Source organism: Hakea prostrata, chromosome 2 (assembly GCF_041222555.1).
Source record: "Hakea prostrata isolate BN-2017 chromosome 2, UWA_Hpros_2, whole genome shotgun sequence".
NCBI classification, from domain to species: domain Eukaryota; kingdom Viridiplantae; phylum Streptophyta; class Magnoliopsida; order Proteales; family Proteaceae; genus Hakea; species Hakea prostrata.
Window position 1 is genome coordinate 60,961,663 of NC_142601.1, and position 144,179 is coordinate 61,105,841.

Here is a 144,179-nt window from a genome sequence, read left to right on the forward strand (position 1 = left end):
AAACCGTTCAACGATACATTCAAAGATGCTTAGCATTAAAATGTCTTGAAAAATCAAAACCTTATAATATGAAGTCAAGAGTTTAAATCTTCTTAGGACAAGAGCATAATTAATCCCCCCTCTATTAAATTTTTTTTTAATTTTTAAAATAATAAATAATAAAATAAGAATATTTTCTTAAAAACCTTCTAGATTGACTTGAGTCTTTCCAAAATCTTTCTTTCACACACCCTCCTTTTCTCTTTTCTTCCTTTCTTGAGTTTGAAATTCAGAATGTAAACGTTATTTTCATTGTTTTGGGACTATTAATTTGTATGGCTGTTTTAAAATTTCAACCATCTACCACCATGCGTTCACATTCAAACTGGTTGAATCTAAAAGTTAAGATCAAACCACCAAATTAAGAACTATTAGTTTAAAGTTTTTTTTTATTAGAAATTAAATTTCGTAGATAGATTTACAAGAGATTCATCTCCCCAATTTCAAAAGATTAATAGAAAAAAAAATGTGTTTTTTATGGATGGGTGATGCTTTGGTTACTTCTATTATTTCAGAAAAAATATTTTTTTTCAAGTACAAAGATAAAACATTTTTATTCATCTAATAATACTTAATGTGAATGTTCTATGCAGAGATGGTAATATTAATGAGATTTTGGATTCAAACCTCTGTTCTTTCACAACTTGTCTCTCCCGAGCCTAGGAGCCCCTATTCTTTATCACTAATTTAATGATAATCAGGAGAAGATGATAATACTTAATGAAAACCAATGCATAATCTTCCATCAAAAACTATTACCAAATTGCAAATAGAGAAATCTCTAAGCCATGCAAAGAGATGCCCTCATTGCTTCCTATAGATGAAAATATTTTATTGCATCTCATCAATAGCCTCCAATCCATGTATTACTCTTTTCCTAATTAAGTATTAAAGCATGCTTTGAAAGATCACATATATATATATACATGATATACTTTCCAAATCATGCAATAGAGTACACCTAACCACATCGTCCTTCTGCTACAGCAAACAACAGCCCATGCTAATATACACAGTACATAGAGGAGTGAATGAGTGACAAGTGGTAAATAAGAAGCCACCAAGTGTCTGAAGATACCTGTCACCATCATTATGTTACAATATAATAGATATAAAACTTACTGATCCAACAGAGAGAGCGAGAAGATGGCTGGAGTAGAATTAATTGAAGGATGAACAGCCCAACACAGGATAACGAACGCACTGGTGTTCCTTTTGATCCTTAAAGGTCTGAATGTGGGTTCCACAATCCACCCACACTTCTCTACAAACTTTATTAGATGAACAGAAAGTCTTCGCCACCCATTTTTCCTCATCTCTATGAACACACACGCGTATAAGATTAGTACATAGAAGAAGACCTTAGCCCACCTCAGATAAAGAAAACAAAGTCACAAGGAGAGGAACCCTCTACAGTTCAACTATCAGGTCGGTGGTGCTCAACAGCTCAAGGTGGTAGAGACACGACCAAGTCATTCAGAGAGAAAAAAGACTCAGACATGCATCACCAGACATCACCAACTCTGGATATTGATATAATAAAAGGGCTAAAAGAATTAGTTATCTAATGAACTTGTGTCCTTGAAAAGGTAAAGGGGAAGGATTTTGTGAGGTTTGGTGTTCCTTTACAATCATTGTTTCCATGGAAGTGTGTAGAGAGCTTTAAACAAGCAAGCAGAAGATAGGTAGTGGTACAGTGAACTCATTTTAGGATTTGTTAAGTACCCATTGGAGCCTTTCTAGCTAAGGTTTTTTTAAATTTTGTTTCCATTATTTATTAAAGATTCTTCAATCTCTCTGCCTCTTTTTCAGGGAGGAAATGGCATTTTGTCATAGGGTGACAAGCACTTTTGACAGGGTTGGGTACTTGGGGTAGGGAGGGGAACAGTTGGGACTTTGGGGTAGGGTGGGGTGGGGAAGGGGAGAGAGATAAGTGATTGCCATGTATTGAGAATCTGAGATAGTATCAGTTGGGCGGTTCTGCAATGATATATAGGTCGGCTATGTCATTCAGTACTTGTACTCCATTGGTCTGTTTAGTGGATTTTGGGTCCCCCACTTCCAGTTCTTTCGCTCCATTTTTTCAATTAGGTAGAAAGGAGATTAAAGGGTATCTGTTACTATATTCAAATGGAGAATTTTCTCATCACCAATGGTGAAGAGAAAGTCTCTGCATTCCTCATGATTTGATGTTAATAAACTCTTGCCTTTTGACGTCGGAGGTTCAAAGTTACCTTCACAGATTAAAAGATCTTCTGTTCATCACAGTGAATCAAAGACTTACTTACCAAGCATGAGGTTATAGTTTTAAGAGTATTGACAAAATGTTTTAGGTTCTGGACTTCCATTCACCTAAGAACGCGTTTTGCAGTTTGAAAAGTTCAAAAGGAACTAAACCGACATGGTTCATGACTCTGTGGACTCTGGTTTCTCATTTGGATTCAAAAATAGTGGAATCATAATTGGAGTACATTTGAGCATGAGTTTGGGGAGGGTCTCTACCAAGCATGAGTTTGTTGAGTCACTACCAAACCACATTTAATTTATTTTTTTCTTTGAAAAGATGACAGAGAGACGTGTCAGAACCAATTGAGAAACACTAGAGAGACCCACTAAAGAGAAAAGATTAGGATTTCCTCTGGTTTCTGCCTATTTTCTCTGTAAAACGCTTTCATTGATGATGATGATGACAACTTCTCAACCTTTTCAGATTTGGTGTTCATGTGAATACATTTTCATTTTGAGTGCTGTTATCCTCTGCACTACACTATAGCTTCCATATCATTTGTGCCGAGAACTAAGGTCTACCAGGTGATCAGTTATATATCAACTGAGCCAGTAGAAATGAAGGGGATAAGAACACACATTCCTATTGGATCCTCACTTCTTTGCCTCGTCAATGGTAGTATCAATTGCACTTTGAATTTCTAGAAAATTTGAAAACTCAAAATTGTTGAGTCACCATTAACCTGTTTCTTTTCAAGCCCACAAAGTAGAAGTTCAGCCAGGCAATGTTCATCAAAGGTTGAACGCAATCCCAGACTTACACATAAGATATTCCATCATCTGATCTCTGATGGAACTGAGATTGCCAAGGAAGGTTCTTTTTCTTCAGGATTCTCAAACTAACAATCAATACTGAACCAAATCACCAATTAAATTCTGATATTAGATAGAGCAGAAGGATGAGAACTAGGTCCCTGGTTCAATTTGGCTCTCACAACAAAGAAGGCTTTAGAAGGGAATTTACGGCTCTGATCATTTAACATTACCCATACAAAAGCATTCCTGATTGTTATTTTTAGATCATTCCTTACTGTAGAAAATCTGAGAAAATCAAAACCACATAAGAGATCCTATGCATCCAAAAATAGATGTCATATGGGTCAACGGATAGAAGACGATATCGTCTCATCCACATACAAGTTAGCCCTAATTATATTTTTTGCCTCTCCGTACTCTTCTCCTGCATGAAACACTTTTCCACTTGTTTGCCTAAGAAACTGGGTTTTTTAGAATTTAGGCGTGTAACTGAAACTTTCCTTATATAGGAATTCTGCAACTACCCAACCCACTTTTATAGTTCTAACAGAAAACTATAAGTAGAGGCAAACTACAAGATCGGATTAATATTTCTTGATAACCATGGAATATTCTAGGTTGTTATCTTTCTTGATTGTCTTCTCTTCCTGGGTTTTCTTGGGTTTCTCTCAAAGTACTGGAGGAGGTATAGGTAATGATCCTGCTACGGCTTGCCTCACTAAGCTTCTTCCATGCCAGGAGTCATTGAAGTCTACATCGACGACCCCAGCTCCAACATGTTGTGAGCCATTGCAGACAATGATCAAAACTGATACACAATGTCTCTGTGGTATGTATTACAATGCAGTGTTGCTGAAGAATCTAAACATCACTCAGGCAGATCTTTTGAAGCTTCCCAAGGAATGTGGCATCAAAATTGACATGACTCAGTGCAAAGGCAATTAAATCTTCTCCCTTCTAATCTGGGCTTCAGTTTTTCAAGATTTTAGACTTCTTGTTTGATCTGTGGAATATAATGTGATTTTATTTGTTATACTAAACCAAATGGGGACAAATTTAAATTCTTCTGTTTTTTTTTCTTTTGCTTCAGCACCAGCCGGTCCTGCCAGTTCACCAACTACTGCTGCAACAGGTACTGCTCCAGCAACCTCCTCAGGTGAGGTTCCAAAGCTTTCTTACGAAAAAAAAAAGATTGGTTTCAATCTTATGGTAGTGATGTTCTGGTTTGAATTCTACTTCATATAACTGATGGGACAACAGCTCTACACCACAAAATTTCAATTTTTTGATGAATTATAAGTACATGTTACTTTTTTTTCAGATAAGAATTCTACTGCTGGGAATTCAACCAAAAGCTCAGCAAACAGGCTCATCCCTTTTGGTGGACCGGGTTTGATTGTCTCATTTGTAGCTTTAATCTTGCCTCTATAGTAACTGCATTAGGTCATCATATTTCAAGAGAATCTTTTCCTTTGAATTCTCAAGGTTTCAAATACATGTAACCTATTTTGTGTAGAACCCTAAGATTGAGCTTTTACAACTGTGCTCACTAATGGTGAAGTGTCTCATCAATAAAATAAATACAATTTCACCATCTTTGGTGTCTTTTGGACGATTCTATTGATCCCAACACGGGTCCAAGAGCAATGCAATTCGAATATGTTCAAGGAATTATCCATGACAAATCCGTAGAGCAAAATTAACTTTCATTTTAATTCTAAAATTGGAATTTGAATCAAGTCACACTTAACATTGTGGGTTTTTCCTTGTAACCTAGAAAAGGGAAAAATTCATGGGTTACAAGTTCTTCTTCACCTTACATTACTTTCACTCATTTAGTAAATGTAGGTGTTACAATGATAAGAAATAAAACTATCATCATGAATGGAGTTAAGATTTAACATCCATGCTAAATTCTCATATACCACATAAACACAATAATTTTTTTTTTTACCTATTGTCTTTATTATTAAAACTTTTTGTGGTAATGATATGTCACACATACAAAGAAAGCAAGTAGTAAAATGTTAAAGAAAAAAAAAAAAAAAGGAAGAAAAAAAAGGAGGAAATTTCAAAAAACTAGGAGGAAAGGGTTCAAGTGCTATATTTCATAGACCGAAGGAAAGAGGGCTAAAAAGGAACTTCCAAAAAATTGAAAAGGGGAGGGAAATTTCAAAAAAATCGAGAAGGGCGACCACTGCATGATATGAACTTGTGCATATAAGGTTGGTAGTTTTACCATCAAAGAGTTGGCTCTATTGGCAATAATCAATGCCTCTTAGTGAAGTGATAATGAGTTTGACTCTCTCTGATAGCATATATAATAATCCCCCGCCCCGAATATATATAAAATCACCTTTTAATTTGAAGAAAAAAAAATGATCTAGAGTGAGGTTTTGTGTTCATATGGTATTACTATTTCTTGGAGGGGCAACTATGTCCTTCGAGTAGTGGCATGGAGATTAGGCGAGGCTGGGAAATTAGGTAAGCTGACAGAAACCTTTCTTCCTTGTTGCCAGCGAAAAGAAGTGATTCTCGTGGCATTAAAAATTATGTAATTCTTTTTATGGGCAATCATGTAGATTATGAAACCAAATAGAGTCTTGTAACTTTGAATTCATGACTGAACAATTCGGTTTTTCATATATAGATAAAGCTGAACCATGTGTATTATGTATTATTGTGTTTGTATTTCTTCCGTGATTATTTATTTTGTTATTTTTATGTAGGTCCTACACAAATACTATTCACATGGCCCCACACAGTATTATTTACGATTATTTTTTTGGTACTAGTACCCATTACGCATCCATTGACCAACTTAAATCCGTAAGAGGATGGAATTGAAATTTCATGACACTAAGGCTATGGCAGACTTGATTCATCGCCTCATGTTATTTTTCTTAGCCACCACTTCCCTTTTCTGCAAGAGCACTGTGAGCTTTAAAGTGGACAAGTTGTTCTCAAGTGGTCCTCCTTCTTCTATCTTTGTCTTTGGAGATTCATTGAGTGATACTGGAAATGCAGTTGAAGCTTTTCCATCATATTATGATGCCGATAAGTCTCCATATGGTTCTACCTTCTTCCATGCTCCTTCTGGGCGATTCTCAGATGGTCGTTTGATCATAGATTTCTTGGGTAAGAAACCAATCCTCAAGTAGTCCTGAATTTCTAATGCTTTACAAAAATTGATTAGAAGATGGTTTATGAATTGCCCCCTTTAATTACAGCTTCTAAATGGGGATTGCCATTTCTTCAACCGTATTTCAGCAATATTGCTCCCAACTACACGCATGGCATCAATTTTGCAGTGGGTGGTGCAACAGCTCAGAAAATCACTGATCCAGTGCCTTTCTTCCTTTCCTTACAGACTGATCAATTCCTTAGTTTCAAGCGCAAGGTCTTCAAAACCTTAAATGCCAAACATAAAACCAGTAAGAAATTCCTTACCTGTATGTTCTCTGTTTGTCTTTCTATCTCTTAATTGATTTAAGGGCCCCATCAAGCAGGATGTGCAGTTTCTCCTGTTCCACCAATGAAGGCATTCAACAATGGACTTTATGTGATATTTATTGGCGCAAATGACTTCCTCAGAGCTATTTTTAGGGACAATCTGAACCTTACAGAAATAAAACAGAAGACAGTTCCTTTGGTAATATCAGGAATCACCACAGCCATACAAGTATGAGTTGTTACTTACCTAAAATTTAGCACTTGTTTGATATTTCACAAACCCCATTGATGTTCTGATTAGAACTTCCTTCAATAGCATAAACGTGAATTTGAAAAACTTATTCAGGATCTTCGGAAGGAAGGAGCAAAGCAATTCTTGGTCTTCAATTTTCCTGCTATTGGATGTTCACCATTAGCATTAACTCTGGGTTCTTTGGAATCATTCAATTCGACAGATCGATTTGGATGCCATCAACTGAGCAGTACTGTTGTGAATTCTGCAAATGAGAACTTGGAAAAATCCCTTCATGATATTAGTGACCAGTTGAGGGACATACATATTACATTACTGGACTTACAGAAGTTTACTTTTGATGTGTTTGCAAACCCTGAAAGCTATGGTAAATGATAATTCTTTCCCAAATTTGAACTTCTAAGCTTGAGGCTGGAGATGGTTGCCTGCTGGGCTGTACTTTCCTATTACTTCTGGTTGTATCTACAAAACTATAATTTTACTTGCTTGTTTATACTATTGATTTTCTTGATGTAGGATTCCAGAGAAATGAGAAGTTCAAAGCTTGTTGTGGTTATGGAGGTGGTGCCTATAACTACAACCCGTTGATTTCATGTGGGAAGTCTGCACAAGCAAAACCTTGCAATAACCCAAGAGAGTTTATCAGTTGGGATGGCTTGCATTTAACTGATGCTTTCCACAAACGTTTTGTAGAGGAATTGATGAAAGGGATGCACTACTGGAGATCCATACATGGCTGAAGTCTGCTGGAATGGAATTGAGCAGAGGTCATCAAAGTGTTGCCCAATTGGTAATGATCAACACACCTCTTAGTGTGCACATCATGGATTTGACTCTCCCTATGGTATATGTAATAATCTTCCACCCTCTAAATAAATAAATAGATAAATAAATAAAAAGAGTTGATTACATTTGAAAATAGGAATAATTACTGTTGTCCCCTTGTACTCTGATTTTATTACTACTTTATCTCCTCTACTTTTTAAAATTGCTTATCTAACATTTAACTTTGTCTAAAATTAGTAATGCCCCTTTCCGTTAAGCTCAGTTAGTTTACTGATGATGTGGCATCTATATATTTTTCAAAAACCCAAAAATAACTCTACAATTATCTCTTTACTTATTTACTCTTTTGCAAGTTATAATACTATCATTAATTAACTATGGAGAAAATTTAACTTTAAATTAATTATTCTTTTCTAAATAGAAACTACCGAATAAAGAAAAGACTTGATTTTTCTTCTCTAAAAAGAATTTGCTGAATAAAGGAAATATGTGATTAAATAAAACTTAAAATAGAAACTAAAATATTAGGAAATATCAAATGTTATTCAAAGTTGAAAATTGAAAATCTCCTAATATATGCTAACCATTGTACAATGTGTGTCCCAACCAAGCCAAAATTTATTTTAAAATATAAGATTTGAAGGATATAATTGCCATTGAATATAGTTTCTAAAAATGAAGGTAATGTCATATTTTTTAACTTCTTAATTTTAGTGAAGGGCAAAATAGACATTACATATTTGATGTTAACAACCACTTAACACCGTTAGAAGTGAGGGGGCAACAGTAATTTCATAAAGAAAGAGGTTTGATTAGTAATAAAACCAAAGTACAAGGGGGCAATAGTAATTATCCCTTGAAAATAAGTGTTTTTCTTACTGATAAAAGAGAATAAACAAAGAGGGTAGGGGTGTCAATTTATAGCTCGAACCGGCCCGAACCAAACCTTAATGGGCCGTAATTGGGCTGAGGGTTGTGGAGCCCGCACCAACCTGAAACTGAACCGCAACCCGTTATAACCCGTTTTGTAATTTTACATTAAATAGTATTTGAATCATTATATTACCATTAGGTAGTTGGTATAAACAATTAAAAAAGTTAAGCATGAATTTAAAGATTAAATAGTCATTTTACTACTTAATATCTAGGTTCTTGTTTTCTATAGAATGGGTGGGTTTTTTTTAATCGAAATTGACCAATAGCAACTTTGTTTTCCATATAATTTTCGCTTTTGTTGTAGGATGTTCAATTGTTTCTTCTTGTTTTTTTTTCTTACACACCATAAACCGTTAGTCAGCCTGAATCTAAACCGTTAGTTAGCCCAAACCCAAACCGCACCAAACCGAAACCGGCCCGAAACCGTTATTTTGCTAATTGGTCGTATTTGGGCTAAATGCTTTTCAGCCTGAAACCGCACCGTTGACACCCCTAAAAGAGGGGAAGGGGGCAGACCAATATGTATGAGTTCAAATAAAATAAAACTGCAGCTCTAAAGATGAATCTTTTCCATTCATGACGTTGATATGTATACTCAAGATATCGGGTGCATTTGATAACGTTCTAAGAAAACGTTATTAGTATTTTTTTTGTTCATTGGGAATGGAAGAACATGTTAGAAGCATTTATTAAAATGGTTTGTTCTTTTGTTTTTTAAGAACTGACCGGTTAGAAAAGTGGTCGATGAACGCCTTTTGCCAGTACAATAAAAAAACGTTTTTACCAAAGAACAAAAACAGAAGTGATAAAATTAGTCCCGATTGAAACCTTAGAACGAGTTTATCAAATACCAACTTATTCTAATATTGTTCTAAAAATATTTTAAAGGAAGAAAAAAAAAAAGGAGGAAATTTCAAAAAATTAGAAGGAAAGGGTTCAAGTACTGGTATTTCATAGACGGAAGGAAAGAGGGCTAAAAGGTAACTTCCAAAAAATTGAAAAGGGGAGGGAAATTTCAAAAAAATCAAGAAGGGCGACCACTGTATGATATGAACCTGTGCATACAAGGTTGGTTGTTTTACCATCAAAGAGTTGGCCTTGCTGGCAATGATCAATGCTTCTTAGTGAATTGATCATGAGTTTGACTCTCTCTGATAGCATATATAATAATCCCCCGACCTAAATATATATAAAATCACCTTTTAATTTGAAAAAGAAAAAAAAAATGATCTAGAGTGAGGTTTTGTGTACATATGGTATTACTATTTCTTGGAGGGGCAAATATGTCCTTCGAGTAGTGGCATGGAGATTAGGCGAGGCTGGGGAATTAGGCAAGCTGACAGAAACCTACCTTCATCGCTGCCAGCCAAAAGAAGTGATTCTCGTGGCATTAAAATTTAGTAAAAATTATATAATTCTTTTTATGGGCAATCATGTAGTTTAGAAAACCAAATGAAGTTTTTTAACTTTGATTTCATGACTGAACAGTTCATTATTCAATTTTAGCACTTGGTTTTCATAATCCAATTTTTTTTTTCTTCTTTTGGTATCTTAAGAGGGGATGCAATAGTGACAATCATGTGCCCCTGTTACACAATGTTTAAATTTTTGAGTTCGACCTATGCAAATATTTATTAAGAAACAATCTCAATGGGAAAAATAGTTGAATGATTTCATATGAGAAAACCTCAAATATATAGGCAGCATACATCCCATGCTGCTAGATAATTATGAACAATAAAAGAAAGATATAAAACATAAAAATACAATACATAGAAATGTTTGTATGTAAATATAATACATGGAAATATTTGTATGGAAATGTTAATAGAGAAACCTAATCAAGCCAAAGCCAAATTAAGATTTGATGAAATGGAAGGATGAAATGGTTTGGAAAGAATTCAAATGTAAATAATGATAAATGGAAGGAATTCAAATGAAAGAGTGATGAATGGAAAGAATTCAAATGAAAAGATGAAATGATATGAAAAGAATTCAAATGAGAGAATGAAATGATATGGAAAGAATTCAAATTAGAGACAATTAGAGAAATGATGAAAAATCATCCTTCTCACGCCTAATAAGTATTAGCTTGTAACCTCACTGGTTCCATCAATATAGTCCTACCAGAGGCTTAGTATAGTTCCCAGAAGCCAGTAGCGAATTCCATGTCCAAGTTAAAAAGCACACAACAATCCAGTATAAAAAACAAAAAAGCAAAGAGAAATCAAACACGAAACATAGGACTACCAGTATACCACACTACCTGATAACACTGGGCCACCACCACGTGGTCATAATCCGATTTGATGGATCACTTTTGTATTTTCCAGAAAGACGGAAGACACATGGCAGATAAGCACTTTGGTTGAGGTGTAACTCAGCAGTTCGGGTTGAGGTGCAACTCCACTCCCCTTGCGCGCGGGCTTCTCATTACCTCTTCAACCAGAAATCACAGAGAAAAATGAGGATTTATGTTAAAACCAGATAATATGAAAATTTGAAATTCTTCATTTGAAGTCAGGCAAGAAGACAAGTACCCATTACCCATCCATCCATCCACCAACATAAATCTGTAAGAAGATGGAATTGAAATTTCATGACACCAAGGCTATGGCAGACTTGATTCGTCATCTCATGTTATTTTTCTTAGCCACAACTTTCCTTTTCTGCGAGAGCACTGTGAGCTTTACAGTGGACAAGTTGTTCTCAAGTGGTCCTCCTCCTTCTATCTTTGTCTTTGGAGATTCATTGAGTGATACTGGAAATGCAGTTGAAGCTTTTCCATCATATTATGATGCCGATAAGTCTCCATATGGTTCTACCTTCTTCCATGCTCCTTCTGGGCGATTCTCAGATGGTCGTTTGATCATAGATTTCTTGGGTAAGAAACCAATCCTCAAGTAGTCCTGAATTTCTAATGCTTTACAAAAATTGATTAGAAGATGGTTTATGAATTGCCCCCTTTAATTACAGCTTCTAAATGGGGATTGCCATTTCTTCAACCGTATTTCAGCAATATTGCTCCCAACTACACGCATGGCATCAATTTTGCAGTGGGTGGTGCAACAGCTCAGAAAATCACTGATCCAGTGCCTTTCTTCCTTTCCTTACAGACTGATCAATTCCTTAGTTTCAAGCGCAAGGTCTTCAAAACCTTAAATGCCAAACTTAAAACCAGTAAGAAATTCCTTACCTGTATGTTCTCTGTTTGTCTTTCTATCTCTTAATTGATTTAAGGGCCCCATCAAGCAGGATGTGCAGTTTCTCCTGTTCCACCAATGAAGGCATTCAACAATGGACTTTATGTGATATTTATTGGCACAAATGACTTCCTCAGAGCTATTTTTAGGGACAATCTGAACCTTACAGAAATAAAACAGAAGACAGTTCCTTTGGTAATATCAGGAATCACCACAGCCATACAAGTATGAGTTGTTACTTACCTAAAATTTAGCACTTGTTTGATATTTCACAAACCCCATTGATGTTCTGATTAGAACTTCCTTTAATAGCATACACATGCATTTGAAAAACTTATTCAGGATCTTCGGAGGGAAGGAGCAAAGCAGTTCTTGGTCTTCAATTTTCCTGCTATTGGATGTTCACCATTAGCATTGACTCTGGGTTCTTTGGGATCATTCAATTCGACAGATCGATTTGGATGCCATCAACTGAGCAATGCTGTTGTGAATTCTGCAAATGTGAAATTGGAAAAATCCCTTCATGATCTTAGTGACCAGTTGAGGAACATACATGTTACATTAGTGGACTTCCAGAAGTTCACTTTTGATGTGGTTGCAAACCCTGCAAGCTATGGTAAATGATAATTCTATCCCAAATTTTAAGTTCTATGCTTGAGGCTGGAGATGATTGCCTGTTGGGCTGTACTCTCCTATTGCTTCTGGTTGTATCTACAAAACTATAATTTTACTTGCTTGTTTATACTATTGATTTTCTTGATGTAGGATTCCAGAGAAATGAGAAGTTCAAAGCTTGTTGTGGTTATGGAGGTGGTGCCTATAACTACAACCCGTTGATTTCATGTGGGAAGTCTGCTCAAGCAAAACCTTGCAGTAACCCAAGAGAGTTTGTCAGTTGGGATGGCTTGCATTTAACTGATGCTTTCCACAAACGTTTTGTAGAGGAATTGATGAAAGGGATGCACTACTGGAGATCCATACATGGCTGAAGTCTGTTGGAATGGAATTGAGCAGGTCATCAAAGGGAACAAAGAGGGGAGGGGGGGGGGGGGGAGAACGGGGGGGGGGGGCGAAAGGGAACAAAGAGGGGAGGGGGGGGGGAGAACAATTTGTATAGGTTCAAATATAATTGTTGCTACACAATCATGTTCATCCCTTGGGCCGGATGAACCTGCAAGAATGAGCTCGACCATGGAGGTCGAGTCTTCACCTCTGACGATTTAGTTAGGAATCCGATTGAAGAAGACAAGAAAGTAATTAACAATAATAATTCGAATAGTGATGGTTCTATTCAGTGTACCTTTCTCTTGTACTCCTTCACATTTTTATAGGTTTTCTACATATGAGTTCGTCTCGAACTAAACATTACTTGGATTGCAATACAAACTTTAATGATTGAGTCCTACTCAAATATGAGTTACTGAGTCCCAGTTGAATACTTTGTCTTCGGTTATCAATCTACTAGGATTCACTTTGTTATCCTGTCTTTACGCTTGTATAACCGACCTTGACTTAACTGTTCGACCTGGGTGTATCCGACCTGGATTTATCCGAACTTGTTCGAGCCATTTTATTTATTCTATATCAATAACAAAACTGCTGCTTTAAAGATGAATCTATTCCATTCATGATGTTGACATGTATACTCAAGATATCGGGAGTATTTAGTAACATTCTTAAAAAACACTTTTAGCATTTTATTCTATATCAATAACAAAACTGCTGCTTTAAAGATGAATCTGTTCCATTCATGATGTTGACATGTATACTCAAGATATCGGGAGTATTTAGTAACATTCTTAAAAAACACTTTTGGCATTTTTCTGTTCTTTGGGAACGAAAAAACAAGTTAGAATCATTTACTAAAATATTATTCTTCTGTTCTTTAAGAACGGACTATTAAAAAAAGTGGTATGAAGAATGTCTTTTGCAAAACAACAAAAAGATGTTTTTACCAAAGAAGAAAAACGAAAGTGATAAATTTAGCGTTGATTGAAAGTTTGAAACCTTAAAACGAGTTTATCAAACACCAACTTATTCTATTAGTATTCTCAAAATATTTTCAAAACAGATTTATCAAAAACTCATTTCCAAGCAAAGAACAGTCTTTTAGTACATAAACATTAAAAATGATTTTGCGTAAGAACTAGTCTCTTACCAAACACATACTAAGCTGCCACAAAGTCAAAGCGGTAAATTCTTTAACATCTGATTCTTATGAAAATGAACTTTCTATTAGAGAAAAATCTACGAAGATGTCTAACAAATTCATCATCTTCAACATCTATGTTCCTCTTTAAGAGGCATTCAAGCAACTGGCTAGATTACCTTCACCACTAGTCATACTTGCGATGACCAAGATACTTTGCCAATTCCAGTAGGTTGCAATTCTCACAATATACAGTGCCAAGTCCAGGTAATATACATCCTCCTCATCCCTGACGTCAATGACTAACCCCAGCCAAAGGTATTAAACATATGATGCACCACAGATGACAGAGAGATATTGATCATGAAAACAGAAGGGTCATATATACACTATAAGGGGGGGAAATAATAATAATAAACATTTTCAAAGCAAACCCCCCCCCCCCCCAAAAAAAAAAAAAAAAAAAGAAAAGAGTGGAGATCTTATTATACAAATACAACAACAATTGAAGGAGAATCATACGTCAACCTTATCATGAATCATCCTCACCTTCATCTTCTCTCAACTACTCTGAATATCTACAACTTGAATACTCTAATCTAACCCTGAATTATCTTTTATTTGTCTCATCTAATGCTACTATTTACAAGTAAATGCTCAATTGAACTACAGCTTAATGATTGAGTTATTGAATGCCCTCAAATTTTAAGATATGGGAGATTTAATTATCCATGTAATCAACAATTTTATGGACTTGACTAATCTTGAATTTTGTATCTTCGGGACTTTGAATGTCGGTGGACCCTGCAACCATTTGGTTGCGACTGCCATTGTACTCAATGGCTTTCTGTGGGAGTTTGGACAACACAATATTCCCACCATTATAGCCATCCTTCAGAAACTTCCCAATTTTTGACCTCCACTCTGAAGTGTCCTCATTCTTCTTGCTATGAACAACTCTGTCACAATAGTTGAGCATAGAACCTAGACCAGTATTTGGTGTCCAACCATATTCTTCTAGTACTCGTGCTTCCCCCTCTGTCAAATCATCACCAACCTTGGACAACAAGAAGAATACATTAAATTTCAAATTTCCAACATAAAAACAAGCATTAATGATGTTTAAATCGTAAAACAAACTACAACAAAGAGTAGTTTTGACACTCAAAATAGAAACTAGATAAAAATTCAAATAGCCTAGAAGGTATTACCAACAGTGGCTTGTTCTCAATAATTGTATTCCTGCTACAGCTAACAAGCTTCATGGCGGTCACCAATCGCTTAATCTGCCAGTCGATGGGTAAAGAATCCACCAACTCAAAGAAGTATGTAGCATAACCATATTCAGGGCGCTCGAGGACAATTCTGCATTTTGTTAATTAACATAAGAAAAATTGTCTTCCAAATACAACATCGTGAGCATACAAAAGTTAAATTTAAGAAGGGACACCAGTCTTGTAAATGTTACACCTGTTATGCCTTGCAAAGACAAATATAAACGACTGAAGATCTCGGCACCATCCCCACTCAATAGGCCACTTCTGGATTTGCAAATATCGTGTCTATGGACAAGGAGAAACGTATTGTCATAATGTTAAATCATGATGCATACACAGTTTATATGAATCCAAGAAAACTAAATAAGTTGAAACCCATAATAAGTTTGAAGAGGCTTCCAACCTGCTCAACAAGTGATATTAAACAAGCCAAGCAGTAGCTAGCTTTTGATCCCTTAGTGGAACGAAATGATACACACTTCAACAGAGAAGAACTCTGAGAGAACACCTGAAATTGGATGGGACAAATAAATCAATAGAAATTGAGATGTAAAACATTTACACCATCAGGAGCATTAGAACCATGTCCCACCTAAATCATCTTTAAAAACTAGAGCCATTTTTTATAATATGAATTGAAATTGAATAACGACTTTTATCTCCCAGATAACAAAGAAGAAAGAAAGTTGTAACAAGGCAAATATTACCAACCAGAATCAGTGAAGAAGAAAAAGAAAACGAGAGACGGTAAATAACTTATATCATAGTCAAGTAATTTAAAACTTGGGCAGTCCAGAAGGAATTACAATTAAAGTAAATAACCAAAAGCAAGTATGCAAAGTAGAATGTGTGAATGGCTAACATGAAACATCAAACTAGCAAAGGGTATTATATAATGGCTGAAAAGAGGCAACACAAATGAAAAGACTCGTTTCCTACCTTAGAGATCACATCTTCAAGCTCTCCAAAGCTGTCCAAATTGGAAGAATCATCAAGAATATCTTCACCATCAATTCCCCCATAAAGTTTAATTTCATCCACTACAATTCCTTTGTCAACTAACACCTGCTCAGATGACATTTCCATAAGCTGAGTCCAGATATGCACGCCAAAATAAAATTCAACTCAGCCTTACCCCCAACTAAATGGGTTAGTTACTCGGATCTTTTTCATGCACATAAAAATAGAAACCCTATAAATACCTGCAGAAGTCCAGGAGCATCTTCCTCCAATGCTGTTTCAACTGAATCCCTGCATTTCAGTTGAAGCCCAGACGATAAAGCCTAATTATTAGAAAGCATGACTTATAAGAGAAAAAGGAATGGCTCAAAAGGAACAGATATTTACGTTGCAGTCTTTTTTCTTCTCCGCTGATTCTTTCTGTTCTTGGGTTTGGAATTTTCTGAAACTGTCGAATAATGGTTCCCAGTGGAAGGCAAAGTACTCTTGCAGTCATTTAACTCAGAAACCTTGCCAGATATTAGCAACTTGAACCGATCTTGGAGAATCATATGGTCTATCTCATCCTCATAAGATTCGAGATGAAATTCATCATAATCCCCCATGGCAAGCATTTTACAATTTGAAGCAGCACTTAAAGTAGCCAAGCCTAGACTTGCTGAACAATTTTTCATCATCTTGAACTTCTTGATGCCATCAGAAGGACTTCCAGCCATCGACAATGGTGCATCAACAGAATGACCATCATCCTTCAAGTTTCTGGCAATATGCTGATTACCATCCTCCAAAAGAAAAGCAGGCTCCCCAGGAGAAATACCCTGCAAAACATAAAATGAAAAAGTTAACCACAAAAAACCAAGGCAGTTATGCTAGTTTATAGGGCATTCTGGTGGGGGAATCCCATATGTTTTCAAAAAGAGACCGCGGGGGGGGGGGGGGGGGGGATTTAATGATGTCAGAATCAGCATGATCAATAGCCAACCACAAGAAGCTCCAAAAGCTACAATGGTCAAAGCAACAGACTCATGCCTCATTGGCCCAATGAAGCTTCACCACCAAATTGGACCTCCTTTCTTAGGATAAGTCTACAGTTGGGTTTATATTCATGTTAAACCTTTGATCTCATGACTTTTCTATGCATTAGGTCATTTTATGGACTAAGCTATGGGTACTTAGGTTGAATACGAATTTAGCTTCTATACTCAGTTTATTTTTATGACTTATGATAGAACAGATTTTGCTGGTTTGAAGCCATGGTCCAATTTAAGTTATTAGGATTCTCTTTTAGGCATAATGAATATTCCATTTTAGTTGTCCTTATTTTCAATGTTTATGGTGCTGGATTAAGATGTTGTCTTAAGTCTATTTCAGTTTCCTAATCAGTCTAAGTAAATGATAGGTTAGGTATTGGGTTAGGCATTTACTTTTTAGTGTAAGAATGTATTTTTTAGTCTATATACGAGGTTGTAAGAGGGTCAATTAGGAAACATGATACAATACAATACAACAATAACAATAAGCCTTGTCCCAACTAAATGGGGTCAGCTACATGGATTCTTGCCCTCCAATCAGTTATGTTCGAGGCCATGCTAGATACAAGGCCTAAGCCATACATATCATTTCTCACCACTTCTCCTAAGGTTATCTTAGGTCTACCCCTAGCTCTTCTAGTTCCTTCAATATGGATTATATCACTTCTCCGTACAGGGGCATTTATAGGTCTCCGTTGAACATGGCCGTGCCACCTCAAACGACTTTCTCTAAGCTTATCACTTATGGGAGCAACTCCCAGACCAACTCTAATATGATCATTTCTTATCTTATCCATCCTAGTTTTGCCACTCATCCATCTTAGCATCCTCATTTCTGCTACACTGAGTTTATCTATATGATTCTTTTTAACAACCCAAGACTCTGCACCGTACATCATAGATGGTCGAACAACGGTCTTATAAAATTAGGAAACATGATTATTACTTAAAATTGCTTTGCAACTAGCAACCTGCTGCTGTATTCATCCATTGTGAAAGCTCAGTTAGGTATGGGAAAAAATCTCTGGTGGAATAGATCTGGAACCAATTGACTCCTCACAGAGAGAAAGCACCCAGAACGTTATTGTGGGATTGGATTGTCTCCAACTGAATCCTTGAGATGGAAAGTGCCAGAGAGGTTTTAACTCACGCTGCCTTTCAAGTTAATTGAAGATCTCCTTCAAATTACTTGAACTCACCTTTGATTTTCATCAAATTGGTCAAGAAACAAGCTGCTGCCATGGGTTTTCTGCAACTACAGTAGTTATTGAGAACCGACCAGTTCTTCTTCTAATCCTCCATAAAGCTCAAGTGTCCTTTTTCATACATAAGTTTCTATTTTTGTAATTTTGCACTTTGCATCCATCCATTAGAACCCTTCCATATTTGAACCACAACATCCCCTTGCAAGCCCCACACACAATCCAACTTGCAGCCCCATCCATCAATCAAAACCCTAAAAATTCCCCCTAGTTATTCATGGGAAGACCCAATTTTCAAATCTCAGATCCAACCAACAATGTTGTCCAGTTGATAAATCAAACAACTCCCCCCCCCCCCCCAAAAAAAAAAAAAAAAAGAGACCTCAGGCCAGGGGCCTTTCTAGAACTCAATGCCAACCCCAGCCCCAAATTCTAATACTCAACCTTAATTTCACCAAAGATATTTTTTCTAAATCCCAGAAACCAAACCCTTATTTTCTAGAATTTGAAATTCAGCATTCATAACAGTTTTGTGAAAGCCCCAAACCTTCACTTCCCATCAACTACTAATCACAAATATACAAAGAAACCCTAACTTTGACCTTAACCATAACCTCAAGTGGACCTCACATCCAATTTTAGCCAAGCCAAATTTGCCTCTTCATACTATATATGCAATTGGTCCCTAGTTGATATTTTCAATCTATGGCTACATCACAAATAGAGCAACAAAATGACAAAGGCACATAAAGAATAAATTTGACAAACACATGCCTAAGCAGTACAGGAGCATGACAGATTGACAGTGCAGTGCATGAAAGTGCCTCATATGAGCTGCTAGTTTGTTAGATTGTAGATACATGGTGGAGTGTAATCTAAGAGAAATTTTGTTTTTAAAGAAGAGAGAGGGGGAGGTGGAGCGGTGTACTTCGAGTATAATGACATAACACGAAACCATGTCTACAACCCAAAATTTTAGTCAATGAGCCAGGTAAGAGATGTAGAGAAGACAATTCTACACTCTACAGCATGATTCAGTAATCATTAATTCAATATCACCCCCACCATTTAATAAATCCAAGAAAAAGAAGAATCAATTAATAGAATGAAATAGATATGATCAGCCCCAATGCTAATCATGCACCAGTTAGTCATGTTATATATCTCACAACAGAAAGTTGTAAAACTGGCTTGAAGCTCCTCCACTCGTAATGGGGTTGCCTAAGTACTACAAGAAAAGTAACCACAGGTCCAAGTTCGAACACAGCTTGTTACTATCAGTTTTAAGACACATGACCGCACGCTACTTCCCTATTCTCAGCACTCAAATCACTTCTTTCAGTGCCAATAGTTGGAAATTTTAATAATTTCAGTGAGATATTAACTTTTTATCAGGGTTAGGGGATATGTTTTACCCCCTCTGCTTTTTAGTGAGCCACCTCAAGATAAGTAATCAATTCAAAGTCTAAATAGAAAACAGTAGAGAGAAAAAAAAATTAATAATAAATAAATAAATAAAAAGCCATCTTGTGGGATAAACAAATACCAGGACTATATTTTGTTGAAGGACTTATAGAGGAACAAGTACAAGACATTGAGACCTATAGGGTTCTTTTGGTCCTATGCATCCTCCTAGAAGCAGAACATAAAGAACAAGTCTAGCCTTGCCTTGGGCACCAATAGGTTCCCAATGGTACCTATCTTTATGGCAAGGTTGACCAACTGATACTCAAGAAGGCTACATCCATTTTGATGCCTCTGCATCACTACCCTAACATACAATGCAAAAGGATTGTTATTGACTATTAGAATCCAAGATGAGTGCATACTAAGATTCCTCCGAGAATTAGTTGAACTATTAAAAATTCTCCAAAACCTGCTGAGGCCAAGTCACATTCCAGAAATGCTATCTCTTGAAAAAACATACTAGTATTATTCAAAGTGAAAGCCAGATATTGTATGCAGATTAATTTTCAGAGCGCAATTTTTTAGGGAGAGGGTCTGCTACACTGTCTCTGTGCAGCTTCATGCCTTGAATGAGGGGTATCAGCGAAAACACGAAAATAGGACAGGGCAGATTTGACATTTTAGGGAGGAGGTGCTGCTACAGTGGTCTATCTTGGGACAGGTGCCAGCATGCAATTTGGGAGTAGAAGCTGGCACCATGGCTTTCTTTTGCCCTTAAAAATATCAGCAAAAGGCTGAAAGTAGTAGACAGTCTTGGTTGTTTAATCAGTTGCTAACAACACACATTAAAATCCATAATAATCCATCAAACATTTTACATTATTCATCCAAAATATATATAAATCATTCAATATTAAACTAAATGTGCTTCTATTACCTCCAAAGTGACAGATCTATCTACTCCTGCAACTGTTGCTACAGAGTGCCTACAGAAAAGAAATAAACAAATTATTCAAAAAAGCATCCATCATCACAGTTACATGTACAGACTACAATGGTAAACATCGTCATCATGGCACCTAGGCAAAACCAAGACTACTAAGAGGGTCAAGTTTTTAATGTGACACCGACAAAGCACCCATAGCCACCTAGGCAACCAAGGCACCAATTTAGGTAAAGCCACCTTTATGTCACCTCGACAATGAGGTAATACAATCCCCTTTTCTAATAAGTTTAACACATTGGAACAGATCTGTCATCACTGGGAGCAATTTTAAATCATTGAAGAGAGAATTGTACCTTGACAAAAGCATATTGCACCTGTCTTTCAATAGAATATGGTCAAGGTCATCAGTACACACTGCTCCATTCATTTCAGTTTTCACCTTTACTGCTCGTGGATCCATGCCAAAAAAGCCACTTAGACTCTCTCCGCATTGACGCCCTAATTCATTATCAGAACCTTCAACCTTTACTTTGACATGAGAAGTTGGTAAAGCTGGATATTTTTGCAGATCACTAACACATACATTGACATTTAGCTCAGGATCTCCATGAACATGGTCACTACTACCTTCTTCATGTGGACCCATCAGCTTGTTATCAAAATATTCAGCCTTCACTTTGACAGGAAAGCTAGTCAAAGCTGGAAATTGGTACAGATTATTATTGTTCATATCCACTTCTCCAAGCCTAACAAAATCCCTTTTGGCTTCACACGAAGTCATCTGATTTAAGCAAATATTGCCATTTGCTGCAGTTCCTGGCCTGCTACAATCACCAGACAAGCCTTTACATTGGCAACTGTTGGCATTTTGAGAACACATTGTAACCATACAAGAATCTACAGTAATTCCATTTCCAACCCTTGAAACTTTAGCAGAATCTAGATTTAGACCCTTATCACAGTGCCCACTAATAGAACCTTCATATTGTCTCATCAAACCATCATCAGAATTTTCAACCTTCACTTTAATGGGAAGTTTTGAAACAGTTGGAAGTAGAGTTTTGTTGAGATCCACATTTTCACATCTAACAAGATCACCATTACCATCATGAGTAATCATCTCATTAGAATGAATGCTTCCATTTGATTGTGTCCCTTTTCCACTGTGACCATCAGGTAAATCCCCAAATTCACAGGCCCAGGTATTTCTTGAATGCCGAGGGACTGTACAAGAATTCAGTGAAACTCCAGACTTCAGAACTTCAGAAGTATTCAATCTAGGAATTCTATCAACTTGGCCACCAGTACCATCTCCGTCATTTTCACAATTTTCAACCATGACCTTCATTGAAAAAGTTGACAATGTTGGACAACGGGGGAGGTTCTGTTCATATGTACTCACATGTTGAGGTCTCAAAAGATCACCCTTGACTTTACTTGAATTCTTTGGAACTTCAGTGGCATTTTCTGAAGCTCTCCAAACATGGCTATCAATACAATTTCTTTCTGGACTGTTTAGGTCATTATCAGGATATTCAACCTTTATTTTAGAATGCAAAAGTGGCAAAGTTGGATGCTGAGGCAGATAACGAATGACTGCATTCACTTTTCTCAATCCAACAAAACGGCCATTGACATCACATGTCATCATCTGGTCATGTGCTAGACTTTCTAGATTGTTGCAATGTCCAGAAGCTTCAGATTCACAGTGGCTTGCAATTTGGGATGAGGACGGAAGAATACTAGAATCTACCATCAAACTCTCTGCAACTTCAGCAGCACCTAAATTGGAAACTCCATCAGCATAATTTTTCCTCTGAGAGGACAGTTCATCCTTTGTCTCATATCCACCATTCCCTTTTTCAGAAAAGGACAAATCCGACCAGCCCATGAAAATCCCCTGTAGAACATGCCACAAAAAGCAAGCTTTGAAAAGGAATGGACATGAAAAATCTCTCTTCAAAACTGATCTCAGGTAACAACAAGAAATTTATGAAATGCAAGCTTTAGAGCAAAAATGAGTTCATAATGCAGCTGCTCAAAAAGATTAAAAAAATAAAAAGGGAGTCCTACTTAAAACTACAGGATAGAAAATAAACAATGATGTGCTCACTCTGTCCCCCTACTGAACTCCTCCCTCCCTCCACCTTCACTTCTCCTGTCCAACTTTTCCTCCCCTACCTCAATATCCTTAAGTTGTTTCATGCTTGAGCTGAAAAGCACTCAATCTTTAACACCACTATTATAAAATCTACCCCCATCAAATTCTATTTCAGTCAACTCCTCCTCTACCTCTCTCATTTCCTAAGACATCTTAAAATCCCAATCCCAACATTTTGTGACGCTTTTTATAGGATATGATATGCTGGAAAATATGATAATGGACTCCAGATGACACGACAATCAAGCATAATTATAGCATTAGGCCCCAAAAATACAAATCCCAAGTATAAGTGATGAGGTTCAGGTTAGTACCCAAAATCAACTTCAACTTCTAAACGATAATCCCAGAGAACTGAAACCAGAATATTCTTAAAAAAAGAATTAAAAACAACAACCCAAGACTGACCAAAACAAAACTACACAGGTAGGCCTATATCCAACCACAAACAAAATTTCAACCTCAAAAAATAAAGTACTATCACAAAACAAGAGAAATCAAATAAAATAAAAATAAGCATATGCAAAAATAATATAGTGTACCAAATAATTAGCCATGCACATGATCTCATGCAAATAACAAGACATGGGAGGCCACGTCGATGTCTTGATGTAGATAATGGGCTTTTGATGGGAATGAGAAAGAACCTACCTAGCCTCTTCCACACCATGTCCCCTCCTATCTTCCTCGACCCAACATAATTGAGAGATTTTACTTCAATTTGGTGGGCCCAATAGCCACCTCATGTGGAGATATATTAGGGTGCCAAGCTGCTATTTGTCTAAAGAAATTCTGGAGAATTTCAGCCTTGTGGAGACGATTTTTAGGATATTATTTTCAAATTTCAAGAGTCACATGGCCAATACATGGAGGTCGGAGGAGGATATGGATAAGAATTGACAGCTTTACTATCCTAGATTTTGGGGAGTTTCCAAGCCATGTGTAGAGGACTTATTAGGATAGATGTTTGTTTCAATTTAGGTTTCATTTCAATATTCTTTTAATGAAATTAGAGTTGGACAATTTAGCAAATAATTTCCAATTAGTATTTGGAGTTTTATTTGTTTCTATAAATTGTTTAGGGTGTAATTGATTGATTTACAAATAAGAAGAAAGGCTGCAATAAGCACAAAGATTATCCCAATTCAGTGAGATCATGGTCCAACTCAGCTTTTTGGACCAACAAGATGGCCTCTGAGACTTGAGTTTTCAAACTCAAAAAAATCAAGTGAGTTTGAAAAGATTCTAGTTAACCATTAATGGTTGTGAGATGCCTATACTAAGAGAGCCCCAAAAGAGAGACTGAGAGATTCAACCAATTTATCCTATCCTTTTCTATCTTCTCTATTTTATGTTCATTTCCAACCAATCTCTGTGAGGAGATCTGTTGGTGGCCTGAAGATTATTCAAAGGAGTAAATCTGCTACTGAAAAGGGTGACTCATCTCCTATTCTGTTCAGCAATCAAAACATCAACTTTTGAGGATGAAATTCTGCAGCTTAGGAAGACTAGTTGATTGGAAGATCTGAGCCTCTGAAGCAACTTAAATTCTTTTCTGGAATTATAAAACATTAACTTAAGTTCTGCCATATCAGATTTGCTTAAGATTGGTTGATGAAATCGATACTTGAGTCTGTGATTTCATGTTGAAGATCCTGCCTGGCATTGGTGTGAATCCTAACATTATTTGGTACCAAAGCCAACTTACAAGGACAGCAGACAGAGTTGACGGTTTCTGGTTGGACAAGTCTGATTCAAGATCTCTACCAAACTCATGGAAGAGTGGTTTTTTTTCCATTCCCCCTCTCTCTCTCTAAAGCTGGGGAGAGCTGATGCAGATCACTGGGTATTTATAAGAAATCAGCACAAACACATTACTGGGGAGATTATATTAAAATTGTTGGCCCCATACCCACTTAGGCATGGAGATACATTAGGAGGTAGGCTGCTGTTTATATGGAGATAATCAGGAGAGTTGCAGCCTTGCATGGAGACAATTTTTAGGAGATATTTTTCAGATATTGGGCCCCATGGCCAACACCTGGAGGATATGGACGAAGAATTAACAGGTTCACTAGTCCCAGGATTTGGGAGTTTTTAAGCTATTACATGGAAGACTTCAAAGGACCAATGCTTCAATTTAGGTATAACCTCAGTCATTTGATGTGAGAAGAGTTAAAAGACAACTTAGGAAATCCCAATGATATAAAGAGTTTTACTTGTTTATAGAAATTATTTAGAATGTAATTGATTTTTTTTTGGTCAATGAATGTAATTGATTGGCTTAAAACAAGAGAAATCGTCAAAACAAGCCATGTCTGAGTTTGGCAAAAAAGAAAGTGAAGCCCCATGCTATGAGGGGGGTGAAAAACCCAAGGAAGAGAAATAAGAGGTTCAATATAATTTTGACCATTCTTTTCTACCTTTTCAATTTTCTGTTTAATTTTTCAATTGATCTCTGCATGTGATCCTGATGTTATCTGAAGAGTATTCGAAACAGTAAATCTGCTGCTGAACAAGGTGATTGATCTCCTACTCTGTCCAGCAATTGAAAATCAACATTTGAGGATACAGATAAGGCTACTCAGTTGGAAGAACTAAGCCTCGGAAACTCCTTCAAGCCTATTCTGGAATCTTGAGATTTATTTTCAGCCATATGAGATTTAGTTACGATTGGCTGCAGTGATTTGTTACTTCAATCTGAAATTTACTGGTCATGCTTAAGATATTGTCTAGGGTTGGGTCATTGATGCAGCCACAATTCAATGAGGATTGAGGGCTACTTCTTCCAAGATCCTTTTTGAAAGAACCAACTCATACGGGACCAAGAAAGGGTTTCTTGAAATTTTGGTAGTTAAGTACTTAAGTTAGAACTTTGTGATTAAAAAGGATACGTAGGGTTTCAAGGATACTTTAGCCCATCCCATGGGAGGTTGATAAATTCCTTGATATGGGATAGATTTGAGATGGGACGAAAACTTAGCAGCATAGGATAAAACTTGAAAGAAACTTACATTTTGTTCCTTAGAATAATCTCTTCAAGTTTTACTGATTTTGGATGGGTAGTTTGGGAGATATTGGGCTTCTTGATTTTGGAGGGGAAATAAAGTACGATAACAACAATGGGCAGATCTAGGGTATGGTTGGCCCGTTAGGGCTGAAATTGGAAAGGAATAAGGTCTGGCAACTCTGGCAGGATGAGGTTTCTAAAATTTGGAACAGATCTAACGGCTAGATTGGATTATATCTAACCTTGAATCTGGGGCCTCTAGAGAAGTCCAAAAATTCAAGAAAGTGGAAAAAGATGTGGTAAGGGAAAGGGATTCATGAGAGCTTCAAAGAGCACCTGGTTTGGAACTTGAATGGAGCCTGGATGAGGCGGAATGCTGTTGTTGATGGTGGTTGAAAGCTGCCTCCTACAGCCACTGTTAAGGATCTGCTCTGGACTCCACTTAGAATCTTCCTACGGTTGATTCTTCAAACTTAATGACAATCAGACCCTCATGATTGAGTGATTGGATCTTCAAACTAATTGACAGAATCAGACCGCATGATTGGATCTTCAAAATAATTGACAGAACCAAAACACTTAGTGCTTGAGTCTTCAAACTAATTGATAGAACCAAACTAAAACACACACAAAGTCCTCAAGGAAAAGCTTTTATTCAACATTCAACTCAGTTCCCTAATCTAATCAATGGGTGGCTATTTATAGCCTTTAATAAGTCCTATTAAAATTAGGACTTAGCTATAGGACTTAGAAAATGATTTAAACTATGAAAAATAGAAACTAACTAGCCTTGGCTGACAAAGACTCTTAACAGAAATAAAACATATGGACTGGACTGTTCTGCCCTTATAACTTAAGTTGGGCAGAATTTCCATTAATTAAAGCAGTTAATTAAACTATTTTCGTACTTGACCTAAAGGCTAAACTTTTGAGACCATAGAATAGGCCCATGACCACACAAAAGTACTAAATAAAGGCCCAACACCTATATCTATCAACCCTAGGTTGATTTCAAAGGAAAATAGACCAATTCAGTGCTGGATCTGCATCAGTCATTCATGATTAAACTTCACATAATTTGCTCAAAGCCAAGTTTGGAAGGACAGCAAACAAAGTTGATGGTTGCAGATTAAGCAACTCCAATTCGACATCTCTAAGAAAAGTGTGCATGGGGTCCTGGGGAGAGTGGATCTATATATATGGATGCTTGAGGGAAATTAGCAAGAACATGTTCAGAAGGTAGGTAAGCACAATAGTGATAGTTGATGGGTGAAATAGGATAACAGCTTACCTTAGGGGAGTTACAATCACCCCCGTCTTCAATGTTGATCAGCTGAGATTGAAAGAGCCCTCCATGTTGGATGAGGCAGCTGAACCTGAGGTTGAGTTGGAGATCGACAACCTCATTCCTGATCGACAGCCGGTGTTAACCGAAGACCGGCCAAACTAAAGAGAGAGCGACCATTCTCTTATAGACCATTTATGGAAAAGTATGACTCCCAACTCTTGCTATTGGGCAGGAAAAGAGCCAATAGTTACAGCTTGAATTCTTGCGCGAGATAGCCAGTTGGACTATTCAATAATGTATGACACATGGAAATGCTCCTAATCCCAGCTCAGCTTTGTGCTTCGGGGCGAGACCTCTTTGGAGTGAAATTCACAACTTCAAAATGCTTTTTCAGGGGCTGCTGGACTTGGGCCAGGGGAGAGAAGCTCAATCATATTTATCCACTTTCTTTTACATTCATATTTATCCATTTTCTTTTACTTATCAATCAATTTATGAGTTTGGTAATCTGCTGCAACCTATAACTAAGCAAGGTAATCAGATGCCGCTGAGGTCACAACTGACTGGTGATTAACTGCCTGACATCCTACAGCTACAGAGCTGATCAACAAACCAAAACAGCCTGATGCAGGTTAGTTTAATATGGGCTTTGTTGCTGAAACCCTAATCCATTCAATCTTCACACATGAACATCAACTGCTGCTGATATTTCGAATATCAATTCAGGGGTCTAGACATGTCAGCCAATGGCTATTTGAAGAACATCCAATGTTACTCAATCATGTCATGAAATTTTGCTCCTTTAATTTGATGTACCAGATTGTATATGTAGAAGTACTTGAACCTAAGTTTATCAGATCCTGCCTAGGTTAGGTCAACATCATAAACTGACCCAATTCCAGGAGACCCCTAAAAGATTGAGCCCTTAAAACTCAGATGTGGATATCCAACAAAAGTATCAGCTTATATCTTATGACAAACCTGTGTGATAGGCACATCAGCTCAGACTGGCAGTCCGACAATTTGACAAGACCACCCTGCCCAACCCCATATTCTTCAACATCCATAACATGTTCTGGAACATGTTTATAAAATAAAGAGGGAAAATGGATAAATCAAAACTATTTAGTGTTTCTAGAAGTGAAGTGTCAACAGTTCTTGTGTATGGCCACAAGTGATGCCATATTTCCACAACTCCTTGCAGACTTTTCAAGCACCATTTCTGAAAACATTGATTCTGAACCCATCTTCTTGACAACTTGATCCTGGCTGTCAGGGTCATAGTTTGAGAAGGATCATTGTTTTAACATCAGTTTAGAGCCTGAACTTCAGTTAAGATTTAACCAAAATTCTAAACAGAAGCTACCCAGCCTAAGGTCCATTAAAAATATCAGCACCCGACCCTGCACTGGTCAAGATGTATTATGGCTTCAATTGAAAAATACATAATCTTCCCATAACCAGAAAGACTGATGCACCCCACTTGATACTGTTTCATTCACAAGGCACCAAATAGACTTGATGGTTTCAATTTTCAACTAGGTCAGAATTTCTTCTTATATGCCAAAATTTATTTTGGCTCTGGAAAATGAAATTCTGAAACCCTTAATGAATAATGACCACCTATCCAAAAACTACATTAGCTAGCAACAGTAGCTAACTTTAACAAGGAAGATAAATAAGCTCCCAACCTTATTTTCAGGGTCCTGGGATGTGGCTTTGTAACTATGCTGCGCCTCCATAATGGTGAGAACAGCAGCATTCTTCATCTCCTGTATCCGATCAAGCGAAGCTTGTTCTTTCGCAGCAATGACTGCCTCTCTCTCCGCAAGGGATGCATGAGTCTTTGATTCCTTCTTAACAAATGCTTTCTCTTTCTCTTCTAATTCATCAGATCTTTTTTTAATTGATTTCTCAAGGTTGTGGAAATGCTCTTCAATATCCTTCCACTGAACCATGTCCTTCAAATCATCCATTCGAGATACCAGCTCATTTAATGTCTTGCCTAGCTGTTCTAGCATATAGTTTGCAGGTTCAAAATCCATAAGAATGCTGGCTGAATCAACAACTTCTACAGGAATCTGGTACTGGTTAATCTGCAAGACAACTAATTCAGTAGAGTGCCTCAAGAAGAATGGTCATTTTACCAAGAAAATATGCATTTAAATTAACCCCAGTTTTATTTGGGGGGGGGGGGGGGGGAATTTAACCCATCAAAGACAAAGTGAAGAGCAGAAGTATATTATGAACAAAGTTAAATAAAAAGTAAATGAGAGTTCTTTTGCTTTCCATCGGTAGGTTGCCACAGCTGTGGAGGAGAGAAAGCCTTCATATTTAAACCCAACCTAGGCAATGCTTCCATACAAAATGCTATGGCCAACCTTGATCACAAGAATTAGGAAAGGCACAGACTAATCGAAATAGGCACAGAAAGGCCAAGCCTAAACAAGACCAATTAAAGAAGGGCAATTGAACTAACTAAGCAGCAGATTATAGAACATTAAACAAGAAAATTAACCATAACGAGGAAAAGCAAGCGAAGCCATTATCCATCCATCCATATTCAAGCCAAATCAGACGCTAATGATGTGACACATTAGGCCAGCATAAGGAAGAAACTCCAAGCATAATAGAAAAAAACAGGAGTTGTGATCTCATCATATTCAAAATTATCACAAAACACAATATTCAAGGTTCCATTTGGTAAAAGAAATCCCTCAAAAGAAACCAGTTCATCATGACAAATGGGGAAGAAATTAGAAAACATGCACATATACAGACAATTGTAGCAGTAAAATCTCAATTTACTCAGATATTAACATTTTGAATTCAATTGAAATTTGGGACATAAACAAAAGAAAATGAATGACAACATAAATGCACAAGAAAGAATATAAAAAGGAAATTGGGAAATACAAATTAACAATAATGCATTCCCAAAAAATACGAACATGAGTCCGAAAATTTCCAATTATTGAAGAAATTAGTTTATTGGGATAGTACTTCAAAAGAAATAGTTCTCAGACCTCAAAATTTCAGAGAGAAAAATAATATGGCCCTCAAATGCTATAAAGTTCCTTCTTTTCTTTTTCTTTTCTTTTTCTTTTTTTTTTTTTTGGGGGGGGGGGGGGGGGGTTTGGGAGAAAATAAAAAATATCATATCATATCATATTCCTATATAAAAGTCAAAACCCAATTCAGTTACAGCAAATCTTTGACTAGACCAAAATACCCTTCCCTCAAAAAAAGCCTACCTATTCACATAGAATGCACCCTTTCAAAACAATGCACACCCCCGAAAATCACCCAAAAGAACCCTTTCCTTCAAGTTTTATAACTCACCACAATGGAACGCACACCTTTTCCAATCTGGTTCTTCTTCTCCTCTCTAATCTCATCTTCAAACTCATCCGGCGACACCATCATTGCAACACAATAATCTCATTGATCACCTGTTGGTGCTTCTCCAACTTTATTGACTTCACAACTAGCTATGCTAAAGGCTCTCCATTGTTACGCATTCCATTCTTCTCTGCCATTTCTCTAGGTATTTCAACATTCTCTCCCTTCTTTTTACCATTTGATGGTTTGCTATGGTGAGGAAATGAATGGTGAAAAACATCATAGGCAAAGAGATTCTGATCTGGAGCCTTCTGGTGGTAAACCTAGGATTTATTTGTGACCATACTATGTTATTACTAACAATCGTGTATAATAATTGAATGTTTAATCTGTGAATAGAAATGGATACAGTCTCTAATCCTGTTTGTGTTATTGAATTGAATCTGGAAGAAAGTTGAATGACGAAGCATTGGAAGGAATGGGATTGATTTTTAGGGAAATTAAGGAGAGCCTACGATACAAATATTGCTCTTTTGGACTCTTCTGAGATACATGGATATCTTCATTTATGGGTCTGCAGGAAATGAAGCTTCGCTTCTGAAAACTCTCTATAGTTGAGGTCATAATGTTTGACAAAAGCTCTCCACCACCCATTTCATTCGGTTGGGTCATTCCTACAATTGATAACTCTTCAGACCTTTTTACTGGTGTAGAGCTTACTTGATAATTATGGCCACCCAATTGGATATGAAGACAAAATATAGGATTCTGATCCATGTATTATTGTTGAGATTTTAAGGCTCACCAAAAGGTTTAATTCAAGGATCAAGAATTCAAGACCCGGATGGGGCCTGGGAAGTTGGTTTCATTGATTGAAACTAACATACAGATGGCCATCCGATGGCTCTTTTTAGACAGTTATTTCATTACCAAAATTTTGGATCAGTTTCCCAATTCTCAGAACAATTCAGAATGAGTTCTCTTCCTCTTGGCTGTGCTGTTTGGGTCAATACTATTGTTGTTATGATGTGTCGTCTTTTATAGTTGTTTTATCGTTTTTCTCATCTGTTGTTTGGTCTGAGACTGAACTAAAGCTTGCTGTTATGTTTATCTAAACTAAAGCTTGCTGTTCCCTTTTGGAATCATAGAAAAGTATTGAGGTTGCTGTTCTATGTAATGAACTAAAAGCTTGCTGTTTTTTTAAACTGAACAAAGCCTGCTGTTCTTATTTTTGAACCATGGAAAAATATTGAGGTTGTATTTGGTATGAATTCTCACAGCCTGGATGCATTTATGTATGGATCTATATGGACAAAAATATGATGAGAATATGCTTCATATATTCCACTTGATGTGCAGTATTGATCTCAAGTAGGAGAATTAATGCAAAAAGTTGAGGATGTTGAGATGGAGTGTGACCAAAGCATGCCCTAAGACTATTGGAAATATTACAGATGAACAATGAACCTATCACTAATTTTCCTATTTTTGCTACATTGTTGTCCTTCCCATTCTAACATCTTCCTGTTTACCTCTGCCCTTTACTAGCTATAAGGACTGTATAGATGATGCTCATTGGTTTCTTCAACATTATTTGTTGTTCCCTCTTGCTAGCTGCATATTTTAGGAACTAGAACAACATTTGTTGTCTTCAGAGCTTTCTACAATCTTGCACTTGATTAAATGTCAAGTTGATAACATGTCAAGCCATGATCCCCACCCCCAAGTTTCCCAATTGAATTTTTTTACATGAGGTTGGGATTATCTTGATAATTGTTCCAATAGGAGCATAGTTGTTAAAGTGTCGCCTAGGCGTCTGGGCGCCCTTGGGGGCTATAAGGCGAATGTCACCTCATTGAAATCCAATAAGTCGGTCGCCTCAGGCACCTCGGACCCCAAGGCGACCAACTTCTTGAATTTTTTTTTTTTTTTTTTTTTTTTTTTTGTTAAAAAAAAACCAAATCAATGACCTATAATATAAAGACATCTGATGCTAATCTAAAGGTCTTCATTAGTTAGATTACACATCAGTTAAAAGATACTATGATACATGGAATCATATCCATTGCCATTCAGTTGGGGAAAAAAAAAAGAAACCAAAAATTGCAAACTTAAAACAAACGAAAACCCCAAAATCGGCTTCTCTCATCCCTCAGCTGCCCATCCCCCCCAACCGGCGGAAGCCTTCTCCTTTTTTCCTCATCCTCTCGGCTCCCTCTCTCATCTCTCTCGCCCACGTGCAACCCCCTCCGGCCGGTTGCCACCACTCCGGGGCTCTCTCCAATCACCAGCTTGTATTTCTCTCATTTTATTTTGTATGAAAAGTTCTTAATTTTTCTCTTTTCCACTCTTTTTGTTGAGCAAAATCACAATAGTTGTGTACTTGTGTTTACATGATTTATGATTTAACACCGAAAGGAAACAAAAAAAAAAAAAAAAAACCCCCCTATGGCTTAAGCGTCATTTATTTGTAGAAGTGTAATTTTTTTTCCACTCTTTTGTTGAGCAAAATCACAATAGTTGTGTACTTGTGTTCATGATTTATGATTTATATGGCGTGCAGTACATGGCATATATACATTCTGTTTTCTTGTCTGATTAATTAGAAGCTAAAATTTCAGTTTTTATTAGTACATATTATTTCTGAGTGCAATTATATTCTCTTCTTCTAATTATAATATTGAGAATATTACTACTTATATGTATGTGTTTCATGTTTTTTATTTGTAGATATTTCCAAGTTATTTATAATGGCCTCTAATAATCCGGCAGCTGCTGCTAGTGGGGGTGAAGCTAGTTATGATCCCTCGAAAGACCCAAAAAGAAAGGCCAAGTCAAATGACCCAGGGTGGAAGTATGGGCATTGGCCAGATGTGACTGCTAGGAATACAATCAGGTGCACTTTGTGCAACAAAGACCTTAAAGGAGGAATTAGAAGATTGAAGCAACATCTAGTGGATGGATATGGGGATGTTGAGAAGTGCACCAAGACCACTACAAGTCCACAACAATTGCCCAAGTGATGAATGCAATGTTGTTGAAAAATAAAAAGAGGGCAATTATTACTGATTGGGATAATTAGTATAATAAATTCAACAAGTAATTGGAGAAGAACATCCTACTCCTGCCTCAACTGAAGGAGGGACATTTCCTAGTGTTGGGTCTGAGGTGTGCTCCAAGAAACCAAGCTCTGGGACTGCATCAAAGAGATTAGTGCCCTCAATAAGGCACCAGTAAGGGGTCCTATGGATATGCATGTTAGATGCACTCCTGAAGAAGTTATTGATGAAAGGAGGACAAAGGGTGCTACTCAAACAACAATCTTGAATAGAATGAGATCCGCGAAAGAAAAGAAGCGAGTTGATAACCACATCGTTGATTGGATGTATCATTGTGGCATTACATTCAATGCAATTAAAGCTAAGAGCTTTAAGGTGATGATCGAGTCTGTTACACAATATGGTTATAGGTATAAGCCCCCAACTTACCATCAAGTCAGGGTGCCTTTATTAAAGAATGCGAAAGAAAGAACAATGGAGATGAGGAAAAGTTATGAAAGGTATTGGATGTTGTATGGATGCACACTCATGTTTGATGGGTGGACTGACAAAAAGGGTAGGCACCTCGTCAATTTTCTTGTCAATTGTCCAGAGGGAACATTCTTCCTTGGTTCCATGGATGCATCTACCTATGTGCAAGATGCAAAAATGTTCTTCCAATTATTGGATAACAAAGTTGAGGAAATCGGAGAAGAGCATGTAGTTCAAGTGGTGACTGATAATGCCTCAAATTACAAAGCAGCAGGGGCATTATTAATGGAGAAGAGAACTACATTATATTGGACTCCCTATGCAGTCCACTATCTTGATTTGATGGTAGAGGACATTGGGAATTTGAAACAATATAAGAATGTGATAATTCCAGGGAAGAGAATAACCACTTTCATTTATACGCACACAAGATTACTTAAGGCCTTGAGACAGAAGACAAATGGCAGGAATTTTGTGAGGGCTATATTGACTAGATTTGCCACTTCATTCTTGACACTGCAAAGCTTATTGAAACACAAGGATGACTTAAGGCACTTATTCATTTATGAGGAGTAGACAAAATTCAATTTGTCCAAGACAGAAGCAAGGAAGAGAGTAGCTGAAACAACATTTTCTACAGCATTTTGGCAAGGTGTGGAGGATTGCATTAAAGCATCACAACCTCTTATGATTGTATTGAGGATTGTAGATGTTGATGAAAGACCCACATTGTCTGAAGTGTTTATAGCCATACAAGAAGCTAAAAGAAGAATAAAGGACAATTTTGGAGGCAAAGAACGACTCTGAAAGAAAGTCAACAAATAATTGATAGGCGATGGGAGTGTCAGATGGAGAGACCTCTATATGGTACAACCTTATTTTTGAATCTTGGGAAGTTCTACAATTTAAATGTTGTAGATGATTGTGAGTTGATTGGGTTCTCTCCAAACTTCTTTCAATGAAGTTGTTGGAAGACTAGTGTTTGATGTACATCTACAAGATAAGGTATTGTACCAGGCAAGTGAATACAAGCAAGTTAGAGGTCCTTTCTCCACAAGTATGGTTATCAGACAACGTACAACAATGAGTCCTCGTAAGTTTTTACTTGTATGCTTTTTATTTTTAGTTATATTCATTTGGTTTATAACTCTAGCTTTTATGTTAATCTATTTTTTTTATACTATAGTTACATGGTGGGATACATATGGAGGAAATGCTTTTGAGCTTACAAGGATTGCAAGGAGGATACTAGGCCTTTGTTGTTCCTCCTCTAGTTGTGAACGCAATTGGAGCACATTTGAGTTGTAAGTATTAAGTGATTTAAGTATTTAAAATACTTCCAAGTTTAAATTTTGGAAGAATGACTTGGGATTCTTTTCAATTGCTTATGAATTCAAATTCACATCAAGAAGAGGAATAAGCTAGAACATGAGCGGTTGTATGATTTAGTTTTTATTCAGTACAATCGCCATCTTCAAGAAAGGTTCAATGAAGGCGATTACAGAATAGAAATTATGATCCACTACTCCTTGATGAGCTTAACAAGAGGAGTGAGTGGATGATAAGTCAGCTTGATGATTTAGTCCATCCTGAGGGTGATCTTACTTGGAGCACTGTTTGTAGAGCTATGGGGGCATCTACATCACTTGAGGGCCAAAAGAGACCTAGGAGAGGTCAACCAAGTGAATCAACAACCACTGGAGTTAATATATGTTACCATGTCACAAGTCTTTGGAGATGGTGGTTAAGGAACATGACTCTGAGTCTAACGAAGACATGGAAGAAGTGGAAGATTTGCATGATGATGAGAACATTGTAGATGATTATGGTTTGAGTTCTAGGACAAGTACCTCTTTGGAGCAACAACAACTTCGAGAAGATCTCCCACTTGCTACCAATTTGCTTGATGATCATTATAACTAGTTGACTTATACTTTTCTATTGGGAATTTTGGATATGGATTGTGGATTTTTATTGGGAATTTTGGACACGAATGTTTTGTTATATGTGGGATTTGGACTTTAGATTTTAGATATAAGTGGGATTGTTTGCTTAAATATTTTAAGACTTTATATTTAGATATTTGGCTATATGCTTTGTTTCATTTTCTTCTTCTACTTATGAGGATATTTGGCTAAAGCTCAACAATGAAGAGGAGGTGGGGTTATAGGTGCTGCCGTGCTGGTGGAGGTGGAGGTGGAGTTGTAGGTGGTGTTAGTGTTGGTAACGTTTAATGAAGGTATGTTGTCTACTTTTTTGCTTATGCATCTATGTGTTTACTATTTAGTCTCATTTTATCATATCTTGATTCTTGAATTTAATTGTTAATGATAGTATGATACTTGGAATTTATTTAGGACCTACTATGTATGGTTTGTAGTATGTTGGATGACTTGAGGTAGGCTAATATTTAATTTTTTTATTATATAGGATATAATAGATTTACGATGAATTAGAGAGTATGAGATGTACACTAAAAATTTCACTTAAACCACATCAAAAGTGCCTCGAAGGGCACCTCGTCGACTCATCGCCTCAACCGTCTCACATCACCTCATTGCTGTGACAACTATGAATAGGACAATAGGAGTAGATCCTAATTACTCAACCATTCCAAATGTATGGAACCCTAATTAGTCACTATTGTGTAGCTACCTAGACATGATTTTCATCTATGGTACCTCTAACGCTTATCCATCTTCTTGAACCTGAGTCTTATTAGTGAAGTAGCCAATGTGCATGATGGGTAATTCAAAACTACACTAGGAAACATAAAACACATGCTATCATTTAGGGAAAAACATACCCTAATCAATATGGTTAAAATTAAAGCAATATTGTTTCCTTGATCTTGATGCCTGTCTTTTTTGGATTGTTATATGCATGGTTTATAGAAGGATAAATTTAATTTGGTTTATATGCACTCTTCTCTCCCCTGGTACTCTGATTTCTTCTAGACTTCCCTTTTCTCCTGATTGAACCTCCACCACTTTGTTGTAAACCAAAATTGCCATCTTAAAACTATAATTAAAATCATATCTCTGTCCAAATTGCCAATTGCACACACTATTTAACATTATTTTGTGCCACTATCCCACTGCATTACAGTTCTCCCCAGTCAAGTGGATCTACTAGGCTGCGAAGGAGGTTAAAGGCATATAAATCCTTTTCAAAGATACTTTGTCATCAATTCCTTCCTCTGTTTGTTTTAGGTTCTAATAAAATTAGTATTGGTTTTAGAAGCCTGGTTTTGTCTAATATAAGAGTCTAGGGTTTATGGTGCCTTAGGTTTTCCTTTTGGTCTTCCCATTGTGATTTTGATAATACTTTGATCTTGGCCAAAAAAGATAATACAAAATAGGTGGTACCGTGGTACTATCCTACAACAATGCAATTCTCCCCATCAAGTGGATTACTGGCTTCAAAGGAGGGTAAGCAACACATATCCTTTCTAATGGTGCTGTGTCATCAGGTTCCTTTAGCCACTTTGTTAAGTTTCTAATGAAATTAGTATTCTTTTAGGACATTTATTGTGGGTCTAATCTAACAGTCTTACTGGTGGTGATGTTGCCTGAGGTTTTCTTTTTTCCTTCTCGCCTTGTTTTTTATGTTAATAAAATTGATCCTATCCCTCCACCTTTGGTTGTTCACAGCTTGTGTTCTTTGTTCCAGAGTTGAGTTGGTGAGATGTGGATCTAGATATAGATGCATTCATCACTTCCCTGTGCACTTGACTTGCATTTCTTCATCTACCAACTAAAATCTTCACACACACACACACACACACACACACACACACACACACACACATATATATATATATATATATATATATATATATATATATATATATATATACACTTAAGTCCAAAGCATTCTCTCATTCCAACACCATATGAAGCAATGAATCTTTAGCTCAATTGGTAAAGCACTTGACATGAGCATGTTTCAAAACGATGGTGGTTCAAATCCACCGAGATTCTTTTGATTTGTTATGAGTTTAGATTGTATTCGACAAAACTATAAAATTAATTCCACTTTGCTTAAAGTAAATGGGCATCCTTTGTAGCTAATTAGATGATAATGTCATTTTTGTTATTACCAATACTTGTTAAAAATGAAATCCCATCCAAAACAGATTTTTAAGAATGTGTTTATCAAACTTGTTTTGGTTTTGAAAACGTTTAAAAAATACTTTTGGAACATGTTTATCAAACGCTCAATACTTTATATGGTATTTATTGACCTAGAAAAAGCTTATGATAGAGTTCCTACTTCCTAAAGCATTAATTTGGCAAGTACTAGAGAAAATAAGTGTTGCAAGTAAATATGTAGACATAGTTAAGGATATGTATGATGATTCGGTGACAAGTGTAAAAACAATGGGGGGACAAAATAATAAATTCTCAATTACACTTGGGCTACATCAAGGATCAACTTTAAGTCCATTCTATTTGCACTTGTAATGGATGAATTAACAAAAGACATTCAAGATGAGGTCCCCTAGTGTATGTTTTTTGCCGATGATATTGTGTTGATTGATGAGACTCAAGCGGGGTAATACCAAATTAGAATCATGGAGAGCAGCTTTGGAATCAAGAGGCTTTAAACTAAGTAGAACGAAGACATAATATCTAGTTTGTAACTTTAGTCATGATCAGGCAGACGATGAGGTGGTGGTACTTGACAATAAGAAGATTCCTCAGAGTGATTGTTTTAGGTATCTAAGTTCAATCATAAATAAAATAGGTGATATAAAGGATGATGTTTCCCAAAGAATTAAAATAAGGTGGATGAAGTGGAGAGGTGCATCTGGGATCTTGTGTGATCAGCGTATTCCATTAAAGCTTATAGGAAAATTTTATACGACCATTGTTCGACCAGTTATAATATACGATGCAAAATGTTGGGCTGTTAAAAAGAATCATATAGATAAACTTAGTGTAACAGAAATGAAAATGCTAAGATGGATGAGTGGCAAAACTATGAAGGATAAGATAAGGAATGATCATATTAAAATTGGTTTGGGAGTTGCTCCCATAAGTGATAAGCTTCGAGAAAATCGTTTGAGGTAGCACGGCCACATTCAATGGAGACCTATAAATGCCCCTGTACGGAGAAGTGATATAATCCAAATTGAAAGGATTATAAGAGCTAAGGGTAGACCTAAGATAACCTTAAGAGAAGTGGTGAGAAAGGATATGCATAACTTAAGCTTTGTATCTAGCATGGCCTCAAACAGAACTGATTGGAAGGCAAGAATCCATGTAGCCGACCCCATTTAGTTGGGACAAGGCTTATTGTTGTTGTTGTTATTGTTTATCAAACGCTCAAAATTGTTTAGAAAACATGTCTTAAGCACAAAAATAGAAAAAAATGTTTCCTGCAAAAAACAATGCTTTTGGCATAGAATCATTATCAAATGCATACTAAAAGTGTTTGGAGAAAAAAAATGGTAGACCAAAAGCAATAGAGCTAGTTGTGGTTCTTCAATTTACAGATGCTCCCACTTACCAATTTCCTCTTGCAGTTCATAAAGAATGGTGAAATGCAAGATTCTATTTTATCTCACTCATTTAAGACAATCAATATGCTCGGAAGAGGCACAACTTCTCCTAATATTTTCTTCCTACCCTTAAGCTTGAGTTACACACAAGTCGAAAAGTCCAACTCATGCTGAATGTTTTTAACCTGACTAAAAGTGTTACACTAATTATAAATGTTGAAGAGACCTATCCCGATCTTGTAGCCAAATTTATTCTCATATCTATAAATTCTAAACTTATTATTACCTTTTAATTATGAACTTCTTGATTCAAAATGTTTCATAATACAAAATGTATTCAAAAAATTAATAAATATCCACGTGCATGTGCATGTACACGTGGTATTGTACTAGTATTACCAAAAGAAGGAAAGAGAAAGGGAAGATATACAAAGGAGAGGAAGACACCACAGGTGGAGCCAACCAACTAAGCATCAAGACCCCAAGAAACAACAATGTGTCTTTTCCTAAGGGTGTCCTCAACATGGGGATGGGGAAGAGAATGCAATCTTGAAGAAACATCAAGGTTTAGCTTTCTTTCTTTAAACTTTCCTTGCAAGGTTATGGTATTACACAATCACTAACTTGCATACTTTTAGGGCCCACCCCCGCTCCCTCCCCCCCCAACCCCCCCCCCCCCTTGGGGGGGTGGGCGGCCTTTTTTTTTTTTGTTTCTTCCGCCGGCGTTTAACAACAACTTTCTTTTTCTTTGGGCTGGGGGTCTACAAAACCTCCATGCTATACCTTTCCAAGCCCCAAAAGCACCATCTCCTTTTTCTTCTTCTTCTTTCCCCTCTTCTTTTTTTTTTTTTTCTTTTTTTTTCTCCTCTTCTATAGGTTGTTTATTATTTAATGCTTGTTTTCTAACCTCTTTAATGGAATCATGCACATCTTTGTTGCTATAAAAATATATTTTCTGGGCACAAGGGGCAATTTACCAATTAGTAGACAGGAAAACAATAAAATATATGAGTGAAAGGCAAACTCTAAAATTAAATATTGTCCATAAACCCTTGATGCAGTGGCATTAGACTGGCTTGATAAACATGGTACTTTGGAAACTAAAACCAAGGAGTCTAGCCCATTCTTTTAAGGTTCCTAAACATAAGGTAGCTGGATAGTCTGTTCTTTAGTTAGGGAAATTCTGCTTAATTTCTTTAAATTCCAGGGTCATTATTGTAACTTTTTATTCGTAGGGCAAAATGATAGATCATGAATTTTAGCTAGAGTTAGTCTAACTAAAGCTATTATAGTCAATGTCAGTTTTTAAGTCTATTAGATTGCTTAGCAGTCACTTAATTCTATTAGAAATTCTTTAAAGTGTTAAAAGTTTTCTCGAACAGTCCCTCCTTGTTTTCTTCAAGTTACTGTTCATAGTCCCACCACAAAGTCTCCTCTCTAGTCTCTTTCTCCTCTCCTCCTCTCCCCTTTTCCTTTTTCATTCTATTCACCGTGGTACCTGTGCTTTCCAGATCAGTTGTCTCCACCACAGGCTTGAAAAAGATATTATCTTCTTATCAGCACAATCTTCATGGATCAGTTCAGAATATACTATCTTGAAATTCTTTTTTTGGTATTAATTCTTCTCTCTTTTCCATATCTAATATTAATCAACTCTGTTTTCTGTTTAAACTAGATTGTGTCCCTGAAATTATTTCTGGTTCTAGATTCTTAATTAACTATGCTAATTAAATATGTTTATCATTATTAAGCTCTAGTGTTAGCAGTCTCAAAAAACAGTACATCCTTGGGCTGGTTTGCAGCTGAGATCCATATACTTTTGGATATCAGGCTGCATGACCCCTAAACTACTTAAAACAATTACTTAAGACACTCATTCTAACCAGAGCTTTGACATAACATAAATTACCTAAAAGACAGGGGAATAATTATCTCTTGATAAACAGATTTCTCTCTTCAAAGTAAAATCAATAAAACTTTTCACTGACAAATAAATTCTCTTTCTTCAGTATCATAAGAACCCACTGAGAAAACACAATCATCTTCCCCATTTACTCGCAGAAATGTATCCCAATGCCACATAGGATTTCTACCCATCTACAAAAGTGTGTAGATTACTGAATCCTAAAGAACAAAACTATTAGCAACTTATTGCAATTCTCGCTTGAACAACAAATAGGAAAATATTAAAAAAAAAATCTAGTTAAAATAATGGGGATTTCCTATGCTACACCCAACTCATAAACATCTGACGTTTTTCAAAACCTTGACTAGCGTGTTTTATGGTCTGTACTTCTCCTAAACACCAATACAGATGTTCTTGAAAACCTTCGCCAGCTTGTTTATGGTTTATACTTCTCATTACACACAAAAACTGAGATAGGATATGCATCTGAAAGCCCAACAAAAACCCAATGCAGCCACAGCTCACATGAAAGGTATTCATAAGATGTTCATGAAGAATAAAATCTTGAAATTTTCCGTACTTCTCTTTAGCTTTTACTTTCAACCATATGACTTTTAGCTTTTCTTTTCGATTTTGACAGCCTTGAAAATTTTTCTAAATGATAACTTTTGGGGAGAACCGACACCCATTCTGATTCCAATAATACAAGACTTGCATCTAAGATTGATAAATAAGACTAGACATGCAATAATGTCTGCAAAGATAACAAATTTACAAAATTTCACAAAACATGTCGATGAAAGATCTAAAAAAGATTTAAATTCACCAAAAATTCACGTTTAGAGAACGAAGGAAATAAATGGACTCACATGAACACTTCCAAATTGTATCTAAGCTGCAGAAAATGGAATACGCGCCGTGGATTTCATTCCTCTTACGTTCTCTTACAATAGTGCATTGTCGGTATATACAGATAACTCCACTGGGAGAATTCAATCTTGCCAAGAAGATTCTTCCCGTCTAGGGCTAGCAGAATAAACACCTGAAGAACAACAAATAGGGAGTTTTGTATAGGGTTTCCATCGTCAGAAATACATGACAAAGAGAAGAACGGAATTTAAATTGACCGGAAAGCAGAGAAAACTTGTTTATTGGGAGACTCAAAGAAACGTTCATTCTGCAAGAATTGCTGAGCCTCAGAGGAATGCTTTCTTCTCCGACTGGCGCGTTTCCGCAGAGTTCAAGCACCGGTTTAAGACTGACAGTGAACCCGGCTTGGCCATGCTAGACCCATATTGCCTTTTTTTTTTTTTTTTTTTTTTTTTTTTTACTTTTTGGTACTGGTGCTTTTTTTAATACTGAAAATTTAATACCGTCCGCAAGAGGTCGAACCCATGACCTCTCCACTGAGAAGTATGGATCTTTACCCCTCAACCAACCCTACATTGGCAAATGGCAACCCATATTACCCTTTTTTATCCGCTTGGCGTAATGGTCCATTCAATCTCAACCAATTGGCATCAACATTCTATGTCTCAATGAGTGAGTTCCACTGGACCATACAAGTAGTGATAAGAAGTAAGTACTAAAGAATATGCCAAATGGAAAGATAGCAAAGGGTGTAACAGATCGGATTCGGATCGAATAATGGTAATACTATATCCACATTCTATTATATTTGGACGGATTCAGATAATATCCTATCAATTTTCAAACGAATTCAGTCGGATTCAGATGATAATCGGATAATTATCTTCTTAAGTAGATTCCTCTAAATGGCCATGTATACAGATTGACTATATAAGTTTTTGACTACCAATTGACATCTTTACATTTGTGAGGCTAGGTTTGAAATTTAAAAACTTAATCGAATAATTTTATCGAATGGATAATAATCAGTAAGAAAATAGTATACTATATCCGCATTCTATAAGTAATCGAATGGATTTTGATAGTTCTATACGGATGCGGATGTGAATTCGAGAATGGATATCGGTTATCCATTTACACACATAGATAGAGGCAAGTAGCAATGACCAACGCCTCTTAATAAAGATATTAGGGTTTGATTATCCCTTCTAGTATATATAATATTATTATTTCATCTTCGTGATAATACATGTGATATCCTCATCTCCATTATATATATATATATATATTTGTGAACTGGTAGCTTCTTATATAGGAGATAAGTATTTTATATATACAAGGCCTTTTTCTTTTTCTTTTTTAATCAAGATTTAGGGCTAGTTTTTTGCATATTTACTACATCCTCAAGGGTAGTTTGTTATATATAATTTAGAGCAAATGGCACTGGCACCCCAAAATGGAGATCTTAAAGCACTGACACGCCCAACTTTATGTTTAAAAAAACATAGAGATCCAAAAATTGAATTTTTATTGGCAATTTTATCACTGAAAACTGTTAAATCACTAATTTTTTTTTTCATTTAAAAAAAAAATCCTTATAATAAATAGTGGGTTACCATTTTTCAGTGCCAAATTAGACTAATGTATCCAATGAAAATTTAATTTTGGAGTCTCTGTATTTTTTAAACATAAAGTGGGATATCAGTGCTTTAAGGCCTCTATTTTTGGAGTCCAATGCAATTTGCTCTATAATTTAACTATAGGACAAAGTTTTGCCCTTGGCCTTGAGGAATTTGACCTTTGACCTTCTAGTTGGAAGGGTTGATTTCTTATCAAGTAAGCTACCCCTTAAAGTTCATATGCTAGGCTTCTTGCTCAAAAAAATTTGAACTCTTGACTTCATAATTTAGAATGAAAATCCACCACTTTATTATACCAAAAAAAAAAAAAAATATATATATAATCCACGACCTGATCATAAGGCTCACAAATATTACTTTCATAATATGTTATTGTGTCCATCGTATTGTCCAACACTCGCAGTAGGTGGATTATCATTTATTGTTGTAGAAATTTCGCAAATTCATTAAGGCACTTTATATATATAGGAAAATTGGGGATGGGTTATTACATATGCCGCCAGTAAGGGTTGAACCCACAATCTCTAGGGAGATGTGGGGATGGGATCTTACGCACTATCCTTCCATTGGCTTATAATATACATATGGGATAATTACTATTGCCCCCTTATACTTTGGTTTTATTACTAATCAAACCCCCTTATTTGTGAAATTACTATTGCCCCCCTCAATTCTAAAGGTGTTAAGTGGCTATTAATATCAAATATGAAATGTCTATTTTGCCCTTAAAATTAAGAAGTAAAAAAGATGGCATTACCCTCATTTATAGAAACTATATTGCATGTCAATCATATCCTTAAAATCTTATAATTTATAATTAGTTTTGGATTTGGTGGGACCACATACTTATGATTGTTGAAACTTTCACATTCCACTTAAATTTTTCATAATCACTATGATATAAGATCTAATTGATAGAAAATTTAGTAACATACATAATGGTCAGCATATATTATGTGATATTCAATTTTCAGCTTTGAATTAAATTTGATATTTTTTAATATTTTAGTTTCTATTTAATTACATATTTCATTTATTTAGTGATTTATTTTTAGAGAAAAAAATCATATTTCCTTTATTTGGTGGTTTCTTTTTAAAAAAGAAAAGTGAAATTAAAGTTAATTTTTTCCTATAAGGGTAGTATTATAACTTGAAAAAAGAGAAAATAAGTAAAAAGATATTTGCAAGGTTATTTTTGGGATTTTGAACAAATATATAGATGCCACATCATCGGTAAACTAATGAAACTTAACGGTAGGGGGCATTAGTAATTGCTAACAAAATTAAATGTTGGAATAGTAATTTTAAAAAGGATGATGAAACCAGTAGTAATAAAATCATTGTATTGGGGATGAAGGGATGCATTATCCCTATAAATATACTTAGTGTGTTGGAAAATATAGCAGATGGACATGGTTATTTCACTTTGTCCTTGTAAGATTTGAGGCACAAATAAGATCGATCCCGTTATATATTGTGGTTGTACTTTATTCTTAGGATTTTTGGGTTTGCCTATTGATGCTTCAAAAAACCATTCAACCTTTAGATTATTGAAAAATGGCTGCAAAATCAAGTTAGACGTGGCCCAACCATACGGTCGGGTGCCCACCTCCAAAAGCTGAGTTAGTAATTAGAGCATCATAGAGCTCTAACTAATTGTAGAGCTTAATTGAATAATCGATAATGGAAGGAAACGAATCAGATACCTCTGTTGTGTATGAACCTATCATTTATATATGGTTTACCTCTTGTTCTCATTCATTGGATTTGTTTATCATGCTCTTTCGTAGCCATTCAATCATAGGGTTTTACCCCTCTTTCAGAGATAATGGTAGTTACTTTATTTGGCACGATTGCTCATCTCATATTGGTGTTAATTACCTTCTGAAACACGATCATCCATCCCAAATCTTAAGGGATCATGCCACCTTCTATAACTGTTTAAGTCTCTCTTCTCGTTATCAGATGGTTCGATCGTCGAGCCAGTCCCGACTAGGGTCATCAGTTCGATCATATGTGAACTTGGTCCGGTCTTATTTTCTACTCATCATCTATATTCTAGCCATAAAGACCTTGTCTATAAGATATATGACACATGGGTCAAATTTCACTCTTAGGTGTTGGACCTAGTTCACATCTTGTACTAACCTTTGATTAACTCTATATTTTCTTTCTAACGTTCTCAATGAACGATGCTCATTTTATTTAGCCATAATCAGAGAAAAATAGAAAGGTTGTGGTATCCATAAGAGGTCCATGCTTGTAGCCAATAAGTCCCAAGCCACTTGGCATTTTGTTGGTCTTGCATTAGAGGAAGTCTTGGATAATGGAACCATAAGAAGACGGATTCCAAATCCTCTCCATCCAAAAGAGTTGTGCATTCATTTTTTCACACTTGTAGTTGGGCGTGGTATACTGACAAGCTCAATTGGGAGAGTGAGAGAATAAAGAGTCCGGATCCTCACCTCGTCGGGGGAGCACAGACTGCTCCCCGACGGCTTTCCAACCACACAAATATGTGGGGTCCACAGGTGAAAAACACTTTTTGAGAAAGAAAAAAAAACTTAAAATTTTCACTTGTGGGCCCCACGTGTTTGTGTGGTTGGGAAGCCGTCCAGGAGCAATCTGTGCTCTCCCGACGGGGTGAGGATCCGGACTCGAGAATAAAGGGCTCAACTTCAGTGTTGCGCAATTAATGCACAACATTGTACAAGAAACAGTTGAGTAAATTTTTCAAAAAATGTACGATCAATATCGAAATCTCGACAAAGATTGATGCAGGTGTTGCACATTAATTTAGCCAGTATCCCCGAAAATTTTGAGAATGAATGGATGAAAGATGGCCAATTGGGCAGACAGGATCTGCATAAAGAAGAGGCGACGGGTGTGACTGGAGCTGTGGTGACAACGCTAGTACTTTCTCGAGTCTACAGACTCCAGACTCTAGAGTTTCACCGAGAACGAATCAAGTAGAGCGCTTGTTCTGAGGTATTCCCCAACAAAAACGAAAAAAAACGAAAGGTTGAAACTTGAAACAACCGAAAGGACAACTTTAATAAACCATAAATAGTCCGGAATATGACCGTTGAATCAGGCTGTTTGCCACGTCATCTCTGTTAAAGCGGATTCCTTTACAGCCATGATGGGTTCGCAAGTCATTACGGTTGAAGGAGTACTATGGTTCCATACACCTTCGTGTCTCTTAACACTTGGATTGGAATAAATGGTCTCTGCTGATTGGACTGAAGTAGTACGAATTGTATTATTCTAATCCAACGGCAATAACAGAGGTATAGTGTATCGTAGGTTTTGGCTATTCCTACGCCATCGGTTTCAGTGTCTGCAAATTTCTCTGCTGATCTGCTTCTCCATAGCTAGTACTGGTTGACGAGGACGGTGGGGAAATGATAGCCGTCGGATGCATGACAGACATCACGTGATTTATGGAACAAAGTCAGTCCCCATAACTCCTAGTAAAACCCCACTAACAGCTATTTTGAGTTTTGTTTGATTCTCCTTCTCCTTCTCTTTAAGGAAGAATCCTCTTTTCCCCCTTTCAGTTCAAGTCTTCTTTCGCCTATCTTCTCTGCCCACTGTTGCTCTCTATCTCCCGATTGTTCCTACATTTTTTTTTGGGTTTTCTTCTCTCAGGTTGTCAGTGTAGTGTTGTTTGAAAGATTTCGGTTGTGCATTGAAGAATGATCTCCATGGCTCTGCTTCTTCTTTTGCTCCTGGCAGTCTCTGTCTCAGTTGTAACAGCTGACCAAGGTGCGTCATTTTACCCCGTCTGCTCCTAGTTTTCTCCATTTTTAGTATACTTCCCGTGTTGGTCTTATCTCTTGTTTTCATGGGTTTCCTTCTGGGGTGGATTTTGATATGTCCAACTCAAAGATTTGAGTTGCTTCTGGAGATTTCATCTGTATCATTTCTTGGGTCATCGAGATTTTAAGCTGGTTTGGAGGCAAAAGGGTTTTAATCTGCATTTCTGCTCTCTTTTGTTGAGTCTGCAACAAAAGCTAAATGTTGTTCCTCCATTTAAGATGCTCTCCGTTTGAGTTCATGATTTGTGGGCTTCAACTGTTATGGGAGTACAGTTGAGAAAGGGAAAATAGGCCTCTGTTGAAATACCATACTTTCAGTACTTACTGGGAGTGAAGATAGAGGCTAGTGGATTAAGGTTCTACTATCCCAAATTTGATCTCTATTCTTGACTTGTTTTGCTCACCATAGCAGGAAAATCTGCACCAAAACGCAAGTGAAATCTCCTATCCTTTCTTTCAATGGAAAACAACCATCTTGCTTTTGTTTTAGTTTCTAAAAGTATATAACCACAGTTCTTTTCTTTTGGGTTTTCCACAGTGCATGAATTAATGATTTTTGTACTGTTCTCAATAGAGATCATTGATAACATCAAAAGATCAGAACTTTAATACGCTATATGTTCCCTACCAGACCTTCCATCCGGTGTACCGGGTTATGGGCATGGTTTCAGTAACAACAATCGATGCATTGCATGCTCATATCCCAATTCCCAAACTGTTCATGGATGGTATCTAAATCTAGGATACTACATTTCTTTAACAGTTTTAAGTTTCCTAGGTTGTCTAAAAAAGCTTAAAATATTATTTAACAGTCAAGAGCTCTACTTCTCTTCCTTCTATTACGGTCCCTCTCGATGTTTTAAAAGTCTTGTTTGGTAGGTAATGTCACTCATATTCCTCTTGAAACCTCAATCTTCAGAAAGGAAGCACGTTATGTTACTTTAATGCCCACAAATCTAGATATAAGCTATATTTTATACATGGAAAGAATTATATTATTCTTTTCAAGCACTTTCCTTTAAGTTTTGAACCAAGCACCTGGTAAAGTAAACGAGAAATTATATGAATGACATAGTTAACAGAACAGAAAGCACTTTCCTTTAAGTTTTGAACTAAGCACCTGGTAAAATAAACGAAAAATTATATGAATGACATAGTTTACAGAACAGAATCAATAAAGGCATGGACCCAGTCATGATCTTGATTCCGAGCTGAATAAATTTTGTGTAATTTTATGTTCCATATTCCAAAGATCCTCCGATTTGTCGTACTATGACCCCATCATCTCCCTAATGTTATTCACAGCTGGCATGGGCTATTTGTATATTATATCATTTCAATACTTTTCTGAATAGAGGAATGAAGTAGATGTTTGCAGGTGTTGAAGAGATATGGATTGTTGACTGAAAGAGGACCATGATAATGAAAATCTAATATGCAGATTAATTTCTTTCTTTCTTTCTTTCTTTTTTTTTTTTTTTTTTTTTTTTTTTTTTTTGGGGGGGGGGGGGTAGCCTGTTTTAATGCTTGTTATGCAAAACGTAACCTATGGAAGACAATAAAGAAATTTCAGGTCAGAATAACACTCCTGGTTGACGAAGGCGTTATTCCCTTAGAAGTCCCGTCTAATGATATTGAGGGAAAGGAATCTCTTCACCATGCATGTAGAGAAACTTGGCTTGATGTGGTTCAGAAGATTGTATTTTTTGGGGGCCATGTAATGAATGTTGGTGGTGATAAACTTCCCTAGAAAGGTAGGAAGGGCACCTTTGGATAAACTTGCCTACTAATCCTTTTATACAAGCAACTATTATAAATTTGTACTTGGACATACTATATTAAAGGTGGACCTTTAATACAAATGACAGACTCATCTGGTGAAGGTAAGAAGAACCATGAAGGTCTAAGAAAAAATCTTCAATTTTCAAGTGTTCTTGTCATGGGTAATAGGTAAGGGAAGCCTGGAATGCTTCAGGGGTGCCTTGTGATCCTTCTTCAACTTTTTTATTGTGTGAATCTGTGATTTCTCTGAATAGCTTCATGCAGTGCAGCAAAAGGTGATTTCCTTCAAATAGGCATACATTCTAGCATCAAAGATCTTCCAAGGTGGGCATGAGTGATAAACCAATGAAACCCTTAGAAGTTTCCAGAAGGATAATCTTTGTGCAATATATCAAGGGCATTGTGTTTGGAAATCTTTCTTAAAGTGTCTCTTCTTTCCATCATAGTTAATGGGAAAGAAAATGATGCTTTTATCCAAAGATGATTTACCTTGGTCAATTTTCATAAGCAGGAGAAGTATTGGGGGGGGGGGTGTATTTCATTAATTACAACTTTACAAGTAATAAACCTCTTATTTGTATTAGTACACCTTAAATAACTTCTTTGGCCATGTGAGTGATCAAATCACCACACAGTAGAACTCTTTGAAAAAAAGGTAGGTCAGTGTTGAATAGTATAATCCAAAATCTAAATATAAAAAATAATGGCTGGAACTGTTGTTGCATTAACCTGGTTAAAAATAACTTGGGCAAATGGTAGTTGTGAAGTTCTGATGGTTTCCATTGCCATGGGCATCTCTGATGATATGGTGCATAGATTTATGTTTTTTTTTCCAAGTCTATGTCTGTTATCTACAATTTGTGTTATTCAGGGATAGAAACTGGTATCTGATATGCTTTTCTCTGATGTGCAGGTGCATTTATTGGTGTAAACATCGGTCAAGAGCTCTCTGACATGCCTAATCCAACTCAGGTGGTTGCCCTTTTGAAAGCCCAGCAAATTAGACATGTCCGGCTCAATGATGCTGACCGTGCTATGCTTGTTGCACTCGCTAACACTGGCATTCATGTGACAATCTCTGTTCCAAACAACGAGCTCCTTGGGGTGGGTCAGTCCAATGCTACTGCTGCCAATTGGGTGGCACTGAATGTTGTCGCACATGTACCTGCCACCAATATCACGGCCATTGCAGTTGGGTCTGAGGTCTTTACAACAATTCCAAATGCAGCACCTATCCTTGTAAATGCCATCAGGTTTATCCACTCTGCTCTTGTTGCATCCAACCTTGATGATCAGATAAAGGTGTCGACACCATTGCCATCCTCCATCATTTTAGACTCCTTTCCACCATCACAAGCCTTCTTCAATAGCTCCTTGAACCCAATCATGGTCCCCTTTCTTAAGTTCTTGCAATCCACAGGATCATACCTAATGCTCAATGTCTATCCTTACTATGATTACATGCAATCAAATGGAGTAATACAATTGGATTATGCACTTTTCCGCCCTCTTCCTCCTACCAAAGAAGCCGTGGATGCAAACACACTCCTTCACTACGCAAATGTTTTTGATGCTGTGGTTGATGCAGCATACTTTGCCATGGCATTCCTTAACTTCACCAACATCCCCATTGTTGTCACTGAGTCAGGCTGGCCTTCCAAGGGTGATGACAATGAGCCAGATGCTACTATTGATAATGCCAACACATTTAATAGTAACCTAATCCGACATGTGCTGAACAATACCGGGACACCCAAGCACCCTGGAATTGCTATTAGCACCTACATCTACGAACTCTACAATGAGGACATGAAACCTGGGCCACTTTCTGAGAAGAATTGGGGCCTTTTTGATGCCAACGGTGTTCCTGTTTATATCTTGCACCTATCGGATTCTGGAATGATGCTAGCCAATGATACTACAAACCAGACATATTGCACTGCAAGGGATGGTGCTGATCCAAAGATGCTTCAAGCTGCACTGGACTGGGCATGTGGGCCTGGTAAGGTGGATTGCTCAGCTCTAAAGCAAGGACAGCCATGTTATGAACCAGACAATGTGGCTTCTCATGCAAGCTATGCTTTTGATGCATATTATCATAAGAAGGGAATGGATGCTGGGACATGTTACTTCAATGGTGTGGCTGCAATTACAACAACAAACCCAAGTAAGAAGTCGTACCATGCTTACTGCTACAATATGTGCATTTGATGCAGTATTTGCAGTGATAGCATTTTTGCCTGTTCTTCTGTCTGCTTTTTGTTGGCTTCACTTCCTTGAGTGGGCCATTTTCATGACCTACAACTGATGCTATGGTTCCAACTTTGCAGGTCATGGTTCCTGCATATTTCCTGGGAGGTATAATATATGACTTTAGATTTATTTATATGGGATTTTATATTTTTTGTCTCCGAAAAAAGAGCAATTTTCCTTCTGGTCATCTTCTAAATTTTGATGGCTGAAACTCATTTTTTCCAACTTCTACCTGAGACTGATCCTGTTACATTTTCTGTTGTGTGCAAAATGGTGGCAGGAATGGCACGTTCTTAAATGGCACAATACTTGCACCTTCATCAAACTCCACGGCCTCAAGTGCTACTTCATTAAATTTCTATAATGGCGGCAATGTCAGAAGTTCTATGATCATTGGAATTGTCCTTTGGAGTGCAGTTTTCTTGTGAAAAGGTGGTATGTAGCTTTCTATCTCCTTGGGTAACTGATACTTGAGTTGGAAATATGGATACTCTCAGAGGAATTTTATCCCATTACCCAGCGAACCCTGTAGCATACCCAATTTTGTTTCTCCAGTGGAGAAGAGAAGGGAGCACAGTGAGGTTATCTAAATTCTATGGCAAGCTACCACTTCATTTAGTTGTACAGAGAAACCAAGTAAATTATTTGGGATATTGGTGCATGTGCTCATTTAACTGGACTTCGACTTGAGTTTGTATTCTTTGATTAGATTTAGGAATGATGAATGGTCCATTTGATATATACTTTCTATTCAACTTCTTGGCTTGCTGGATTAACTTGACATGAACTTTGTGAGATGCACAAAAATTGGCCATGATTTTTCTGGTCAAGAAGGTCTGGTTGCTGGGGACTCATTGCTTGAACTTACAACTTGATTTACCTGAACTGTTTCCTGATTCATTGTTTCATTTTCATTTATTCCATCAAGTACTGAATGAATCAAATAAACAAAAAACCACAATGTAGTAGGAATCAATTCAAGTTCACGAGATTAGCTATGATAAGGTTGCCATGTTGAAGATTAATGTTGTAAATTAATGAAAAACCGAATCCACCAAAAATATCTCATAATGTACCAAATCAACAGGCTCCTAATTTAGTGGCTGATTTCATTCACACAGAGATGAACACTTGGAATGTTAATCAGGGAATGGTGGCCTCTGGACTGTGCTCAACGGATTGAAAATATGCCCTTTTACCCTTGGCACCAAAAAAGCGTTCATATGTCTGGATGCCTAATTGCCTACTTCTTGGGACTCCTTTTTTGGTGGCATTTGCTTATAGACCATCTTTTGCAAGGAAATAAATCCCAAGTACCAAAATTACACTCTTTATGGAAAGTACTACTACCTAAGAAGCTTCCAACCGCCGATCTCTTACAGTGTGTTTGGTAATGTTTTTAGCGTTCTTTTGTTCTTTGGGAACAGAAGAACGGGTTTTAAGGCTTTTGGTAAAACTGTTCATTATTTTGTTCTTTAAGAACGGACCGATCAGAAAAGTAGTTTGAGAATGCTTTTTGCAGAACATCAAAAAGATATTTTTACCAAAGAACAGAAACATAAATGATAAAATTGATTATGATTAAAACCTTAAAACGAGTTTCTCAAATACCAACTCATTCATATAATGTTCTATAAATATTTCAGAACGGTCTTTTAGTACAGAAACATTAAAAAATGATTTTGCATAAGAACTGGTCTCTCAGAACAGAAATGTTACCAAACACATACTTCTAGTCTTACGTGATTGGGCACTATCTTCCTAACCTATGCGTACTAAGCGTGGAGCAACCTGTCACACAAAACCATAATCTACTGCAGTGTCACCTGAGAACATGAACTTGAGTCTTTTATAAGACTGCTGGTGGACTCATTTGGATTCCTGGCTCTCTGATCAGATGTTGAAAGAAACAGGATCTGGAAAGGGAAAGGACTTTGTTGATGCATTTGAATAATATTGTGGCCATTATGGATCAACTACACGTACTGTATACATGGGAAACCATCAAAAAGAGCTCAACAAATCTACCACCTAGCTGCCCAGTTAAGTTAACTGAATGTTTTGTGGAAATAAACTCCGGGTACAACAACCTCAACCAGAGGCACAGATCAGATAAAATACCCCAACAAAAGGGTTCCCTCGGAAAGTTTCTTAAGAGGAAAACTTTGGTCTTTGGCCCATTTGACGGAGAGCAAACGAGCATACCTGGTAATGGACATCTCTTAATCCTTGTCAAATTTGATGGAGTAGGGCTGACTACAAGGGTTTTGAATTTAAGTATTTCTGGAATTGGTGAATTGGAGAGATGGATGGTTTGGGTGGTAAATAACATGATGTTCATCTTGAAAACAGTATTTCCCTGCACGCTTACACTTTTGTTTGGGGAAAACAGGGAGTCTGCAATGTATTACTCTAAGGAAACGGAGTTTATTGGAAGCAATTGGTTGGTGATTGAATGAGTTGTCAAGGTTACTGAGGCAGCAAGATGCAACACTGCTGACAAATTCAACCAGTAAACACAGACAAATCCTCTCAGCCCGAACAGGGTGTCTGCCCATCCCCCACGGCCCCTTGAATGGCCAGCCATGGTGTTGTTGCCAATCCAGAGGGGTAGGAGAATGAGTGAAAAGCCTGCCCAGGTAGAGAGGATCTGGACTCCAACAAAATTCGGCTTTGGTATGCAACTTAAGAGGAACCAATTGATGGGTTGCTTTGCTTGTAAGTTGTAATATTGGAAAAATAAACTTACTGAGAAGAGAATTAATCTGGTAATTTCATGCAAAACCAAACTCTCATGAAATAATCCACTTTCAGAGGTAGTGAAAAATGAAAATTTAATCATCTGCGGAATTCGATTTCTACACTGTGGGAGTTGGGAGATGGGGATTAAGTGGAGAAGACAGAAGTGACTGAAACGGTGAGACGATCCTGGAGTTTTAAGATGGCCAAGAAGTCATCATTCAATCGCAAGCCTGCAACAAATTGTTAAAATTAAGTCATCGTGTATTGTGGAAGGAATGAAAGGAAAAGATTCTCCTCAGTGGACATTTGGCACTGGAAAGGCTGTCTGTCGTTGATTTTTTTTTTTTGGGGGGTGGACAACTGAAAACATTTTATGCGCCTGAGAAGACATTGGTACCAAAGCAAAAGAATCAACATGATGAGTGCAGCAAAGTCCCAGAAAACATCAACCGGTGACAAAAAAGCAACTGAAACATTTTATACACCTGCAAAGACATTGGTACCCAATCCGGAGCAAGCAAAAGAATCAACATGACAAGTGCAGCAAAGTCCCACAAAACACCAATCAGTGAAAAAAAAGAAAAGAAAAAAAGGCAACTGAAACATTTTATGCACCTGAGAAGACATGGAAACCAGCCCCAAGCAGAATCAGCATGATGAGTGCAGCAAAGTCCCACAAAACACCCAAAAAAAACTCTGCAACAGAGAAGAACGAGACCAAGTCTCTAGCAGTTAACAGACGGATCTAATATCCCAACTGATTTTGGAAAGGTTACTACTAATAACTAAAAATTGGCCTGACAGAAGTCAAGCTCCCACAACAAATCTGAGATATGATGACCACACTAAAGGAAAGTCGGTAAATTGCCTATCCATCCCGAATAAGTCTGAACATTTGGTTGAGCTACCCTCCGGCCTCTTTGAAAATACCTCCAACTATAGTTTCTGTACAAGACCTTCCTTGGGGCACTTTTTGTCTAAATTCCATTATTGCTATGGTAATCAGTTGAATATATGAGAACTTGCCACAACAAACGCTAAGCATTCATTCTGTATCATCAAATCATGCCTCTTACTCATTGATGATGCAGTAATCCCTAAGGATATGTTCTTCAAACTCCAACAACCATTCTCGATTTCTTGAAGAGGATATATGACAACTGGCGCATATAGATCCAGTATCGTCTGATGGAAACATTTGTTGAGCAGCATGTGGTTTACGATAGCGCCTATTACAAAGGTTGCATTTCGGAAGCCTCAGCCAGCAGTCTGAGCACAACAAACCCTGGCAAGCAGTAATCCCAAGCTCATCCAAATTAACACATCCACCACACTCATCACACCTTGCGATGCAACGGTAACATCCTCGACATTCAAGCAGTGGGTACTCCCTCTTCCACTTGCAATCCTCCCTTGGGCAATCAAACACCAGATTCACAAAGTTGCACTTTGGACAAACATTGACATCAATTGGATGACTTGAGTTCAAACTGCTTAGAGAAAAACGCCTGTGATAAAGAAATGATATAGGCTGCTCCTGGTCTTCTTCTTTTTGCACCTTAAGACAACTGAAGATAGTTTCCATATGCTGTTTTGTTATGCCTAACATACCATACAACCTCAGGTGCTTCAAATCTTGATTTTTCCCAGTCAGTAGTTGTACTATTGTCACAATTCCATTAGCTGTTAAGCTAATGCATGCAGGTACATACAGCTGAAGCAAAGCACAAAATCAGGTGCATTATAATCAGTCTGAGCAAGTCTTGTATAAACCCTGACAGTAGCAACAGCCTAATGAATCTGGTACTCAAAATAACAGCCAAATCATGAGTTGAAGTGGTAAGAAATATATAAAATAGGTAGTTGACTGGACATAAAATCACCTCATTAATTTCACATGCTGGATAAACATTAATTTGCAATAGAACGTTGACCTCAATAAATTGAAATCCATGTTTAGAGGTGGATAAAATCAAGGGAATTTTTCTCACTCCCCTGAACTTATTTTATTTACCGAACTCCCCCCCCCCCCCCCCCCCCACAGGCACCCTGTGAAAAGAAAAAGCTAAAGCTAGAGTCTAACCTACTCTTCTCTCCTATCATTTTGTAATAGCCAAATTACCCTTCTAATAACACCTATTAACCAGATAATTGTTCTACTTTTATAGTTTATTATTTTTAATCTCTGTTGCTTCTTCTTCTTTGGGAGTATAACAAACCATCAGGGATGATGCTCAAATGCCCTCCTCTTCTGATTGTGTCCCCACCCCATTCTGACCACCCATCCTGCGACTCCACAACCACCCTGCAAATTGAGACATCGTCCACCCTATTGAAGTACTATGCACATGCCTTGTGTACCGTGAGGGTACACAGGGTCAAGTACATCTTAGTTAAGTTCCCTACCTTTTACTTTTACTATTTACCCTACCCTTACGGTTAGAGTACAGGTAACCTACATTGTCCAATATGTTCAATTAGGTAACTTAGATTGTTAAATATTCTCAGATTATTTTTCCCGCGTTAAGGGGTTTCATCTGTGTAGACCTGCTTTGATATTTCTGATGAAACATCTTCTTCCATCCTTTTGGACTTTTTTTGGTATGATGATATACTCTTTCATCTCTTTGAGAAACCCAAGATTAATTTTGGAACAGATTAGCTTCTTTGGGGTGCCTTCGTTGTTGTCATCATTTTCTTCTCCTTTGTCATACCACATCTTAAGGCACAAGCTTCATTGAGCTGTCCTTTTTGCTTTCGTCCTCCTACTAGTCTCCACCATCAACTTCATCTTCATCATCTTTCTTATCATCCACGTCCACGTCTTCATTTTCCTCCTTTCCTTTTCACTGTGCTTCCTCTGCCATGGAAGAACCCTCTTCATCCTCATCTTCATCAAAAGAATTAATCCTCATTTTCCTTCTCCTTCTCAGCATTCTCTTCCACAACTTCTCATGTACACCTTAATCAAGTTTCCTACCATGTTTTTACTATTTACCCTTATGCTTAGAGTACAAGTAACCAAGATTGGGTCAATTAGGTAACTTAGATTGTCAATTATTCTCAGATTACGTGTTTCCATATATTGTAACATTCTGAGATTCTTCTCCTTGGTCTTTTCTCTCTACGGGTTTTATTTGTGTTTTTTTCCAATTCTCAAAGCATAAGTTCAAAGGAAAAACTTTGTTCAAAAGCAAACAAGTAAATCAATGGTCCATTAGAGAAAAGGAGTACTCTTATAGTCTTATGACTCTTCATCTAGTGGAGAAGTTGTAAAAGAGAACATTGTGGAAGACTATGAAAATAAGGAGTACTCCTCTGAGGAAGAAAAGGGTGCTTATGAGGAAGATGAGGACAAAGAAGATTCTTCAGGGGCGAAGACGAAGAGGAAGTTCAGCCAAAAGGAACGAAGGAAAATGAAGATACAAATGTGGATGATAAAAAAGATGATGAAGATGAAATCGATGATGGAGATGAGGACGAGAAAGAAGAGGAATAAGATGAGGACAAAAGCAAAAAGGAAAGCCCAGTGAAGTTTGTGCCTTTAGAAATTGTGGATGACAAGGGGGAAGAAGACGATGGAAACAACAAAAGGCACCCCAAGGAAAAAGCTAAACCATTCCAAAATTAATCCTCGGTTTTCCAAAGACATGGAAGAAAATGTCGTCATACCAAAGAAGTCCAAAAAGATGGAGATGCTGTTGTTTCACCTACTTATTTGGTCTACAATAATCCTATTGTCTTCTACCTACCTAATTGGTCAGCAATAACCCATATTGCCTATTACCTACCTATCTTGTCCACATCACACAAGGCATGTTCCTTATTCTTCTAACACACCCCCATTCATGCGAATGACATATGCTGCTCCAAAAATATAATGCACGATATATGTAAAGTTCAACCAGCAAGCTCAGCCTAATTAATCTCAAAATAATTGTAGACTTGAGAGAAGGCTCTTGAACCTGAGCAAACCAAATGTAGATATTACATAGTGAAATTGGAAAGCATGGTGCAATTTCCAAACAATGCGGATGTATTTAAGGAACTTCATCAGTTTGACAGAAGAACCAATATTGAAACAGGACATCGGAATCCAAAAAGAGCACCCCACCAAGCACCACAAAGAGAGCAAGAACCTGCTTTGTCTGATCTGCAATAACATGGCACTCTAATGAATCAATGCGTTGAAGATGGATAGCATTCCCCATGGAATACCCATGCAATTTCTCTGGTTTCCCTTTGTATCAAAATCTCAGCTTGCTGTTGCACGTGTTTCCGCACTTGGACATGCTCATAGCCACCACTATCTTTGAAATCATTCTCCTTTTGACCTAATCTTTCAAAGATTCTTGTCATAACCAATTCTGATTTTATTATATTTTTTTTGCTTCTCTAAGATCTGGGTCCACAGGAAAAAGCTTTTGCATATTCAATTTTATTCAATTAAATGTTACTTCTCTGCTGAAAACTTACAACCCACAACGTTGCAAGATATTTGCAGAAGTTTCTAAGAAAGGTAACACAGTCCTGCTGCTTCTGCATATTTTCCTGCCAGTATTTTGGTTTGGGGAGGATGACCAAGAAACTCAAAAGCTTTTTTTAAACTAGTCAGGCAAATTGTTTTTTCAATAAGCCATGCTCTCTGTTTCCTATTTACCTTCCATCTTCAGTCAAATGTTTTTGTTTCTTGCACCCACTACCATAGTTGTCATGGCGATGAGGCGATGCGAGGCGGTTTAGGCTAGTTGAGGCAATGAGTCGATGAGGTGCCCTCCGAGGCGCTTTTGAGGCGGTTGGGGCATTAAGTGAAATTTTTAGTATACATCTCATTCACTCCAATTTATGATAAATCTATCATATCTTATATGATAAAAAAAAACTAATATTAGCCTACCTCAAGTCATCCAACATACTACAAACCACACATAGTAGGTCCTAAATAAAAAGTCGCGGGAAGAAAGGAAGAGAAGAAGTCATTTGTCGTGCGGCTTGCCAGAGTGTCGTCGCGGGAATGGAAGAGAAGAAGAGAGGAAGAGAAAGAGATTAGGGATTAGAGTGAGAGTGAGAGTGAGAGTGTGAGACTCGAGTCAAGAACTTATTATCTTTCGATTTTGTTTGTTTTTTTATTTTTTATTTTAACATTTGATCATATGTAGTGTCATTATAAATATGCATATAGGTTCAAACAATAGATACTTTACAATTGGAATCTAATAAGTAATTCAATATATGCCTTCGTTTTGGCATCTTTCATGTGATTTAAAAAAAAAAAAAAAAGCGAACGCCTTGGGGTATAAGGCGTTTGAGGCTCTTGAGGTGATGCCTCATACCCCAAGGCGGTTGCCTTATTGCCTAAAAATGAGGCGACACCGATTTGAGGTGCTCGAACGCCTAGGGGTCGCTTAGGCGACGCCTTGACAACTATGCCCACTACATATCCAATTCCACCCTTATCCGTGTATAGTCACTCTACCAAACCTGCAAAAAGAAGTTTCAAACACCAGCCAGAAGGAAATATGTTGGTTGGTAGCTTTCCATCAATGTGGGATTTGCAAGGTGGGTGTCGTGCTAGTGGTGGCCGGTGGGAATTATGTGGTGTGGCCGGTGGGATTTATGTGGCCGGGGGGTGCAGTCCAGAAGAAGGGGGTGTTAGACCCACCAAAGTTGTTTTTGCTGCACTCTATGGAGGAAGTAGAAAGAAGAAAGAAGAAATTAGAAATTAGAATAATAATAAAAAATCGTATATGTAAATATAAGTGATAAGAATGGGATCATTTGGTCACTAAAAGCAGAAGAAGAGAAGATGAGGTAAGAGTTCATTTTCTAGAGGAATCAAAGGTGAAACTTCTTGTAGGGGTTTTGAGTAAATAGTGTGTAAAGGACTAAGGGAGTGATAGAAACTTTCCCTAATATGAGCTTTAAATGACACTACTAACATACCTGTTAAAGTGTGTTCTGGACTCATAGGTACCATCCTATTATGGTGTATAGTGTACACCATAATAGGATGAGCTTCAAATGACACTATCAACATACCTGTTAAAGTATGCCGTAGACTAATAGGTACCAAGTTATTATCATGCATGCTGTATAGTGTATCATGTATCGTAGGATAGTGTTTTGAGTTTTGCAGCTATTAGTTGTCCAGTTGTTTCTTTTTCTAGTTATTTCACCTTCTCATAGTTAGACTTAAAGACACCTTGGAGCATAGTTAGTAAGTTGGGATACGACAATAGTTTCGGTGCGGACATGCACGACAATTAATCAGTTCATACAGCAAATAGCACAGTTTCGATAATTCGACCCCATTTAGTTGGGACAAGGCTTATTGTTGTTGTTGTTGTTGTTGATAATTCACCTCAATAAGCCGTGTACGGCCATCATATTTTACGTTTATAATACATGTTTTAATACGACTGACTTAAATAAGTACGGGAGCAAAAGTACAGGGGAGGAGGGAGGGTTTTATTACGTTTATAATACATGTTTTATACATGTTTTAATTTCTATTCCTTATATATATATATTTATTCATGGAACCCTCATTCAGTTATTCAACTCATTCATATTGTTTTCCTTTTTCTCTTCTTCTGTTTTTTCTTCGCTAACAAGTCATAATACTCAAAAGTCAAGATCCACAACTTGTTCATTGGGAATCATTGCCTTCCTCGGTAAGTAACTTACTTCCTCTTTCATAATTTTTTTATATAGTGTCTAGGATTTTCATTCTATACCATAAAAACCTTCTTCATAACCATTTTTTATTGTTTAATTCGTAAGAATCATTCCAACAGAAAGAATTCAGAACTTCAAGATAAAACAGAATGGATTCAGACATGGAGATCAAATTTAACCCCTAAATAATATAGAACAACCACACAATATTTGTCTTAGATGTAGAGATCGGATCCCTTCATTCTCATGATATTGATACCCCAGTCTACAATGGTACTTTGAATCAGCTACACATCCTCTCCAATTCTCCTTTCACATATGATTCTGAGACACAAGCACCATTTGACATAGATAATTAGATTTTTTTTTATTGGTATATACAATATTTTGTGGATTTAAATGGTTATGTCATTATGTGACAAATGATTTTTGTGTTTTTTTGCTCTAGACAATGCTTTTTGGTTTTGATGAGTTATGTGATAAATGCTTTTTATATTTCCTTGTTTATCTTAGTTGTAGAGATCTAGAAGAATGAAAAATTGTCTCAAATTAGGTTTTTGGTATGGAGGGTTGTTTTTGTTTAGGGGGGGGGGGGGGCATAAAAATTTTGAATTAATTGCAAAAATCAATTTACTATTGATTTTTACGAAGACAAAACCCTCCATTTCCCCCCCCCCAAATACTTTTTCAAGTCAGTCGTATTAAAACACATACGATACAAGTAAAGTATAATGGCCGTACACAACTTATCGAGCCGAATTGTTGAAACCGTACTAGTTGCCATATGGACTGATTAATTGTCATGCTTATCCACACCCGAACTGTTGCCGTACCCCGACCTACTAACTATGACCATAACTGATATATAGAACCTTAAGTCTAAAACTCCATGAAAATATACTAAGGCTTCTCTCTGCTTACTTGCTTATGCTTATAGTGTGTAAACAATCACGGCAAAGGGAAAGAGAGATTTGAGGGAGAATAGGGTGAAAAGAAGGATTGTGATAGGATGTTTGTTCTACCATATCAAGCTATCAGCCAAAACATCTATATATATTAAGTCAAAATAGAATTACAAAGGAATCTAACAAACCCTAATAGGAAATTTAGTTAGACTGGGACAATAATAACTAAACACAAGGAAATAAGGAAACCATGATAAAGGTCTCCCCTTTATCATGTTACACCATAAAATCCCCCTCAAGTTGGAGTATGCATTTGTCAAAAGACCCTGCTTAGACAAACAAAAACAAATATGAAAAGCAATACTAATCTTGAACAGACGTAGTAGTTACAGATTTTAATGAGCTCAAAGCAACAATTGATCAATTATCATAAATCCATCAACAATAGCAGCCTGAACAAATAATTAATAGCAGCAATAGCAATACACTGACACCAAAAGCCCTTTCCAAAGAAGACAACAAAATGTAGCACCCAACAGCTACATAAAAGTGCAACTCCAATGACTACACAAAGACTAATCAAAGTGCAGCTGCAGTGGCTACACAAAATCCTATCTCCAGGGAAGCATTCCAACAACAATTAGACTCACTCCTGAATCCCCAACAATGATAAACAACAACTTACTTCTAAGGCCCACCAAAAATAAATAAATAATATCTTACTTCTAAGTCCGTTAAAAAAAATGCATGCAACATCTTTAATATCCCCATCATGTGAAAGAGGATGAGTGAACAAGTAATAACCAATAAGTGGCATCTCAAACAACAAGCATCTCAATAAATCTCATAAACAACAGCACCAACAAATAAGATCTCATCAAATAAAACTTCAATCATCCTCACTTGATAACAAATAAAATCACAAATTGATGCATTCCATGGTCTGCCAAAGCAAAATCTAGCAATTAATCCATCAATCCCAATGCAATCCCTAGTTGAGTAAAAGCAAATATCCCAAAAGAATGTATGATACAATCCTAGGTTCCAAAACCCAGTTTGAAATTTTGAATCAATTGTGGTCCTACCCAATCAACAAATCAGCTAGTATTAAAATGTAATGCCAATTTTATATAAAAAAAAAAAAAATTCAAGGGCCATTGGTAAATAAGAAAGTGACAGGACATGAAAGGAATTATAACTTATTGCTTTGATCATACTAAGAAGCAAGATTAATAAATGTACATAAAGGTTAAAGAGATAAAATAAGGAACCAAGTAACGGTAGTCAGATATGGTCAAAGGATAAAGTAGGGGAAACGATTATGGGACATGAGGTTAGAGATTAAAAAGGGGGTATTCATGGCAACAAAATTAAATGGAAAGTAAAGAATGAATAAAGTCAGTAATAAATAACCTGATTATTCTCAACCCTAGAAGATCGAACAACACAAAGAAACTTCTAAATAAATGGGAAACCAACTCATACAAGTAGAGAACATATCAAAGAAGTAGACTGAGAATGATTAGTGCCAGTTCGACAATAGAAGAGAATAAAAAAAATGTAGAAAATTTTGTATTTTCATTCATTCCTTCACTTTGCCTTGAAACTTTTGAATCTGATGAAACCAAAGAATGTAGACTGAGAATGATTAGTGCCAGTTCGACAATAGAAGAGGATAGAAAACATGAAGAAAAATTTATATTCTCATTCATTCCTTCATTTTGCCTTCAAACTTTTGAATCTGATGAAACCAAAGTAGAAACTCTAATGTAGTTCTAGATCAGAAGGGATCCAACTAGAAGCAAGTAGCCATGATCTGTTACAAACTGGTAAGTTCAGCTAGATAGAGAATGAGACTTTAGGTCAAATTAGGGTTAGGGTTTTGTAGGACCTTGAGTTTGATGATAGGGTTTGGTTACGTTGATGTCAAGGAGTCTACAAGGGAAGTTTACATTAAGGTTTATTGATGAAAAGTATACTAGAATTCCGGCTTAGGTTTCCAGGCTTTTAAAAAGAAGATGAAGGAATGTACGGTTTCTAATGGTCAAAACATAGAACTGCATTGTTAAAGGAAGAAATCGGATTGATGGAAGGGATAGAAGAGAGATGAGATCAATCTTCTTTCGGTAGGAAGAAAAACAGTAGCAAAGAAATCAGGCCTGCGACGTCAATCCCGTATACAAGGCTCAACAACATCAATCTCAGAAAAACTTATGTTCTTCAAAATCATATCATGATGGAGGATATGTTACATATAAATAGACCCCTAAAATTCCTAATTTGACTTATAAAAGGAAACATAGACACTCAATAAGTAAGTAAACCCAAAACAAAATTCTATCTAGCTATCAAGTATCTAATCCAACTTAAACAATCAACTTAACTACCACTAGCTTGTATTGACATTATTCCCACTTTACGGGTTTATATATTAGGCCTTTGAGATACGAAGCCTAAGGACTACAGAACCAAATCATGGGCAAAAATAAAGTGCATTGCCAAATACCATGTGATTTTCTGGGCTCCCAAAATACAAAAGCCTGAATTAATTATCACTTAAACATGCTACAATCTACAGTGAATCAATACAACTTGCACTCTGTGTTCGAACCTCTGTAATCATTTTAATATACTAACTTTGCATTCTTAATGTTAGTTTTTGTACTTCAATTGCTTTAGAGTGATAAATTTTCTCTTTATCTATTCTTAGGTAGAGTCAGCTCTTGAGATTTTCTCTAAAAACTGGCTTTATTGTTTGATACATTTTGAGCATGAGAAAAAACTAAAAATTTACCCTTCCATCTAGGAACAGTTTTCCACAATCAATCCAATTGCAATCTTATGCAAGTGTTTGCTGCACATTATACATGATGGCAATCCCACATTTGCACATCAATGGCATAGTTGTACAAAGCGGCTACTGTGGCTTGGCCCACTTGGAAGCCCCAAGCTTTAACCATGATACCAAGCAAAGGACCTTATTACCAAGCAAAAGGGTACCAGAAAAAACCAAGCGAGAAATAATTTCATGTAAATTCAATTCAGCATGTACTCGGTTATGAGCGAAATCAAAAGAAATAAGCCAAGGGTGGAGATACACTTTATTAGTTCTCTGAACCCCACGGATCATTGGAGGAGGTGATATGGATGAATCAGACTACCCAAGCAGAATCGTCAATTAAAAGTTTTGCATTCTAAGTGGACACTTCCTCAATCGAACCTACCTTAAAACTAAATAAAATTTTATAAAAGATGATGAACCATTAACTGATTCCCTACGCACAGTAAATCCAAACACAATGGATGCTACAAATAGAAAACAAGAAAGTCAAGAACTCTTTTCGAAGTGCAAACCTTGTTGATATGAGGGTTCTTTTCTATGACCCTCTGCAGTCCATCATCTGTTATCTTGACGCAATTATTCAGAAACAAAGTTCTCAATCTGCCATGCGCCTTAGACGAAATGTTCAACAGGGCATCATTGGAAAGACGGCTACTCAAGGGTGGTTCGACGACGACATGCAGCCAAAGCAACACATCGTTGTTAACCGCGTCTCTGAGGGATTTACAGACACCCATCACTGAAAAAAATTCCAGTAATCCGAGATAACCAAGAACCAAGAACAGAGCGTCGTGGGGTTTCCCAGGTTCGACGGCTTCTTCAATGTGGACTGAAAGGAAACAAAGAGACAGTTTAACAATTCATCAGAAGGGGAGCATGCCCATTGAAACGAAAGAGTAAACAATAAAGAAGAAACTTAGCATCGTTACCATTTTCTGGATGTGAACTGGACTGAATTTCATGGTTTTCTTCTTCGTCAAATTGATGACTCTCCATGAACGTTGTTGAACTGTTGAAGTTGAAAGTTTTTTATTTGTCTTTGAAGAATCTATCGCGCAAAATGACTGAGCTCACGAGACTGAAGAAGCATTCCGTCTTTAAGGGGACTCCTCCATGTGAGCGAGGATCTCGCAGTCCGGATTCCGAAACGGTTTATGGTTTGGCCTCTTTAGGCCGGTTTCGATTTTGTGGTTCATTCGGGTATCGGTTTTTAATCTTTTGGGGGAAAATTTTGAAGGGATTTAATTGATGAAAAACATAGGCATTCTAAAATTATGTCAAATTGATTGAAGAAAAAAATTATATATCTTTAGTTATATTATTTTATATATAATATAAAATGATGAATAAAAGAAGAAGAAAAAAAGATGAAATTTAAAATTTTATTTTTCTAGAGACAACATTATAAAAATACAAAAGATTAACGATAATATAGGAATTATAAAATTATCTAACCATAACTTAACGGAAGTTACAAACCCAACGTACCTTTTTAGAATGTACTTCCTGTCAATTATTATCTAAGAATATTCCTAAAAATATTTTTCAAAAACATGTAATTTGTATTAACAATAAATAATAAATTAGATTCTACCTAGAAATGTAACCTTACTTTTCGACATTCATTGAGATGATGTGACTATTCTACTTTCCTTCGATGGATGTGGTTATATGAATATAAGAATTCTTACACGTGTAAATGCATTTGAATCACTTAGATGGCGAGATGGAATGGTGACAAGCAAACCATTAAGTGAAAGGATAAAAGGATTTTTAAAAAAATTTTGATTCTACATTTTAACTCCCTTTTTTAATTCAATGTAAAATTTTACCTTTTCACTTCATAAAAGTCAACATGAAAAACATTCCAATGTCTTTAACTTTATTTTCTTACTAAGAATACATTTTAAAAGCTTTATAACATATAAACTTTTATATTTATGATGATAACTAGGTTTTCGGTGTCCATGCTAGCTCACGTGCACCTTAACTAATTTTGAGGGAAGAGGATTATATATACAGAGGAAAGTTCCAATCTCAAGAACATTCGAACTCTTGACTTCTTCTTTATGAGGTTTAAAACTAAGTTTTTGTCTGAAGGATATGAAATCAAACCAATCAAATTTAACTACTTGAAAAGCCAAACCAGCAACTTAAATGAAATTGCTTGGATGAATTAGCAAACCGGTCATGGGTTTCTTGTATCTACATGAACCTGTCTTTGAAGTGTGATGGTTCAGATACCATTCCAATACCCAAGAATAAGCACGACCAGCATCTATTGCAGACAAACATTGAAAGGAAAGAACCTGTTCAAATCAGTCAGTAGAAGGCATAAAATAGGTTCTTGTATTTGCAGGGGCCAAACTTTGTTCTCTACATTCAACCAGGGGAAAAAACACACATAGGATGAGAAGACTAGTCTTTATAAATTTACATTATTTATCAAATTTGAAAGCTTATATTTTCCATATATAACACAGCTGACACAAGTGCTTGTGAAATGCAGATCAAGATCACAGTCAATGACTCAAAGGTTCAACAGCAGTCTTAAAAAGAAGGATGTAAACCTTGTCAATGGAGAAGTATAAGAAACCTCCCAACGAATGGGTAACATAAGAGCCAAAACTAGTTCCCACAATGCAATGCCAGGCTGGACCAAATGATGTGTCAAATTCCTGGAAAACAAAAGTGAAATCATTAAAGATATCTGTACACAAGTGCTGTGATAAAAGATTATGACTGACAAAAGCCAAGACAGATGAATATAGCTCGTACAGGACCAGGAGATGGTGGTGCAATATAGTTGGCTATTCACTCAGTATGGAATGCTGAGCTTTGCCAGCTTGAATGAAACCAATACAGTTCATTTTCTATAGCATCCATGAGCATTTGGTGTTCAATGGGTAAGCTGTAATTCCAATTCATCTTCCATATATGAGTGCAACTCGAAATGGTTTCATTTTATGAAGAAACCTAATTTGTCCTTGTTTCTATCTTTGAGTCTCAGTTCTGCGGCTCAAAACAATTTCATGACATTGCAAAAATGGTGACAGATTCAAATGAAATGATTTTATTCAGCTGGCAACAACCAGCCTATGCAAATGCATTATTTCAAATTTGCCTTTTCCTTGATAGGAAATTAATGGACTTGCAAAGGAGGAATATAAAGTCTACCAGAGAATCCTAGTGAATAGTTAAAAACAAGTTAAATGAAGCAGAGTTCTGCAAGTTTTCATAAGACACAGCCTTCTAGAGGCCCAGATAGGAACACTGATGCATATATAGACAGGTAGACTCCTCTTAAGTACTTGTCAATCCATTTCAAACTAAACTCATTTGCCGAGTACCATTAAGCAACAAGGAATAAGGGCTACTAAAAAGGTCTTGTACCTTGTATTATTTGCCAACACGGGATTACTTAACAATGGTTGGTCGTATAATAATTTCTGTTGGAACGCATGGTAGACAAACTTAGTTAAATTGGTGGCAAGCTAAATGAAAAGTTAGGGAGTATTATTCCTGCGTCTTCATGTAACTAACTATATAAATATACTTTAGCTAGCCGGCAAGTTGTGTGACCATAACACATCACAAAACATTGTTGCAAAACTTTAGAAGGGAGACTCAGCTCCCCCCGCGGGAGGCAGTGGCCCCAACCCCAAATTAAAAAGAAATAGAGAGGAGTTTTGGCTGTGATTTGCAATTCAGATCAGAAGATGTTCAAGCTGCAAGACAGAATTTTGTAGACAAGCTAGATTATCTGTTCTGGTTATGAAAGTTCCATGATTATGATAGTTACCCTTAAGACAAGCACACACGCACACGCACACACAAAGTAGTTGCATCAATTTTATGAAAAGATGGTCATGAGTTGGCCAGACTTATTAATTGCCAGAAGCAAGAAGATGTGCTTCAGCAATAAGATCAAGGAGGTCTTACATTCGAACTTCCGTCCCTCCACACCTTCCCCCTCCCCCGGCCCCTTCCAATCCCATCCCCTGGGCCTACAGTTCCCCAAACCTTGTGACTAGTCTGGTGATGACCACCAAAAAAAAAAAAAGATGCTGCTACCATTATCTAATGATGGCTTGACATAACTGGCACAACTTATTTTTCAAAATCTCTATCAATTACAAGAAATAAATGACCCTAAAAGTTGTGGCACCTCTAGGTTCAATTGTGTTTCAATCAAGAGCAACTTCAACAATCTAGAAGTCAGAATTCCGAAGGAATTGACTACTTTGAATCCATTAAAGAGTTCCTTTTAGTCCGCAAGAGATTTCTCCACATGAATTATCTCAGTGTGCAACAATCAACAACATAAGTAAAGCAAACATACAGGATGAAGCCAGTGGATGTCCCATGATTTAGAACTTGGCTGAAACTCAAGAAATTGAGCTTTTTTTCTTGTCCAATTGTATGAAGGAAAAAAAATCAAGTTTCAGAAATCTCTGAAACAGGTTGAAAATTTTGCCTTTCAAGAATATCTAAACATTTCAGATCTAAATGAAAATTTTCTTCCCTTCTTCTCCTCTTACATTTCTCTGATGCTTGGGTCTGCTAAGGCAAAGAAAATACTTGTTTCACTCCTCGATAAGATTCTGTGAACCTCTAGCCAGGCATTATTTAAAACATAAAAAATTAGAAGAACTCCACTTTAGCTTTAATGGAAATCCTTCAAAACTATTCCGTTTTCTTTCTTCTTCTTTCATTTTTTTTCTTTTCATTTAAATAGAAAATTTGATTTAAGAAAAGCACAAAAATAACCAGATACTTGCTGTACCATGAGAGCTAAAAGTGACTAGACAAGGGAAGCCACAGCCAGAATTAGTGCCACCCATCAGCTTCTTTAGCTGTGGACTGTATGCTATTAGGTCCAAAACATTAAAAGCTTTCAGCTCAATTTTCCATTTATATACTTGTTCTCTAAACCCCTCAAAAAGGTTTGTCCTTCCAAATAGAACAGGGACCAGGTTGAAGCTCCAAATGTTTTCAAATTCTAACATAGCTATAAGGGCACCATTGTTGTAAACCAATCGATTCAAAGGTGGCAGTAAATCCCTTTGATGCATGAGCAAACTATGAAGAGGTGATAGACAGTTTTCACACTGTCAAGATACGAAGAAATGCCACCATGGTAAGGCGGTGAGGCACCTATGTTTGCACTCAACAAAATCATCACTATCCTCACCAACCAGCTACAGATTCACCTCCTTTGACATAGAATTTAATCCATAACTCTAATGTATAATCAAAGAGGTGGGAGAAAGCATCCTCATAGTCTCCCCCACCCAGCATTCACATGTCAAAAAGTGATTGCAATTTCACATTAAATTTTCATGAAAAGGAGCAAGACCTCTTTTTGGTCTGCCTATCTAACTGCCACCAATTGCAACTCTGCAAAACAGCAGAGGGTTGCATTAAGGAAGAAGGTGAAGATAGGAAAGTCAACCCACATTCCACCAGCAAGGCATGAATCAACCGAGCAAACATTTTGTCTTCAAGAAAATGGTTAAGATCGTGCAAAGCATGCTCAAACTTCAAAGCAGGATTTATACAGAAGAAAAGAACAATGATAATAATGGAATCAGAAATTTAGGGAAGAGTGTCATGAATGTGAACAATAATTGAGTCATACAGTGCAAGAGAAAATTTAGGATCATGAGAAGAGGGTATTGTTATCTATGCAGTATGGGTAAGTCTAGGGAATCCAATCATTGTATGTAGTCCATGTACCTAGTAAACATCAGAATGGTGTCTTTACAGGTCAATGAGAAATGCCAGAGGACAAAAGCATGTGGTTTTCAAATCCCAAAAAGCACGTGAGGTTTAGAGTCTTTAGACTGCAGTTAGGCCCTGTTGCGTCTAGACCTTCTTCGCGTCACCCGAGTCGCTAGACGACTTCTTAAGAGCTCCTTCAATGTGACCCAAGTAGGTGTAATGCCTGCATTCAAAGGGAGTTAGGGCGGGCCGACAATGTGTAGGTTAGGTAACCGCCTCTGATGCTCAAGTTAGTCTAAGCACAACACTAGAAGGCTCTAAGAGCATAAGGAGTAATAGTGAGTAATTCCTCCTACCTTGTCAATCTTAGAAGTGGGGTTTATATAGAGGGTACCTTGAGGCAGCTTCTCCATTGATTTCGCTCACTTAGTGAAGAGTGGGGAAAGTTTCCTTAGGAAGCACATTCCCTTTCCTTAGTGGTTCCCTTGATGGACTCTAATGGAACCATTATTCCGAGAGTCACTCCCCCATGTTCCACTATGGGCAAATTGAGCAGTATTTATATAATTGGCCCCTTTGACTTAATTCCCTCTTCGAAAGCTTCTCCAAACGTAGTTCTCCATATTTGGAGTACTTACTCCCCAACCTGGGTCATCTCCGACAGAGGGTTCTCTGAATTTATCCCGACATGAACTTTCTACAACCCATTAAGGGTTCTTCATACCTTCCCTGAGGGAGAGATTCTTCGTACCTTTCCTGAGGGGTATAGACCATCTTGACCATGGGGTACTCGGGCTAGTCGCCAACCACTACAGGCCCCCTCTAAGATTTCTGGATAAGACTATTACATCTTAAATCCTAATCTGATAATCAACACAATCCAATGCCAAGCATAGGAACTTAGGACATCTGAGAGCTGAACCAACTACTTTGTTTGTATAACCTCAAACGGCTTCCAAATTGAATGTTAAACCTTAAAACTGCAACCAGACATTAAAAGATTTCCTACAAAACAACCCAAAAATCTGTTTCCCAGATAAGAAAATTTCTATCTACGTTTATTTCCAAAGGTCTACTGAAATAATGGATAATAAAGAATCCCTAGTTGATATCTCAAACTCAGACGTTCACTAGAAAGTGAGACCCATAAAGAAGAGAGTGAAATATTAAGTTCCGACTGTTACCTTCTTAAGAGCGAGAGCCAAGCGTTTGCTGTCGAGCTTCTTGGGCATGGAGTCCAGTGTGTCTCTGGCGCAGCGAAAGGCACGGTGTTGTAAGGCGACGGGCATGTCAGCTGCCCTGACTTTAACGTTGAGTCCTTCCTGCTGTTCTTGCTGTTCGATGACTTTCTTCTTCTGTATGAGACTACTGAGAAACTTGCTTCTCCTCTCTAGCTCTTCCTCTGCGCCTTCCATTTCAGTCTCTCATCCGCCTTTAATTTCTAGTCTTTCTCCATATCTTAACCTCCCATTTGTTTCTAAGAAGAACCCAGATAACCCATAAAAGAAGGAAGCAAGACTGGAAAAGCAAGAAAAAGAGTGACCGCCACTGAATGGAAGACAAAAAAGAAGACACGGGCAAGCAGCGGCCGCAGCAACCAACGGCCCTCACTGGAGAGATAATGTTTCCTTTTTCTTTTCTTTGTGTTTGCGTGTAAACTACTAAACAAGAGTCGTTGGGAGTTGTTGGATAATTGCTTATGCTTTACATTGCATTGCACTCTCCTTGTTTTTGTCCCCAGTTATAATTTCCATACTCCATACACCTTCCTCTGTCGTTCTTGCCCTATACATTTTTTTCAAAAAAATTACCATTCTCATGAATCTTGATTTGCCACCTTCATTGGCCAATCCTCATTGATTCCCAATACCGGCTCCTACCAATCACTTGTGCATTTTGAACTGTTCTATGTTCTATGATTGTCTTGAATGTGGATTATAGTTCAGACGTGGCATTCACAAGTTGTATTTGGTGAAATTATGCGCTTAAACCATTTATAAATGAAAATTTCTTGTTTTAAACGAGGAGATTCTCTCAACAAGCAGCATAAAAAACGGGGAAGAAAGAAAAAAAAGGAAAGGCCAAAACTAATAATAAATAAAGGAGAAAGATAAGATGCCTTTTTTATAAATAAAAATGAAAACCTAATCATTATTGTCATTACTAATATGATATAATTAATACGTTTCTATTTACCTTCCGAGGATGGCCTGAAGTGAGACAAGGAGAGGAAAATGGTCAAAAGCCAAAATAAGAGAAAGAGACGTGATGACTCGTCGGAGGAATCACAAGAAACTATTGATTATGATGATGCCCTTCTCAGCTTCTCTTATTATTATGTTTCATATTACTTGATGGGTTCTCGTCTTCCCAGAGAGACGAGGGCCCTTGACGGTACTCTTTTCATGAGAGTTGAACATTGAGAGACAAACCAACGGTATTTGCGGGACCCTTTGACCCAATAACTCAAACTGACTGTGGAAGGCTTGTCGAGGGCTCCTTTTAGCTTAAAATTATTATTATTTTAATTTGGGTTGATTCAGGTCAATTTATGCACGTGTCGATTATATATTCAGATTATATATTAAGGAGAGCTTCGATATAATTAATATAAACAAGACTTTTACCCTAGCTCCTCAAGGATTTGTGTTTTTCTTTTTTTCTTTGTTAAACAAAAAGAGGACATGCAGTGGTAGGGGTGTCAACGGTTCGGGTTGGGCCTAATAGTTTTGGGTTGAAAAACACTCAGTTCAAACACGGCCCATTAAGAAAATAATGGTTTCGGGCCGGTGCGATTTGGGTTCGAGCTGACTAACGGTTTGAGCTAATGGTTTGAATTGGGTTTACTAATGATTGGGTTCGGATTTACTAGCGGTATGTTTTGAGTACTTTGTTGATGTGTGGGATTTATCAATAGCATGTGAACACATATAGGCATTAAATTCTCTCCAAGTCTCTTGTGTTGGGTGTTCAAAACCAAAAACTTTTATTCTAAAAAGAAGTAAAAATTATAGAACTAATAAACAAAAGTGATGCCTCCATAATATGTTTAACCTTAGGATCTGTAAAGATAACCTGCAAAACAATGTTAGACGTGGTCCAACAGTTGGGGTCGGGAGGCCACCTCTTAAGGCTAAGTCAATTGTTGAACTGATCACAAAGCTCGAGCTAGTTGCATAGCAAATATTGAATACAATAATAAGGGAAACAATTCAGATACCTTGGAGTAAGTAAGTCACTTGTTTATATAGATTTTACCTTCAATTCTTGACCGTTGGATGAGTTCATGATTTCCACAAGTGACCGTTGGATCGTAGGGTTTTGCCTTTGATATTTAGAGTTTGCGGGTAGTTACCAACCTTAGCACAATTCTTTCTCCGCCTCGACGGTAGTTGCTTCCAATGACCCAATTTTGTATCCTACAAGATTCGAGATGCCGTTCGTGGCTTGTAACCATAATGTGGCGCCTCTTATTCGAACGTGAATATTAGGTCAAGATGGGTCCCGATCATGGTCCAACCGGGACGTAGAGCCTGAACCCAATCCAATGAGTTCGGTATAATTTTCTCCGTATCAAAAAGAAAGCTAGCAACTTTATGAATTTTAGTGGGTTGTTTCTGCTTATTCTCCTCCCCCTTCCTAACACTTGTAAAAATTGATCAAAATAAAGCATTAAAAGATTTTCAAATGATAATACACTTCGAAATATTTACTAAGCCCATCTTCCAAATGGCAAAGGCTTTGACGGGCTTGTTGTTTGCATATTCCAAAGCAAAAAAAAATAAAAAAAAAGGATACTTGGGGGGTTTTCTTGTCTTTTACGTTTAAATTAAATTTATTTTATTTATTTATAACGAGTTTAACGGAGGCTGGTTCGGGTTGGGGTTGGTTTTAGGCCAAACGGTTTGGGCTAGCAGGCCATATACACAGGCTGGTCCGGTGCGGGTTGAGGTTGTTCAGCTCAAACATAGCCCATTAAGCTTCATTTTGGGCTGGTTCGGATTAGGTTTCGACACCCTTAAGTAGTGGCGATGACCTTGTCCCTCACTATATAATGTTTGAACTTTCAAATTCAACATATGCAAGCATTGGCCATGTTAGCATAGCCCCACAGGAAGTCTAGTATAGGTCACAGAAGTTGGTAGCAATCCCATCCTCATATCAAATAGCACACAACTGTACAATGCGGGAAACAGAGGAGTGGAGGGAATTCAAATGTGGGACATGGGGACTACCAAACAACATAGGTGTGAGCTTGAGACCACTAGACCCCGGTGATTATTTTATTTTCTTTTAATATTTAGCACATTAGAATTTTGAGTTTTCTAAGGGCTTGTTTCGTTACATGAATACATAAATTTCAAATCTCTAGATTCATGAATGCGAAATTTATACCCGCTTGGTTGTGAAAATCCCTAAATTCACAAAATCTAAAGATTCATCTTTTTACAATAAAAATGTGAATCTGTATATTTATGGGTATGGGGTGAAATCTAGAGTTAAACATTTGTGCATTTACAAACATCGCGTCGACCAAACAAATTTCATTCCACATTTTCACCAAACAGTTAATTTTATGAACTATGACTCCATACATTTGAAATCAAGATATTTGAAATCTCTAGACTTATGTAACCAAACATGCCCTAATAAATTTGAACTCAACAGATATATTACATTTCTTTTTTGTTGGATAGAAAATAATCCTATTTGAAAGAGCATGAAAATGCTAGAGTTGAAGAGGTACAACTCTCAAACACAATTTTTTTGGAGATGGGGATATTGCATATACCTTTAGCGAGAGTCGAACATATAACCTCTACACTAAAACGTGTTGGTAATTGCCAACCGAGGAATCTTCTTCATATAGTTTGATTTACATAACTCCATAAACCAAATAATGGAAATTGGCCATTGGGTTTCACATGCTAGAGCCTCATTTTTTTTTTATTGGAATGGAGTTAGTTACGTGGTTTTGGTCCCTAACAATATGCTTGATTGAACACGATGTGAATTATAACATAAGCTGTTGAATGTCCTAAATGATCGAAGTCCCATCAAGAGGGGCAGGGGGGAGGGCAGAAGGGTCAAGGGTCATTCGTCATTCATTACAAGGGCTAAGGAACTATAATTTGTCTCAACTAGCACATACTCCTAGCCTTTTGAAAGACAATAGAGAAGGCCAAACATAACTCTAGGGCCTCTTCGTGAAGGATGGAAGAGAAATTTGAATGCGATGACACCGCAAACAATGGGTGACCTCAATGGTTTTGCACTACATCCAAGTCCACCTCTCAGATTGCCTTGAGAAGCATCTGTTTCAACTTGAGAAAGGATTCGTGTGGAATTGGGAATATCCACGGCTGTAATATGCATTAAGAAAAGTCGGATTCATGACCTCTTCAATAAGAAATATTGGTCATTGCAAACTTAGGCAACCTTTTGATAATAGCTTATTTCTCTTTTTTTTTATCTTCACTAACCACATCTACCCAATGGTGAATGTACTATTGGGGTTGAGGATTTGAAGGGGGTGACAAAGCACTTTAAAACTAATGGCATGTTTGGTAAAGGTCTTTTCTAAGAATGGCGTTCTTTGCAATAATTATTTTTTAGCGTTTTTATTAAATAATGGTGGTCTAAGCACAATTTTGATCGTTAGGTAAAATATGTGCTGAGAACACTTGAGGTGATGGAGATTTAAAACAAAAAATATATATTCTTATGAAGGCGGGAAGGAATTAGAAGTTGCATGTGAATGAAATTTGGGTTGAATGTCCTTCTTTGATGTAATTTTGACGTGCTTTTTATTTTTGAGAATAATGAAATAAGCCAAAGTTGTTTTGTGAAAAGTTTTATTAAACAAGAAAATTGGATTAGTTCATTTCTTAAAAACAAAAGAACGATCAATTTTATCAAACGTTATTTAATTTCTTTGGCATTTTGAGAACAAAAGATAACTAAAAGTATTCATTGGCCTAATACCAAACGCACCCAAAGTTTACACGTGTTATTGTTTTTAATGGAGGGAAATACCTTTTCACCCTTAAAAAAAAAAATTTGGAAAAATACTCTTTTCACAAAATAATTTGAGGGGAATAATCTTAACTTGTTTTGCTGGTTCATATGGCATAAAAGATTTCAAAGTTTCAAACAAATGGATTCAATTTTGTCAGCTATGATGATTGCCATCACCTGAAATTTCAGGTAGATTGGATAATATGATTTTCCACCGGGGCAAAAGGTCAATCATCAAACATCCATTAAATGGTTGGGAGACCATACTTGTGAATCTTTCAATTTAAGAACATTGTCAATGGTATTTTGAAGTTTTATTATTATTATTATTATTTTTTAGTAAGAATGGTATTTGGAAGTTAATTGAGGGATTGTGGAAAATGGTGAAATATATACGTACAAGTACAAGACAAGCTTTACATGATTCATTTAAAAGTTACATCCATAACCGAGTAGAGATAGTTTTTGACTTTTTACTATGAGATGAACTCTATTAGCCTTAATTTATTTTTCTACCAGCTTTTAACGTTTTGAGGGAAAAAAGGTGAAATTTCAATTTCAAAAAAAAAGACTAAAATATCCTTACGCCTAAAAAGCGCCCCAAAATGAAAATATGACTCAAGGGGTTTTGGGCTCATAATCAATCATTCTCAAGAACTCAAAAATCTGTCTTTTTTTTTTTTTTTTTGGGTATAAAAAGTCTGTACATACGGATCAACATCAAAAGGCAACTAGACATACTTCCCCTTATTTAAAGGAGGCCGGGTTAGATCAACTAGAATTATCATTTCCATCCAAATCCCTACTTCCCTTATTATTCAAAAGACCTGTCGGGTTAGGTCAGCTAAGATCTCCATTTCCATATATATTTTGGATGTTGATTAAGTATGCGTTTGGTAACGTTTCCGTTCTGAGAAACTAGTTCTTATGCAAAACCGTTTTTTAATGTTTCTGTGCTCAAAAGACCGTTCTTTAGTTGAAAATGGGCATTTGATAAATCCGTTCCGAAAATATTTTTAAAATACTAAATATAATATATTAGTGTTTTTTATTTTTTATTTTTTGAGTTAAAAAATAAGTTGGTGTTTGATAAACTTGTTCTAAGGTTTCAATTTGAACCAATTTATCACTCCGCGCTTTGGTAAAACATCTTTTTTCGCAAAAGCGTTATTTATAACACTTCGGTCCGCTTAAAGAATAGAAGAACGAACCGTTTTATCAAACGCCTCTAACCCGTTCTTCCGTTCCCAAAGAACAGAATAACGCCAAAAACGTTATCAAACGCACCCTTAAACTTTCCTGGCATTGTTGATAGCATTTAGTCATGTTCTCCGAAATTAATTTGGAAGTAGGTCAGAGTTTGAATTTGAGCATGGTTATATTTAAATTATATGAAACGACTATCCAAAATATGTTATCAAAGTGCACATAAGCTGGTCTGGGAGAACTTGTGTCCCAAAAAAAAAAAAAAAAAAACTGGGAGTGAAATTCTACTTCACTGCTTGGCATGTTCGGTCCGATGCTGGTCTAGGCGAACTTTTGACCTTAAAAAATAAAACAAAAATATTTTTACATTTGAGTCTTTTTAATGGACCATAAACTAATGTATATATATATTTTTTTTGTTAAATACCTAATGTTGGGTCTCCTTAATGTAATATTTGATGTGTGAGTCCTAAGTAGATTAATAATGTTAGTCGCCATTAAGTATATTCAAATTTCAAATATGAACGGACCTTGAAGTCATTTAAAATATTGTGTTATGCCAAAGGTGGTATGTTAAAGCGGTTAACGATCCAACCTCCCTAGGGGAGGTCTTGGGTTTGTACCCACTCAGCGGCATTAATATAAAGCTCACCCCCAGGAAGTAAATGGTGTTACTATATGGATTTAAAAATAGATATAACTATATAAATAAAAGAAGAAAAAATATATTAATATAATATATTAAATAATTTGAAGGGCATTTTGATCATTTCATATTTGAAATTTGAATATACTTAATGGCGAAACCCAAGGATACAATTTTTACCTTAAGTCGGCGATGGAGGCTATGTGGATTGTGGGTGTCGTGACCATCGGAATCCCTAGGAGAACGGTATTCAGTAGTCATTGTAGGGGAGAACGAGACCCAAGTCTTGATCGTTGAAGCTCTTCCTTTCGGGGAGTCAATGACTCCAATCACAAGATCTAAGCCACCATGTTGAGGATTGAATCAAGTTCTGAACCTGAATCATGGTTGAGGAGTAAAACGAATTTGATTAAATCAAAATTTCTTTGGCTTCTTGATGCTTGTGGGGTGAAGAAACTTGCTCAGTTGCTCTTCTAAAGAACATACCCAAAACTAGTTTTCCGTGTTGTGGAGCCACCGTCAAGTACACCTTCTTCGCTTGTTTGCAATACTTAGATAGGTACCTCGCCAAATCGTCATAGTGCTCATTCGACCCACCGCCACCTTCAATGTCGAAATCTATGCCATCTAAAACAGCAGCACTGAATGGCCTCGACGATGAACTACCACCAAGGAAGTTGTTCCAAAGATAGTCAGCGACGTTCTTGGCAATCAGAAGGCAAGGCTGGGTTATTTGATTTCCGCAAAAAAATCGCCAACATGTCGGCGATATGTCGCCGTGTCGGTGGTGTTGCCAGCCACCGACACGGCGATTAATGGTGTTACTCGAATCTGGATCATCACCCCCGACGGGACGATTTCTCCACTACAAAAATGGTGGGCCCCACCCTGAAAAAAATATATATATAAAAAAAAACACTTCCATCACCACCCCTGCCCCTGCTTTTTGTGGTGGTAAGCCGGGAGCACAAACCCTGACGGGGTCGCTGATACGGATTCGTGTTACTCCCTCCACATTTGTAGTCCATTATGGTCCCGCACGTAAAAAACATTAAAATAAAAATGGAAGTGAAATTATATTTCACTGTTTGGGATGTTCGGTCCGATATATCGTTCTCACGGATTAAACAGGTGCGAAGTAAATCTGTGAAACGTTCGAAACCTGCAATTCTCGATACGGAATTAAATTGCTTCACTCCCAGTAAAACAGTCCCAAACTCTGTTCGTTGACCTCCTCATTGAAGTCTTCGCCGTTTAACACTGAAGTAAGTTTCGGTTGATGTTCATGTCGATGCTATTCGGAACTCAGGTCGACCAAAGGCAAGTATTTGCGACAATTGGGTAGGGTTTGATTGGCGATTTGAGGCTTCAATCACCTATGGATCCTCTTCAGAAGTCGTTCAATCCCCACAAGCAGCTAAAAGAAGAGTAGGAATCCTGCATCTTTCTTCGTTTGATCCCTTACTTATACAGTTGCTTAACAAGTCTTATCTCAAATATTTACCTGTTTCCGGTTTTGCAGATTTGTGAGCAACTTGTCAGGCTCTTCCATGACCGAAATTGCTGCGCTCTCGACGATTATACCTGTGAGTTCATGGTTATTTCCGCTGTCCTTCCAAGCTCATTGCCTCATTTTTTTTCTCAGTTTTCCCCATTCTTTCTAGGCTCTGATACTTTTGCGGCATTCTATCAGCTTCAAAGGACTACCAGGTAATCTTTTCATTTCCAATAAAAAAAAGGAGATTTTGTCATAGAACCTTAAATTTTCATTTTTGTCCACAAGTTTAAGTTTTAGAATGCTGAATGCCACCGTTTGGTTCTCATTACCCTCGTGCACGAAAAATAGTTTATTATTCAAAAGAAAAATTTTGGCGCGGGGTGAAGCTGCAATTCCTGCTTGCTTGGATATCTAAAATACACTGGAATTTGTAATGGGTGAAAACTGTATCACCATTTGGTTATCCAAATGATGTTGGGAATCTCCACTCCGGCTTTTCTTATTGCTATTACAATAGCCAAATTAATGCATGCGTGAATTGATTTCAAGATGCACGTGGTGTTTGCATTGTTTGTCTTAATAAACTGCTATAAGATATAAATATGATTTCCTTTTCAGATCCCTTAAGTTTTGCGAACACATTGAAGAAAAATGATGTTAAAACTGTTGTTCGCAAAGATTGGAAAGCCTACATGGTCATGCTTCTTTTGGATTTTCTCCTAATTGTGGTCCCAATCCTTCTATCTTTCACTGTAAGTATATTCTTCCATGAGACTGAAGGCTTTTCCCTCGAGTCTTGTTTTGTACAAGTCAAAATCCATTTCTGTTCTGATTGTTTTCAAGTTTGGGATTTTTATGACTTTAGTTCACTATTCTTTATGCTGGCTCGTAACGAGGAAATACTGTTGATTGGCCTTCGGTATCTCCTGGTTTTGCGTGCAACATATTGGAGTTTTTACATGCTGGAGCATTGACATTTGGTTGCTACTCTTACTAGGTCCTATCAGGATGGGTTTATATAAGTGCCATTTTCTGTGCGTTCCTGATTCTTATCTGCATTGCAGCTAAAAGGTAAAACTATAAAATTTTCTCTCATTTGCAAAATCACCTCCAAGTTTTTGGATAGACTCCTTGAACAGATGTTAAAGGGTAACAAGAGAAAGAAGGAAAGGAATATTCACCCTAAAAAAAGGAAAAATAAAGAAAGATGAAAGGGAATGTCATATTCTGTCTGCTTCATGTAGATCTCACTCTTGTCCTCCTTCCCCGAAGAAAGGACTCCAGCTTGTTGAGTCTTCGAGGACAAGTATTTCATCATTCAGAGTTGCAATTGTAAGTTTCTCATTTGCTTTATTTAGTCTATTAATAAGTTTGATTTGATTTAAAGTGCTCTTGTCCCTTACAAGGATGCTTCTATGTAGATGATTATGACGTGTCTATGCATTTTGGCTGTTGACTTCAAAGTATTTCCTAGAAGATACGCTAAGACAGAGACTTTTGGTACTAGTCTGGTATGCCCTTTAACTGTACCTAAAAATCATGTTTTCATCATATATTTGGTAGAGTTATCATTACTATTATATTGCCACTCATTCTTACATGCAAGTGGAAATTCTATAACTTATCTTAATTCTTAGGGTAATTCAGTGTGTTATTATGCCAAAACATAAATGCCCTGAAATGTTTCATTCTTTATTTTTCTTTCTATCGGGGAAAATATGAACTCATAAAACTTGAATGTTCTTTTCTAAATTTCATAATGTGCAAGAAGCTCCTTAAAGGAAGGCATTTCAAACTAACAGAATGACAGAAAACCCAGTCTTTTACCAACTTAATGGGGTTGACTATATGGATCCCACCCAAAAAAGAAAAAGAAAAAGGAAGGGAAACTGAGGTTCAAACAAAAGGAGGGGGGGGGGATGAGAAATTAAAAAAAATGGAAACTAACAAATGGTAGATGGAAAATGCAGGAAAAAAGGACGAAAGATGAAAGTAAGTGGAAAGAGGAACAACCCAGGAAGCCAGGAGAATCTTAACTAAATGCGGTCAGTTACATGGATCATTGCCCTCCAATTGGATTTATCCGAGGCCATGCTTTGTGCAAGATCTACATTATGCTCGTCCTTCTTCACAACATTTCCTATGGTCATTTTAGGCCTGCCAGTAGCTCTTTTAGCCCCTTCAATCAGAACTTTTGTTGTCCTCTTTACTAGTGCTGTCCCTAGGCCTCTGTTGAACCTGACATCCACCTCAAACGATTCTCTTGGAGCTTGATATTGATTGGGGTAACTCCCAGATGGGCTCCAATACGTTCATTCCTTACTTTATCTCTCCTAGTCTTTCTGCACAATGCACATACATATTAGCATCCTCATTTCTCCTGCACGTAGCTTGTCAATATGGCAGTTAACTGCCCAACCTCCATACAACCAGCTTTTGAAATTCTATATTATTGCTCAAGAATAAGGCTGCATTTATGAATTGGGAAAATTATAAAATGGCATATACCATTATAGCATGTGGAATAAAAGCATTAAACCATCAGATAGAGTTGTATCTTTCTCTCCCTATTCTTGTGAGATTTTCAATGGAAGCTAATCCTCTCACGGTTGATGGTTTGAATTCTGAAATGTGTTCTCTCTTCTGAGTTTTGCTATTTGATTACTAGCTATCGATTGACTAATGATGTGCCTCTCATGCTTTCTTTTATTAGAGGAACACTGTGAGGTTTGGGAACATATTTCATTCTTTTGCTACACCCCTGTATAGCTGTACCTCAAAACCTTCATTTTTTTTTGTAGAAGAATAGTCCTTTTAGCTGAATGAATAATTTGTTTGATCTAGTTAGCCAAACTCTAAAACTATCGATCTGAAAAGTGCAATAAGTACCTAGAATCTATTGCTATATCTGAGGTAACTGCAAATTGGGTATTGATGGTTGCAAGGTGACACACCTTATGGTATTAATGGTGTCATCATTGGATGCTATTCAAGATCTTATCAACTTGGGATGTGATGCATGTCTACCATATTAAACTTGATAGAGTCCATTGTGTTTTTATATTCTATGTCCTTGGCACCTAATTAAATATATAGAGGAATAGAGAGAGATAAAAGGACGAAAATATGGAGGAGAAGAGTGAGAGACCTTGAACCTTGTTCCTTTCTTCAGACTCAAACTTCATACTTGCTTACAGATTCAAAAAGCCTTGAAGGCTGTACCTTTATGATGTAAGACATTTTTGCATCCATGATGCTTGATGCACATCATATTCAATCCTTTACCATCTTCAAATTTTTGGCAACTTCTCTGTGATGTTGGCTTCTCAAATATCATAATTGTTGGCAAAAGCAATCCATCTGTATCTGATGGATGCATAACAAAAATATGAGAAAGTGAAAGAATCATGATAATGACTTATTTGGGTGAATCATTAGGTGTTTATGGACCCTGTGCTTTGAGTTTGGCCGTGAATAGAAGGAATGATGGCAGCTGCTAATGAGATATTGACAGTCAAAAGGAATCAGTGTGTACTTATGTTGATGCAAGAAAATTGATTTAATCTGATAGTTGACAACTTGTATTCTTTATCCATGTTTCAGTTTGCAGTTCCAATAATCATTGAGTCTCTGCAATTTCTTTAATGCTTCTTGAAGCTTCGACTTATTATTCTTACTACTATCTTTTGTGGTAGGGGGGAAGGGGGTGGTGACATACAAGCTGTACATAATAGTTTTGCATTTGTTTCCATATGAGATTTTATTGTTTATTAGTTGAATTCAGAAATATCAACTTTGATTTTTGGCAGATGGATCTAGGGGTAGGAGCGTTTGTGCTTGCAAATTCTCTGGTTTCAAGACAAGCACGAAATGTTTCATCAAGGTGAGTCATTTCATTGTCTGAAAATGCCGTCACTCAGGATTACACAGAAAAATTCTAGTTTTTAGTGTTCCCTTCTTAGGTTCCATTTGTATCGATGTAAAAGCCACAGAAAAAGAAATGTTGGCGGTAAAATCTGTACAAGTCAAGATTTTAATTGAAATTTTTTGTTTCTGCATGGTTATTACCTGAAAAAATATGAAGCCTATAGTTTCGAGTGCTTGGCAATGCAGCTCTAAAATCACGATTTTCTATTTTCACTCTATCTTCTCATATAGTTTCTAAATCATATAGTAGGTACAGGAATAAAGCCTCTCATTATTGAGAGCTTTTGTTATGTGCCACCGTACTCATACACTTGGCAGAACCATTTGAGTTCACTTTTTGTTATCGCATTATCCATTGGTGTTTCATACTAGTCATTTACATTACGTATCTCATCATCCTCACATAAGCTAAACTTACTGTATGCGCATTGTCTGTTGGTTGCTCAACATTTTGCTCCGGAGAGCATGACTGCTTTGTCACTGTCTCTTGTGAGGTTCCATTCCAATTTCATTTGCATGTGTTGTTCACAGAACACTCTAGAATCTCCTCTCCAATTAATCCATCCTGATTGAACTCTGTTGCAATATCCTCTTGAATATTTGATGTGAACAGGGTTGACCCCCTTTGGCCGAACCCTCTAGGAGTGGTATTTTGGTCACTTTAGCCCTAATTTAGTGGCTGGTTTTTATTTTCAGAATTTTATCTTCATTTTTTATAGAGTTTCAGTCAGTTAGGAAGTCCAGTTTGAGTTAATTAAGAGTCCTTGGGTCTTTAGTCCAGCTCATGTCATTTAGAGTTTTTGATTAAATAGAATTTAGCATTTGCTAATTAGAGTTTTAAGTTGCTGCGGTGGTTTTCAATTTCAGTATTTTTTTAGTGGTTAAAACCAACTTTGAGGCTGAATTGGAAACTTTCATTCACGGATTACGTTGGGCAAGGCATTTACAAATTAAAAAGCTTTGGGTAGAAAGTGATTCAAAAGCTGTGGTGACTTTAATACAGCAGAAGAAAATACCTTGGTATATCTTTCATATGTGGAGGGAGTTACAAGAATATTTGTTGACTATAGATTGGAAGATTTCACATTGCTATCGTGAAACTACTACAGTGGCAGATTTTTTGGCAAATTTGGCAGCTAGGACAAGAACTTCTGATATTAACATTCCTTGGTCAGCTTCAATCCTTAATGAACTTGATGTGGATGCCTCTAGACGTCCTAGATTTCGTTTTATAAGTTAGTGGTTTTCTAATCGAGCCAGGAACCAGTGAGGAATGGTGTATTGGGGGCAACAGTTGTTGCGGATAAGGGAGGTTGGTTCTTTATACGGTATTAATTTATGTATTTTTAATATTTATTCTTCGCTTAATATAATGATCCTTTTAGTGAAAAAAAAATTAGAGTTTTAAGTTACTAGAATTTTATTTTAGCATGTGTCAATTAGGGACCATTAGATCTATTAATTTTTATTTCAACGGTTGTGATTAATGTGGTGGGATCCTAATTTATAAAGGGATCCCACTTAGAGTTAAGATCTTTTAGTATGCCATAAATAAAGCCTGATTATGTGAATAAGAATATTGAGTTTGAGGACCGTGGTTCCTGTTTGAGGGGCCCATGGCAATTTTTGAGTAAAACTTTATTCTTCAATGATTAGCAACCCTTTATAGCACCCTTCTTCAACAAGTCCAGCAACTTCTTCCAATTCCAGCAACTATTAACAGTCAATAGCAGACTTAAATGAGTAGGTACAGCAGCCCCACTCGCTGCCCTCACTTCCCAACCCCATCGCAAGACCTAGGAAACCCCTCCCCTACCATTGCAGCCCTCCCTCTCCCATTCCCCTGAAATTACAACAGCTCCCTTCCCCTCCCCTGCACTGTGCACCCACCTAGACCCTCTTGCTTGCTGCTGCATCACAGTAGCAGCATTCCTCAGCCCCGGGGGCTCTCCTATCCCCTTCCCCTACCTCCTGCGATCCTCCCCAGCCCTTCCCGCACTCTCCCCAAACCTTGCGGCAACCCCCACACCCTCCACTCTCTCGGACTCTCTTCCCTCTCCTCTCTTCATTGCGGCAGAATCAGAAAACTGAGAAAAGACAAACAGAAAAAGAAAGAAAGAAAAGAAAGAAAGGAAGAAAGGAAAAGAAAGAAAAGAAAAGAAAAGAGAAAGAAAGGAAAACGAAAGAAAGGAAAAAGAAAGAAAGGAAAAAGAAAGAAAGGAAAAAGAAAGAAAGGAAAGCCCCTCTTCCATAATATTATTTTAGGTACCCTACAACCAAGTAAATGATCCAATCTTGGGTTTTGATAAAATCCTAATTTTTCCCTTCCCCAAAATTATCCCTACCCATCTGATTTGCGACAATAGAGCTTTCCTACATAGTGTTAGATGACCCTTTCATTCCATTATAGTCTTAGGGTGGTTCCTTACATCATCCCATTAATTTGCTGGAAGATTCTGGGCGAACCCCCAATTTCAAGGAATTTATCTTAGAAAACCCTACCCTAGAATTGGGTTCACATCAATATTCCTTCTTATGGATTAAACCAAGAAAATAGACATTTCGTGTTACAATGTCTTATTTTCATCAACTATCATATTTCCCTGTAACTGCTCCAAATTTCACTAAATTACGTTCGATATATTCTATCTTAAAACCTTTACGAGTTCCCTCATGTTTAGTTGCCTTTTTGTTTTTTCTTCAAGTATTGTGTTCTAAGGCTTTAACACTAGTATGCTAGTTTACTCTCCACGCCTATATATGTTACTGAAGCTCTTTTCTATTACAGAACAAGTATATTAATTTTTATTAAGAGAATATGATTATATTAAAACTTCCATAGTTCCATATGCTTGTTCTATGTCATAAAGAGTCTATGTGAACATAATTCTTCTTTGTAACTTCCCATCTTGGTGGTTAGTGGTTGATCTTCCTGGGATAAACTTAAAGTGATTTTTGGATACTTATAGTTTCATGTCTTAGTTTATGTTTAATAACTTTATCATCCAGTGTTCCATTCTGAGGCTTATAAGCTTGATTCATTTGCAAATTGACGGATCTTTCTATATTTTCTTACATGAAAGTATTGTACATCGAAATGCAACATAATAACAGAGATGGAAAAAATTTCAACACAAACAAAAATTAAATATCAGAGAGAGCCTTATATATCAGAGCTACCCTATCTAACTGAACACGGCAAAGAATACAACTTGGGTGCTCATTCCTTGCACTCTTATTAGCTTATATGAATTTTTGTTCATTGGTGTGCATCATGATTTGAAAGTCCCTGCCACGGAACATGGGAGCTGCCCATAAACAGACGTCTTGAATTGAAAGCCCAAAAACGGACGTAAACAGAAACTAACTAGTAATTACAAATGTAACAAGTAGCCTAAACTCTGGGGGTTTGGAACTCCATATGTAAATTTCAACTGCAAGGGGGTTTGATGAGGACATCAATGAGCAGTTCCGAGTTTACCGGTGACGCCGACGTAGAGATCATCCCACGATAGCATCGATGTGGATGGATGATGAGTTCGGAGGTTATCGGATTGCTAGGATCCTATGGTTCGATGAGAAACACTGCTCATAGGCAGTTTGTCATGTTATTTTCCTTAGTCTTAGTGGGTTGGGTAGTAGTTTACTATTGAAATATTTTAATTTCATGTTTGAGTCTTTATGGGCTGGGCCTAAAGTCTATTTTGGCCCAATTTTGAATTATTTTGGGTTTGGGTTATATTTACAACTTAAGTTGGGGTTATTTTGGGAATTAAACATGTAGGGTTGTGAGGGATCAATTTTTTTTATTTAAACCTTGTATGGAATTTGTTTTTGGCAATCAATGAATAAAGAAAAGAATTAGAAAAGAAGCTCACGCTGCTCTTTCTCTCTCTCTCTCTCTCTCTCTCTCTCTCTCTCCCTCCTGGCGGTACTAGTTCTTCCCCCTCTCTCTAGGTAAGCTCTCTTTCATCATTTCACCCTTGTTTCCCACTAGAAAAATTCCCCTTGCTCTCCTCTTCAAAGATCTACTCTTTATTTCTCAAAAAAGACCTAGTTTCTTTCCTGGAAATCTTCTTCTTCTTCCCCAAACCCCACAATTGTTTTTTTTTTTCCAGAAAAAACTTTGTTCTTTTTTTTTCTTCCCTCTTTCCCTTATATGGCAGTCTAGTTTTCTTTTGTTAGTCTCCCTTCCCTTCTCTTTGTTTCTTTTCTTTCTCTCCCTCTCTCTTATCACCTACTCTCTTTCCTAGGATACACCATTACTTACAAAATATTTTTTTCTCCTTTCGTAGGATTCACCACTACTTCAAAATATTTTTTCTTTCTCTTATTTCTGTTCCTAAATGCTTTCTAACCCTTGTTTTGCAGCCAGGATCAGCAGGTAACATTATCTTTACCAAAATATTTCTCATTTATTCTTTGGTAGTAGTTTTGTTTAAACAAAAACTTCCCAAGACTCCCTTTACATTGTTAATTGTTGAATTCCTTGTTAGAAATCTGATATTGATTAGGATAGCTCTATTTTCTGTAAGTTTCATAATACCCTTGCATTCAATTTAGTGTTATGGTGCCAAGATCCCCATCCCCTTGTTTCCGTATTGATTCTTGTTTAGTTGTGCTTACCAGTAAGACTTATTGTGTTCATTTCTCTACTTTAGTTGTCTTATATGCATGATTAATCAAATTCCAAGTGCTGCAAATTCCTTTCTTTACTATCTGTCAAGAATAGGTGTTTAATTCTAAGAGTCTAGTAACCTCACTTTGTAGGTCCCCTAGTTTCTAGGGTTTCTCCTACATCAATTCTGGTATCAGAGCATGGTTTAGAGTGTCAGTACTGCTGGACTTTTAGGTTTCGAGTTGTTAGAATTGTTGGTTTTAGTTTAGGTGTCTTTAGGTCAGACTGTGTATGGTAGTAACCCGAAGTGGACACGAGTATTCCAATATAATTGGTTCATCAAGTGCCCAATTGACCCCTGACCAATTGACTCGGCTGCTCCAACAAAATGGAGAGATCTTAAAGGCCATTCAAACAACTCAAGAGGAGTTAAATAACCAAAGGGCAGCAGATGCAGCCCAAGCCACCACCATTCAAGCCATAGAATGTAATGTTCGGACTCTTGCAACACAACTTACAGCCATAGAGGGACAACAAGAGCAGCATGGACATAATGCTCAAGCCAATGGACCTAGGAATGAAAACTACCAAGTGGACCTCTAGAACTTTGACCACCGCTTCGAGGATCTTGATAGAACTAGGGATAATTTCCAAGGTAATGGAAGAGGTAGAGGTAGAGGTCGTGGAGCACGTGGACATCTTGGTCCTATGCATCATGCAACCTATGAGCATGACAATGCTCTTGACACCCATGATAGAGGGTTCGATATTAGGAGGATAGTCAAGGTAGAGGCCCCATCTTATGATGGCCAAATAGATGCAAAAGTCTTACTAGATTGGATTAGACAAATGAACAGGTACTTTGATTTTTATGGTATGTCAGAAGAGGTTCGCTTTAGGTTTGCTAAGATTAAGCTTATCGGGGCTGCCCAAGATTTTTGGACAGAATTAGAGTACTAAGAGAACAATCTAGGACTTGAGCTAGTGACCACTTGGGTTGAGATGCAAGAAAGGCTTAAAAGGGAGTAGGCTGAACTTGTTGAATGAAATGAACACCCTAAAGCAAGGGAAATTAATTGTGACTGAGTACATGGCCAAATTCAATGAACTTAAGATTAGAAGCCGTACTCGTGAGGATGTTGAGCAAACACTTTCTAGGTTTATTACTGGACTTAACTCAAATATCTGGTCACGACTTGCACCCCACTTAGTGCGAGATGTCCCTCAAGCCTTTAGGATTGCTCTAGAACTTGAGGCATCCATGAAGACTTTTCCTCAAAAGAATAGCTTTCAGCCCGGAGAATCTAGTTTCCGAAGTTCTACCCCTAACACTACCAATTTCCAAAGACCCCCTGTTAATCCACAACGCCCAATTGATAACATGGGTAAAGGCATTTTGGGAACTCCCCCCATGAAAGCTGGCCATCTCCAATGTTTCAAATGCCAAGGATTTGGACGCATTGCTAGGGAATGCCCCAACAAAAACCTTTATTTTAGAGGGCAAGACCATGTGGATTTAGATCAGGATGATGATCAGGAGCTTGAGTATGAAGATCATAGACTAGATGAGAACATATCTGATGAGGATCTTGATATGGTATATGGGTCTAAGCTTGGAGTTCTGTGTTGTATGGTATCCCAACTCAAAGATACTGATGATTGGCAACGGACTAATATTTTTATTATCTACACTTGCCATCAAGGTAAGAACTGTCGAGTCGCCATAGATAGTGGAAGCTGCATGAATGTAGTTGCTTAAAGTGCTGTATCCAGAATGGGGCTCAAACCAGAGGCTCACCCCAAACCATACAAGGTTGCTTGGATCGATCAGTTTACTATCCTTGTAACCCTTAGGTGTTTAGTTCCCCTACATTTTGCTGGTTATGAGGATAGAGTGTGGTGTGATGTCCTAGAGATGGATGTTGCTCACATCATTTTAGGGAGACCATGGTTATATGATAGGGATGTCACTACCCATGGGAAATCTAACATCTGTATCTTTGAATATAAAGGGAAAAAGATCTGATTGACCCCTAGCACCCCGAAAGAGCTTAAGGTTGTGGAGCATAAAGGCAGTACCATCAAACAAACTTGCTCTAAAACACTTGGCATACTAAATCAACAAGAATTTGAAGTTGAGTGTAAAGAGTTAGGAGTTGTTTATGCTCTAGTTGCCTCGTAAAGTAATACCATAGGTCCAATAGGGATGTTAAGTTCACTAGTCACTTTTGGCGGACTCTATGGAGGATGATGGGAACCAAACTCCGTTTCTCTTCTGCATTTCACCCCTAAACCGATGGTCAGACCGAGGTTGTTAATAGAAGTCTAGGGAACTTGTTGCGTTGCCTAATAGGAGAGTACCTTACCAGTTGGGATCGGGTCCTTACCGAAGCCGAGTTTGCCTATAATAGCTCTAAGAACCGAACCACTAGTTTGTCACCTTTTGAGGTTTGTTTAGGATACCGGCCCAAGGCTCCTATAGACCTTATTTCAGCTGTGTCCAGCTCTAGGACTTCCCCATCAGCCGAGTCTTTTGCGCTGCACATATCTGATTTACATGCAAGTATAAGACAACGAATAGCATTGAGTAATGATCAATATAAGTCCAAAACTAATGTGCATCGACAATTGCAAGAGTTTCAAGAAGGAGATATGGTGATGGTTATGATTATACCGTAGCGTTTCACTAAAGGTAAAGCGAGCAAGCTATATGCTCGTAGTGCATGACCATTCGAGATTCTGAAGAAAATAGGAGCTAATGCCTATGTTCTTAATCTACCAACTAACATGGGGATCAACAATATTTTCAATGTGGAGGACCTTGTCCCCTTCCATGGCACTCCTACTACTGCATCATTCTATCCAGATGACCTTGACACCCTTTCCTTTGTTTTTGATGACCTTGCTGGTAAGACCCCTTCGCTCCCTACTACTTTAGTACCACCTATGCCTAAATTTCACAACAGAGTTGAGACAGTTGAAGAGATCCTTGATGAGAGAGTTACAACAACAAAAGAGGGAGGTTACAGAGAATTCCTAGTTATGTGGCGGGGACATCCTGAGATCGACAACACTTGGATCACGATGGCGGAGCTACAACAACTTGACCCAGACATGCTAGAGTACTACCAAAGCCTTTATTCATCGGAGGTGAATTCTTCAAAGTCGGGGAGAGTTGATGAGGACATCAGTGAGCAGTTTCGAGTTTACTAGCGACGCCGATGTAGAGATCATCCCATGACAACATCTATGTGGATGGATGATGAGTTCGGAGGTTATTGGATTGCTAGGATCATGGTTCGATGAGAAACATTGCTCATAGGTAGTTTGTCATGTTATTTTCCTTAGTCTTAGTGGGTTGGGTAGTAGTTTACTATTAAAATATTTTAATTTCATGTTTGAGTCTTTATGGGCTGGGCCTAGAGTCTATTTTGGCCCAATTTTGAATTATTTTGGGTTTGGGTTATATTTACAACTTAAGTTGGAGTTATTTTGGGAATTAAACATGTAGGGTTGTGAAGGATCAATTTTTTTATTTAAACATTGTATGGATTTGTTTTAGGCAATCAATGAATAAAGAAAAAAATTAGAAAAGAAGCTCACGCGCCTCTCTCTCTCTCTCTCTCTCTCTCTCTCTTGGCGGTACTAGTTCTTCCCCCTCTCTCCAGTTAAGCTCTCTTTCATCCTTTCACCCTTGTTTCCCACTAGAAAAATTCCCCTTGCTCTCCTCTTCAAAGATCTATTCTTTATTTCTCGAAAAAGACCTAGTTTCTTTCCTGGAAATCTTCTTCTTCTTCCCCAAACCCCACAGTTGTTCTTTTTTTTCTTTCTTTTTTTTTTCTTCCCTCTTTCCCTCTTTCCCTTATACGGCAATCTAGTTTTCTTTTGTTAGCCTCCTTTCCCTTCTCTTTATTTCTTTTCTTTCTTTTCTTTCTCTCTCTCTCTCTTATCACCTACTCTCTTTCCTAGGATACACCATTACTTCAAAAATATTTTTTTCTCCTTTTGTAGGATTCACCACTACTTCAAAATATTTTTTCTTTCTCTTATTTCTGTTCCTAAATGCTTTCTAACCCCTGTTTTGCAGCCAGGATCAGCAGGTAACGTTATCTCTCCCAAAATATTTCTCATTTATTCTTTGGCAGTAGTTTTGTTTAAAATAAAAACTTCCCAAGACTCCCTTTACATTGTTAATTGTTGAATTCCTTGTTAGAAATCTGATATTGATTAGGACAGCTCTATTTTTTGTAAGTTTCATAATACCCTTGCATTCAATTTAGTGTTACGGTTCCAAGATCCCCATCCCCTTGTTTCCCTATTGATTCTTGTTTAGTTGTGCTTACCAGTAAGACTTATTGTGTTTATTTCTCTACTTTAGTTGTCTTATATGCATGATTAATTAGATTTCAAGTGCTGCAAATTCCTTTCTTTACTATCTTTCAAGAATAGGTGTTTAATTCTAAGAGTCTAGTAACCCACTTTGTAGGTTCCTCTAGTTTCTAGGGTTTCTCCTACATCAGGGTTCTTCCTGTAATTTCCCTTGCTTTTAAATGATATCAGGCATAAATAATGGTCAAGGCATTCAATATCAATAAGGCAGCTACTGCCTAGATCATTGACTGAGAAAAGCCTAGGAGACACCTTGACAACTACAGCTGAGACAAGATATCGGCTGAGATGGTGTATTACTTGCATGATCTCATCTCGGATTCTCGGCCAATAAAAAACAAGATACGACTGAGCTCTTGGTGCATTTTTGTTATGGCTAAGAAGCATCACATAGATAATAATAAGCTATGTTTTAGCGGAGATGAGGATGTTGAAATGGATGCATGACAACACTATGGAGGGCAAAATAAGGAATGTTCATGTTAGAGCTAGGTTGGGGTTAGCTTGGGGTTAGCTCCGATACATGATAGGAAAGCCATTTGAGGTGGCATGCTCATTTTCAATGGAGGCCTTGGCATGCTTCAGTATAGAGGAGACTTGATTCAAATTGAAGGATCTAAAACAGTTAGGTACAGACCTATAATAAACCCTAGGTGAGGCGGTGAGGAAAGACATGCATAGTTTAGGCCTCGTACCATATATGGTTTTAATAGGGCTGATTGGAGAGCATGCATCCATGTAGCAGACCCCATTTAGTTGGGATAAGGCTATGCCATTGTTGTTATGTTTCCACCTGATCCTTGATAGAAGGGTTCAGTGAGGAGGCTGAGTTCTTTGTTAAAATGTAATCTTTAGGGCGAACCTGGTGCTGAAGACGTCCATGCAGGGGGGCATCTTCCTACACAGCCTTAACCCAGCAATTTTTCTGAGATGCTGTTTTGAGTTTTCGATGACCATGGGTTACAACTGTAGTCCACTGACTAGTGTCAAATCCAAGAGGGGTGTTCCTGCTTGTCTTTATCTAGATTTCGTTGCATTACCATTAGACTGACATACATCTGAGGGAATTAACTCACACTACTCAGATGGTGAGGTTGCTGACTTTAACTCAATAGTAATTTGTAAGATACATGCTTGATTCCTGCTCAGCAACCTGTTAGAGCCTTAATATTCACTGCATTTGCAAGAATTCTCTGTTTATTTTCTTAATCTTTTGAATGTCCCCCCCCCCCCCCCCCCAAAACAAAAAAAAAAAAAGAGAGAGAGAAAGAAAGAAAGAAAGAAAAGGAGAAAAGGAAAAAAAAAGAGAGAATGTTTACACATGTACAATGATGACTTGGGTCATGCAGAACTTGTGTGTGCTAATAATATAATTTTTGGTATGTCCTTTAGAATCAACTCACCGTTCTAGGAAATGCAATGGACTCTGTCAGAATTTATGTTACTTTTTAGTAGCCTACCGGATTGAATTAGTTTCCATCAAATGAGTTATATTGTTGACATTTTAGCTGTAGATAATGAAAAGGGTTTTAAATCCATTTTAGTCTGTAAACTGTTATTGTATTTTGGGTGTGGGGGTGATGATGATGCTCTTCTTGTTTTTCCATTCGACATCATGTGCTGTAAATTAGTTGTTGCTTTATGATGTTTGGATATCCTATTGCACTGCTATGCGGTGGAACTAAGTTCTACTCTCTTCAGGAGTTGGAAGATTGCTGTTCAATCTATAAGTCCATTGATCTTGCTGGGATTTGGTCGGCTTATTTCCACTACGGGTGTAGATTATCAGGTGGAGAACTTTCACCCATGCCTAGTCTTTGAGTATGCATGTTACTATTAAGGTGATAATATTTTGGTTACTTTTAAACTGAAGTATCCATTTTGAACTTTTATCTAATTATGTTGTGGGAAATGGTAACGATTCAGCGTTGATGCAGCAAAGATTGTGTCTATCATACTTGTTTCAATATGATGCACGTAAAAAATAATGCCTGATAAATTATCTGGATCTTGTGAATTAGTCTAATCCAATAGCAATTAGATTGGCATTTTTAACTTTCTTTTGATCATCTATTAGTTTTGCACTATGATTTTATTTGAATAAGATAGCCTGTATAATAGCTTGGTTTCACCCTGAAGGTATTTAGTTGTCATATTAGCTTCATTAAGCCATAATCCAAAGTCCAGTATTATCTATCACTAACAGATCCTTTTCCCAATCATGGGGTTCAGATTCACAACTTTTGTAGTTCACTTATAGTCTACTAGGTTCTGTTTCTATTTAAAGGATGAATGCATGCTGTATTTAAGGGATGAATGTGTGTGTGTGGAATTGTGGAAATGCAACATATAGCATTAAAGGTATTGCTTCTAATGACACCTCTCGAGTCTATGGCTTTATTTGGAACATACGTGTAACTTTCTTTTGATTGGTCTTGAGTTATTCCGACTTCCGAGAAATACTTTAAATAAATGGTATAAGAGGGTTTCAAAATTATTTGAAAGTGACTTACCGTTGACACTTGACAGTATTTCATTTTCAAGAATTGTCATTGTCTCACATGCTTTTTGAGTTCACTTTTGATGAATGGATTTTACCCTCACTGAAAAGAAAATCTGAGAGGTCTGAAAATAAGGTTACAAAATTTTTTTAACCACTTTTAAGGGATGTCAATTAGAAAATCAGAATGTTAACATATAGAATTCTTAATTGGTAAATCATGAATTTTAAATCATTATCCTAGTACCTGGCCATATAAGGAAGATGAAAGGAGTAACTAGAGTTGGGAATGGGTGATTGACTACTGTATTGACTGTTGGAATGGAATCATCAATTTTATGATATTAAATAAAATTACTGAGGCATCCTGATACTTTATCAAGTCAAATCTGGTGAGGAATTTGTATCTGGATTATTCAAACAACTCTTTTGAAAAAGGATCTTTTCCCATAATTTTATGTCAGGTATTCAGATTAGGTGTTTACACTTTCATCAAGAAGTCCTCTAGCTTTGAGATATTATTTCCTTACAGGCAATGTGAAAAAGTAAGAAATGCCCATCTTTGATCTTTGAATAGCTCCAGTACATGATTGATAAGTTATGAGATGGTTGTTTGAGGTAGTGACATGGTTTTTTTTGGTTGTTGTTGTTGTGTGAATTGGTAGCTTTTTATATTAGGGGGTGGGATTATTACACATACCATCAGGGAGAGTCAAAGCCACGACCTCTTCATTAAGAGGTGTTGGTCATTACCAACTGAGAAACCCTATGATGGTTATTCAGTGGAGTTCTTTGGATTCTTTAGTGCAGTGGAGTGATTTGATTCATACTGAAGGAACTAAAAGAGCACAGGGCGGACCTAAAAAGGACCATGGGCAAAGTATGAGGAAAGACATGCCTGTTTCGGTCTTATATCGACTATGACCTCAAATCTAGCTGATTGAAGGACCCATTTTGTTTGGATAAGGGTGAGTTGTTGTATATGCAATGAAACATACTAATCTTGGTCTATGCTATATGCGAAATATCCACTGATGTCAATTGCTTGAAATCAGACCATCTTCAGTTTCTGCAACATCAACTTATTTTAGAGACTATTCATTTGGGGAAGCGCTTGGTTGATTATAACAACTGATTTTACAGTAAAGAATTTCTCACACAAACTGAACTCCTCAAAATTGTAAATATGATTTTTAAGATATTATACAGGCTATTTTGGGAGATGTAGCTTAACATATGCTCACAGATGAAATAGATTAGGAGGCATGATTCAGGGAGAGATACATACGAACTACTGGACAACTTTTGCCTGATAAAGAGAACAGGTAAAATTAAATTACAATTGACACATTTTTACCAACAGTAAGGGTGAATGAGGTGATAAAGGAAACACAGCTTGCAAGTTCAGACTAGAGCAGGAAGAGCAGTGTCAATAAAGAAGAGTAAACAATGCAAATTCTGCCCCAGAAGAATGATGAAAAAAGAATTAATGTGGAGAATCATCTGTGGCTGCAATTCTGATCTGAATCTTTCTGAAGATTCACAGTATGGTTTTAAAAGCTTAAAGAGGGGTTAATGGAAAAGCTGCCCGTTCTCATTCAGTTTGTGGCGTAGACATGTTTTGACTGAGCAAGCACAGTTTTTGACTAAAAGGGAAAATTAATAAGCACTGCAAAATGTTGAGTAGTAGTAAAAAAATAAAAGATCTATGCAATAACCCAGGTGATTGGTAAAAGAATGGCTTTTAAAAAACTGCATGGTATTCATCTGGTTCTTGAAGTCAGCAGTCGTGAGTGGGACTGGACAGCAAAGGGAGCAGTTCCCACTTTCTTCTGGTTTGGCAGCTGTTTGATTTGGTTTTTAAACTATGAGTGTTACGTGATAGCGAGCCAGAATGATTGTGCAAATGCCATACAAAACATCTCTCTGTCAGTGCTTATGTTCTTTTCATTTTTAAATTACATCACTATTCATTTAGGGGGACTTTTAATCCAAGTCTTTTGGGCAGTCTTGTAATCTCAAATGTGGATGTGGAATTCTAGTGACTTCGTCACTAATTTCTTTTCTGTGGTTAACTTACATAAGAAAATAATTCTGATTATTACTTGCAGGTTCATGTGGGGGAATATGGTGTCCACTGGAATTTCTTTTTCACACTTGCTGCTATATCCATTCTAACGTTCATGACTAACATTCGTGCTCAAAGTTGCGGTATTTTAGGTTCACTAATTCTCGTAGGTATTTCTCATATTGGCTGGTTTTTTTACCGTAAAAAAGAATTCATTATGAACTTGACTTATTTTTCATCCTTCTTCCAGGATACCAGACGTGCTTGTTGTCTGGGTTAAATGAGTATCTGCTTTCAGATAGAAGGGGGGAGGACATTTTTAGCCAAAATAAGGAGGGCATATTTAGCATATTTGGTGAGTGTTCAGCATTTAATGAGTTATATTTTGAAAATCTTCCTCTTTCAGTTTTTTAAATTGGAATTGTGCATTCTGTCTCATGAGTTGGTCATGTCCAAATTACCTCAAAATGAGTGGATATTTGGATGTGGGTATGGTATGTGTTTTGGACATGCTTAGACACTTTGAACATTTTTTGTTGGATGAAGGTAGGTACCCATTGCTAGTACATGCACTGATACCGACAGCATACACTATGGACTTGTATTATTACAATGCCATGCCCTTTAAACCTGTAAATTATAGATTTTAAGGATGCTATTACATTTTGCGGTTCTTAACATCCTGTTGCAAGGCATGATTTTTCTTTAGGTTGGTTCAATTTATGGATACAGCTGATGACGTACAAGTGTATAACAATACAACACTGGATGAGTACCTGGACATAAGGAAGAGAGAAGAGAAGAGAAAGGAGAAGGAGAGAAGATAAGAGAGGAGAAAACACAAAGCCCACAGTATGAATAATGAGCAGAATGCTAAAATGTTCAGCTTGGGGGATCTATTAATATTAAACATTAAAGCTATTACAATCAAATACTGGATCCACAGCTAAGGTGATTTAAGCAGGCCAACCCCCCTTCCAAGAACCAACAAAATTGGCCCAAAAGGGCTTGCCAGTGTCCTACGGCCCACCAGCAACCCAAAGAATCTCGACCAACACTAGTGGTATTCTAGTAATTTTGGTCAATTTCGTGGTATCCTAGGTGCGAGTCCCATTGAGTCCAGGATTGTCCAGACCATAAATATATTTCTATTTCCTTTTTCTGATTAGTGTTTTAGAAGTTATTTAAGAGTCCTTGTGTATGTGAATTTCCCAATTATGTTGGAATCCCATAAGTTGAGTCCAATTGAATTCTCCTTACTTTTAGGACTTCATATCGCTCTTAGAATTTGGATTGGAGTCCTCTAGAGTTAGTAATTGAGTTTTCTTTTTTAAGTCGATGTCTTAATCAAGTAGTAGTTGAGTTAGAAGTGGTTAGCCAGTTAGAGAGTAATTGGTCTTCCTACTTTGAGTCCTTTTTGTCGGGTCCGGCCCATGGCCCATTGAAATAATTTGGGGCCTAGCTTTCTTTAAGTGAACCAAAAGCAAAATATGATTTTTAGAAAGTGAAAAACAGCAGCCGCAACAGTGAAAAAAAGAGAACAAGAGAGAGAAAAAGAAAGCACGCAGAGGAGAGAGAGCAGAACCATGAGGAAGAAGTGGGTTTTTTTTTCCTGGTTTCTCCGGTGAATCCGACGGTTAATCGTTGCCGGAATGAGATGAGATTTGAAGGGAATGGTCGTGGCACCTAGCTCTTCATATCCAACGGTCAGAACATCATTCTACCACAGTTCTCGGGAAGCCTCTCTGGTGACTTTTCTCCATTCTCTCTGATTTCCATTTCTTTGATGATGTGGTTGTGACTTTGTGTTCCTCTAGTGTTATCTAGAGATGGGATGTTGATTGTATACCCATTGTTATTATCATTTGGTATAGTGGAAGTTTGGGTGGACTCCGATAACGGTCCCGTGGTTTTTTCCCTTGCGGGTTTTTCCACGTTAAAAATTCTTGTGTGTCTGTTGTGGTTTGTGTGTTGAATGTTTGATCCATTACAGCTGTGTTTGTTTCTTTAATTTACACTAGCTTATTGTTTAGCCCCATCAAAGTGGTATCAGAGCTTGGTCGATAGCTGTGTAAATTAAAATGGAAAGTACCTCAAGTACTTTGATTAAGCTTAATCGATTAGATTGGTTGATTTGGAAGCCTATGATGGAAAATCAATTATTTTGTAGAGATTTGTATGAACCTGTCGAAGGTGATATTAATCGACCATCAAAGATGTCTGAAGTTGAGTGGACCAAATTAAATAGGAAAACTATTGGCACGATTCGACAATGGTTGGATAGTAGTGTTTTCCATCATGTGGCAAATGAGACATCGGCGGAAGAACTTTGGAAAAAGTTAGCGAGTCTCTATAAAAGGAAAACAGCTGGGAATAAAGCTTTTCCGATGAGAAAGCTTGTTAACATGAAGTTGAAGGAAAATACTTCAGTTACTGAACACTTGAATGAATATCAAAGTATAGTGAATCAGTTGAACACAATGAGGTTGAAGCTTGAAGATGAGCTGCAAGCTTTATTATTATTGAGTTCCTTACCAAATTCTTGGGAGACTTTGGTTGTATCAGTTAGCAATCGCTCCGGAGGGTAAACTATCAGAGCATGGTTACCAGTGCATTATTGAATGAAGAGACAAGAAGGAAGTCCATGGGTTCAAATGATGCACAAGCACTTGTCACAGAGAACAGGGGGAGGAGCAAAGACAAGTTCAACGAAGGTCGTGATAAAGCCAAGAGTCGTGGTAAATCAAAAGATAGATAAAAATTTAGAGAAAAATTCAAGTGTTACCATTGTGGCAAAGAGGGGCATATGAAAAGAAATTGCAAAATTTGGAAAAGAGAGCAGTCAGAAGAAAGATGATGATAATAACACCGCCTCTATAACATCTGATGATGCTCTAGTTCTTCTTCCTTTTGGTGAGGATTAGTGTTTGCATGTGTCAGATCACCAGGTTGAGTGGATTAGTGATACATGAGCTTCTTATCATGTTACTCTTATTAGGGAGTCCTTCACTAAATACAAAGCAGGAGACTTTGGAACTGTGAAGATGGGGAACACTAGTGCTTGCAATATTGTGGGTATTGGTGATGTTTGTATAGTGACAAACATGGGCTACACACTTACTTTGGAAGATGTACGGCATGTTCCTGATTTGCGTTTCAATTTGATCTCGGGGATTGGCTTGGATAGAAAAGGATTTGAGAGTACCTTTAGTAATGAAAAATGGAAGCTCACCAAGGGGTCATTGGTAGTTGCTAGAGGAGATGTTTGTTGCTCTTTGTACAAGACAAGAGTAAGAATATGTGAAGGTGGATTGAATGCATCAGAGGATGATTCCTTACCTGATCTATGGCATAGGAGACTGGGTCACATGAGTGACAAGGGGCTGCAGGTTCTGACAAAGAAGTCCTTGATTCCTCTTGCCAAAGTTATGTTTTTAAATCCTTGTGATTATTGTTTATTTGGTAAACAACATAGAGTTTCATTTCAAAAGCATCATGGTAGGAAGTCAAATTTATTACAATTGGTACATTCTGATATTTGCGGTCCATTTGAGGTTCCATCATTAGGAGGTAATAGATATTTTATTACTTTCATTGATGATGCATCACGAAGGGTGTGGTTGTTTTTGTTGAAATCCAAAGACCAAGCACTCCATTATTTTCAGCAGTTCCATGTCATGGCCGAAAGAGAAACAGAAAAATCTTTGAAGTGTCTTCGTTCTGACAATGGAGGAGAGTACACATCAAAAGAGTTCAAGAGCTATTGTTTTAGATATGGCATTAGACATGAGAAAACAATTCCTGGAACCCCTCAACACAATGGGGTAGCAGAGAGATACAACCGGACCATTGTTGAGAAAGTGAAATGCATGTTAAAGATGGCTATGTTGCTAAAACCATTTTGGGGAGAAGCAGCCAACGCTGCTTGTTATCTGATGAAAAGGTCTCCATCAGCTCCTTTAGAGTCTGATATTCCAGAAAGGGTATGGAGGGAAGGATGCCTCCTACTCTCGTCTGAAGGTGTTTGGTTGCAAGGCATTTGCACATATACCAAAGGAGCAAAGATCAAAGCTTGATGACAAGGCGGTTCCTTGCATATTCTTGGGATATGGAAATGAAGAATTTGGGTACAGATTATGGGATCTAGAAAAGAAGAAGACTTTCAGAAGTAGAGATGTAATATTTCGTGAAGCTGAAAATATTACACACTTTGAGAAGTTTGAGAAGCCTACTCATGTTGAGAATGTTATGGTTGATCCACATCCGTTCTAGGAGGAGAACCTACTCATGAAGAACAGGTTGACCTTAATGATCCAGAGATTGTGACAGATGATTCTATGGATCATGAGGATATTGAACATGGGGAGCAATCCCCACAAGAAGAGGTTGTAGAATCTCAAGTGAGGTGGTCCACAAGAGAGCGTAGACCAACACAAAAGTATCCCAGTTCTAAGTATATTCTTTTTACTGATGAGGGGGAGCCCGAAAACTTTTAAGAAGCAGTGATCCACTGTGATAAAATTAGTTGGATGAAAGCTATGCAAGAAGAGATGAGTTCCTTGCATAAGAACCATACTTATGAGTTGGTAACACTTCCTAAAGGCAGAAAAGCATTGAGGAACAAATGGGTGTACAAGAGAAAGAGAGATGCATTTGAGAAGCTAGTGAAGCACAAGGCTCGTTTGGTGGTGAAAGGGTTCGGATAGAAGAAGGGCATTGACTTTGATGAGATCTTCTCTCAAGTTGTAAAATTGACATCCATTCGAGTCATTTTGGGTTTAGTAGCTAGCATGGATCTTGAGCTTGAGCAGTTAGATGTGAAAACTGCATTTCTTCATGGTGACTTAAATGAAGAAATTTATATGATGCAACCAGAAGGGTTTGAAGTCAAAGGGAATGAGCACTTGGTATGCAAGTTAAAGAAGAGTCTTTATGGACTAAAGCAGGTACCAAGACAGTGGTACAAGAAGTGACCACAGGTGGCTATTGGGAAAGAGGACGGACAGGTATACAGAAAAGATGAAGTCATGTCTCCATGTGATGATATGTGATCATGGGCAAGATGGATATGATTAAGAAGTGAAAGAAAGGCAAGTCCGACATGAATGACTTAGGGCGAGACAAAAGGGAGGATGTGGACAAAAAGGCTAGGAAGCTATGGTGTCACAAGAAAAATATGTTGAATGGGGCAAAAGGAAATGAAGGGAAGGAAGCACCGACCAAAAGAGAAGGAGACACAAGAGAGAGAGAAGAGGAACGGGAGCTAGAGAGGGAAGAGGAGAGAGGGGGAGAGGCGATAATCCAGGGAGAGATATTGGGAAAGGAAATGGAGAATGAGAGAAAGTCCAAATGTGTAGGGAGGAGAAGCGAAGGGAAGAGAATGGGGGGAGATGTAGAAAGTAACGGGATGTACTGGGGGAGGCGGGCAGACTACAAAATGTGTGGCGCAAAGAGGCTGAATACAGCACTGGAGAAGCAAGGAAAGAAATGTTGGGTGAAAAGATTCAAGAATTGGGTGAAGCAAGAGAGATGTGGACGGATAGGAGGCAGACGAGAAGAACACAACACGACAAAGCACATGATATAAGATACATGGGCGGATGTGGGGAAGATGAGTGGAAGAGGAAAAACAAGAAAGAAGCGAAGAACAAAGATTGTTACGAGAGAAGTTGAGGTGTACAAGGAGCGACACAGGATCCAAGTAAGGAGTCAAGTGGGCCCAGGGCACGGAGGGGAGATTTGAGTGGCAGGCCCATTGAAATAAGTGGGGCAGCTCTTAAGTGAACCAAAAGCAAAATAGGGTTTAGAAAGTGAAAAAAGACGAAAAGTGAAGAAAAGAGAATAGGAGAGAGAAAAAGAAAGCACGAGAGGGAGAGAGAGAACGGGATTCTATTAGGAGTCCAATAAAAGTTTGTATAGGAGTTAAATAGAGTTTATATTAATGTAAAATTATCCTGTAATAGTATACTTCCACTTAATTATAAATAAAGGGCTGAGATCATGACAAAAGCATCACCAAGTGTTCCAACAGGCAGAGCTAAGTGATAGGGAAGAGAGAAAAAAAAAAAAAAGAGAAAGAAAAGCAAAAATTGGTGAAGACTACCTCCAAACAAACCAGAGTCTCAAACCACGAGGAAGCTCCCAATTAAAACGCGGAGCCCACACAGGCAAGTGAGAGGATAGAAAAGACAAGAAGAACAAAAAGGAAAGAAGAAGAGGAGAAGAACGAAACCCACTCTACCCGAGGAGAGGAGAAGAAGAGAGGAAAGCAGGAGAACAGGAACCACGCTGATTTAGGGGAGGAAGAAGATACGATGGATTTTATTTGGTGGTTTGGGTCAATTTTGGTTGGTTTTAGTTTGGTTAAGTTCTGGTCATTGTCCAAAAAGAAGAGAACATATTCTGCGGTTTATTAGCCAAAAAAAGAGAGAAGATTTCTCTGGTTCATTAAGCCAAAAAAAGAAGAAGAGGTATTTATAACCTTTTTTAGGTGATTTGGCTATGAGGACGTTAGTTTTCAAAAGGGAAGACAAGAATGAGAAATTTCAACATGGCAACTATCGAGGGTACTATTGCCACGGCCTAAACACTACCCACTCTCATCCTCTTTTTGTAAGATTTGATGGGACAAATTATTTGATTTGGTCTCGATCGCATAACTATCGGAAGAGGACTTGTTGGATACATAGAGCACCACTATCAAACCTAATACCACGGGCGTCAAGGATAAATGGATCTGAATGACTCTCTATTATGTCATTCTCTGAATCATGATTCCAAATATTGCCCGTGGATATCTATATGAAGCGCCCAAATTAGAAGGCTACTACTAAAACATATGGACAGTTAGGGAATGATGCAAGAATGAGCTACGAAAGAAGCATGAGACTACCCAAAAGGAACGATTGGGCCCACTATTACTGAGTTGCGATCTCTTGGCAAGAGTTAGATATCCACATATGGGGATTATCACCCCACTAATCCAGATGAGGGGACTTATAAGAAGCACATGATAAGGTTCGAGAATGACTCTGGAGGTTTGAACGGGAGTACGTGGATCGAGTGAAGTCTTAAGTCGTTCTCCTTTCCTACACAGAAAGCATGCTCTTGCAATGTGAGGAAAGTGGATAGAGCCATACTCCAAGGAGAAAAGCAGAGGCAAAAAGATCCGACTAAGGAGATTGTCAAGTGTGAGCATGAAAACCAATCATACCAAGGAAAATGTGGAAAGCAGGAAGCGCAATTTGAGCAAAAACGAGCACAAAGAAAGGAAAATCAAAGGCAATCGAGAAGCCCAACACCCTCGAGACGTTGGTTTTTCACAAGAGGAGTTGCAGGAGAAGCTTTACTTCCGGTACATCTGAAAGCCACTACCCATACCAACTCCTACCTGCTACGGGTAAAACTACAACCTTTCAAGCTTCTGCTACTCCTTGGATCATGATACAGAGCCACAGATCATATGAAGGTTTATCCACATCTTTTACAATATTCTCCAACGGAAAGGATAAAGTTGAATGTTGATGGCTCCTATTCTTCCATTGCTAGAAAATGGACCATTCAGCATTCTCCATTACTCTTTGTCTAAAGTTTAATGTTCCCTCTTTCTACTAACGCTTCTCAGTAGTCTTACACAGACTTGAATTGTAAAGTGATATTTTTCCCATCTACCGTGTCTTCCAGGATCCGGTCACGGGAAGGAGATTGGACGTGGTAAACTAGACAATGGACTTATGCGAGGATTGGAGGATATAGCGACACATCTCTAATCCGGTCCATTCGGTAATATCGGACCTTCACGGTGGCAGTAGGCTAGGTCATCCCCCAGGAACTCTAAGAAAATATTTCGATTTGGTTTCTTCGTAATAAGGATAATTTTTGTGAAGCCGCAATTGCGAAGCGAACTGTTTACTTATTTACCTCTCTTCATAATAGAAAACGTTCCTTTTATGCTAATTCATACCGATGTGTGGGGTCCCTATCGACGTGTGTTATACGGCCATAGGTATTTTGTTACTTTTATTGATTGTTACTCTGTTCTACATGGATTTATCTTTAAAACAAAAAAATGAGGTTTTTCGATGTTTATTGATTTATAATATGATAAAACTCGGCTCAATGCCCTGTGAAAATCCTGAGTGACAATGGTACAAAGTATATTAATGGTGAATTTCAAAGATATCTCTCGACTCGGCATATTACATAAGACCAGTTGCGTTGATACGGCTGCCCAAAATGGGGTCGAAAGGAAGAATCAACATCTCTAGAGGTAGCCCGTTCCATTATGATTGCAGAATGTACGACCAATCCGGAGTGATGCATACTCACTGCCTTACCTTATGAATAGGATGCCCGTAGGATACTTGGTTTTAAATGTCCTAATGAGATTCTTCGGGGGAGCCTCTTCTTTTGTTATTCCCCCAAAGGTTTTGGAGTGTGTGTTAGCGAATCACAGCCCAGAGTAAGGGCTCCCGGGCCTAGCTGCATATTTTGGGGTAGCTACTCAAAAAGGTACAAATGTTATCATCCTCCTTCCAATAAAACCATTGTATCCATGGATGTAATTTTCAGAGTTTGCCCTATATACACCTCTCGGGGGAGAGTCCTAGAGGAGAGGTGTTCTTTCCGACTTTAGATCTTCTTATCACACACCAACACAACTAAGAGTCCCGGAAGAGTCCCGACGGTGGAGACTTCAGCAGATATACGAGGACTTAATCCTCCCCTTCGATTTCGAACCATGTGAAGAACCTAGTCAGGGGGAGACCACTCCTGTGAGACACACTGATGGGGTCTTTCAAAACCAAATTGACCAGAATAAGGAGGTACAAACTTATCAGAGGAAGAAATACAACCGGCTAAAGCAGGTGGAGAAAGGTGATACGTTACCACTCAATCTCTTGCTCCGAATCGATTCTCCGAGGTATCTTCTTCTGATCTTCCTATTGCTATTAGAAAAGGGGTCAGATCTTGTACTCAACATCCGATAGCTAAATATGTTTCTTATAACTCTTTGTCTGACTGCTACCAAGCTTTTATATCCTCTCTGTCATCTGTATTTGTTCCTAGAAGTTGGCAGGAAGCCTATGCTAATAAGAGATGAAAGGTAGCTATAGTAGAGGAAATGCAGGCAATGAAGAAAAATGACACTTGGGAGCTGGTTACACTTCCTCCAAAAAAAAAACCAGTGGGCTGCAAATGGGTATTTGTGGTTAAACAGAATATGGATGGATCAGTCAACAAGTTGAAAGCTAGACTAGTTGCAAAGGGGTTTACCCAGACCTATGGGATTGATTATCAGGAGATCTTTGCCCCTGTTACGAAACTAAACACTGTCAAAGTTCTGTTGTCTGTAGATGTGAACAAAGACTGGAACTTGCACCAACTAGACGTAAAGAATGCCTTCTTACATGGGGAGTTAGCAGAAGAGGTCTATATGGAAATCCCACATGGTTTCTCCGATGACAATACTGTAGGGAAAGTTTGTCGATTAAAGAGGTACTTTATGGGTTAAAACAGTCTCCTAGATGTTGGTTTGGACGCCTCCTGAAGGCAATGACTTCTATTGGGTACAAGCAAAGCAATGCTGATCATACACTATTTGTCAATAAGTCAAGTACTAACATCACACTTCTCATTGTCTATGTAGACGATATTGTCATCACAGGGAATTATGGTGAAGAAATTCAAAAGTTGAAGGACTTTCTTGGCAGAGAATTTGAAATTAAAGATCTAGGGAAGTTACAGTATTTCTTAGGGATTGAGGTGGCTCGATCAAATAAAGGTATATATATTCCTATCCCAAAGAAAGTATGTCCTAGATCTATTATCAGAAGTGGGAATGTTGGGGTGTAAAGCAGTTGATACCTCTATTGAAGCTAGAGCTAAACTTAAAGAAAAAGAGGGAGAACCAGTGGAGAAAGGAAGATACCAAAGGTTAGTAGGGAAGCTTATTTACTTGTCCCACACCAAGCTAGACATCGCTTATGCTGTAGGTATAGTGAGTCAATTCATGCATGATCCATATTTAGCTCATATGAAGTCTCTTATCAGAATACTATAGTATTTGAAGGGAACTCCTGGAAAAGGAATACTTTTGTCACCCACTGATAATCTAAAAGTAGAAGCATACACCGATGCGGGGCTGGATCTCCAGACAGAAGTCAATTTCAGGTTCTCGACCTTTATTGGAGGTAATCTAGTTACTTGGAGAAGTAAAAAACAGAATGTGGTAGCTTTATCTAGTACTGAAGCTGAATATAGAGCTATGGTTCGTGGAGTTTGTGAGCTACTATGGTTGAAAGGCTTGTTGCAAGATATTGGAGTCCAAGTTCCAAACCCTATGATGTTATATTGTGACAGCAAGGCTGCTATTAATATTGCTAATAATCTGGTGCAATATGATCGAACTAAGCACATTGAAATTGACAGGTTTTTTGTCAAAGGATAGTTGGAACAAGGGCTTATCTGCATGCCTTTTGTAAGATCTAGAGACCAAGTAGCAGATGTTTTCACTAAGGGTTTGAAAGAAAGAGATTTCCTTCCTATTGTAGGCAAGTTGGGCATGACTAATATCTATGCCTCAACTTGAGGGGGAGTGTTGGATTCTATTAGGAGTCCAATAAGAGTTTGTATAGGAGTTAAAGAGTTTATATTCATGTAAAATTTTATTCCTTGTAATAATATACTTTCCACTTAATTATAAATAGAGGGCTTGAGATCATTGATCAATAAGCCACCAATTTTGTGTTTCTCAACAAGAACCGTGAGGAAGAAGTGGGTTTTTTCTGGTTTCTCCGGTGAATCCGGCGGTAAATTGTTGCCGGAATGAGATGAGATTTGAAGGGAATGGTCGTGGCACCTAGCTCCTCATATCCAACGGTCAGAACATCATTCTACCACAGTTCTCGGGAAGCCTCTCTGGTGACTTTTCTCCATTCTCTCTGATTTCCATTTCTTTGATGATGTGGTTGTGACTTTGTGTTCCTCTAGTGTTATCTAGAGATGGGATGTTGATTGTATACCCATTGTTATTATCATTTGGTGATAGTGGAAGTTTGGGTGGACTCCGGTAACGGTCCCGTGGTTTTTTCCCTTGCGGGTTTTTCCACGTTAAAAATTTTTGTGTGTCTGTTGTGGTTTGTGTGTTGAATGTTTGATCCATTACAGCTGTGTTTGTTTCTTTAATTTACACTAGCATATTGTTTAGCCCTATCACTTTTATGTTTTCTTATTTTGAGGCTATAAATAAAGCCCTCTTACCATGTAGTTTAACAAGTTGAAATTGATTAATAAAATTCTGGTTTTGAGGCAAATAAGGTGATGGTCTTCTTGGGAGGGCCACGGTAGATTTAGAAAGCTTTCTTCTTCAATTTTAGTAAGTGTCCTTGAATTCCAGCAACAATTCAACATTGCTGCATTCCCTTCTCCAAGTAAGTACAGCCCCTCCCCAACCCCATCCTAGCCTTCCCTCTTCTTCCCCAATCCATTGTTCCTGAATTTTCAGACTTTTCTTGAGACCCAAATTTCAAGGTTAGATCTACACCAAGCTAACTGTTAGATCTGTCCCAAATTTTAGGAGCCTCATCCCCCATAACCTAGTGACCCTAGATCCCAATTTGACCCCATTCTGACCTTCTGATTTCAAGAGATAATTAATTTCTTGGATTTTTCGTACTTACCAAGACCCTAAAAACAAGAACCTTAATATATTTCGATTTAGCCATCCAATTCCCACCAAACTTGGGGAATCATCTTCCTTTATTGATATCTACGTTCCATCCTAGTTTCAGCCCATTCTGACACCTATAAATCAAAGCTGCAATCTCAAGAAATTATTCCATATCTCCCGTGGGTTAAGGTTTCATATAGCTTGACCTTAAAACATTAACCTCTCCTTTCCTTTAGGAAATATTTTCTTCACAACCAACTTTCTCATCTCCCTTCCTTTGAAGGATCATCCCATATGCTAAGTTTCTCAAATCCACCCATCCCTTATTGGATTTGGTTAAAACCCTAATTGTTATCTTTTCCCAATTCATCCCAACCCATTTAGGTTTTGTTAACTGAGCTTTCCCTATACCTTAACCAACCCAAAATCCATCCCATCTTAGTGATTGTTATGACCTTAACTTATCCCAAACCCTCCCCATATTAGTGTTGTTGCTTCCTCCCATCACTATCCCATCAAGGAAGGCTGGATACATAATTTCCCCTAACCCTTCTCATATTAGTTCTTTGTTTGCTGTTTCACATGGAGAGGATGCTAGAGTAACCCTAATTTTAGGGAAATTATTACACATCCCCTAACCCTAAAATTGTGGTTACACTAGCATATTGTTTGAGAGGTCTCTTTGTAGATGGGACTATTGAGAGGTACAAGGCAAGATTGGTGGCCAAAGGCTTCACTAAGACTTATGGGATTAACTACCAGGAGACATTTATCCTGTTGCTAAGATGAACACAGTTCGGACTGTTCTTTCTTGTGTAGTGAATAGAGGGGTAGAGTCTACAACAGTTAGATGTCAAGAATGCTTTTCTGCATAGAAAACTCCCAGAGGAGGTGTATATGCATGTTCCACCTGGGTATTCCACTGTTGAGACTCATGGGAAAGTATGCAAGTTGAAGAGGGCACTATATGGGTTGAGCAATCTCCGAGAGTGTGGTTTGGAAGGTTCTAGAAAGCAATGATCTCTATTGGCTATAACCAAAGCAATGCATACCACACTTTGTCCATCAAAAGAGATGATTCCCCCACAACTATAGTCTGCATATATGTAGATGATATTGTGATCACAAACATCAACGAGGATGAGATTTCAGCATTGAAGACCTATTTGGGGATTGAGTTTGAGATCAAAGATATGAGAAGCTTAGATATTTTCTAAGGTTGGAGTTGGCATATTCTGCCAGTGGTGTCTCTCTCTCTTAAATGAAGTATACACTAGATCTTCTCGAGGAGATTGGGATGCTAGGATGCAAACCTACTGAGACTCTTATTGAGTCTAACGTACTTAAAGGCAAAAGGACAACCGGTTGACAAGATGAGGTATCAAAAGTTGGTGGGAAAGTTGATCTATCTATCTCATACCAGGCCAGACATCACTTTTGCAGTCAGTCTTGTTAGTCAGTATATGCATGATCCCTACTCTTCACACTTGGACGTGGTGTATCGTATCTTGAGGTACTTGAAGGCCACTCCAAGAAAAGGGATGCTGATTTTAGCTCATGGACACTTGAAGATTAAGGCATATACAAATGCAAATTGGGCAAGATTTCCAGATGATAGGAGGTTTACCTCTAGATATTGTTTGTATGTGGGAGGTAACTTGGTGACTTCGAGAATCAAGAAATAGGCTATGGTTGCGAGGTCTAGTGCCGAGGTCGAGTTTATTGTGATTGCGCAGGTTATTTGTGAGGTACTATGGGTGAAAAGGCTTCTTCAGGAGATTGGGTCAGATTCGGAGATCCCCATACAATTATACTCAGTTAGTAAGTCATCAATTAGCATAGATCAAAATTCAGTATAACATGACAGGACCAAGCATGTGGAGATTAACAAACATTTTATCAAAGAGAAGATTGATGTTGGGTTGATCTGTATCACTTTTGTTACTTCAGATTAGCAGCAGGCTGATGTGCTTATAAAGAGCTTAAGCACCAAAATGTTCAGTGGTATCATTGGCAAGTTGTGCATAATAAATATCTATACTCCAACTTGAGGGAGAGTGTTGTAAAGAAATGTTGATTGGAGGAGATCTGGGTTGATTAATTGATTTGGGTAGATTTAGGTGATATACTTTCCGTTTTTGTTCATTTTGACGGTAGATTTGCTAGGATATTTTTGGATCTTATAAGATTCCCACACCAGAAGAATTTTATTTGTTTTGTACATGGTTAGTTTCAAGTATAAATAAAGCTCTTGCTGTGTCCTTTAGACACAAGTTAAGATTCCTCTAACTCTTCCAACATTTACAGTACTTTTTAGGTTCCTTAATAATCTATCAATTGCACTCCAATGCTCCTTACTTGGATTGTGAGTATGTTGACTCAACTTTCTTAATGCAGCAATATCCAGATGTGTAAAATTCATAAGATATGTGATTGAACCAATGATTTGTGCATATCTTTTTTGGTTCATTGGTTCACCCAAGTTCCTTTTCAAATTATATCTTACCTCAAAAAGTGTTTTGACCGCTGAAAGTTTATGGTACCTATACTTTTTAATAATGTTTTTCACATAACGGGCCTGGGATAGTGAAATCTTATTCCCTTGTTTTATAATCTTGATCCCAAGAATCATATTAGCTTCCCTTAAGTTTTTTATGTCAAAATTATTCATCAAAAGATATTTAGTTTGATTCATTATTGCCAAACTTGTCCCCATTATGAGCATATCATCTACATAGAGTATAATAAATATGCCTTTGTTCCCATGAAATCTACAAACATCTTTCGGTGTTATGCATAATAAACTTGTTTGAAATTAGAGCCTTGTCCAATTTTTCGTGCCATTGTTTTGACACTCGCTTCAATCCATATAAGGATTTTCGAAGCTTTCAGACCTTTTCCTTTTTTCCATTTACATACAAACTTCCGGTTGTTTTATGTAAATTTTCTCTTATTTCCTCTTCTAAATCACCATTTTAAAAAAAATAGCTTTTACATTTATTTGATAGGTAACTCGGTTATATATTGACACTATTTCTGACATAACCCTTATTAGAGTTACATTTTGACATAGAGCTAGATGTGTCAAAATAATTAATGTTCGATTTTTGCCAAACTCCTTTGACATCAAGTCTAGCCTTGAAATGATCAAGTGATCCATCACTTTTTAATTTTTTTCAAAATATCCACTTTGTCTCCAAAGTTTTAGAACCAATGGTAAATCCACCGTTTCCCATGTATTGTTTGCCAAGATTGAATATATTCATTCTTGATTGCCTCCTTCAAAAGACGGCATTCAAGTGATGTAATAGCCTGTTTGTAATTAAGGAGATCCTTATCTACCAAGTAGATGAGAGCCACTCATCATCCGTATATTTGAGTCTTTTGAGTTGCTTGCTCATTTTTTGTTGATTTGCATCACCATACCCAATTTTTGATTGGTATTACTTTCAATTGACTCCATTTCCCCATTTGTCAATTGACTCTCCTTACTTATAGATAAGGTGGATTTAAAGGGGAATATATTTTTGAAGAACTCAACGTCCCTTGATTCCATGATGCCATTTGGTTCAATATCATCATATGGATTTAATTATAATGAATGAGTACATTGTGTTATTTGTAGCATACCTAAAAAACACACAATTATATATTTCTGGACCCAATTTCCTTTTCTTTTTAATCATACCTTAGCCAAACAGCCCCAAACTCGTAAATGTTTTCAGCTTGGTTTTTTACAAAACCATTTCTTAAATGGAATCATACCAGTCTTGTTATGTGGAATTCTATTAGATAGATAACATCCCGTTAGCATGGCTTCCCCCCACATATGAAGTGGTACACTAAAACTCAATAACATAGAGTTCGTCATCTCTTTAAGAGACCTATTTTCCCTTTTCGCTACTCCATTTGATTCTAGTTGGTATGGAGTGGTTGTGTTATGGATAATTCCATTTTTCTCACAAAACTTATTAAGATTAAAGTACTCCGTTCCTCTCGGTTGTAAGTCTTTTAGTCTTCTTGCCAAGTTGATTCTCAACTTCTATTTTGTAATATATAAATGCCTTTTCTTCCTCTTCCTTTGATTTAAGTAGATATACCATGATATATCTTGAATGGTCATCTATGAAAGTTATGACATAATTGTTTCCTCCCTTAGATTCATATGACTTATAATCAATAAGTCATTATGGATCAATTTCAAGAGATCACTCTTTCTATATATATTTTTGTGAGGATTTTTGGTTAACTTAACATCTACATAAGTTTTACACTTGTCCTTGGGAGATTTTGCTTTATCGATGATCATGCCTAATTTGCATAATTTGGTGATATACTTCAAACTGCTATGACCCCAACCTACCTTGCCACAAATCAAAAGAGTTAAAAGAGACAATAAAGTAGACAGAAGTACTAGCTTTTTCAATTACAACGTTAGCAACATTAAATACAAATAATCCCTCATTAAGATAACCCTTTCCCACAAAAACATTATTTTTAGTGATAACCGCCTTGTCACTTTCACAAGTCAATTTCATTCTTTTTTTTATTAAGCAAAAGATTTGAAATTAAATTTCGCCTAATATCCAAAACATGCAGGATATTGGCGATGACAATAGTTTTCCCTGAAGTGAGTTCAAAGTCACCTTACATTTTTCTATAATAGGGGCACTTTGGGAATTTCTCATAAATACCTTTTCATCATCCGTACCTATCGAGTAAGAGGAAAGTTTTTGAAGTTCACCCCAAATGTGTTTTGTAGCACCGTTATCCAACACCCAATTCTTTGGTTTTTCAACCAAATTTCCTTCTGTGATCATAGCTATAAAGATATCATCTTCAACTAAGTTCACATTTTCAGATTTTTTTTTTCTTCTTAAAACTACAATCTTGCTTGAAGTGGCCAACCTCACCAGAAACAAAACAAACCAATTTCTTCTTTTGAACAAAAGACTCATTATTGTCTTGATGACTTTTTCCTTCTTGTTTTGCTTGTTGGTTTCCGCCAAGTTTGCTTTTAAGTGTCTTTCCAGTTTCCCCAAGGTTCTTTTCACCTTTATCTTCGAGCCGGTTCCTTTTCTCAATTTTGATCATTGCAACCAATTGGTCTATGGTTAATCTTGTCTTTTTATGCATCATAGACAGCTTAAAAGCATTCCATAAAGATAGAAGTTTGTTAATCAAGCCAGCGGTCACAAACTCTTCTGATAGAACCATCATTTCCTTTACTAATATCCCAATCAAGATTTGAAATAAATCAATTTAGGTTGAAATGGTGTCACTATCTTTCATAGCAATGTTTAGACAATTAGCCGCCAAGACTTCTTTGAACAACATCTTTAAGAAAATACTTCTTAACAAAGCATCCCAAATCGAATAAGCATATTTTAATGAATTATATACATGGTATAAATCATCAAGCAATGCACTTAAGATTCGATTCTTGCATTGGTAATTTGTTTGAATCCCATTCACCCTTTTGCCTTCCTTACAGAATCATTACTTATTTTTGATATGGGTTCAATAAAAGCAAATGCCACCCCAATTTGGTCAAAAGCAAACAACGTCATTTGCCTACACCGCTTGAAGTTTTGACCTCCAAACTGCTCAATCTTGTCAAACTTTGTAACAATTCTCATGTTACCCAAATCTGAGATAAGATCTGTCACTATCGGGACAATATTCGTGGGGATTGAATCATAGGTAGGGAAGAAGGGAATTTTCATACCATTGCGGCCAATGAAGGTGCCATCTCCTTGATTGTTGACATTTCCTTCAACAGTGTTATTTGAACAATCTCCTTTGTTGGTAACTCCATCATCAACATCGTTGTTAATGTTCTCGTCTTTGTTGAAGCTTTCATCTCCAAGATTCGATATTGGATCTTTTAGAGATCAATCACCTTAAACTTTGTGTGAAAGCTTCAACAAAGATGAGAACATTAACATCAATGTTGATGATCAAGTTACCAATAGGGGAGATCCTTCAAATAACACCGTTGAAAGAAATGTCAACAATTAAGGAGATACACCTTCATTGGCTATGATGGTATGAAAATTCACTTCCTTACCTATGATTCAATCCCAAATCCCGACTAATATTGTCCCAACAGTGATAGATCTTATCCCGGATTTGGGTAAGATGAGGTTTTGTTATCGAGTTTGACAAGATTGAGGAGTTTGACAGTCAAAACTTCAAATGGTGGAGGCAAATGATATTGTTTGCTTTATCCCAAATTGGGGTGGCATTTGCTTTGATTGAACCCATGTTAGAAAGAAGTAATGACCTTGTAAAGGAAGGCAAAATGGTGAATTGGATTCAAGCAGATTACCAATGCAAGAATCGAATCTTAAATGCATTGTCTAATGATTTATACCATGTGTATAGTTCATTAGAATATGCTTGTTCGCATTGAGATGCTTTGGTTAAGAAGTACTTTTTAAAGATGCTGGTTCAAAGAAATACTTGGTGGCTAGCTTTCTAAACTTTGCTATGAAAGATGGTGACACTATTTCAACTCAAATTGATTTATTTCGAACTTTGGTTGGGAAATTAGCAAAGTAAGTGATGGTCTTACTAGAAGAGTTTGTGACTAGTGCCTTGTGAGAAACTTCCATCTTCATGGAATGTTTTCAAGCTGTCGATAAAAGTATAAAAAGACAGGATTGACCTTATACCAATTGGTTGTTAGGGTCGAAATTGAGAAAAGGAACTAGCTTAAAAACAAGGGCAAAAAAGACCTTGGGGATGCTTAAAAGCGAACTTGATGGTAACCAACAAGCAAAATGAGAAAAGGAAAAATAGTTAAGATAATGATGAGTCTCCAGTTGAGAAGAACTTGGCTTGTTTTGTTTGTGGTAAAGTTGGACATTTTAAGAAAGATTGTAGGTTCAAGAAGAAAAAAAGAAAAATCTAAAAAGATTGACCTAGTTGTAGATGATGTATTTATAGCTACAAATCATATTTGTGGTGATCTCAAATTGTTTTCCTCTTATTCTAAGGGTACGAATAATGAAAGGTATCTATGGGAAATTCTCAAAATGCTTCTATAATCCTATTATGGGAAAAGGTAAAGTGACTTTGAAACTCACTTCGAGGAATACTATTGTCCTCACCAATGTCCTCCATGCACTAGATATTAGGTGCAATTTAATTTCAGTTCCTTTGCTTAATAAAATATGAATGCAATTGGCTTGTGAAAGGGATAAGGCGATTATCACAAAAGATAATCTATTTGTGGGAAAGGGACACCTTAGTGAGGGGTGATTTGTACTTAGTGTTACTAATGTTGTAATTGAGAAAGCTAGTACTTCTTTCGCTTACTTTGTTGTCTTTTCTAACTGTTTTTATGATTTGTGGTATGGTAGGTTGGGTATAGTAGTGTGAGGTATATCACTAAATTATGTAAGTTAGGCATGATCACCAATAAGGTGGAATTTCCCAAAGACAAGTGTGAAACTTTTGCAGAGGCTAAGTTGATCAAAAAGCCTCACAAAACTATGGATAGAAAGAGTGATCTCTTGGAATTGACCCATAGTGACTTAAATGACTATAAATCATATTAGTCTATGGGAGGAAACAATTATTTTATAAATTTTATGGATGACCAATCTAATTATATTACAGTGTATTTACTCAAGTCAAAGGATGAGGCTGGAAATGTGTTTACATCTTACAAAATAGGAGTTAAAAAATCAATTTGGCAAGAAGATTAAGAGACTTATAACCGATAGAAGGATTGAGTATTTTAATCTTGATAATTTTTGTGAGGAAAATGGAATTATCCATAGAACAACTGTTCCATACCAACCGAAATCAAATGGTGTAGCGAAAAAGAAAAGTAGGTCTCTTAAAGAGATGACAACCTTTATGTTATTGAGTTCTAGTGTACCACTTGATATGTGGGGGGAAGCTATGTTGATGGTATGTTATCTATCAATACGGATTCCACGTAACATTACCGGCGTGATTCTATTTGAGAAATGGTTTGGAAGAAAATCAAATGTAAAATATTAACGAATTTTGGGCTATTTGGCTAAGGTATTATTACTGGATTTAAGAAGAAAAAAATTGGGTAAAAAACATGTGATTGTGTGTTTTAGGGGTATGCTACAAATAACACGACGTACTAATTCATTGTTTTAAATCCATGGTTCAATAACATCATGGAATCAAAGGACGTTGAGTTCTTTGAAAAATATATTCCCCTTTAAATATGCCTTACCTATGAGTAAGGAAAGTTAATTGGCTAATGGGGAGATTGAATCAATTGAAAGGAATATTAATTAAGAATAGAGTAATGGTAATGCATGTCAACTAAGAATGAGCAAGTGACTCAAAAGACCTAAATATACGGATGATGAGTGGCTTGTATACTTGGTAGACAAGGATCCTCTTAATTACAAAGATGCTATTACATCACCGTATGCCGTCTTTTGGAAGGAGGCAATCAAGAGTCAATTAGATTCAATTTTGGCAAACAATACCTGGGAACTGGTGGATTTACTCCAAAACTTTGGAGATTAAGTGGATATTTCAAAAGGAATTAAAAAGTGATGGGTCATTTGATTGTTTCAAGGCTAGACTTGTTGTCAAGGGGTTTAGGCAAAAACCCAACATTGATTATCTTGACACATTTGCCCCTGTGTCTAGAATTGCCTTAATAAGGATTATGTTGGCAGTGGCGTCAATGTATCACTTGGTCATGCATCAAATGGATGTAAAAACTGCTTTGTTAAATGAAGATTTAGAAGAGAAAATTTACATAAAACAACTAGAATGTTGTATTGTAAAAGGACAAAAGTAAAAGGTTTGCAAGTTATGAAAATCCAAATATGGATTGAAGCAAGCACCAAAGCAATTGCATAAAAATTAGACGAGGCTCTAATTTCGAATGGGTTTGTTGTGAATAATGCTGAAAGATGCTTATATAGTAGATTTGATGGGAATAAAGGCGTAGTTATCCTACTCAATTTAGACGATATGTTGATAATAGGCACAAGTTTGACAATAGTGAAATAGACCAAACATCTTTTGATGTCTAATTTTAACACAAAAGACTTAGGGGAAGCTTATATGATTCTTGGGATTAAAGATCATGAAGTTAGGGATAATATTTCACTATCCCAAGCCCGTTATGGATACCATGAACTTTTAGCAACCAAAACACCTTTTGAGATGCGATGCCATTTGAAGAAGAACATTGGTGAACCAATCAACCAGAGAAGGTATGCACAAATCATTGGTTCGGTCACATTTTATTGATTGTACACTTCCGGATATTGCCTTTGCAGTAGAAAAGATGTCAACATACTCAGAGTCCAAGTAAAAAGCATTGATGTGCAATTGATAGATTACAAATGTACCTAAAAGGAACATTATAGTGGTAACCCAATAGTCCAAAAAGGCTATTGCGATGTTAATTGAATTTCGGATACAAACGAATCATTAGCCACCAGTGGATATGTATTTAAACTAGCAGGCTTTGTAATCTCATAGAAATCCACAAAGAAATTTTGTGGAATGGGCTTTACCATGGAAGCTGAGTTCATAGACTTGGAAAAGGTAGGAAAAGAAGCCGAAGGGCTTAGAAATTTAATGGTGGATATGCCATTGTGGGAAAAACCGACGCCATTGATATTATTGCATTGTGATAATCAAGCGGTTGTACGTTTAGCCAAGAACAAGGTGTACAATGGTAAAAATGAGACACATATGCCTTGGGCATAATCCTATGCAACAATACATAGATGAAATAATGATAACTATCGATTATGTGAAGTCAGAAATGAATCAAGCTCACATGTTCAGAAAGGCTATGTTTGTCAAGAACTTGTTTATTATGTCTATAAGAATGGGGTTAAAGTCTAATTGTCAGGTCACAAATGGATACCTTACTTATGTGAAGAGGCTAAATACCTGAATAAGGTTCAAGAGGTTCAAATGTAGTCATGGGATGACTAGTTCAGTATTATCGTTTGTAACTATTCCTTTCTAGGGTGTAGATGAAGTTAGTAATACTACCGTAACGGTAAGGTTGTGTGAAGCTCTTAATTAGTCTAATCTTAAGAAATATGGGGGTGTATTAATTATGATGCACATCAGAGATTAAACTAAATAAATATAGGGGGTTTGGCCGCCACCAATAAGATTTCATAGGCGAGTTCTCTAAATATTCGTGAATCTAAGATGAGGGACAGGCCCGGTTCAAAAGTCCAAAGTGTAATATAATGGGGAGCTCCAAAAGTCGACCTTTAATACATGGCTGATGGATCGGTTAGCTTAACCAATGAGGAAAGGTTTAGGGAGTTTGACTCTATTCATACTCTGTAATGCGATCCATTATACTTAGGGTAGGTTCAAGTCCGAAAGATACCTACAACAATGTGTCCTTTAGTGTTTAATATAGTCACAACTTGTGTCATTTTTTGTAATTTTGAAACTTGTGGGGGATTGTTAAATTAATTTTAATAAAATCTATTTATATTAAGTTTAAAATTATTTTTTCATTTTCCTTTATATTAATTGATTTGCTCGCGTGTGGGACCCCTAAGTTAAGGATGGTAATTAGGCCCTTCATAACCTTGACCTTGATCATGGTGGTGAGGTGGCTATAAATATCAATTGGAATCAATATGAGAGCCTTAAAGACCTTGGTCATGGGTGATGAAGTGGGTTTGTTTATTGGATGGGATTTACTCACATTCAAGCATAGGTTACCATTGACCCTAAATCCCTATTGCTACCTTTATAATCATTCATGGCCAAGGCAATTGAATGGATTAACTCCAATTCATAGCCATGAGGAGAATATGAGAATTGATTTTTCACTTAGTGGAGAAGGTTGAAGATAATTTATTTTCCATTAGTGGAAAAGGGACAAGGTTATTGATTCTCCATTAGTAGGGAATTGATTCTCCCCTTTGTGAGGGAGATGGGTCAATACAATTTAGTAGCCCAATTCATTACAATGAGGAATTAAAGGAGTGTAAGGTGTGGTCTTGGGCCTATATAAACCCAACCCCATCCTTGCATACTAAGTAATTTATATAACACAACAAATAGTTACATTCTTATTTACTTATTCTCTTGCAGAGTCCTTTCTCTCTTGAGTTTATTTTGGTGTTTTGTTGTTAGTAGTAACTTTTGGTCTTACTTCCTTCGAGGGAATAAAAGAACTGCTTCATCTTCTAGTTGGAGGTTGATTTATCTTCGAGGTGGTGGTGCGGAAGAACCCTTGGCAGTAGGGTGCATCACTTACCTTAAAGGCAACACTCAATGTGTGACTCAACATTATCTGTTGGTGGTTTGTTCGATTACTACATCAAGTTCTCCGGATCAGCTAAGGATTTCAAATCCCAGTTATATTGCAATATCATTTCTTGTAATTGTAAGAATTTGTAATACAATTACCCAACATCTCTCCCTCTCTTCTTCTTCTTCTTCTTCTTAAGTATTCTTCTCCATCTTCCCCAGCTTCAAGTCTAATTCTTCTCATATTTCTCCTTCTCCCTTTCTTCTTATCCTTCTTTCTTCTCTATTCCCTCCCCCAGTGAGTGTCATGATTGATCCCTTGATCTAATAAATCTATTGCTGTTCAATTGATCTCATTAATTACCATTTATCTTGATATTAACAAATTAAGCCAGTTATCTTGATTAATTCTGACTTTTCAATCCTGTCAACCATCCTCCATACAGAAAGCCTTGCTAGGGTCAAATCAAAATTTTATTGAACTAAGAACTAAGATGCAGGGCATCACATCCTACCCTCCTTAAAATGAATTTCATCCTAGAAATTTGTGTACCTTTAGTCAATGAGTTAAGGATATTGGGTTTTCATGTTAGTCTCGAGTTCCCACAAAACTTCCTGACCCATTCGATTGTTCCATAGTATTTTAACAAGTGGTGCAGCCCTATTCCTCAATTTCTGTTCCTTCCAGTCTAAGATTTTTAGTGGCTGTTCTTTATGAGAGATCCTCTTTAATTGCAGTGGCTCATATTTTATACTGTATAACATAGTGGGATCTGCTATATATTTCTTCAATGCCGACACATGAAACACATAATGTATGTTTGACAATTTTTGGGGTAAAGGAAGTCTGCATGGCCCATGATGCTTAGGTGCCAAGATATCTTCTATGTAGCTGTTATAAGCTGTCCACCTAGGTTGGTGTTGTGATTTTTGTGCTCCCTCTTCCTTTTATGAGATTTGTCCCTCCTATGGCCCCTCTCTTTTTTTCCCCAAAACACCCCAAAAAAAGAAAGGAGGGGGGGGGAAGGGGAAGAAGATCAAACATATATGGTCATGTTTTGATACCTTACCTTACGGGGAGAGCTTTTTGAACATATTCCTTTCCTTGAATAGGATTATAGGATTATTGCCTTTATATGGAAGCCAAGATCAGTGGATACCCGACAGTTGCAGCTGCCATAGCTTAGGCTGGGGCAGACATTTTATGTTTTCAATATTTTGCATTGTAAGCACTAGATTTTGGTTGTTCTCAAGAGCTGTGTTCCAGGATTTCTATTTTATATGTGTACGTAGTCTTTAATTCTTGTGAGTATATTTTGATGGAAAAAGTTTGATATTGGGGACATTTGGAATTAGAGCATGATAGCAGAAATGATGCGTCTTATGAAATCATTCTGATCCTGTAACTCTGGCTTTCTAATCATTGGGTCAACATGAATTTAACTTGTCATAGTTGTTACTTCGTATTATCTCATTTTGGAGTACGGATTTTGCTTTTAAATTCTTCTACCACTTTGTTATTGACAGGATACTGGGGTCTTTATCTTATTGGTGTCCAATTGGGGAACTACCTATTCTTCGGAAATAATTCCACTTCTATGAAGAAAAGTCAATGGACAAGGAATAGAGTCTGGATTCTTACTCTCTTGTTTTGGTATATCTTCTGTTGCAACATAGTTTTTCATTTCAACTTTCTGCTTCACAAAATTATCTGAAATTATTGAGGTTGATTTCTTACCCTTTGGTTTGCAATGCATGTTCAGGTTCCTGACTATACTTTTGGACAAGCATGTTGAGAAAGTTTCTCGTAGGATGGTGAAGAGCTGTTTGTTTAATGGGTCATCCTTGTTTGTCTCTAGTAACTACGTGCTAATTTTTTAGTTATGGATATTTTGGCTGATCCTGGCATTGAACTTATGGTGCAGTGTAACCTGGCATATGTTATGTTTGTATTGGCAGTGAACTTTCAGGTAATTCCCAATTTAAGTGTCGAAGTGAAGTGTAACAAAAATTCATTGATTTATTTTTGGTAAGAAGAGAGGTCCATTACACATTATAATTGTCTATAAAACCAAAAGTAGAATGTGTTTTTACAATGGGAATTTTAGAATTGATTGTTTGTAATTGATTACAGTTTTAATGGCCATTGCACATTAATATTCATTGGATTGTCTTCCCTTATCTGTGTGGAAAAGGATGAGTTATTTACTTGCACATGAATTGTACTTCCCATTCAAAGAAAGCAATGAGATTATCATTGAATCCTGTTTGAATCCAATATCATTTACTCCATACTGGAAAAATAGTGTGGAATTATAATGTTGAATGGATGCATTGTGTTTAAGCTGATTTCATGGAACTTACTGCATGCAGTATAATGATGTGAGGTTATACTGAAAAAGAGAATGTTTGAACCAAAGAACACATTAATGGCTTGGTTGCTACTCGTATGTAATGTAATAGTGCATTGATAAATAAGTTGAAGACTCATTTGTTTATTATGAGAGTTGTTCAATGTTTACATTTTTAAAGGAATATTCAGATAATCTAAAGAAAAAAATCTCAACATTGTGATTATTTAAGTTTGACTAAATTTATGAAATAGTTGACTAAATTTATGTGGTAACCTAAGCATTATCTTTTAAGAAAGTTCTTTCTAACAAAGTTAAATTTGTACTGCTAATGCAATTACTTAAATTTGCAGGTTTTAGGAATTCTGATGCTTTCTGATTTCATCGGTGGACAAAAGACATCAGTGCTTGAAGAAGCATTCAACCGGAATCTACTGGCATTATTTCTACTGGTGATTTTAGAGTCCCATTTTTTCTTTAGCCTGTTTAAAGAAAATTGATTTCACTATTTTTGAGGAAAACCATTTTGGTAATGAATTTCTTTCTGCAGGCCAATGTCCTTACTGGGTTGATAAACTTGTATGTGGATACCATCTCGGCTTCTTGGTTCACAGCATTAATCATCTTGCTCAGCTATGCCCTTGTTCTGTCTTTTCTCACAGGATTTGCCGAATTTTTTGGCATTAGGTTGAAATTTTGGTAACCTGGTTTCTGTAAGTTGGTTTCTAGTATTAATTTAACATCGTGATTGAAGTCTAAATCATGTGCATTTATAGTTTAATTCAACGGAGTCAATTGAATTGAATCCAGTTGCTTCACACTTCGAAAAGGATTGTGTACAAACAATAGTTGCACATAGGTGGCCAACCCTTTTCACGCCATTTTTAGGGCAAAGGTATATCATACTATCATACTACTATATAAAAGAAAAACTTATATAAACAATTGTGGGATGTTTTTTTGGTTCAACAAAATATCCCCTTTGAATAGACATGTACCTATTCACAAACTACATATGCCTCTCCTAGTCAGAACAAATCACTCCTCCAAGCGGCATATCCCCTTGTTTGGACTTATATAGGTTCACAAACAACTTACCCCTCCTTGAGCAGAAATACCCCTTTGAATAGACGTATATGTTCACAGACAACACACCCTTCCTTTAATCAAAACAAAGGACACCCTGAAGTGACATACCCCCCTCGTGAATAGACATGACCCGTTCAAAAACAACGTGCCGCTCCTCTAGTAAAAAAATACACCATTGAATAGACATGTATCCATTTACAAATAACATATACCTCTCCTAATTTAAACAAAGCATCCCCCAAGTGACTTACTCCCCATGAATAGACATGTACTTGTTCGCAAACAACATACCCTTCCCCTGATCAAAACAAAACACTTTCCCAAGCGACATACCCCTTGCCGTGGAACCATGCAAATTTTATTTTTTATGAAACCATTGTGAATTTTGATATAAAGAAGAAAAGATCATAAATATCAGAATGGTGAGAATACTTATCGTAAAACTTGTATCTGTTGCTAATTTATAGCAACTCTAAACCGCGGGTAGTCCCATCTATTGGATTTTCATTATTCATATTTTTAAATCTCGTTCTTAGTTTAGCTTCGGGGTCGATGTGATCAACTTGTTTGCTTAGAAAAATAAAAAGGTTGACAAAATAATGCATCATCAATTGTTAAAGAGGGAGTTCCAAAATGAGAAAGCGGAAAACCAAGTGAGGAGAAAACCATTATCTCAAATTATAGAATTAGAGGTATTTCAATTATTTTTGAAGGGCTTTCATTGGTTGATAATCGATATGTGTAATTTGGTGAGTTCATCTTATATGCTATATCTTCAAAGTTTGTCATTTTCAAGATCATATTGTTAGCTTTCTATACAAAAAAATTGCCAAGTATTTCCTGTTTTGTTAGATATTTGGCATTATTAACCAAGATAATTGAATTAAGAGTAAATATCACTTACCACCCCTCTTAGCTGGACAAATAACATTTATACCCCTTCTTACTTGGATAATATCACTTACCTCCCCTCTTACCTAACAAATATATCAAACACCTCCCCTCTGTTAACTTTCTCGATTAAATTTAACTTTTACCATTAAATATTTTCTAAAACTCCAAAGTACCATTGTCTAAAAATATTTTTTTAATTTAAAACCTAAATTATCTTAATCACCCTAGCAGCTAAAATACTAAACTATCCTCAAGTAAAATAGTTGTTAAAACTCAAATTACCTTTAATTATTAAAACCCCAACATACCTTTTTTTATTTTTTTTATTTTTTTTATCAAACAAAAAAAAACACGAATTGCTTGATATCAAAATGCAATTTCAATACTAAATTATCAAAAGGGTATGTTGGGCTTTTAATAATTAAAGATAATTTTTGTGTTTTGGTTTTTAACGATTATTTTAATTGAGGGTAATTTAATATTTTAACTGATAGGGTGATTACAATAATTTAGGGTTTAAATTAGAAAAATATTTTTAGCCAAGAGTAGTTTGGGGCTTTAGAAAAATATTTAACGGTAAAAGTTAAATTTAACCGAGAAAGTTAACAGAGGGGATGTGTTTGATATATTTGCTAGGAAAGAGGGGAGGTAAGTGATATTATCCAAGTAAAAAGGGGTGTAAGTGCTATTTGTCCAGCTAAGAGGGGAGATAAGTGATATTTACCCTTGAATTAACATATTTTTCTTGGTTGAATTAAAATGATATCTTTTGGCAAGAAGTTCACATTTTTAGACTAATCACAACCCTCGTTGAAACCGTTTGACGAATGAAAAACCCCAAAAAAATGAACAAATAAAGAAACTCATTAATTGAGTCAAAATTATCCTAACATAAATGAATTCTCTCATATTCTCCTGTAAACCAGAATTTCTATCAGAAAATGAAAATAGAGTAGAATTAAAGATTATTGGGAAAATTACGTGATTAACTAATTTTAGGTTATCTTTTACAAAAGTAACTACTCAATGTTTCATTTAACAAAACTAGCTAAAATTGAATTTGCATTTATAAAATTAACAAAAATAGTGATTTTTCATCTATTTGGACATTCTTAACCCTTAAAAGTTAAAACTAACCAAACTAAAGAGGAAAAATAAGTATTTTGTCCAAAACAAAAAAGTCATTAATTTTTCATACTTTCCAGCATTTTCATCCTCATATTGGTAAGGGTGTCAATTGCGTACCGAAACCGTTTAACCGTGCCGTCTAAAACCGCACCGCACCGTTCAAAATTTGGTACGATACGTACTGAAACTGAATTTCTTCGGTACGGTTCCGGTTTTAGGTACTCACACCGTCGGTACGTACTGAAACCGTACCGAATTGATACCATACCAAATTAAGGGATATAAATTGTAATTTTAGAATTAAAACAATTTACCTTTAACCTATCCCTAATTCCCTATTTCAAATTTTCTTTTCATCATTCACTCTTCTTCTTAGATTTACTCGTTTTGTCTCTATTAATTAGATTTACTTGCTTTATCTATGTTAATTTCAAATTCTATTGATTGATTGATCACAATTTCATTAGGAACTTATGAATTAATAACAAAAGTGACATAAGTTCATTCGTACAAAAATTGTACCGCACTAGATACCGTGTTTAAACCGTTTTCCCGTACCAATTTAATATCGAAATCGTACTGAACCGTTTTTGTAAATACTGAAACCATACCGTACCGTTTAAATTTGGTACGGTACGGTTTTGGTTTTTGGTATTCAAAGTTGGTACTATACCGAAACCGTACCGATTGGCACCCTTACATATTGGTATAATCAATTTTAGGGGTAAAAATGTCCAAAAGAATTAAAAATCACAATTTTTTTTTTAGTTTTGTAAATGCAAACTCAATTTTAGCTAGTTTTGTTAAGCGAAACATTGAGTGATTACTTTTGTAAAAAGAAACCTAAAAGTAGCTAATCACGTAATTTTTTCATTTTTTTTCTTTCTATTTTTATTATTTGATTTTGTATTGTGCATGAAATATCTATAGTTAATAAGGAAACTAATTACCATTGATTTGCATATAACTTTTTACGATTGAAATCATGTGTTTTTTATAATGCATTGTTGCTTTAATTTACTCATATTTTTTAGGGGGAAAATATCATTATCAATAATTTACTTATTTTTTTAATGTGTATAAGTCCCACATAATATATTTGGGCCTATATTTGAATATGATAAAATAACTTAAAGATAGAACCCCTAGTGAGACCTATATAGACCCACACATACGTGTTTTAAAAAAATATTAGTACTCCCCTAACGGAGAGGTGGACTCTCATTCTTTGCACCCGCTCATGTTGAATCTTGGTTCTGCCTCTGCTGTTGTATAGTTAAAAGATAACAATATAGATATCATGGGTATCCAACTATGAGCCTAATTGAACCGGACCTACATGTTTGTAAAATCGAGCAGTCTGTTGTGAGCCTTGTTTGAGTGTAAACATCACCCCTGATTCTATTTTAAGCATACCGAACCATATGTCCCTGCATCCCTATAAATGGCAAAGGAGTTATTTCTAGGTGATAAAAGAAAGAGATATATAACTTTTACTAGGAGTTATTTCTAGGTTATTTTGTTAATGCAGGGTTGATAGAGTGATAAGATTCATACTTTTCAGTGGAGAGGTCATGAATTTGATCCTTACGGACGACAAAGCTCCCCCTGACGATGTAATCGAGGTGTGCACAAAATCTTTGTTTGATACGACGCTCCCCCTGACGATGTAATCGAGGTGTGCACAAAATCTTTGTTTAATGTTGCATCATGTATATATATCTTAGGCACTCAAGAGTGTGACATGTATGCCCACAAGAGTGTGACATGTAATGCTTTTAAGAATAGGGTTGGGTAGATCACAATCATTGGCTCTGAAACGTCACATCTAAAAGTATGACGACTATAAAAGCAAACAATAAGTCCCTCTCACAAAGTTGGGCGGGTAGATCTCAATCATTGGTTCTGAAAGACGCCATATGTAAAAACATATGAGAACTACAAAAGCAAACAAAAAGGCCCTCTCATATACCGTGTTAAGATATTTGTATAGAGCGGTTACCCAAAGAAAAAATAAAAATAAAATATATATAGAGAGATATTATATCTGGTCGTGCTTAGTTCCTACGCATTAGGACCATCAAGCCATACAATTTCGGTAGTAGAATTAGGATTTTAGTCGAATTTTCGGCTTGTTGGTTAATGCGCATGAGTCAAGCTTTTTTGGACTATATCCATACTCGTCCTTTGGTCCATCCCTTGTGTTTTCTCATTCCTTCTTGCCTTACAAATTAATTAGACGAGCTGAATAGTGACTACACAATGATGAGGATTGAGTAAGCGTCAATAATGCGTCATGCTAATTTTTTTTTGCCCAATCTTAATTTTATTGAACAACAAACGAATGGGAGAATGAGCATGGGTTCTTTGCCCTGGATTCGCTACCACATTTTTTATAGTGGTGCAAATTTGGCCCTGGTGGTCCTAAGTTGCCCTGAGCCCGAATAGGTATTTGGCTCAAGATAATATCCTGGCCCTGACTAGGGCTAAGGGTGGGTTTGCGATTACTTTTTAGCCCATAGGGCCCGTCCTTGATTTTTTCCCCTAACCCTGATCGATCCTGGCCTTAATACTGGTATTGTTCTAATCTTGATTTTGGCCCTGATCGTGGTTATTTTTGGCCCTGATCTTGACTCTGATTTTGGCATTGATCCTGACCCTAATTTTGGCTATAATATTGACGCTAATTTTGTCCTTAATCTTGACTCTGATCATGTCCTTGATTTTTACCCTGATCTTCATATTAACCTTGATATAAGCTTTGATTTTGACCATGAGTCATTTTGATCATATTAGACTATGAATTCGCATTTTATATTATTTTTTAGGGTAATTTTTATTTGGACCCATTGAGGTTTGATCTCAGTCATTTTTAGTTCCCAAAAATATTGACATCTTTCATTTGTCACTAATGTGGTATCTCGACAAAACTTATGAAGCACAGATAGTTATGTTTGTATGAAAATACCATTTTATTTACTAAAAAAAAAAAAACACATATTTTTTGTATAAGACTAAATTACGGTTGATTTACTTGTTAACAAGGTTTTGAATAGGGATTTTTTTTTTTTTTTTTGGAATAGGGATATTAATTTCTCACACATTTATGAATGAAAACATACTTTGTCAAGGATAGGGCCAATCAAGGCCAATCAAGGCCAATGCCAAGTATAGCCGGTATAGGGCTAATGAAAGCCAAGAATAGGGTTAGGGTCAGGGCCAACCCCCAACCCGGCTCATTCAAGGACAATCAATGAGGGAATGGGTTTGGCTGGGCCCTGTAGGGAGAGACAATGAGGTGGCAAACAACCCAAGTACCAAAAAGTGGGGCTTGTCTGAAGAACAATAGGTCATGAATCACTGTTACCACTTCTACAAAGACACCATCACCAAAGAGATCAAACATGTAGAAGATCAACTCGATTGGGTAGCCGGGGACAAGGACAGAAAGAACAGCGGCTAGAGCTAGGTTTAGAACCAAGATCTCAAATTTTCATTTGTGTCGTCTTGGCGTTATTTTGTAAATTTAACATTGTTTAATATTTCCGAGGGATGTGAATTGTAATTTTGGAAACTTTTCAACTTAGAAAATGAAGAATGTATAATAATATAATATGCCATTGTATAATATTCAAACCGTCCAACACAGTCATAACCTCACGCAAAGATATCCGCAGAGAAAAATTTGGATAAAAACCCTTATATCGTTCAGGGGATCGATTTTGCTTGTTGGGGGCAGCAAATTGACTACTCGATCACCCTACATATAAATGCACACATGCTTCACACCGCCAATGCTGGTATCCTTCTGCATCTGTACCAAAAAAATGCACATATCTTCCCGTACGCCATCCTAATATCCTTTCTTTCTTGTATCCTTCCGCATCTACATATAAATAAATGCACATATCCTTCCCCCATCCAACGTGCAGCTTCTCTCTCTCTCTCTCTCTCTCTCTCTCTCTCATTGCTTTCTCAGATGGATCCAGTGGGCATTGTCCAGTCTCTTGAGAGCAAGACCATCTTGGTCACTGGTGCTACTGGGTTTCTAGCGAAACGTACGTAGCTAGGGGGATCATTTCCCTCTGCGTTTGTGTGTGTGTGTGTGTTTAATTTGCTGGCTTTCGAGTAAAACGTTGTGTGTGTGTGTGTTTCTAATTGAGTTATGGGTGTTGAATTACAGTTTTTATAGAGAAAGTGCTGAGGGTGCAGCCAAACGTCAAGAGGCTTTATCTTCTATTAAGAGCTGCAGATGCAGAATTGGCTGAACAGAGACTGCATGGGGAGGTATTACTTTGTCGATCATAATTAATAATGTTCAATGTGTTCTACCATGCCACAAATTAAGGTCCATTATTACTCTTCTCTCCTTAACTGTTTGAATAATAATACTAACTTTTCAGGTCATAAGCAAGGAACTCTTCAGGGTTCTGAGAGAGGAACATGGTTCTGGGTTCGATTCCTTCATCTCGAAGAAGGTTATTGCGGTTGCCGGCGACGTCGCTTTCGAACACTTAGGTATAGGAGCTTCAGATTTAAGGGAAGAGATGTGGAGAGAGATCGACATCGTTGTTAACATGGCTGCGACAACCAGATTCGACGAGAGGTACGTACTTTCCTGTTCAGATTTATTAACTGACATCTAATTAAGAGATCTAGTAATTGAGTTATTGTAGCCTTAAGAGCTCTTCGCGACCTGTAAATTAGTTCCTACTGCTATGCATGCATGTGTAGATACGACGTGGCTTTGAATGTGAATTCCATGGGAGCTAAGAATGTTCTCAGCTTTGCAAAGAGATGTGTCAAGCTACAGATGCTTTTCCATACATCTACAGGTTAGAATAGCTAGCAATGAATCTGTTTGTTTAATCAGCTTAACGAAATTTTAGTTTTAAGCAGTGTCTTTAATTTATGGAGATGTTTGGGTTCTTGCCTGCAGGTTATGTGGCAGGAGAACAAGCAGGAATCATACTGGAGAAACCGTTCAGGATGGGTGAATCACTGAACAAGATCCCTGGGTTGGACATCCAACAAGAGCTCAAACTAGCGGAGGAGAAATTAAAACAACTCCGGGCTTCAGGGGCTTACCCAAAAACTGAGACAAATGCCATGAAAGAATTGGGACTAAACAGGTTTGAACCAAATCAATATGCTTAGGGCTCACATCACATTAAATGATCAAGATGACAACCTCACTTATAAAAATAACATGTTTGATGAAAAAAAGTGTTCGGGACATGTTTTCGACGTATCTCATTAGTGAGACTTTTTTTTTTCCTTCTTCCCACAGATCATTGTTCTTAGGACATCGTTTCACCCTTCAATTTATTTTGGTTTCTGTTTTGAAGCTATCTTCTTTGATGATAATTAGATGATTTTGTCTCACAATTTTTTCTGTTTTATCCTTCTTTACTTTATTTTGACAAAGAGCAAGACATTATGGTTGGCCAAATACTTATGGTTTTACAAAAGCTCTAGGAGAGATGCTTCTTGGAGAACAATTTAAAGAGAAGAATCTACCGCTTATTATTTTTCGTCCAACCATCATAACAAGCACATACAAAGAACCATTTCCCGGTTGGATTGAAGGATTGAGGTAATTTAAATTTTTATGACAGTTTATGTTTTATTTGATATAATTTCTATTTCAATTTATTGATCATTTCTATTATGAAAGTTGTTTGATTTTGAATTTTAAGTTTTATGTTAACAGAATAGATACTTCACCTTAAAAGTACAACATTACCTTTCTATTTTTTATGATTTCATACCACCTTTCCCACTTTTCTAATCCAATTATGCTTTGTTTTGCCTTGCTTTCCATCACTCTTGTTGTTCTCAAGTTCTCAATGAAATAAATGTATCGAATATATTTTCATGAACTGATCGGTCCGAGTTGTCCAAGTCAAGTCAAAATTTTAAAACCCTAATTAAGAGTTTTGTAAACTAGGTCTAGATGAAAAAAGACTTGATTTAGTCATAAACCATCTGAGTCTTATTTAAGTGAGTAATTTAACCTGAATCATGCATGATACTTGATAAGTTAAATTGTATTCTAAAATAATAACTCCATGCTAATAAACTATAAGAAATTCATTCCCCTTCTCTAGTCAATAAGCTAAACTTAAAAAATATGTGATTCTTTTATAAATTTTTTTCCCTCTTATTTAACATCAGTAGGTTCGACCAAATTTTGCAAGTCGAAATCACTAAGTTTTTTCACTAAGTCATAAACCATCCATGCCCCCCGCCCCCCACACACAAAAAACATTTTTGGTTTTCCAATTGTGATGCATTAATATATAATCAAATGTTCAAATTTATTTTTGTGTGGGTAAAATCAAGTATATAACCAAATTCAGAGCAATTTTAATTTCTTGATAATAAAAAAGTTGAATGTTGATTGGTGCATTAGAATTTTTTTAATATTGAGAGTCATTATTATCCCACTTGGAAAATTTTGTATTACTCATTATTGAATTCAATGTTAATGACAGAACCATTGATTCCATCATTATTGGTTATGGTAAGGGGAAAATAACATTCTTTGCTTGCGATCCAGAGATGGCCATTGATATGGTAGTGTGAGCTCTTTTTTCCCTTAAGCTACTCTTTTCACAATTGACCATTAGTACATTCCTAAGTTTTTTTTTTACATCAAGTTTGAGTTGATGATGAAGCAGATCCCCGGGGACATGGTTGTGAATGCGATGATTGTGGCCATGATAGCTCATGCAAATCAGCATGGTGAATTCATCTACCAAGTAGGGTCATCCCTAAGAAACCCAGCAAAATTAATCTTGCTTCACAAGTATTCCTATCTCTACTTCTCTAAGCATCCATGCACTGACGATGATGGAAAGCCTATCAAAGTTCACAAATGTTTATTACTGAAGAGCATCGACAGCTTCCACAAATACATAGCTATCCGTTTTAGGCTACCATTGAAGGTCGATTTATTCATTTACTTTTTTTTTTTTTTTTTTTCAATAATAATGAGTCTAAGACTTATTTACATCAATTTTAATGTTTCCAATTCTATAATTATCTTCCAGGTTTTCTGGCTTCTGAATATTGCAACTTGTCAGGCTCTCCAAAGCAAATATAGCCATCTCAATAGGAAGTTAAGCTCTACAATGCGGTTGGTGAAGCTTTATGAGCCTTACTTGTTCTTCAAAGGGATGTATGTTTTTTCTCTCTCTGGTTGTCAATTTGATCTTGCATAGGACATAAAGTGGGAGCAAAGAAAATAGTTATATCTTTTCGATAAGAAAATTAATGACAAAACGAGTAGATATGATTTTGTTTAATGGGAGAAAACGTGTTATGGTTGTGTACCTAGGATGTTGGCACACGACTCTAACATGTTGTACTTCCCTTGTTTTATTTTTCGTGTTGTTTTGTGATTCTACTCTCACTCTGTAATTAGTTTTCTTCGTGTACACAGCTTTGATGACTCAAACTCAGAGAAGTTGCGAAGGGCAATGCAGAATGGTGAGGGGGAACATGTGTTATGTTTCGATCCAAGAGGTGTTGACTGGGATGATTATATCATGAACATTCACCTGCCTGGGCTCATAAGAAGCACTCTTACTGCAAAGAGTACGAAACCATAGATTGATCTCTTGGTTAAAGAATGATATGTTTAATATTAATTAATATTGTTATTACTAGTTGCTCTCAAGACAGCACTAGACGTATTCTATCTTTGCGTGATGAAGAATAAATGACATAAAACGATATCTATAATAAATATCCAAATTTTGGATTTGGCTCATGCAGTTAGTATCTTAATGGGTTTTTTTGTTGACATGCCATAAGGTCTCAAACTATGTTTGTTTACCTAATTTTCATTAACGGATACATCCTATATCATTCACAACCAAAGGGAAACCAGCCTTGCTAACATGATTACTGGATCACACTATTTGATTCACATTGTTATTCTTAGTAGCCACAAGGCCGGGTGTGAAATTAAACCAAAGTTTCAATTCAAATTAGAAAGTTTAATCATTTAACCTTCTGAGATTACCTGGCTGACATTCGGCAAGCCTTCTTTGCTCAGCTGAAGAATGGGCAACACATCCATGGTTGCAGATGATTTGAATCCATATCTAACATATAAATCTTTGATATGAAAAAGGATGAGAATTCAAGCTGCAATATAGACTCTCATATAGAACCAAGTAAAAAACCTACCTCAAATTTTCTTCTTCTTCTTTTATCCCCCTTTAGGGGAGAGTACTCTCGACCTCATACTAAGATGCGTTAATCTTTGTCAAATGAGCCAACCCATTGATGGTACGTTCAATTCATATGGTTGAACCAATTCAAGGGAATATATATATATATATATTTTATAATATATATATATATATATATATATATATATATATATATATATATATATATATATATATATATATATATATATATATATATTAGTAAATATGCACATTGCATGTGGGCTTTTTGCTTGTCTTTTGATTATGTTGAAAACTATCGAATATTAATTTTTAATGGTAATGGTTCGGCTCAAATAATTTTGGGAAAATTACGTGATTAGCTACTTTTAGTTTTCTTTTTACAAAAGTAACCACTCAATGTTTCACTTAACAAAACTAGCTAAAATTGAGTTGCATTTACAAAACTAACAAAAATAGTGATTTTTAATTCTTTTGGACATTTTTACCCCTAAAATTGATTATACCAATATGAGGATGAAAATGTTGGAAGGTATGAAAAATTAATGACTTTTTTTGTTTTCGACAAAATAATAATTTTCCTCTTTAGTTTGGTTAGTTTTAGGGGTTAAAAATGTCCAAATAGATGAAAAATCACTATTTTTTGTTAATTTTGTAAATGCAAATTCAGTTTTAGCTAATTTTGTTAAGTGAAACATTGAGTGGTTACTTTATAAAAGGGAACCTAAAAGTAGCTAATCATGTAATTTTCCCCAAAAAAATCAAGAAAGAGAGACTATAAAATCATATAGAAAGAATAATAATAAAATAAAAAAAAAAAGAGAAAAAGAGAAAAAAGAATATATTGAGAAAGAGAATGCTTAATCGTGGAGAAGATTTTTTTTTTCAAATTTTCCTTAACGCATGTTTGTAGAAAGAGAAGAGAATAAATAGGAAGAAAAGAGGAGAGAGGAGAGTGGAGAGAATAAATGAGGATTGATAAGTTAGTTTTTAATTATGAATGACATTTATACCCATTATTTTATTTTTAAAAACTATTTTCAATATTGGGAGGGGGGGGGGAGTTCGCAAGAATGAAGGTCAAAGGAATTGACGGGGGCCCGCACAAGCGGTGTAGCATGTGGTTTAATTCGATGCAAAACGAAGAACCTTACCAGGGCTTGACATGCCGCGAATCCTCTTGAAAGAGAGGGGTGCCTTCGGGAACGCGGACACAGGTGGTGCATGGCTGTTGTTAGCTCGTGCCGTAAGGTGTTGGGTTAAGTCCCGCAACGAGCGCAACCCTCATGTTTAGTTGTCACCGTTGAGTTTGGAACCCTGAACAGACTGTCGGTGATAAGCCGGAGGAAGGTGATATTTCACATGTTGGAAGAGAAAAAACAAGAAAAATTAAAGAAACTAATCAACATTTTCGAAAAATAGTGGCCGGGGGGGGGGGAGGTGGATGGCCCTCTCTGGTCTCTGGCCCCAACATAGGTCTGCCTCTAGATACGAGATGTGAATTTTTGATCTCTTACCTATGAAGTGTTTGTTTCTGCCAACTAAACCACGTCTTTGGGCAAAGTAATTGAATAATTTAGTATTTAATAGAAAAATGTGGCACAAAAGAAGGATTACACATCATGTAAGAATCACATATCACTCTACCACAGAGCAACAATTTAATTCTTTTGATTTTCTTTTATGTATTTTGAAAAGTTCGAAATGTCGGGTGTCAGTGGCTATCGACACCACAGACAACGACATTTCGCCGACATTTTGTAATGCGTTGGTGAAAAATCGACTCCTTTTTTGGGAGGTATTTAGGGTCATTTTGGCCTAAAATTTAGTCTATAGCCTAATTTGAGGCCTATAAACACACTGAGAGCGTTATTTTGGCCTAAAAATCACCTGAACCAATATTCCTGATTGGTACATGCCCGACTATATGTGGGTAAAATTGGAAGTATGCAAAACTTAGGAATGTAAACATGCAAAGAGAATACAAGTATGCAACTAGTGAAGAGAAGTACTAAATTCTACAATATATTATACAATTACAAGATACAATGCTACTACAAAAGAGTACATCAATGTAGGCAAGTACATACAGTCATCTTGTTCAGTATGACTTATGTTTCACATTCTGTCGCCGACGAACACAGGGGTGTGGGGGCAGCGCCCTGGAGCCGATGGAGGTCCTATGTGTATAGGTGGAGAGGGAAGCTCTGGGATCTTTGGATAAGAAAGAAAGAGAAAATGACACACAAAAAAAGAGAGTGAAATATCGAAGGTTAGCAATATATTGTTGAATTTGGTCGAACTCGTGTTAACCAAGGGTGTTGTGTTGCCCCCATCCAACATGGTGATATATCGTTGACATTTTGTACATTGGTATTTTGGCAAGCCTTGAATGGATTATAATAATTCTTTCTTTTAAATAGAAATCTAGTGAATTCAGAGTAAGTTGTCAACAAAATATTATTCTAAAGAGTTTTTTATGTCGTCTAAAATTCTTGATTGCCCACTTAAGTGAGAAAATTTTCAACCTGTGACCCATAGACCAAGGTTAATTATGAAAGTGAAATGACCATTTTGCCCATGGGGTGAAGGAAATGTAAGTTAGTATTTTACAAAACCTCACTTAATTTTTTCAAATTTACAAAAAAGACTCCTTGGTTCACTCGGTTCACCACCCCTACCTTGCCCACAACTATTGCCGGTAAGCCACCCCTTCCCTTGCTAGAAAAAAGGGACAAAGTGAACCATAGATAACATAAGCGATGGATGACACAAATACATACGCTTTCTCGGGAGTGACTTCGATGATGATGGTCTCTAAGCTTGTCTACTCCCTATAGAAAGAGAGGTCTAGGTACATCTTGCATTTGCATACAGATCAGATCGTTTTAACTCAAAAACGGAAGACACTTGAGAAATTAATTAATTCAGATAAAAACCCTATTTTTAGACAAAATAAAATAAAACCCTATTTCAATGGAGAAAAGAAAAGAAAGACGGTGAACCCAGAACCCCTCCCATATGTGCGTGTGAGGGGATTTCATACCCTCCCGCAGTTGCTGCCGTAACTGTAGTTGGAACCACAACGGGACTTTCCACCACAACAAGACATTCTGTTAGCTAAGGGAAAGGAAAATGATGAAGAAATGTAATACCAAGGGAATCCGGGAGGTCTTTCTTTTTCCGGCAGGAGAGGGGGTGGTGGTTGCTTGCAATGGTTGCCGGCAGGGGAGGGATGGTGAACCGAGTGAAACAGGGAGTTTTGTTTTTGTAAATTTGAAAAAAACTCAAGTAAGGTTTTGTAAAATACTAACTTATATTTCCCTTTACCCTGGACAAAATGGTTATTTCACTTTAAAAATTAATAAAAAAGTTAACCATGGGTAGCTTGAAATTTTGAAAAAAGTAAACTATGACCATTTGGAATTTTTCCACTTAAGTGGGTAGTCAAGAATTTAGGTCCAACTTAGTGGGTGCCGTGAAAAAAAAACAAAAAAAACTCTATATAAATCAAAGCTTAGAGTATGTTTGGTTACAATGGAAATGAAAAAAAGGAAAAGGAAAGAAGAGAAGAGAAATGCAAGGAATTCTTTTCCCCCTTTCTCTTGTTTGGTTATAAGTGAAGTGATGTGAAATTAATTTAACCAAACTGTTTGGTTGACTGAAAAATTAGTTTAAATTTTGAAAAAAATCTATAAATCAATCCTTTTTTCTCCATCCGGATCAAGTTAAAGAGTAAACTGATATATCTAACATCAATCAATTTAAGTACTAAATAGACACCGGGTGATCTCGTTCAATTCAGAAAAACAACTATCAAAATCTATTAAATCCCATCGCTTGAATAGCTAAAGAGTAGAGTTCGAGGAACACAGTTATGTATATCAGTATCTCTACATGTTTTGTAACCGACTTTTTCAAATGAGTACATTTAATCATTTTTTTTTTCTCAATTTGATTTTTCTGGTGCATGAGATTGACAAATGGAGGCATAAAAAACACACACTCCTATGAAGAGCAAGAAAGACACGTAAAGCTTTGCTAACCTTTAGGTGGAATAGTTCCGGGGGTCCATGATGACCTACCTAAAAGTTGTGAGAACAATCTAGACTGCATCAGTGACCAGAAAACTGTTAAAGTTTAAACCGACTTGTGAAAATTGTAGAAACCTGACACCTAGAAAGTCATAGAACTTTGAAGAAACAAGAGGAAGATTGAAGAAGTCTATAGATCTTGAAGAAAGTCGTAGAATTTTGAAGAAAGTAGAAGAACCTTGAAGAAGCTTGTAGAACTCTAAAGAAAGATGAAGAATCTTGAAGAAAGTTGTAGAAGTTTGAAGAATGTTGTAGAATTTTGAAGAAAGGAGAAGAATTTTGAAGAAGATTGTAGAATTTTGAGGAAGAGAGTAGAAATTCAAAGAAACATGTATAAAACCGAAGAAGAGTGTAGAAGATTACGGAATGCATGAAATTATTATTTTATTAAAAATAATGAAATTTTGAGGCAAAGAGAGAGAGAGAGAGCTTTTAAGAAATAAAGGTGTTGCAACACCTGAGGAGAGAGTAAATATTTCTTTGTTCTTAGTACAGTTCTAGTTTTTATCCAGCTTTGTTTCTTGTGAGTATATCATTGTAAGTGTGTTATACTATCACTCCACTGTGCCATTGTAGCTGATTCACATCGATATAGTTGGACCACTTGAGGTTGCATCACTTGGAGGTCATAGGTATTTTATTAATTTTATTGATGATTTTAGCTGCAGTATGTGGGTATATTTTATTAAAGAAAAATCAGATGCTTTAGACAAATATAAAGAGTTTAAAGCATTGATGGCTATCATATCAAGACTCTCAGATTATATAGAGGAGGCGAGTATACTTCAAGATTATTTGAAAATTTTTGCAAAGAGAATGGTATCTTGCACCAGCTTACAGCTGCTTATACTCCACAACAAAATGGAATCGCAGAACGGAAGAATCGCACAATTTTCAACATGGTGAGAAGCATGCTGAAATTAAGGTATGAATCTACCAAAAGTTTTTTGGGTTGAAGCTGTAGCATGTGCTGTCTACCTACTCAATAGATGTCCAACTAAAAGTGTTAAGTTCAAGACACCTTTTGAAGTATGAACTAGGTACAAACCCAATGTTAGTAATTTCAAAATATTTGGATGCATTGCATATGTACATGTGCCAGAGCAAAAAAGGAGAAAGCTAGATGATGGAGGAGAAAATCATATTTTCATAGGCTATGATGCAAGAACAAAAGCCTACAGACTCTACAACACAATAAGCAAGAAAGTTGTAATCTCAAGAGATGTTGATTTTGATGAAACAGGTCATTGGAAGTGGATTGAAGAAGAAAAGAATGTCAAAGGAACATTTGGAAGACGAATAAGATCTTCAAGAACAAACACCGACACAGAATGAAGATCCAGGTCAGACTCCTCCACTAAGTCCAATTCCAATAACTCCAGGCAGCAACAGCTCTTCAACTGAAGCTCCTACAAGAACACGAAGGCTTAGTGATATCTACAACATTACTGAACCAATACAAATGGCAGATGATTTTACATTATTTTGCCCTTTAGCAGAATGTGATCCAATCACAATGAAGAAGCTGCTCGTGAAAAGAAATGGTAAATTGCCATGGATGAAGAAATAGAAGCAATCAAGAAAAATGATTCGTGGGAGCTCATTGATTTGTCAGAAGGACACAAGACAATTGGAGTAAAATGGGTGTACAGGACAAAGACAAATCAAGAAGGAAAAGTTGAGAAATACAAGGCAAGACTTGTTCCAAAAGGCTACAAGCAACAACAAGTTATTGATTATGATGAGGTATTTGCACAAGTTGCAAGGATTGACACCATCAAACTTCTAATTGCTTTGACGGCTCAGAACAAGTGGAGAATCTATCAGATGGATGTAAAGTCAGCTTTTCTCAATGGATACTTAGAAGAAGAAGTATACATTGAGCAACCCTAAGGATATGTGAAGAAAGGCCAAGAAGATAAAGTATACAAGATAAAGAAAGCATTGTATGGCTTAAAGCAAGCACCAAGGGCTTTGACAGAACGACTTCATAAAGAGTCCATATGAACACACCTTATATACAAAGATTAACGGAGATGGAGATATTATGTTCATTTGTCTCTACGTGGATGACATGATTTTCACAGGAAATAATCTAGGTATGTTCGAAGGCTTTAAGAAAGCCATGACACGAGAATTTCAAATGACATATATTGGAAAGATGTCATATTTTCTTGGAATAGAGGTTACTCAAGCAGATGAAGGAATCTTCATTTCACAGAAGAAGTATGCAGAACAAGTACTCAAGAAGTTCAAGATTGATGCAAGGCAATAGAAACACCAGCAGATGCAAATGTGAAGCTGAGACGTGATTTTGAAGAAGAGCCTGTCAATCCTACCTTTTATAGAAGCCTGATTGGAAGCCTAAGGTACTTAACTTTCACAAGACCAGACATCATGTATATAGTAGGTGTCGTCAGTAGATACATGGAAGAACCAAAGCAGTGTCACTTCATTGCAGCAAAGAGAATTCTAAGGTACATAAGAGTTACAACTTCTGTGGTAGTTTCATGGTCATCAAAAAATCAATCAACTATAGCACTTTCATCATGTGAAGCGGAATTAGCATCATGTATGTGCCAAGCAATATGGTTGAGAAATCTTATGCAAAAGATGCATCATCCACAAAAGGATCCTACAACCATATACATTGACAATAAGTCAGTGCTCTCTCTCGTGAAGAATCCAGTGGCCTATAGCAGAACTAAGCACATTGACACAAAGTACCACTTTATACGGCAACACGTGAAAGACAACAATGTAAAGCTGTTATACTGTCAAACTGAAGATCAAATTGCAAATATTTTTACAAAGCCACTCAAGACCAAAGTATTCAAGAAATTAAGAGCACAACTTGGCATGACAAGTCGGGTTTGAGGGGGAGTGTTAAAGTTCAAACCGACTTGTGAAAGTTGTAGAAACTTGACACCTAGCAAGGATGATGTTAGAAGGTCATAGAACTTTGAAGAAACAAGAGGCAGATTGAAGAAGTCTATAGAATCTTGAAGAAAGAAGAACTTTGAAGAAAGAAGAACTTTGAAGAAAGCCGTAGAATTTTGAAGAAAGTAGAAGAACCTTGTAGAACTCTAAAGAAAGATGAAGAATCTTGAAGAAAGTTGTAGAAGTTTGAAGAATGTTATAGAATTTTGAAGAAAGGAGAAGAACTTTGAAGAAGAGTATAGAATTCCAAAGAACATTTTAGAATTTTGAGGAAGAGAGTAGAAATTCAAAGATACAAGTAGAAAACCGAAGAAGAGTGTATAAGATTACATAAAGCAAGAAATTATTATTTTATTAAAAAAAAAGAAAAAAAGAAAAGAAAAAAAGCTTTGAGGGCCCTAAAGATTCTTTGTCTAGCGCTAGTTTTATCCGCCTGTTTCTTGTGAGTGTATCTTGGGGGACTACCACTCCCGCGCCAACAAAACCAAGTTATTGACCTTCAATGGTGACATGTATCAGATAGGTACATGTATCCGTTGAAGCGGTTCATGCTCTTCAATGTGAGTCGGGATCGCCTTTCGAAGCATCTGCTTAGTGGTACTCTGGAGCTTTTTCACTATATATTAATAGGGATGAGACTTACTTATGAGTGCTAATAAACGAATTAGAGGAAAGAATTTCGGGGGGGGGGTCCTGTGTGAGTTACATCCCTATTGTATGGTTGAAAAGCATCAGAAGAACACATACTTCTTTCTTGATAGAGAGATGACCAGACTCCTTCACTATTAAACTTATGACCCAGACTCCTTCAATATTAAACTTTTGTATATCTTAATAGGCTTTACCTCTCTATCAATCCATGGATGCTTAGAGAAGTACAGAAAGCAACATTCTTGAAGCAAATTGAATTTTGCTAGGTTCTAAGGGATGATCCAACTTGATAGATGGACTCACCATTTTGATTTGCATGAACTACCATGGCTACAATCGTTGAATTCACAGCCATGTCCCTTGGTATCTATTTCATCATTAATATTAAAAGTGGAAGCAACGTTTACAGGGTGATTGGGATGAAAATAAAACCCAACATTAACACAAAAAATATAAACATGTGTTTGGAAGTGTGGGCAACTTATTTGAGAACTCAGTCTTAGAGATTGATGTCCTAGAGAATGCTTCATCCCTACCCTGACTAGTTTGCAATCAACTACAAAAAGTCCATGGTCTCCTGGGTATTGGGTGCTGAAGATTCCTTTTGGTTTCAAAAAATCAAGAACCAAATACATTTTGGATGGGGATAGAAACACTATATTCTACCACCTCTTTGCTAAGATCAATCATCATAAAAGAAAAATAGAATCCATTGTACATTAGGGGTCTTGTGTTTTTGACCCAAGGGATATTGCAGAAGCCTTTGCTAATCAGATGGCCAAACCCTATACATCAGCCCAACCCTTAGACCCTACCTTTGTGGAGTGTTTGTTCCCCCCCTTTGGATAACCCATTGACCTTGGATGGGATGGCTGATCCCCATCCAAGGTCATCCATCCCACAAAGCCCTAGGGTTTGATGGGTTCAATGCATTCTTCTACCAAAAACATTGGGAGCTAATTAGCAGTGATGTGACAGACTTGTTACATCCTTCTTTCGTGATGCACAACTACCCTTTGGAATTAAGCACAACTTGCTCTTCTTTATCCCAAAAAAGGATGGGGCCACCAATGTGTTGGAATTTAGACCCATCAGTCTGTGTAATGTTAGCTACATAATCATTGCTAAATTATTAGCTCGTAGACTAAAACCTTTGATGGAAAACATTGTCTTCCCTCTCCAAGGGGCATTTGTGGTAAACAAGCAAGCTACCGATAACATCATGGTGGCCCATGAAATTTCACTTCATGAACAAAACAAGAGGAAGGGCCAAAAACATATGATAGAGTTGAATTCCGGGGGGGGGGTGACTAAACTCTTTCAATTTCTAGGTTGAACAACCACTGGTGCAAACTTGTTGAACATTTGATGTCTTCAGCCTCATCCTCAATTAAAGTAAATGGTTGTCTTACTTGTGGTTCTCGGGATTAAGAGGACTTAGACATGGATGCCCTCTTAGTTCCCCATCTCTTCCTACTCGTTATGGAAGTTCTTTCTAGACTTTTCAATGAATATAGATCCCAAACCTCTACCAAAGGGTCAAAATGGGAAGAAGGGCGCCTGAATTTCTCACCTTTTCTTTGCAGATGACATTTTTGTGTTATGCAAAGCATGAAAGGAGGATGTCTTAGTCATCAAAGTGGCTCAGAACTCTATAAATAGCTCCAATTGAACACATGAACACATTTAGCTAAGCATGAACTAAGAGAACAACCATTTCTATAAATGTCTCCCAAGTTCTATTCCAACCAGATGATTCCATCCCTTGCTTTGACTGTGTCCTGAATCCTCAAAATCAGTCACTTAAATCTTAACTTATAGGTTGACTTAGAAGTGAGGAAATAAACTTTGAGAAAAGAGGGGCACTCTTCATCTAGAACGTTGGCAAAGGAACCATATGTCAAATAAGCTCGATACTTGGGGTATCAGAGATGAAGAGAAACAAAGTCTATTGGGCCAATCTTATTCTATGGAAGAGCCAAGGCAAAAAATCTTCAATTCGTCCTGGATAGAATGACAAAGAAACTAATAGCTTGGAAAACATTGAATCTCTCCTTTGTTGGAAGAGGGGTCCTCATGCAAGCAACAATCTAATCCATGGACCTATACCAAAATGCAACACTTCTGATTACCAAAGGGTATCTGCAGGAAAATGGACTCAATTTGCCAAAGATTTCGGAACCGAGTTCCTCGCCAAAGCAAACAGTTAACTCTAATATCCTAGGATGCCAACCTATTCAGCTGGGATGCCCAAGATTCACGAAAATGGAGGACTACAACACTGCCTTGCTCCTCAAACAAGGGTGGAGGCTATTGAATGGCCCTAATGCACTCTGGGTAAAGTTGCTAA

The 144,179-nt window shown here is 36.9% G+C and overlaps 10 protein-coding genes across 17 annotated transcripts in view; 7 read left to right on the top strand and 3 right to left on the bottom strand.

The window, feature by feature from the left end:
• The first annotated feature begins 3,684 nt into the window (after positions 1-3,684).
• LOC149025425 (non-specific lipid transfer protein GPI-anchored 9-like) lies at positions 3,685-4,512 on the top strand. Its single transcript, XM_089143573.1, has 3 exons — positions 3,685-4,018; positions 4,172-4,237; positions 4,403-4,512. Exons 1-3 carry the CDS (start codon positions 3,685-3,687, stop codon positions 4,510-4,512), a joined length of 510 nt encoding a protein of 169 aa, XP_088999699.1.
• A 1,368-nt stretch (positions 4,513-5,880) lies between these two features.
• LOC149025426 (GDSL esterase/lipase At4g01130-like) lies at positions 5,881-7,648 on the top strand. The gene is made up of 5 exons (XM_089143122.1): positions 5,881-6,219; positions 6,312-6,515; positions 6,591-6,763; positions 6,881-7,154; positions 7,304-7,648. The coding sequence occupies exons 1-5, from the start codon at positions 5,919-5,921 to the stop codon at positions 7,525-7,527; spliced, it is 1,176 nt and encodes a 391-aa protein (XP_088999248.1). The 5' UTR covers positions 5,881-5,918; the 3' UTR covers positions 7,528-7,648.
• Positions 7,649-10,913: 3,265 nt separating this feature from the next.
• Positions 10,914-12,741, top strand: LOC149025427 (GDSL esterase/lipase At4g01130-like). Its single transcript, XM_089143123.1, has 5 exons — positions 10,914-11,393; positions 11,486-11,689; positions 11,765-11,937; positions 12,055-12,328; positions 12,478-12,741. The coding sequence occupies exons 1-5, from the start codon at positions 11,093-11,095 to the stop codon at positions 12,699-12,701; spliced, it is 1,176 nt and encodes a 391-aa protein (XP_088999249.1). The 5' UTR covers positions 10,914-11,092; the 3' UTR covers positions 12,702-12,741.
• A 1,599-nt stretch (positions 12,742-14,340) lies between these two features.
• Positions 14,341-42,678, bottom strand: LOC149025428 (uncharacterized). 3 transcript variants are annotated; one of them, XM_089145659.1, is made up of 12 exons: positions 42,555-42,678; positions 42,297-42,469; positions 28,835-29,239; positions 21,038-22,584; positions 20,676-20,724; positions 16,486-16,916; positions 16,341-16,389; positions 16,078-16,203; positions 15,542-15,646; positions 15,332-15,423; positions 15,073-15,226; positions 14,341-14,918 (listed from the first exon to the last, which is right to left on the bottom strand). In XM_089145659.1, exons 3-12 carry the CDS (start codon positions 29,186-29,188, stop codon positions 14,583-14,585), a joined length of 3,243 nt encoding a protein of 1,080 aa, XP_089001785.1. In that variant the 5' UTR covers positions 29,189-29,239; positions 42,297-42,469; positions 42,555-42,678; the 3' UTR covers positions 14,341-14,582. The 3 variants fall into 3 exon arrangements, with proteins under 3 accessions (XP_089001785.1, XP_089001784.1, XP_089001786.1); XM_089145658.1 differs by having other exon boundaries at positions 42,297-42,678; XM_089145660.1 differs by lacking the exons at positions 28,835-29,239; positions 42,297-42,469; positions 42,555-42,678 and adding an exon at positions 27,147-28,826.
• Positions 33,731-34,591, top strand: LOC149025429 (uncharacterized). Its single transcript, XM_089143574.1, has one exon. It carries the CDS (start codon positions 33,731-33,733, stop codon positions 34,589-34,591), a length of 861 nt encoding a protein of 286 aa, XP_088999700.1.
• A 4,945-nt stretch (positions 42,679-47,623) lies between the features above and the next one.
• Positions 47,624-53,072, top strand: LOC149025430 (glucan endo-1,3-beta-glucosidase 2-like). The gene is made up of 4 exons (XM_089145661.1): positions 47,624-47,705; positions 50,454-51,707; positions 51,871-51,898; positions 52,074-53,072. Exons 1-4 carry the CDS (start codon positions 47,636-47,638, stop codon positions 52,219-52,221), a joined length of 1,500 nt encoding a protein of 499 aa, XP_089001787.1. The 5' UTR covers positions 47,624-47,635; the 3' UTR covers positions 52,222-53,072.
• Positions 53,073-55,027: 1,955 nt separating this feature from the next.
• LOC149025431 (F-box protein SKIP28-like) lies at positions 55,028-66,362 on the bottom strand. Its single transcript, XM_089145662.1, has 3 exons — positions 65,890-66,362; positions 65,473-65,789; positions 55,028-56,249 (listed from the first exon to the last, which is right to left on the bottom strand). The coding sequence occupies exons 1-3, from the start codon at positions 65,954-65,956 to the stop codon at positions 55,608-55,610; spliced, it is 1,026 nt and encodes a 341-aa protein (XP_089001788.1). The 5' UTR covers positions 65,957-66,362; the 3' UTR covers positions 55,028-55,607.
• Positions 66,363-66,553: 191 nt separating this feature from the next.
• LOC149025432 (uncharacterized) lies at positions 66,554-72,530 on the bottom strand. Its single transcript, XM_089145663.1, has 2 exons — positions 71,869-72,530; positions 66,554-67,638 (listed from the first exon to the last, which is right to left on the bottom strand). The coding sequence occupies exons 1-2, from the start codon at positions 72,097-72,099 to the stop codon at positions 67,483-67,485; spliced, it is 387 nt and encodes a 128-aa protein (XP_089001789.1). The 5' UTR covers positions 72,100-72,530; the 3' UTR covers positions 66,554-67,482.
• Positions 72,531-79,662: 7,132 nt separating this feature from the next.
• Positions 79,663-144,179, top strand: part of LOC149025433 (transferases, transferring acyl groups) — a 73,182-nt gene continuing 8,665 nt past the window's right edge. The window contains exons 1-16 of one of the 5 annotated variants that reach the window (XM_089145664.1): positions 79,663-79,982; positions 80,077-80,140; positions 80,219-80,264; positions 80,671-80,804; positions 81,050-81,123; positions 81,297-81,384; positions 81,474-81,563; positions 83,862-83,935; positions 94,688-94,775; positions 97,598-97,724; positions 97,805-97,909; positions 122,006-122,132; positions 122,242-122,293; positions 122,404-122,448; positions 123,183-123,281; positions 123,380-124,246. In XM_089145664.1, coding sequence (XP_089001790.1) covers positions 79,933-79,982; positions 80,077-80,140; positions 80,219-80,264; positions 80,671-80,804; positions 81,050-81,123; positions 81,297-81,384; positions 81,474-81,563; positions 83,862-83,935; positions 94,688-94,775; positions 97,598-97,724; positions 97,805-97,909; positions 122,006-122,132; positions 122,242-122,293; positions 122,404-122,448; positions 123,183-123,281; positions 123,380-123,532 — 1,416 coding nt within the window. In that variant the 5' untranslated portion in view covers positions 79,663-79,932 and the 3' untranslated portion in view covers positions 123,533-124,246. Of the gene's footprint in view, positions 79,983-80,076; positions 80,141-80,218; positions 80,265-80,670; positions 80,805-81,049; positions 81,124-81,296; positions 81,385-81,473; positions 81,564-83,861; positions 83,936-94,687; positions 94,776-97,597; positions 97,725-97,804; positions 97,910-122,005; positions 122,133-122,241; positions 122,317-122,403; positions 122,449-123,182; positions 123,282-123,379; positions 124,248-144,179 lie in introns of those variants that run through there. The other 4 variants (XM_089145668.1, XM_089145667.1, XM_089145666.1 and 1 more) reach the window with 4 other exon arrangements.
• LOC149025434 (fatty acyl-CoA reductase 3-like) lies at positions 129,874-133,755 on the top strand. Of its 2 annotated transcripts, XM_089143124.1 has the most exons (10): positions 129,874-129,998; positions 130,124-130,227; positions 130,344-130,546; positions 130,675-130,775; positions 130,880-131,072; positions 131,369-131,536; positions 132,438-132,519; positions 132,624-132,890; positions 132,996-133,123; positions 133,388-133,755. In XM_089143124.1, the coding sequence occupies exons 1-10, from the start codon at positions 129,920-129,922 to the stop codon at positions 133,554-133,556; spliced, it is 1,494 nt and encodes a 497-aa protein (XP_088999250.1). In that variant the 5' UTR covers positions 129,874-129,919; the 3' UTR covers positions 133,557-133,755. The 2 variants fall into 2 exon arrangements, with proteins under 2 accessions (XP_088999250.1, XP_088999251.1); XM_089143125.1 differs by lacking the exon at positions 131,369-131,536.

Coding starts and splice junctions, on each gene's coding strand:
- LOC149025432 (XM_089145663.1), bottom strand. CDS start 72,099: ATGGAAGGCGCAGAGGAAGAGCTAGAGAGGAGAAGCAAGTTTCTCAGT. Junction 67,639..71,868: donor TGGCTCTCGCTCTTAAGAAG/GTAACAGTCGGA, acceptor TTTGTTTTCCAG/GAATTTGACACATCATTTGG.
- LOC149025431 (XM_089145662.1), bottom strand. CDS start 65,956: ATGGAGAGTCATCAATTTGACGAAGAAGAAAACCATGAAATTCAGTCC. Junction 65,790..65,889: donor CAGTTCACATCCAGAAAATG/GTAACGATGCTA, acceptor GTTTCCTTTCAG/TCCACATTGAAGAAGCCGTC. Junction 56,250..65,472: donor AGAACCCTCATATCAACAAG/GTTTGCACTTCG, acceptor GCTTTGCTTCAG/CTGTATGTACCTGCATGCAT.
- LOC149025425 (XM_089143573.1), top strand. CDS start 3,685: ATGGAATATTCTAGGTTGTTATCTTTCTTGATTGTCTTCTCTTCCTGG. Junction 4,019..4,171: donor TGACATGACTCAGTGCAAAG/GCAATTAAATCT, acceptor CTTTTGCTTCAG/CACCAGCCGGTCCTGCCAGT. Junction 4,238..4,402: donor TGCTCCAGCAACCTCCTCAG/GTGAGGTTCCAA, acceptor CTTTTTTTTCAG/ATAAGAATTCTACTGCTGGG.
- LOC149025426 (XM_089143122.1), top strand. CDS start 5,919: ATGGAATTGAAATTTCATGACACTAAGGCTATGGCAGACTTGATTCAT. Junction 6,220..6,311: donor TTTGATCATAGATTTCTTGG/GTAAGAAACCAA, acceptor CTTTAATTACAG/CTTCTAAATGGGGATTGCCA. Junction 6,764..6,880: donor GAATCACCACAGCCATACAA/GTATGAGTTGTT, acceptor AAACTTATTCAG/GATCTTCGGAAGGAAGGAGC.
- LOC149025428 (XM_089145659.1), bottom strand. CDS start 29,188: ATGGATTTTGAACCTGCAAACTATATGCTAGAACAGCTAGGCAAGACA. Junction 15,424..15,541: donor TAATATCACTTGTTGAGCAG/GTTGGAAGCCTC, acceptor CCTTGTCCATAG/ACACGATATTTGCAAATCCA. Junction 15,227..15,331: donor GTCTTTGCAAGGCATAACAG/GTGTAACATTTA, acceptor AACAAAATGCAG/AATTGTCCTCGAGCGCCCTG.
- LOC149025427 (XM_089143123.1), top strand. CDS start 11,093: ATGGAATTGAAATTTCATGACACCAAGGCTATGGCAGACTTGATTCGT. Junction 11,938..12,054: donor GAATCACCACAGCCATACAA/GTATGAGTTGTT, acceptor AAACTTATTCAG/GATCTTCGGAGGGAAGGAGC. Junction 12,329..12,477: donor TGCAAACCCTGCAAGCTATG/GTAAATGATAAT, acceptor TTCTTGATGTAG/GATTCCAGAGAAATGAGAAG.
- LOC149025430 (XM_089145661.1), top strand. CDS start 47,636: ATGATCTCCATGGCTCTGCTTCTTCTTTTGCTCCTGGCAGTCTCTGTC. Junction 47,706..50,453: donor AGTTGTAACAGCTGACCAAG/GTGCGTCATTTT, acceptor TCTGATGTGCAG/GTGCATTTATTGGTGTAAAC. Junction 51,708..51,870: donor AATTACAACAACAAACCCAA/GTAAGAAGTCGT, acceptor CCAACTTTGCAG/GTCATGGTTCCTGCATATTT.
- LOC149025429 (XM_089143574.1), top strand. CDS start 33,731: ATGGATATGCATGTTAGATGCACTCCTGAAGAAGTTATTGATGAAAGG.
- LOC149025434 (XM_089143124.1), top strand. CDS start 129,920: ATGGATCCAGTGGGCATTGTCCAGTCTCTTGAGAGCAAGACCATCTTG. Junction 130,776..130,879: donor GCTTTTCCATACATCTACAG/GTTAGAATAGCT, acceptor TCTTGCCTGCAG/GTTATGTGGCAGGAGAACAA. Junction 131,073..131,368: donor AAAGAATTGGGACTAAACAG/GTTTGAACCAAA, acceptor ATTTTGACAAAG/AGCAAGACATTATGGTTGGC.